Raw genomic sequence first — 144,179 nt, 5'->3', positions numbered from 1 at the left:
AACTCTGCGACCTAGGAGGAGCCTGCCAGGATCCTCTGTCTGTGGGATTCTCCAGGCAAGAAACTGGACTGGGTTGCCATTTGCTACTCCAACCATCATCATTAAGTACTCTAATATCCTATCAGAAGAATAGTAGGGATACATACACATATAGGTACATTGGGTTGGGTCCTAACACCTTAAATATAATATACATGTGGCCATGGTAACTTAATAATTTAATGCCAAGACCGATAAATCAATAAAGAAGTCCTAAATTGTAGCTAAACTATAAAAATTGAAGAAAAATGACAAATGCTGTATGCTTCCACTTATACGAGATACTTGCTGCTGCTGCTGCTAAGTCGCTTCAGTCATGTTCCACTCTGTGCGACCCCCATAGATGGCAGCCCACCAGGCTCCTCCATCCCTGGGATTCTCCAGGCAAGAACACTGGAATGGGCTGCCATTTCCTTCTCCAAGGCATGCATGCATGCTAAGTCGCTTCAGTCGTGTCCGACTCTGTGCGACCCTATGGGCAGCAGCCCACCAGGCTCCTCTATCGACAGGATTCTCTAGGCAAGAATACTGGAGTGGGTTGCCATTTCCTTCTCCAATATGAGATACCTAGGGTAGCCAAATTTACACAGACGGAAAGAATGGTGATTGCCAAGGGCTGAAGGAGGAGATGAGGGAGGGGAGTTAAGAGTTTCATGGGTAGAAGGTTTTGTTTGGGGAAGATGAAAAAATTCTGGAGATTGATGGTGGTGATGGTGGTTGAACAACAATGTAAATGTACTTCACGCTGCTGAATTGAACACTGAAAAATGGTTAAAATGGTACATTTTATGCTTTTTATTTTTTACCACAATGCAAAATTGGAGCCGTATGCATTTTAACACTTGCTATTTCAAGTCAGTTCACAATGTCAATGGCACAGCCTAATAGGGATCTGATGCTGTGGAAAGGGTTCTATTCAGCTTTTCTTATTTAATCCTCACTCAACCTCATCAGGGAAGAGTAGCTATCTCCATCATCAAAGAAGGAAAACTGAAAGAGAGTGTTTCTTTAGCTCTTCATTTTTTCTTTTCGGTTGGTTTATAATGTCGTGTTAGTTTCAGGTGTAGAGCAAAGGGATTCGGTTATATATGTGTGCTTAGTCACTCAGTCATGTCTGACTCTTTGCGACCCCCAGGACTATAGCCCTCCAGGCTTCTCTTTCCATGGAATTATGCTAGGAAGAACACTGGAGTAGGGAGCCATTCCCTTCTCTAGGGGATCTTGTGACCTAGGGATTGAACCCAAATCTGCATTGGAGGCGGATTCTTTATCGTCTGAGCCACCAGGGGAGCCTTTGGTTTTATTTATATTTATATATTCTTTTTCAGAAGAATATATACTCTTTTTCAGATTCTTTCCCATTATAGGTTATTACAAGATATCAAATATAGTTCTTCCCTGTGCTATGTTGTAGGTCCTTGTCGCTAGCCAGAGTAGTATCCTCATCCAGTCATGTAGCCAGTAAACAATGGACCTGGGGATTATATCTAAGCAAATGTGTCTCCAAAGCACTATGTGCTTTCTGCCTGTTAGCCCCATCACACTGCAACAGGGGAGATGTCAATTCTGCTTTTTAAATGCTCTGAAGTCCATATTTTAAGCACATGACACAATAGTGGACCCCTGGGAGGGGTCCTTAACTGTCTAGCGATAGACAGTTAAGGCAACTTCTTTTAGACAGAAGCCAGACTGTGCTTAAGTTGAGAAGCCAGTTCTCTGAACCAGGGCGAGTTCCAGAAGTGGCCGAGCCCTTGAATGAAAGAGCACTGCTCAGTGGGAATGCTGTGGACAGACTCACACTCATACATCCGATTTCTCAGCTCTCTCTGCACACAGAGGCAGTAATTGCTCTCACTGGGCACCCCCCCTGGATAATGCACAGCCAAAACACGATGTGCTCAGAGGTAAAATTAAAATTTTATATCAGTACTTTAGAAATATAAGTGTTTCATAAATACAAGGCATTAAAATGATTTGGATTCCACAAAGCAGTCTGGGAACAGGAACAGTTTTATCAGATAAGTGTCATAAAGCTCATGAACTGCCAAAACAACAGTGCCCGAAAGGAATTAGGTACAGACCACTCAGGGAAGCCTTTTATAATGCAAACTTGAACATTTTTTTTTTCTTTTCCCCACCAAAGCATGTTTTGGAAAAGCTATGTATGTATCCTATTGTATAGAGAACTTCAAAAGACTAAAGTGGACCACTGCAGAAACCTCAGAATACTGTCTTGAGAATACTTCAAATATTTCCAAAACACATCAGTATAAAACATCTGCATTGTAAATTAAAGATGCCAATTGGGTTGCCAGTAAAGGCAAAGTTTAATATTCCCAGATGGTATTATACAGTATCTATGATATGTTGGCTGAGTAGGGTATGCACATTTGCACATTGTGGTGTTTTTTCAAAATGTAAATCTAGTCCCCAGAGATATAACAAGAGCAAGACTGAATAAATTGTCTGAAAAGTAAAATTCATATTTCTTTTTTTATTGGTAGTTTAAAAGGTGGGGGAAGGGAAAAAGTAAGAAAACTAATTTCTCTATTAAATGATATTTTTTCTTATCAAAGTTATAAGCAAATTCTTAATATTATTGATATGAAAAGAATAGTTTTTTATTTTGGCATTAATTATTCCTATTACACTGCTTTGAAAGGAAGCAGTGGAAACCAAATATGTTCATTTGCTTAATAAGTTCTCTTGCTGAGGTACTGACCATATTATAGTATACTCTTATTTTTAAAGCTTCCTGTATTTTAAGACAAATTTTATCTAAGATGTTCAAAACAAAATGAAGCAAGGTGATTTTACAACATCAAAAAGTCATACCTATATTATAGAAGTGTTTTGGAGGGTTTAGTAATTTGTATGTTCCCTTGTCCTTGTTGGAGTTGGTAGCAAGGATAAAATAGTAGCAGCAGTTTCATTCTGGAAGCTTTCTCCTACTTAACTCCATTTGGAGTTGAAACTCAGTGATAATAACCATAAAGCACATTTTTTTAAATGCAAAATTATTTTGGTTAACCCAAAGGACAATTTTTACCCAGTCACTGTCTCGTTCAATTATTCAATAGATTTTGAACTCAAAATATCATTATAGAAAGCAGAAGGGGAACATTTGCAAGTATGTATATTCTTTATAAAAACAGCACAGCTAACGTACCATTCTCTAAGTACTTTGACATTATGCAAAAACTTCCAAGGTAGAGATCAGGAAATGAGGTTTCTAAGTTCTAACACTAGCTAGTTGTGCGACCTCGGAAAAATAATGTCAGCTCTTTGGAACTATGTTTCTCTATTTTAAAAATAAGAAAGTTAAGTTAGACTAGTTTTTCTGCCCCACCTCATCATCAGAGTATCTCATTTCAGCAGTGGTCAGAGGAGTCCTAGTTGGGAACCTCTAATTCACTTATGCAGTCAATCTGAGGACTAAGGCACAATATCTGTTAGATGGGAGGCTAGGATCATGGAGTTTTCAGTTTCCTTCCAACTCTAGCAGCCCATGGGCCTATGACTTATTTGGTGCCTATCCTTCAATCATCTTCAACAACAATGTGTTATGGGGTGCTTATTATTTTACCATACTGGGCAAGGCAAGGAGGATACTAAAAGTTTTAAAAGATTCCTCTTCAGTCTGGTTGGGAAGAGAGGTTACATGGATAGAATTAGGGTAATAGAATAATGTGTCCTGGTTGGGAATGATGCTCTAGGGCCAGAGTGTTGAGGAAGGCCTTCACAGATGGGACTGGAGAGAGCTTAACAAGGTAGAAGAGGGTGGACCTGTAGAAAGGAGTGATAAGGTCTTTCTAGGTGGGATAAACAGAGTAATTGGGAATATGGGAGCAGGGATATTTAATGCGTCTTGGAATAATGTGTAGGCCAGTTTGACTGGAAAGAATTGTGTTACTATTTAATGAGTCTTTAATCCAAAATTGTGTATAGCAGCTTAGCTGTTATTTTAGCAAATGTGGTAGCTATTATTGCTATATTTAGCCAGTCTGTGGTACATCAGACTATCCAACTGTTCACAATTACTTTTATTAACCCTAGGGAAATTATTGATGTGTCTCAAAATCTAACAAGGACACAGTGGAACAACTGACAAATATTTATTGAATCCATATAGTGTGCAAGTCTTTATGGGGTGTAAAGCTGGATTGGACAGTTTCTGGCCCTAATGGAGAAGACTAGTTGCTGTTATAAAATGCCGTCAAGGAAGAAGCAAAATAAAATCCAAGCCCATTTACCACTTTAAAAAAATAAACCTTCAAGCCAACTGTACTTAGAAAAATGATCTTATTCATGCCCATGTTGAGAATGATTATCTTCATACACTGATCAGACTAAACCTCTAGCTCTGGCCCAAGTCACTTTGTTTTTTTTTTGCCTCATTTTGTGGCTTATCTTAGTTGCATGACCAGGGATTGAACCCTGGGCTATTAGCAGTGAAAGTGCAAGAGCAGAGTCCTAACCACTGACTGCCAGGAAATTCCAAGTCACTTCTTATCCTCATAAGCTCTGAAACAGCATTTCCTCTATTTTTTTTCACTTTGCAGATCTTTACGTGATATCTTGCAAGCATGCCAAATTTTAAGCTCCTATAGAATACATAATCCTCTTTCCCAGCATATCATCTCTCTCCCAAACAATATATAACAAAAACAGAAACCACTTCCATGGCCCCTGCTATCATAAGAAGTTCAGTTCAGTTCAGTCGCTCAGTCATGTCTGACTCTTTGTGAACCCATGAACCACAGCACGCCAGGCATCCCTGTCCATCACCAACTCCCAGACTCCACCCAAACCCATGTCTATTGCGTCGGTGATGCCATCCACCATCTCATCCTCTGTCGTCCCCTTCTCCTCCTGCCCTCAATCTTTCCCAGCATCAGGGTCTTTTCAAATGAGTCAGCTCTTCGCATCAGGCGGCCAAAGTATTGGAGTTTCAGCTTCAGCATCCGTCCTTCCAATGAACACCCAGGACTGATCTCCTTTAGGATGGACTGGTTGGATCTCCTTGCAGTCCAAGGAACTCTCAAGAGTCTTCTCCAACACCAAAGTTCAAAAGCATCAATTCTTCGGCACTCAGCTTTTTTTATAATCCAACTCTCACATCCATACGTGACCCCTGGAAAAACCATAGCCTTGACTAGACGGACCTTTGCTGACAAAGTAATATCTCTGCTTTTTAATATGCTGTCTAGGTTGGTCATAACTTTCCTTCCAAGGAGCAAGCGTCTTTTAATTTCATGGCTGCAGGCACCATCTGCAGTGATTTTGGAGCCCCCCAAAATAAAGTCTGACACTGTTTCCACTGTTTCCCCATCCATTTGCCATGAAGTGATGGGACCGGATGCCATGATCTTAGTTTTCTGAATGCTGAGCTTTAAGCCAACTTTTTCACTATCCTCTTTCACTTTCATCAAGAGGCTCTTTAGTTCTTCTTCACTTTCTGCCACAAAGGTAGTGTCATCTGCGTATCTGAGGTTATTGATATTTCTCCCAGCAATCTTGATTCCAGCTGTGCTTCCTCCAGCCCAGCGTTTCTCATGATGTACTCTGCATTTAAGTTAAATAAGCAGGGTGACAATATACAGCCTTGAAGTACTCCTTTTCCTATTTGGAACCAGTTCCATGTCCAGTTCTAACTGTTGCTTCCTGACCTGCATACAGGTTTCTCAAGAGGCAAGTCAGGTGGTCTGGTATTCCCATCTCCTCCAGAATTTTCCACAGTTTATTGTGATCCACACAGTCAAACGCTTTGGCATAGTCAATAAAACAGGAAATAGATGTTTTTTTGGAACTCTCTTGCTTTTTCAATGATCCAGCGGATGTTGGCAATTTGATCTCTGGTTCCTCTGCCTTTTCTAAAACCAGCTTGAACATCTGGAAGTTCATGGTTCACATATTGCAGAAGCCTGGCTTGGAGAATTTCGAGTATTACTTTACCAGCATGTGAGATGAGTGCAATTGTGTGGTAGTTTGAGCGTTCTTTGGCATTGCCTTTCTTAGGGATTGGAATGAAAACTGACCTTTTCTAGTCCTGTGACCACTGCTGAGTTTTCTAAATTTGCTGATATATTGAGTGCAGCACCTTCACAGAATCATCTTTTAGGATTTGAAATAGCTCAACTGGAATTCCATCACCTCCACTAGCTTTGTTTGTAGTGATGCTTCCTAGGCCCACTTGACTTCACATTCCAGGATGTTTGGCTCTAGGTGAGTGATCACACCGTCGTGATTATCTTGGTGATGAAGATCTTTTTCTGTACAGTTTTGTGTATTCTTGCCACCTCTTCTTAATATCTTCTGCTTCAGTTAGGTCCATACCATTTCTGTCCTTTATTGAGCCCACCTTTGCATGAAATGTTCCCTTGGTATCTCTAATTTTCTTGAAGAGATCTCTAGTCTTTCCCATTCTGTTGTTTTCCTCTATTTATTTGCACTGATCGCTGAGGAAGGCTTTCTTATCTCTCCTTGTTATTCTTTCGAACTCTGCATTCAAATGGGTATATCTTTCCTTTCTTCCTTTGCTTTTCATGTCTCTTCTTTTCACAGCTATTTGTAAGGCCTCCTCAGGCAGCCATTTTGCTTTTTTGCATTTCTTTTTCGTGGGGATGGTCTTGATTCCTGTCTCCTGTACAATGTCACAAATCTCTTTCCATAGTTCATCAGGCACTCTATCTATCAGATCTAGTCCCTTAAATCTATTTCTCACTTCCACTGTATAGTCATAAGGGATTTGATTTAGGTCATACCTGAATGATCTAGTGGTTTTCCTCACTTTCTTCAATTTCAATTTGAATTTGGCAATAAGGAGTTGATTATCTGAGCCTCAGTCGGCTCCCAGTCTTGTTTTTGCTGACTGTATAGAGCTTCTCCATCTTTGGCTGCAAAGAATATAATCAATCTGATTTCAGTGTTGGCCATGGTGATGTCCATGTGTAGAGTCTTCTCTTGTGTTGTTGGAAGAGGGTGTTTGCTATGACCAGTGTGTTCTCTTGGCAGAACTCTATAGCCTTTGCCCTGCTTCATTCTGTACTCCAAGGCCAAATTTGCCTGTTACTCCAGGTGTTTCTTGACTTTCTACTTTTGCATTCCAGTCCCCTATAATGAAAAGGACATCTTTTTTGGGTGTTAGTTCTAGAAAGTCTTGTAGGTCTTCATGGAACTGTTCAACTTCAGCTCCTTCAGTGTTACTGGTCGGGGCAGAGCCTTGGATTACCGTAATATTGAATGGTTTGCCTTGGAAACGAACAGAGATCATTCTGTTGTTTTTGAGACTGCATCCACGTACTGCATTTCAGACTCTTTTGTTGATTATGATGGCTACTCCATTTCTTCTAAGCAAAACACAAAAGCAAAAACAATACACAGTTGTGGATGGGACTGGTGACAGTGCAAGGTTAGATGCTATCATAAAAAAACAACCACCAAAAAGTCAAAACCAAATATATCCACACTCATCTTTTCTCTGGCAAGGCCCCCCTGATGAATGACACTGCTTCCAATAACCCAGTCACTAGGTCTGAAATTTTGGCCTGTGGAAGAGTGGTTGATGAGATGAAGGAGCATGGCATACAGGAAGAGGGTAGGGAAAGTAACCATCATGAGGCCAAAGGATATGTTTGTCTTAATCACTGTGTTTCTACAGTACTTGTCACTTAGTAATTGTCTAATAAATGTTTGTTAAATTAAGTAGAAAGTTGCCCAAGAGCAGAAATTATTGCTTTGTCAAAGGGGAGGAGTTGTTAATATTTATACTTTTGCTTTTTCTGGACAGTGTAACATTTCGACCCACAGATTCTTAAACTGGTACTGAGCACTTGAGTACAGTTTCCTTAAAGGCCTTAGATTTCTGTGAGCTAGCTTCAAAAATCTAACCAGATACAAATGAACTTATTTACAAAACAGAAACAGATTCACAGACTTAGTGAACAAACTTATGGTTACTGGGGGAGGTGGGAGACAGGTTGGGATAGGGAGTTTGGGATGGATATGTATACACTGCTATATCTAAACTGCATAACCTGCAAGGTCCTTTGTAAAGCACAGGGAACTCTACTCAATATTATATAACAACCTAAATGGGAATAGAATTTGAAAAACAATAGATACATTTATATGTATAACTGAATCACTTTGCTATACACCTGAAACTAACAGAACACTGTTCATCAACTATACTCCACTATAAAATAGAGTGTAAAAAGCAATCTAACTATCATTTATAACCTGACTTCTGAGGGAGATTGTATTCAGAGCCACTTTATTATTTTTTAGTATTTAATTAAATCACAATAATGCAAAAATCAACTAAATATTACTGAGCACTTTTTGAACTGCATAATAACATGCAGTAATAGAGTATCTAATTTTTGCCTTCCCATAACCAAAAGTTACCTAAATGTTCAATTTTATTCAACAATGACCAACAAAGTAGACCCCCTCAAAAAATGCTGTTAAGCAACCACTTTATAAAGATAACTTTTCCAAACTTTTTTGTAAATTAGGGATTCTCTGTATTATATGTGACAAATGATGAGTGAGTATTTCAGCTGCTAAACACTAATGGAATGCTCAAAAGGGTGAGCTTATTTCCAGGGAGTAGATGAGAGAACTTTTCAAGATGAAAGATTTAAAGAGAAACTTTAAAAATGGGCAGCGGTTGAAAAGGAATAGAGAAGGAAGAAGGACATTCTAGATGAGAATAAAATTATGAACAAAAGCAAGGATTAACAAGGAGTACAGGGTGGTTAGTGAGTAAATATCTAAGTTGTGTAAGGAAGCATGAGAGATAAGAAGCATGTCACTACAAGAGCAGCTTTTTAGGAGGATTAATCTGGTAATTATCTGCGGCATGATTTGCAATTGAGGGAGACTGGAAATGGTAAAATCAGTTAAGAGTCTATTTCATAAGTCCTGGTATGAGGTTTCATCCTATTTATTTAACGCTGATATTTAAAATGTGAGACACTTTGGCTGAGGCTGAGTGGTAGGGATCTCCGTGAAGTAGTGCTCGTTTTAGTCGGATGATGAATAGAGGTTGTGGGATTTCTATCCGGCTGGGAGCCAGACCCCAGCCAGCAGGTAGAGCACGGGAGTAGTGGTGATGATGGTGGTGGTTAAGGGATCAGCGTGAGCAGTGGAGGATTGAGCGTGTCAACCTGCTGACACGAGGGTGACTGGCGAGACCCTAGTCAAGAGGGCTTGAGTTTAGGGTAGATGTATACCCTAGGAGAGGAATGAGTTACAAAACAAATTGGAAAAGAAGTCCTGTAATGCAGGTTAGATGTGCAGACACGACACATTCAGGATTTGGACTACTGATGCCCAGGCTACCAGACTTCGATCAACAAGACTAATTCTAGACCCCACACACTGATGGGAATGAGGTTTCCAATATGCTGCCAGGCTGGGTTAAGACTTGATGAGAACTTAAGCAAATTTAAGACCTAAAACTGAATGAAATTCCATGAGACAAGCACGACTACATCTGATTGTATTTATATACCCACTTATTTCTTGCCCTTATCCAATACCCACTTATCCAGTGTCCTTAGGACTTAAATGAAGACTCTTACATTAACATTGGGTAATAAAGCAATTGTCTTCCTCTTTAATTTACTAAAAAATATGCAAATATTCCTTTTGCACACAATATAGTCTCTATTTAAGTGAATTCTAGTTTTCTTGCCTGGGAAAGCCCATGGGCAGAGCCTGGCTACAGGCTACAGGACATCCCGTGGTTAGAGGGCTACAGTCCATGGAGTCGCAAGGGAGTTGGACACGGCTTAGTGACTGAGCAACAAGGAACATCTTGATGAGCAGATTTATCATAAATTCATCCAACTCTTTGTTATCCGGCTTCCACTGTCACTAGAACTTCTTTTTTGGTGTTTATTAGAGAAATGTTTTTTCCGTTGATGATAAAGTATCTTTTGAGGAGTGATTTTTTGTTTTAGAAAATTTAAAATAACATTTTAAATGAGTGAGTTTAGAATATTTTGTTTGCAAGGGGAAATTCCAGTCAGCCCTGTCTCCACCCTAACTGCCCACCATGTTGGTGCCCGTCTACAGGCTCCATCTGGACAGGCTGTGTCAGGAGCTGCTCCCTTCTGGAAAAAGCCTGGAGCTGCCAGACTCCCAGCATTGAGGATCTGCTTCTGAGAACCAGTCTTTTTGGCTCTCGGGCATCAAACCTCTTGGGAACTGTGCTACCAGTTTGCGTGTGAGTTTCCAAATACTCCTGGGCCTTTTGATCCCACTGGTTTAGTGTTCTCTCTGCCCTCACAGAGCACCTCCCTTCCTCAAAGCACCCTCCCGTTCCCCTCAGCTCTCAGGTGCCTGCTTCAGAGTTATTCTCAGCATGTTGTTCAGCTGGGGCAGTGGGGTGTCAATACTGGGAGTACTCTGTGGCAATCTACCAGGGTTGGAAAGTTCTGTTTCCTGTAAAATAAAAATAAAATTCCTAGATTCTGTTTTTGACTTTGAAGGCAGAGAGGAGGCTGAAGAAAACTGATTTGTGGCGTGTTCTAAATTTCCAAAGTGTATTCCAAGATACATCTTATCCTGAGAATCTTCTTTGGAAAAAAAAAATGTGTAAAGGCATGATTAGGTTAATTTGCTACAAAACATTATGCATAATATTTCTTTTTGCACATAGTATAAGTTCTGTTGAAATGAATGCTACTTCTCAATGAATAGATTTATGGTAACCCCCATCCAGCTCTTTATCTGGCTTCCACTGTTGCTGTAACTTCATTAACCTTTAGTTGGTTAGAAAAAAAAGTGTAGAAATCTGCATACTGCTGTCTCTTATGGGAATTCATAATCCATAGCAGCATACTAACAGCTCTGAGAAGTCCTACTTGATTTTGATTAATCCAATGTTTTTCAAAACTTATTGATCTCCATAATGTTTTTTTAATAATACCTATCCTGAAGGAACTAGAATGCTGGGGACCCAGCTTTGGAAAACATGAGAATTACCTGCATCTAATGGCATTTGCTTAGGTTTCATTGACTTTACAGCTTTTGCAGAGAGGCCCACTTTTACTCTGGACGGTTCTTTCTTGGCCTCCGTGACTTCCCTTAATCTGATGCTCCTCCTACCTCCACTCTGTGTCCTAAGCCTGGATATTCCTCATGGTTCAGGCTTCAGCTCTCAGTTCTTTTTCTTCTTCTTCCCCACCCTTTCCTTTTACATAACCCTCTTCCTCTTATATTTCCTCTGTAATTTCCTTATATTACATTTATATTACATTATAAACATTACACATTACATTTTATATTTATATTTATATTTACATTTTATATTTATTACATAATTATTTTATATTTGTTTTGTAATTATTATTACATTATATATTTATATTTACATCTTATATTTATATTGCATTTTATATTTATATGTAAATATATTACATTTATATTACATTATAAACATTTCCTTATAATCATCACCCATATATAGATAAAAAATTCAGTCCCTAATTATTTCTCTTAGCCTGAGTCCTGCACCTCAAAATGTTTCCAGGATATTTCCCTTGAATATTGTTCTACCACCTAAAATTCAACATGTTTCCTCACTTCTCTTCCTATAATACATGTCCCTTTTTGTGTATATATGCAAATAATAACCAGTTACAGACCATGAATTTAGAGAAAAACTCCATTTTTAATAGCAATAAAAAAGATTAAATACTCAGGAATAAACATAATAAGAAATGTGCAAAACCTAGATGTGAAAAATTTAAAACACACCTGAAAGCCAAAAATGTAGACTTGAACAAATGGAAAGACATTCTCTCTTCCTGGATAGGATGACTCAACATTATAAAGATGTCAGCTCTCCTTAAATCAATTTATAGATTTAATGCAATTCCAATAAAAATACCAACAAGCTTTTTTTTATGAAGCAATATAAATTGATACTAAAGTTCATGTGGAAAAATAAACATGAAAGAATGTACAGGGTAACATTCCAAATTTATGAGAAAAGAAAGACATTGATGAAGATGAACTACTTCATGTAAAAAGGAAGGAGATTTTAAGAAAATAAACATGTATCTGCTAACTTGTATAAAAGAAACATAGGAAGGATAAACCAGAAATAATGAGATACAAGGAGTGGATGAAAGTGAGTGGAGACAATGTGTACTCTGAATGAGAGGAACTGACATTTCTCTGTGACTTCTTTTTATATTTGACTCTTATAACCATGGTAATGTTTCACAAGCTCATCCCTTCCCAAAACAAATAATTGAAATAAGCCAAGACTTGGGGATAACCTCAAATAGAACATGAAGAGCAATAAATGAAACCAAGTGTATTAAATGAATAACACAGTCACACTGAAATGTGTGGTGAAGAAAAGAACTAACCTAACTAACCTTGGAAAAATAGTTTTTTGGCTATAAACTATAATGCTTAAGCCAAAAGTCCTGCACAGAAATGCTGTACTCAACTTAGTAAATTTATTTCCCATGGGGATATGGGTTTGCAATTCTGAAAGTACTTTATATGTACACTGTGTATGTGTGTATGTTAGTTGCTAGTTGTGTCCAACTGTTTGAGACCCCATGGACTGTAGCCAGCCAGGCTCCTCTGTCCATGGAATTCTCCAGGCAAGAATACTGGAGTGGGTTGCCATTCTCTTCTCCAGGGATATGTACACTATGATTGAACAAATAAAAAAATATATTGTAGATAATGAGAGCCAGACTTCTCGATGTCAGATAAGGATATTACAAATAAGGAAAGTGGGGGATGGGGTGGGGGTTGGGGGAAACTTCTTGGTGGTCCGGTGGTTAAGACTCTGCACTTCCAGTGCAGGGAGGGTGGATTTGATCCCTGGTTGGAGAACTAATAGCCCACATGCTGTGGGGCTTGGCCAAAAAAATTAATAAACAAATAAGGAAAGGGTGACAGGCTAAAATGAAATTTGGATAAACTTGAAGGTATCAGTATGAACTCATGGTTTTATATATATTTATTATATATATATATTTAATATATATGCATATGCATTGTGAAAATAAAGGAAATCTTATTTTAAATGGTGTGAGGGAGCTCTCACACACTACCATTTACCACTGCTTGCAAAATGCCAGCAAGAAGCAGCTTGCTTTACACCTCAGCAGAAGGTGGAAAGATTTTTCCTCTTTCCCTAGCAACAGGCTAGCCAATGAGAAACCACCACTCCCAGCCAAGAAGAAGCGACCACCACCTCCTAACTTCCTCCTTTTCACTGTAAAAGAAGATGGCCTCTATTGTGTCCTCTAGACTTGCCTATGGTTCTCCGTGGTTTGCATGTTCGGAATGCAATTCCTCTGCTATTCCTTAATAAACTTGATTTTGCTGGCTAAATCACTAACCCTTTTGTTTTAAGGGTAGAATATATATATTTGCTGTTTGTTATTCTGTCGCTCAGTCATGTCCTACTCTTTGCGACCCTATGGACTGTAGCATGCTGGGCTTCCCTGTCCTTTACCATCTCCCTGCTCAAACTCATGTCCATTGAGTTGGTGATGCCATCCAACCGTCTCATCCTTTGTTATCCCCTTCTCTTCCTGCCTTCAATCTTTCTCAGAATCAGAGTGTTTTCTAATGAGTCAGTTCTTCGCATCAGGTGGCAAAAGTATTGGAGCTTCAGCTTCAGCGTCAGTCCTTCCAATGTATATTCAGGACCGATTTCCTTTAGGATTGACTGGTTTGATCTCCTTGCAGTCCAAAGGACTCTCAAGAGTCTTCTCCAACACCACAGTTCAAAAGCATCAATTCTTTCTCACTCAGCCTTCTTTATGGTCCAACTCTCACATCCATACATGACCACTGGAAAAGCCAGAGCTGTGACTATACACACAGACTAATATGGGCATCCCTGGTGGCTCAGACAGCAGAGTCCCCTGCAGTGCAGGGGACCTGGGTTCTATCCCTGGGTTGGGAAGGTCCCCTGGAGGAGGGCAACCACTCCAGTATTCTTGCCTGGAGAATCCCATGGACAGAGGAGCCTGGCAGGCTACAGTCCATGGGGTAGCAAAGAGTCAGACATGACTGAGCAACTAAGAACACAGCACATAGACTATATATATATATAGAGAGAGAGAGTCTATATATATATATGAATGAATAGTTTTAGAAATAAATATAGGTGTGTGTATTACTATACATGTATTTATTTCCTACCTCTGTCCACCGAATGGGTCTGAAAGCAATAATGGCTCAGTAGCATTGGGCATACCTAGCAACCAGATGTTGGTTTCTAATTACCACTCCACTAAAAGGAATCAGGGTTCCTTGGGAAATTATTGATTCTATGAATAGAGCTGGAAAAATGCAAAATGAGCCTGGGACATCTTCTAGCTCTCAAAAATATGGAAATGTTCAAAAATTGACAGTAAGTGAAAGTGAAAGTCACTCAGTTGTGTCCGACTCTATGTGACCCCATGGACTATACAATCCAGAGAATTCTCCAGGCCGGAATACTGGAGTGGGTAGCCTTTCCCTTCTCCAGGGGAATCTTCCCAACCCAGGGATAGAACCTAGATCTCCCACATTGTAGGTGGATTCTTTACCAGCTAAGTCACAAGGGAAAAAATTGATACAGGCATTTTGAAAAAAGACACAGGAATCAACTTAAAAGATCTACCAATAGCCAAATCTGGGGAAATTTGAGCAAGAAAATAAACAATGATAACTTTAATTTTAGAATAAAATTAATATTCACAAATCTATACTGATATAGATGAAAAATTAAATAAGTAAAAGGAGAGAAAGCACAGCTTTCTTTTTTTTTCAGAACATTAAAATGTTTACTCCTTACTTTCTTTTAAAAATTTTTTTTTTATTGAAGGATAGTTGCTTTACAGAATTCTGTTGTTTTCTGTCAAACCTCAACCTGAATCAGTCATAGGTATACATGTATTCTGTCCCTTTTGAACCTCCCTCCCATCTTCCTCCCTATCCCACCCCTTTAGATTGATACAGAGCCCCTGTTTGAGTTTCTTAACCATACAGCAAATTCCCGTTGGCTATCTGTTTTACATGTGGTAATGTGAGTTTCCATGTTACTCTTTCCATACATCTCACCCTCTCCTCCCCTCTCCCCAGGTCCACAAGTCTATTCTCTATGTCTGCTTCTCCATGCTGGCCTGTAAGTAAATTCTTCAGTACCATTTTTCTAGATCCTGTATATATGCGTTAGAATACGATATTTATCTTTCTCTTTGTGACTCACCACAGCTCTTTCTTGAAGTAGGATTCTATTTATAAATGTGGGAGGAAAAATAAAAGTAGAAAATCATTACTAGGCAAAGATCAAAGTAATAATTGTTGCAGGCAAGAACAATCAATAGATATCAAAATTAGAGACAGAATTTTGTATAGTCTCAAAGTGTCTTCCAGAATGTACTTATTAATTACAAAAAATGTAACTGTATAGTGGAGAAAACTCATGGATAGTATCTTAACCAAGTGATCAAACTGAACATGACCAGTAATAAGATGTATTGATGTGTGCCCCTGATATGATGTACTGAAAAAGACACAGCATCAGTTCTTGGGCAAACTCTTGCCAAAAACACATAACCTCAGTTTATCATGGAAATATCAGAGAAACTCAGATTGAGAGGCATTCTACAAGATAACTGATGAGTATTTTTCAAAAGTCATGAAAGACAAAGAAACTAGAGAAGCTGTCACACACTGGAGGAGACTAGAGATACGACAACTAAATGTGTGTGAGATCCTGGACCAGAAAAAGAAGGTTAATAGGAAAACTGGAGAAATTAGTATAGATCTGTAGATTAGCTAATGGTAGTACATCACTGTGTTAATTTCCTGGTTTCAGTAATTTTATGATGTTTTATTTTACATTTACAACTGCACATACATTTTGCAAATATATTACATTTGCAAATATAATTTTGCATGTACATAAAACACAAAATTATCATTTACCATAAGATATTAACATTAGAACTAAATTAACAATAGAAATGAATAAAGTCCCAGATTGTGCTAGTGGTAACAAACCCACCTGAACCTGCCTGCGAATGCAGGAGACATCAGAGATGCAGGTTCAGTTCCTGGGTCAAGAAGATCCCCTGGAGGAAGGCATGGCAAGTCACTCCAGTATTCTTGCCACTCCAGTATTCTCTGGAGAATCCCATTGTCAGAGGAGCCTGGTGCAGCTACAGTCCATGACGTCTCAAAGAGTTGGACACGACTGAAGTGATTTAGCACAGCATATCACACCATCAAGCGTATATGGGAACTCTGTACAATTTTTATCACTTTTCTATAAGTCTAAAATTATTCAAAACAGATAAAAGGACTTCGGCTACTAGGAGGATATACTTCAATACTCAAGAACTGAAATTAAAAAGGTTATATTTTAATCCAACTTACACTTTCCTTAATATGTTTTCTAACCACAAAATGATTAAGCAGTGCTGGTAAGCTCAAAGTGTTTTCCAGTATGCCATTCTTTTCCTAAGAGCCTTATGTGCTGAGTTGTTCAGTCGTATCCGATTCTTTGTGACCCTATAGACTGTAGCCCGCCAGGCTCCTCTGTCCTTGGGGATTCTCCAGTCAAGAATACTGGAGTGGATTGCTAGGCTCTCCTCAAGGGGAATCTTCCTCACCCAAAAATCGAACCCAGGTTTCCTGCAATGCAGGTGGATTCTTTACCAGATAAGCTATCCGGGTAGCCAAAAACCTTATATCTTGCTGTTAACATATATTTAAACATTATGGGCATTAAAGAAAAGTTGAAAGATTTATTGTTAGTTTATCATAAGAAAAATATATTGATTATTATATGACCTTTAAATACCAAAGTAAATTTATTATTATTAAAAAATATTCCCTTAGATATAATTTTTTTCACTGTTATGTCTCATTTTAAGATACTGATATTTTTTTAAGATCTGGGATTGTTTTTCATGCTTGTGTTTATGTTTGTGTGAAAATGTGTGTGTTAGTTGCTCAGTCTAGTCCGAGTCTTTGCACCCCATGGACTGTAGCCCACCAGGCTCCTGTGTCCGTGGGATTCTCCAGGCAAGAACACGAGTGAATAACCACTCTCTGCTCCAGGGCATCTTCCTGATCTAGAGATTGAACCCAGGTCTCCTGCACTGCAGGCAGATTCTTTACATCTGAGCCATCAGAGGACCCTACTTTCAGAGATACATTAGGTATGCAAGTTCTCTTTTCTCAGATATGGGGGGGTTTAGTTATAAATCCCTGGAGAAAACTGAATGGAGGAGTTCTGTGTGAAGAACAGAATTCTCTTATCCCTCCATAGCTGGTGAAAGGCCTTCTTATTTTATTTTCTAATATTTCAGCCTTAGATTGCAATTTATTGTTCAGTTGCTCAGTTGTGTCCTACTCTTTGTGATCCCATGGACTGCAGCATGCCAGGCTTCCCTACCCTTCACCATCTCCCAGAGCCTGCTCAAACTCATGTTCTTTGAGCTGGTGATGCCATCCAACCATCTCATCTTCTGTTGTCCCCCTTTCCTCCTGCCTTCTATCTTTCTCAGCATCAGGGTCTTTTCTAATGAGTCAGTTCTTCGCATCAGGTGGCCAAAGTATTGGAATTTCAGCTTCAGCATTTATATATGACTAATGTACTTTGAATGCTCCTCATTCAGTATCTTTTCCCCCCTGATTTTGGAGTAGTAGCTTGACAACAGTATCGAGCAACTTTCACTTGCACTTTCTTTCTCATCTCTGAATTAAATGTTTTTTTTTTTAATATTCCTGCCAATGCAGGAAACGAGACAAGAGTTCGATTCCTGGGTTGGGAAGATCCCGTGCAAGACGAAATGGCAACCCACTCCAGTATTCTTTACTGTGGAGTCCCATGTACAGAGGAGCCTGGCAGGCTACAGTGTGTTGGGTCCAAAAGAGTCCAACGAGACTGAGCACATGAAAGTGAGGAAATGTACATATTCTTCAGAATATTTTGGAAATTAAACATTTTAATTTCTTTTGATAATCAGTTAATGTTTGTAGAATCCAGGCCCATTAGAGGTAATAATGTAGTTATTTCCTGAAGTATAGTTTGATAGACTTGCAGTTCATGTGAGGGTGTGCTAACTTAAAATGTAAAAGGGTGGGATCAGAAAGTGAGGAAAAGTTATGAATTTAACAGTACTGGATTGATCATGATTTCTTAGGAATTAAACAAAGTGGGGGAAAGAGGGGTTGAGAACAATAAGAACCAATGGCTGTCACAGTTCTGTACCCTTTAAAAAATGTCTTTGAAAATATATTTCAAAATATATTAGATTGCTTATAGTGGTCCTCAGTTTCATTGTTTTTAAGGAATGAATTTGTGAACAGATGAATAGAAAAGCTCTGGGGCATAACATGGTTACCTTAGTGTTTTTTTTTTAAACTGTATTAAAGTTAGTTGATTGATTACTCATAGTTAATTCTGTCGATGGGATTGGGGGGAACTAACTTGATAAAAAAGGCAATTTATGAAATCATTGTAAATAGTGTAATTTTGAAGAAATCTCAGCCCCAAATTTTCTTTTTCAGGCATTTTTGATAAAAGAAAATGTTTACATTTAAAATATTAACATTCCATTACATAAAAATGAGAATAAAATGCTTTAGTATCTTAATCTTAATAAAGCATATATTCACTATGATTACCGTTACTTTTTATTTAACATGGTAATATAAAATTCAGATTAGAGACATGAAAATGACATGACAGAACAGTTTTGCAAGAAAAGTGATTTTATTAGAGCTAACAATAAGGCTGTTAGTGTCATGCATTAATATTTTATTTTAAATAATTATGTGATTAAGCTTTTAGTAACATATGAATTCCTTAGCACTTTTTTTTAACCTCATTCTTAAAAATTCCAGTGGCTTGTTTTCTTGTATTTTTCTTAATCAGGGTGATCTTAAACAGACCTTCAGTTTTAAATCTGCCAGTTGTTCTAATACAGATGCATAAATATATTTTATCCAGTTGACTATTACAAAGACAACTTGTTTGTGGGCACCGTCAGGACATCTGCATTTTATTGGATTTAATTTTCAGTAATAAAGACCTCCCACATTATAGATTATTTCCAGCCCAAATTAGCCTGTGTGGGAAGCAAAGAACGGTCAGTCAGGGAGAAAAAGTGAACCCATATGGCACCAATGATTCAGTTTCTCTGGCTACAGTGAAGAAAGAGTTGAGTATAGACAGTTTCCCCCAGCAGATCTTTTTTTCTTTTTCTCAAAAGCTTGCTACAACAAGATTGGTGTCAGTCCCAACCCAATGCGTTTTAGCTAGCCCAGTTCATCCACGTTCCATGCATCTAGTCATAGATACCTAACTGAAATTTCAAGGGCGAATTCTCCTTCCTCTAATGTCTCTGTTTCCTTTATATGTATGCGCAGTCCCTGCTCTGACCATTCTCTTTCATTCTGGGGCTCACTTCTGCCTGGTGGACTCATTTTATTTTGTTTTTGCCCATCCAAATTCTTAGCCCTTTCTCAGGGCTTTGGTCCAGGTTCCTAAACAAGGTCTATAATATGGAGAAATCTTTTAAAAAAAAAAATCACTGTGTCAAAAAGCAGTCAAAACCTTCTATCTTCAGCTTTAAAGGTGACAAACTAAACCTGGTAATAGAACTTGAATAGATGATGGATATTCTTCACTTTTAAAAGTTATATATAATTCTCTGCTATACGGAGAACAGACAGGAACCGAAAGATTTTCTTTCAATTGACACTTAAGTACCTGGAACAGTTCATTTCTCTTGGTCAGTGTCACTCATGGGACGAGGAGGAGGAAACTGGGCATAGCATACACTTTATTATCAGCGTTAACTCCTTCAGCACAAGAGGAAGGAAGGGAGGGAGGGAGGAAGGAAGAAAGAAAGGAAGAAAGAGAAAGAAAGAAAGAAAAAGATAGCACTAAGCTGTGTCCGACTCTTTCGATCCCACAAACTGTAGCCCGCCAGGCTCCTCTGTCCATGGGATTCTCCAGGCAAGAATACTAGAGTGGGTTGCCATTTTCTTTTCCAAGGGATCTTCCCAACCCAGGAATTGAAGCCAGGTCTCCTGCATTGCAGGCAGATGCTTTAGCGACTGAGCTATGCAGGAAGCCCAAGAGATAAACCTATTATCTCTACTTCTTGGCAACTCTGAATCTCAGCCAGCAAGATGATGCTGCTTCTTAAACACTGCTATCTTTATGTCCACGTGAGTTTTTGGTTAAGTTGAAATTTAGTTTCGCAAGTTTCCTGGTTGCAGAGGGTGATACTGATGTGTGTGCTCAGTCGCTTCAGTCATGTCCAATTCTTTGTGATGCTATGGACTGTAAGCCGCCAGGCTCCTCTGTCCATGGGATTCTTCAGGCAAGGTACTAGAGTGGTTTCTCATGCCCTCCTCCAGGGGATCTTCCTGACCCAGGAACTGAACCCACATCTCCTAAGTCTCCTACATTGCAGGCGGATTCTTTACCACTGAGCCATGGGGAAAGCCCACAAATGTTGCTTTATCCTTAAAAGAAATTATCTACTGAAGTGGGTAGAATTGTGTCCCTTCTCTCCCACAATAAGAAAGGTACAAATTTCTAATCCCTGGTACCTGTGATCTTATTTGGAAATATAGTCTTTGCAGATGAAATCAACTTAAGATGAGGTCATCTTAAATGAGGTGGGCCCTAATCCAATGACTGGTGCCCTTATAAGAAGAGGGAAATATGCCCACATAGACACACAGCCTCTTGTCTACTGATGAAAGAGAAAGAGGAGAGTGAAAAAGTTGGCTTAAAACTCAACATTCAAAAAACTAAGATCATGGCATCCCGTCCCATCACTTTATGGCAAATAGATGGGGAAACAATGGAAACAGTGACAGACTTTATTTTCTTGGGCTCCAAAATCACTGCAGATGGTGACTGCAGCCATGAAATTAAAATACGCCTTCTCCTTGGAAGAAAAGCTATGACAAACCTAGACAGCATATTAAAAAGTAGAGATATTCCTTTGCCAATAAATTCCATCTAGTCAAAGCTATGGTTTTTCCAGTAGTCATGTATGGATGTGAGAGTTGGACTATAAAGAAAGCTTAGTGCAGAAAAATTGATGCTTTTGAACTGTGGTGTTGGAAAAGACTCTTGAGAGTCCTAGCAAGGAGATCCAACCAGTCCATCTTAAAGGAAATCAGTCCTAAATATTCATTGGAAGGACTGATGTTGAAGCTGAAACTCCAATACTTTGGCCACCTGATGTGAAGAACTGACTCATTTGAAAAGACCCTGATGCTGGGAAAGATTGAAGGCAGAAGGAGAAGGGGACGACAGAGGATGAGATGGTTGGATGGCATCACTGACTCGTTGGACATGAGTTTGAGCAAGCTTCGGGAGCTGGTGATAGACGGGGAAGCCTGGTGTGCTGCAGTCCATAGCGTCACAGAGTTGGACACGACTGTGTTACTGAACTGAACTGAGACACACAGCAAAAATGCATATTATGATGGGGGGCAAAGATTTGAGTGATGTGTCTACAAGCCAGAGAAGGCCAAGGATAGCTGACAACCCCCCAAAGCTGCAAAGAAGCAGGGAAGAATTCTTCCCGGCAGCTTGGAGAGAAAGCATGGTTCTGATGACACCCTGATTTCAGACTTTGAGCCTCCACATTTTTGAGAGAATACATTCCTATTGTTTTTAGCCACCCAATTTATAGTTGTATGTTATGAAACTAATATACTAAAGAAGCAGAACTATGAACCAAAAACTGTAATAGAGCTATGGAAGCATAAAGACATTGCTTTCTAAATGTCATGGACAGTAATTCTCAGAACATCATGTTTCTTTGCAGAAACTTAGTAAGCTATCTCACTTTTAAATTTACTGTGGTATGATTGACATAGTAGTAGTAGTGTTAGTTGATCAGTTGTGTCTGACTCGTTGCAACCCCGTGGACTGTAGCCCACCAGGCTCCTCTGTCCATGGGATTCTCCAGGCAAGAATACTGGAGTGGGTTGCCATTCCTTTCTCCACGGGATCTTCCCAACCCAAGGGGCAAACCCTGGTCTCCTGCATTGCAGGCAGATTCTTTACCATCCTAGCTAAGAGGGAAGCTCTATGATTGACATACAACATTATATTAGTTTCAGATGTACAGCATAAAGATTCAATATTTGTGTGTATTGTGAAATGACCACCACAATACATCTAGTTAACATTTGTCATTCTACATAGTTACAGAAGTGTTTCTTGTGATGTAAACTTGTAGGATTTATTCTCTTAGCAACTTTTAAATATGCAATACATTATTATCTATAGTTGCTGTGCTGAACATTATATACTCTTGACTTATTTCAAAACTAGAGAAGTTTGTACCTTTTGATTTCTTTCACACATTTCTTACACCCTGCCTCTCTCACCCACCAATCTGTTCTCTGTAACTGTAAGCTTTCATTTCTTCTGGATTTTTTTTTTTAATTTTTAGGTTTCCTGTATAAGTGAGATCATATGGTATTTTCTTTCTGTGACCTATTTAGTTAGCATAATGCCCTCAAGGTCCATCTATGTTGTTGCAATGGCAGTATTTTGTTATTTTCTATGGCTGAATAATATCCCTTTGTATGTATACACATACAGTGTACCTATATATTGTGACCTCGGGCAAACTACTTACCTTTTTAAGCCTCAGGCTTCCTTGGTGGCTCAGCTGGTAAAGAATCCACCTGCGATGCTGAAGGCCAGGGTTCCACCCCTGGGTTGGAAAGATCCCTTTGCGAAGAGAATGGCTATCTGCTCCTGCATTCTGGCCTGGAGAATTCCATGGACTGTATAGTCCACTGGGTCGCAAAGAGTCCAACAGGACTGAGTGACTTTCACTTTCTTATTTGCTCCAGCTACCTTCTTTCTGGCAAGCATGGTTGAGTAAATAATTAAACGTTAATGTCTGTCCAGGGACCAATCAACAGTAGCTGAATACAGGAAATTAATGTGGATTTGAAATCTGGGCTTGAGCGGACTCCCTGGGCAGGCAGTTTAAACTTCCTAAGCCTGTTTCTTTACCTGTAAAAGGGCAATAAGATCTCACCGGCTTGTTTAGAGGATGAAATGAAATAGAATACTGTATATATATTTTAAGTCTGGTATTCAGCGGACGCTTAGAAATGCTACTTGTCTTTATCATATCGCTAATATGTGGAATCTAAAAAATACAACAAAGTAGTGAATGTAACAAAAAAAAAAAAAGATACACAGAACAAATTAATGGTTACAAGTGAGGAGGAGGAAGGGGCAATACAGGAGTGGGAGTGTGGGAGATACAAACTACTGGATGTAAGATAAGCTACAGGGATGTATTTATTGTGCGACACAGGGGATATAGCCAATATTTTGTAATGTAAATGGAGTTTAACCTTTAAAAATTGTATAAACATAAGATTTAAAGGAAACGGCAACCCACTCCAGTATTCTCGTCTGGAAAATCCCATGGACAAAGGAGCCTGGCGGGCTACAGCTCAAGGGGTTGCAAAGAGTTGGTCACGACTAAGTGAGCACATAGAATCATGAGCAAACAACTGCCTCTTGTTTGAAATCACTTAAAAAAACTTATTTGCTTACAAAAATTTCGCTTGGAAAGGAAACTGAAAACTTCTGGGGTACACCCGCCCACCCTGTACGCCAGAGTCGGGAATCAAATACTCTTCCCTTCTCCCTCTCCCTTGCTGGGGTAGCCCCCAGCGGCCGGGAGCCCGGGGACAGGAAATGCCAGAGAAGGCGGAGGCGGGGCCCCCGGAAGCGCTCGCGCGCAGCTGTCAGCTGCGCCGGAAGTTCCTGGCCTGGCCTGGTGGTAACCTTGGAGTCTAAGCCGGTGGTCTGCCGCCGCCGCGGGGTGGGCTGTGGGAGTCCGAGCTTCAGCCGGGGCCAGGCCTGTTAGGTGCCAGGAGCCGCCGGGGTTGCGCGGGAGTTCTCTGAGGATCGCGGGGAGCAGGAACTGCGGGCGCAGGGCCGCCCAGCCGACATGTCTCTAGTTGCGGAAGCCTTAGTCTCCCAGATCGCAGGTAGCGTGTGTGGCCGCGGACCCGGACGGAGGCGGGGGCCGGCGTGGGGTAGTCGTAGCATGCAGCTTTCCTCCAGCCTTGCAGCGTTAGACGCTGAACCCAAGGTTCGGGATAGAGGCGGGCACTGACCGCCAACTCTTGGATGAGAAAACTGAGGGGGAGAAACTCGGCTACGGTCAGCCCGGAGGAGTGGGAATCCCATCCGTTTTTACTGGGCAGTGCTTTGTCCAGCTACCCATTGGGTCTGGAGGTGTTGGGATAAGTGGGGAACACTGTGGCCTGGAATTAAGGTGGGGGCGTGGCCATATCCTAGAGCTTCAGAGTTAAGTGTGGGGGCAGCCTCGGTGTGGGACCTGAGGTTTAAGGTGCTTGTTACTAATGAGTCGCCATTGTCATTTGAGAGGCCAATGAAGTTTCCTCTCCGAGCAGCACAATATTGCCATTTGCTAGGTCTCCAGCTTCACTGACACATTTTTAAGGCTGCATGAATTTTTTGAAACACCTTTGACTTGACGGACTGAACATGGCTGTTGTAAATAGATTTACAATATATTTTGAAAGTTTCTGTTATTGAATGTATTTGTTATCGAGGTTCTTATTTACTGTAGTGAAAGATATTAAATATTGATGAGAAAGTGAGAGACTATTGTAGGTATAGGTTGATGGGTTAATCTTTAAATGGAGTTAGTCTTAAACGTCCTAGAAGTATTTTCATTGTGAGTACGGTAAATATTCAGTTACCAGGATACTTAGGTACGTTTGCAATAAGGTAGAATTTTTGAAATGAAAAGTATTGAATGTCATGGAATTTGCCAAAATGTTTTTCATTACATTTGTGTTAACATTCATTTCTTTTTTCTTTTTCTCACTCAAAGACATTGTCTTCTAAAAGTGAGGGAAGCCCCCACTAGATTGCAAGCTTCTTGAAGGCAGGAATAATACTTATATTGTTTCTAGTATCTTGAGGACCTGTCAGTTGGTGCTCAATAAGTATTCGTGACCTGAATCAATGAATAATCTTGAGATTTCAAGCAATGATTATTTGCTTTTACTGTTCATGTTTTTTAAAATGTTAGATCATGAATGTAGATTGCTATATTAAAATATTTCACAGTTGTATACTGATATTGGTATACAGTGTGCATGTTCCCCTAATGTGTGATTTCTTTTAAGGAAAAAATGAATATCTTTTAATCAGTTTGGAACTTTGCTTCAATTACTGAAATTTAGGAGTTTCTAAGAATTTTATCAGTCTGCCATCTTAGCTATTTGTGGTGATCACTCTAGGAGGAGGCATTTATAGATGGATAATTCAATAAGTGGTGTTGGGACAACTCCTCAGTCATGACACTGCAAGAATAAATTCTAGATGAATTAAAAATTTAAGTGTAAACTAAGAACAAAAACCAAATTGTAATAAAATAATTAGGAAAAATATAGGTGATATAATGTAGGATGCCTAAGTAAGATACAGAGTGCAGAGTGCATGGAAGAAAAAATTAATAGAATTTTTGCAGATATATTTTAAAAGCTTCGTATGATGAGACACATAAGTTTCTACAAATTAATACGAAAAAGGCAGTCCAACAGAATCAAAGGTCAAGGATAAGAATAGGCAGTTTACTAAAGGGGAAATGCAAATCAGCAGAGAACATATGAAAAGATGCCCTCCATCACTAATTTCCACCCAGTCAGATGGGCAGAAATGAATATGATAACTTTTAGTACTGACACTGGCATGGGGAAAACAGTTGCCCTCAAAGTATTGGGGAGTCTGTAAGAAACAACTGCTTTTGGGGAACTTAACATAACAATATTTATTTAAATGCTGTTAATTGACTCAGGAATTCTTTGTGGGATTTATCTGATAGAAATATAAGGGCCAGTATTTAAAGAAATATACAACTGTAGTAATTGTAGTATTATTTGTAATAGCAAAAACCCAGAAACATCCTAAATATATGTTAAATTGCGGCATGCATGGTCAGTTGTGTCTGACTCTTTGTGACCCCATGGACTGTAGCCTGCCAGGCTCCTCTGTTCATGAGCTTTTCCATGCAGGAATACCCGAGTGGGTTGCCGTTTCCTACTCCAGGGGATCTTCCCCCATCCAGGGATCTAACCTGCATCTCTTGTGTCCCCTGAATTAGCAGGCAGAGTCTTTATCACTGCGCACCTGGGAAGGTAAAGTTATGGCATGCCCACATTATTACAGATACTAAAAATGATGAGGTATAGCTGTTAAGCTTTCCTGGTGGCTCATTGGTAAAGAATCCACCTACCAATGCTGGAGACATGGGTTCAGTCCCTGGGTTGGGAAAATCCCCTGGAGAAGGAAATGGCAACCCACTCCAGTATTCTTGCCTGGGAAATCCCATGGACAGAGGAACCTGATGGGCTGCAGTCCGTGAGGTTGCAAAAGAGTCAGACATGACTTAGTGACTAAACAACAATAGCAACATAGCTGTTAAGCATATTGGCTTGAAGACTCTGATTATCTTAGATATTAATAAAAACAAGTTATAGAATTATGTATATATATAGTATGAACCATTTAAATAAATGAATCTGGTGTAAACAGATGAAGTGAAGTCGCTTAGTCGTGTCCGACTCTTTGTGACCCTGTGAACTGTAGCCCACCAGGCTCCTCTGTCCGTGGGATTCTCCAGGCAAGAATACTGGAGTGGGTTGTCATTTCCTTCTCCAGGGAATCTTCCCAACCCAGGGATCGAACACGGGTCTCCCGCATTGCAGGCAGACGCCTTACCCTCTGAACTACCAGGGAAGTGTGTAAACAGCTGTATACCTGTGTAAACAGGTATATGTAAGCAATAAAAATGTAGGAGAATACTCAGTTTTAACTAGTAATTTCAGAAGAATAAGGATAGTTTGTTGGAGTGAGTGAGAATATTTTACTTTTGAATTTAAATGGTTGTAACTATAAAAATTTGGAAGATTATATTTTGGCAACAGCAAAAAAAAAATGATGGTTAACATGATTTATATGAAACCTTGTATTTGATTGGTAAGTGAGACTCAAATCCAGCAACTATTCACAGTATTCTGCTTCTTGTCACAGCTATTTGTAAGACCTCCTCAGACAGCCATATTGCTTTTTGGCATTTTTTTTCTTGGGAGTGATCTTGATCCCTGTCTCCTATACAGTGTCACAAACCTCTGTCCATAGTTCATCAGGCACGCTTGTCTATCAAATCTAGTCCCTTAAATCTATTTCTCACACTGTATAATCATAAGGGATTTGATTTAGGTCATACCTGAATGGTCTAGTGGTTTTCCCTACTTTCTTCAATTTAAGCCTGAATTTGGCAATAAGGAGTTCATGATCTGAGCCACGGTCAGCTCCCAGTCTTGTTTTTGCTGACTGTATAGAGCTTCTCCATCTTTGGCTGCAAAGAATATAATCAAACTGATTTCAATGTTGACCATCTGGTGATGTCCATGTATAGAGTTTTCTCTTGTGTTGTTGAAAGAGGATGTTTGCTATGACCAGTGTATTCTCTTGGCAGAACTCTATTAGCCTTTGCCCTGCTTCATTCTGTACTCCAAGGCCAAATTTTCACAAATAGCAGTGAAAAGGGAAGCGAAAAGCAAAGGAGAAAAGGAAAGATACATGTATTTGAATGCAGAGTTCCAAAGAATAGCAAGGAGAGATAAGAAAGCCTTTCTCAGTGATCAGTGCAAAGAAATAGAGGAAGACAAGAGAATGGGAAAGACTAGAAATCTCTTCAAGAAAATTAGAGATACCAAGGGAACATTTCATGCAAAAATGGGCTCAATAAAGGACAGAAATGGTATGGACCTAACCGAAGCAGAAGATATTAAGAAGAGGTGGCAAGAATACACAGAAGAACTCTACAAAAAAGATCTTCACAACCCAGATAATCATGATGGTTTGATCACTCACCTAGAGCCAGACATCCTGGAATGTGAAGTCAAGTGGACCTTAGGAAACATCACTACGAAAAAAGCTAGTGTGGATCACAATAAACTGTGGAAAATTCTGAGAGAGCTGGGACTACCAGACCACCTGGCCTGTCTCTTGAGAAACCTGTATGCAAGAAGGTCAAGAAGGTCAAGAAGCAACCATTAGAACTGGACATGGAACAACAGATTGGTTCCAAATAGGAAAAGGAGTATGTCAAAGCTGTATATTGTCACGCTGCTTATTTAACTTCTGTGCAGAGTACATCATGAGAAATGCTGGGCTGGATGAAGCACAAGCTAGAATCGAGATTGCCGGGAGAAATAATCAATAACCTCAGTAAGCAGATGACACCACCCTTAAGGCAGAAAGCGAAGAAGAACTAAAGAGCCTCTTAATGAAAGTGAAAGAGGATAGTGAAAAAGTTGGCTTAAAGCTCAACATTCAGAAAACTTAAGATCATGGTATCCAATCCCATCACTCCATGGCAAGTAGATGGGGATACAGTGGAAACAGTGGCACTTTAGTTTTTTGGGCTCCAAAATCACTGCAGATGGTGATTGCAGCCATGAAATTAAAAGACGCTTACTCCTTGAAAGGAAAGTTATGACCAACGTGGACAGCATATTAAAAAGCAGAGACATTTCTTTGCCAACAAAGGTCCGTCTAGTCAAGGCTATGGTTTTTCCAGTAGTCATGTATGGATGTGAGAGTTGGATTATAAAGAAAGCTGAGCACCGAAGAATTGATGCTTTTGAAGTGTGGTGTTGGAGAAGACTCTTGAGGGTCTCATGAACAGCAAGGAGATCCAGCCTGTCCATCCTAAAGGAAATAAGTCCTGAATATTTATTGGAAGGACTGATGCTGAAGCTGAAACTTCGATCCTTTGGCCATCTGATGTGAAGAGCTGACTCATTTGAAAAGACCCTGAACTGGGAAAGATTGAAGGTGGGAGGAGAAGGGGACGACAGAGGATGAGATGGTTGGATGGCATCACTGACTCAGTGGACATGAGTTTGAGTAAACTCTGGGAGTTGGTGATGGACAGGGATGCCTGATGTACTGCAGTGCGTGGGGTCACAAAGAGTCGGACACGACTGAGTGACTAAACTGAGTGAACTGATTCTGCTTCTGGCAGTAATACGGTTTTCTTGGAAGAGACGAACCTCGAGAGATTAGAGATATATATATATCTACACAGTTTTGTTATAACTTAAGTAAATGTGAATCTGTTTTTGTAATTGAGAGCTCTGTTTTTAAATGTATTTAGCACTTTGCTTATAATTCTTTCCTTCAGTGGGCCAACAAACTGGTGTTTCTTTTGGAAACATATAAAGATGTCTTCCATCTATCTGTGATACTCATGAGGTAGCCTCCTTGAGAGCCTCATTCATAAGGACATCTTTTAGAAGCCTTCTCTGAATTCCCCCATTTAAGTGAACCATTTCTATCACTTTACTTCTAATGTATTCCCCTCCAAGTTCTCTCAGTTCTTACTCCTTATTATGACTCAGTGGCTATTCCTTCCATCTCTACTTTAGTTTAGGGTTTGTTATTTCTGGCTTGAATTACTGTAGTATTGTCTGAATAGGTTTCCCTGATTTCAGTCTGATCTCTTTCTAGTACAGCCTGTATACCGGAAGCCTCAATGGGCTTTTGTTTGTTTGTGTTGAATTATTTTTATTTTCCTAAAACGCAGAGGTAACTCCTCTTGTTTGAACACCATCATTTGTTCCCTGTTGTCAGTAGATGGAGTGAGGCATGTAAGACCCTCTGTAAGTTAGAGTCTGTCTCTCTAGCTTCATCTCTTGTCACTCCTTCTCCTTGAAGTCTTGCTATTCTAAACTATTTGTAGTGTCCATCTTTGGCAAATGTTGACTTTTGCCTCAACTGTTCACTTTGCTTGGATAACTAAGCACATTTTAGTCTGTAAGTCTAGCAGACATTTTTTCTCTGTCAAATAAGAAAGGTTTATTTTTTTTTCTTTTTTCCCTCATAATAAAAATAGTACATTGTTATTGTAGAAAATGAAAAAAATTGAAAAGAATATAAAGTAAAAGTCACCTAAAATCGTAAATTTAAAATCCCATCTTCCTCATTATAACTTTGGTGAACAAAGCTACCCCATTCACTCTCTAAAATAAAAAAAGAAACATAAATAATATATAATATGCATACTTTTTTGTAATCTGTCATGTAGCATTGACATCTCTTTCCATGTCTGTGAATGAAATGACATATTTATCATTGTTAAAGTTTGTATGGTATTTCATTGTAATGAAGAAATCATAATTAGCTTATCTAGTCTTTTTATGATGTGTGTTCATGTATTAGTTCAGACTGAGAAGCAGAAGTGGTAGGAGCTCTAATTCTGTCTCTGTGTACACACACACTCACACACACACACATACATGAATGGGCTTATGCTGTTGACACACACACATACACATGAACTGGCTTATGCTGTACACACACGCACACACACACACTGGCTTATGTTCTTGTGGAGGTTGTACACACACACACAGACAGACACACGTGCAGACACACATAGACACGCACAGACACACATACAGACACAGACACACACACAGACACACACACTGGCTTATGTTCTTGTGGAGGTTGTACACACACACATATAGACAGACACACGTACAGACACAGACACACACAGACACACATAACAGACAGACACACACACAGACACACACACTGGTTTATGTTCTTGTGGAGGTTGTACACACACACGTATAGACAGACACACGTACAGACACAGACACACATACAGACACAGACACACACACAGACACACACACTGGTTTATGTTCTTGTGGAGGTTGTACACACACACGTATAGACAGACACACGTGCAGACACACATAGACACACACAGACACACATACAAACACAGACACACACACTGGCTTATGTTCTTGTGGAGGTTGTACACACACACGTATAGACAGACACACGTACAGACTCACATAGACACACACAGACACACATACAAACACAGACACACACACACAGACACACACACTGGCTTATGTTCTTGTGGAGGTTGTACACACACACACATATAGACAGACACACGTACAGACACAGACACACATACAGACACAGACACACACACTGGTTTATGTTCTTGTGGAGGTTGTACACACACACGTATAGACAGACACACGTACAGACTCACATAGACACGCACAGACACACATACAAACACAGACACACACACACAGACACACACACTGGCTTATGTTCTTGTGGAGGTTGTACACACACGTATAGACACACACAGACACACGCAGACACACATAGACACACACACACACACTCAGAGGCTTTTGTTCTTGTGGAGGTGGGCCAGCCAGATGCTGAGGCCGCAGGCAGCTAGCCGTGAAGGGGCTCCGTGAGGAGAGAGCATACGCAGCAGGTGCTGCTTGCAGAGGCCGAGTTTTGTTTGTTAGTAAGTTCGGCCCACCCAGGATAATCTCCCTTTTGATTAACATAAAGTTACCTTATCGGGGCTTGCTTTAGTTATGTCAGCAAAATTCCTTCCCAGCCCGCCTAGAGTAGTGGTTGAATAACTGGGAGGTGCTTGCTACAAAGTGGCTGTCTTCCCTCTGTGTTCCCAATACCTGCTGGAGGATGTCCCTTGTAGCTCACCCTAAGAAGACAACAGTAGAAAGGGTATTCTGGCAAAGGTAGTTTAGTCTAACCAGTTTAATGGACTTCAGAGCCATCACAGGTATATATGAATTTGCTGATATAAATGGTACTTGCAAATACATATTTGTGTATCTAACTGAATAGTTCATTTGGATACATTTTTTAAGGAGAGAATTTTGAATTTTTGTTTTAACTTAGTGATGTGGAAAGGAATGCTAACTTACGATTTTTGAACTAAAATTTGAATCTCTAGATAAGGACATGCTAGATTAAGAACTGTAAAAGGAGGATAAATAGTCTGGATATTGAATGGTTTTCAGACTCTTTTATAACAGCCTGTGTATTTTAAATTTTCACTCGCTTTTTGTTTTAAACTGGCAAGATTTTCAATACATTACTTGAGTTTCAGGTTAAAAATGTACTTTTTACAGATAGTTGGGTATGAACATATACTGGGGAATGATTCAGTATTCCCATTTGGGTTGTGTGACCACGTTTGGCGTGGTCACTGTAGTAGCCAAAGGCTGGCATACTGTGATAGGAAATGACTGACTCACTTGCCTGTCCCTGCACCAGGAGCGTCTCCAGCTTTTAGGGTTCCACACCATCATCAGATACATGCAAAAAACTAGAGAGATACTGAATTTAAACTGCAGGAATCTTCTGCAGTGCTGATCACTCCCTTCGCCTTGCTTGCTTTTTGTGGACTTGGAAGTGAGAGTCAGATCTGGGTTCTTATTCAGCTACTTGCCAAATGAGTGACCTTAGGCAAGTCACTTGCCGTTTTAAGCTTCAGGTTTCTTATTTGCAAATCAGTAAAGATAATTGTTGATTATTTAAGGATTAGATAAGAAAAGATAGAAAATGTTTGGCATTGTGTCTGGTACATAGTAAGTTCTCAATATTGTGTTCATTAATGTTATTTTTGGCACATTTACCTATCAGTTTTTCTCTCTTGCTGGACTTTGCCTCTGTCCTCTTGTGTAAAAATACAAGTTTGGTAAAACTTTTAAAATTGCTTTCAGATAGAATACATAATTCATTTCAATAATATAAAACATCTGTAAACAGTTACTACATTTATTAAAATTACCCCTATAACAAATTATTCTAAGATATTTGTTTCAAGATTATACCTTTGATAAGTTTCAGCCATATTTATCTTCATTACATAATTAAATCTTCAGTATAGGTCATAGGTGTAAATACTCTGAAGCTTTTTTAGTGGTTTATCATGAGGTTTTGCTGAAAGCTTTTAGCCTTAAAAAATTAGTTGCTATGTATCTGGTTGATGATAAGAGTAAGTGTCCATTTTTGACCCACTGTGCTAGATAATACATAGCTGCTGATATTAACAATTTGATCCTTTTAGGTGTTGTTTTTGTTTTATGGATAAGGCAATTGAAACTTGTATAAAAACAAGGCCATTGGAGTAAGATAGAACTGAGTTCTAAGCTCAGTTCTGCCTTTTGTTTTATAATCTTGGACAGACCTTGATAGGCCAGTTTCCTTATTTGTGAAAGGACAATATCTTTTATAAAGTATGGTCGGTACCTCGTTTAGGGTGGTACATGGTAAGTTTAGTACATGATAGTTTCTGTTATTACTTTGTTTTCCTGGTGCCTTTGAGGATATTACCATTGTAATATCCTGTTAATATTTTGGACACTAAAATGTCAGAAGTGTCTTTATTTTTGTTAACTATACCATCTTTTCTGAATTAGTGAATATTACTTCACTAATGTGTTGATATATTTTAAGCATATTAGTCAATTTCATTATAGCACAGTTAAAATAATCTTTTGAAATCAGGGCAATGTCTGTTCTGTTCTTTATTTAGAAGCTCTGTAAACTATGTAAAGTATGAAAAAGAAGACTTGGGATATTTCATTTATCTCATTGTGGGTATGCAGGTGCTTAATTATTTAAATTTATCAATAATTTCCTTCTGGAAGTAGCATTACTTTATGGTATCATCTAGGAAAGTAGTTTTACAGGGTTCCATGACATCCTTATGTAAACATGAAGTTAAGTGTAATAAGTACAGACATGTTTAAAAGTTTTGTTTTCTTATCATTAATAAGCTTTTTTATTCCATCTTTCTTTCACATGAATACTGGGAAATCTGGACTTAGAACATTTCAGGAGGATTCTAGAGGCTCAATGAAGTGGAAACTATGGGTTAAAAGTCCTTTGTATAATAGAAGTGATGCTGTTGGTCACAAGGTTTATTAAGAGTAAAAAAGTGATAGTCAGGGCTCTTATATCTATATATCAAATATCTAATAATCATTGCAACAGATATTTGAAAAAATATGTTAAATTTCTTTGTTATTGAAAATAAAGATTTGTTAATTATTTGTAATCTGCATTCTGAGGATTTACCAGTATTGAGGAAGGCACTGAGGTATTAATAATATTGAATTGACCATAACATTTCAGAGAATCTTTTTTCATTTGTGTTTATTGTAGGAATAGTCTCATACTGTAGTGCTTATCACCTTGGCATCTGTGAAGTAATTATTAAAGGGGCAGATGCAATAACAGTGACAAAATTGCTTATACTTCAGTTTAAGGACAAAACACAATTTATTGACATCAGTGTGACCTATTTTCTTTTATCATATTTGTATTCATGAATAGGTTGGAAACCAAATTCTTAGAGCCAATAATTTGTTTCATTTTAGAAAACTTTGGTATGCTGTGATGATCATGACAGACTTGTTTTTGACCTTGTAATAGTCCACATTAAGCATAACATGAATTTTGCTTCTGTTGTATGCTTTATTAACAATCTATACCCTGAAATTACTTGACTTTTCATTTTTAGCTTAAAAGATTTTGGTGATGTATGCCCCATAAAATTTGTCAGTCTCTCTTCTGTGAAGACTTCTGAGTTATTAATGTTAGCTCAAGTCTTTCATATTTGAGTGAAAATTGAAAGAAAACACCATCAAACTTCTTAACATTTTTCAAACGTTTTTGATATTTCTTGATAAGCAGTTATCAGATGGACTGAAGATGTCAACTGGAGATGAGATATTAAATTCAGGCTTCTCATTTTTTGTTCAAAGACAGACGCTATATTCAGCAAATCCAGCTACAGACATTTATGTGTAGAAGTATCTGCCTTGGCAGTAAGAGAAATGCATGTTTAATTTTTTATTGCTTTGTAAATGATTCTGTACTCTGTTCTTGAACACTTTTCTTATTTTTGCACGCTTTATAAATGAATCATGGTTTTGAACTTTTCTACATCAGTAATAAAAATGAAATTTGATTGGTTAGTAATAAAGAAGGTTCTTTTCATAAAAGCAATCATTTTGTCATGGCAATTCCCATTAACTGTAACTGCTTTAGTAAAATAGAAACCATAAAAAGCATTTCATTATGCGTATACACTTAGCTCTGTTTTTGTGCTGATTATATATTTTTTATCTCTAAGAACTTTTATAAGCCAAAGAAGTTACTTCATGACTTAACCTGAGACGTTAGTTTGTTTAGATGGTTTTATTTCTAGACTTACAGCAATTTTTTGCTGTCAGTTATCTTTTAGGCTTTAGATAGCAAAAGACCGGCTTGTATTTTCCATAGAATATATTTTTAGGCTGAGTATCTAATTTGTGCTGGGTGCTCTGCTAGGTGCTGGGGTAAAAAAATGGGTGACAATTGTTGCTTTTGATAAACTTAGCATCCTTGTGTAGACACATCCATCAAAACAGATAATTTGAATACAAAGTGGTGTATCCTATAATACAAATGCTAATTTAGGAAGTCTTTACTGAGTCTTTTACCTCTCTTCTCTCAAACCAGAGTTCGGGTGTTAGTTAGTGACCATCTGAACTCCTCTCTCTCCACCCTCACCCGCTGTCTGGCGCACTGGTGATTATTATTATTTGTGTTTTTACTCAGTTCAGATTTCATCTCCTCTTGTGAATTCTTTCCTGTCTTTCTCCAGCAGGTTGTTATTTCTTCAAGAAGATTCCTTTAGTGCTTTATACAAACCTCTGGTCTGATGCTTATATTAATTAACTGAATACATGCTGTGAGCTTAGAGCTTGTATATGGTATTTACATAGTTTATCTAGTTTTATTCTTCCAACAGCCTTACAAGGTGGGTCATTTTCCTCTTTTTACAGATGAGGTAAATGAGGCAAGAAAGATTACACAACTTGGCTGAGGTCACTTAGGCGATAAGTTGTAGAATTGGGAGGGGAACCCCGCCATGTCTCACTTCGAGACCTCTGTTTTCCCCAACCCCACCTGTGTGGGTTTATTGTATTGTGAATGGTGATGTGTATCTCAGTCACCTCTTCTCCCTCCCCCTGTTCTATGCCTCCCACCTATTCAACAAAATTAGATCCTAGAGAGCAGTGGCAGTTTTATATTAATTGTTGTCTATTTATCATAGTCCTTGGTACATTTTGCAAGTTTAATAACCTATGGTAGTTCAGTTCAAGGCTTTAATATATTTTTTTCTGCCTCTCATGAAGGGATTCTGTGATGGTTAGGCTGTATTATCTTATTTCCTGTTTATTTTGTCTTTTTGTTTTTGTTCTTGGGGAATCTTGCAATTCTGCCAAGACTTCTGGAGATGTAACAACAGATCAGATCCTCTGTAGGGAATCATTTGTCTCATGGCTGCCAGAGAGAAGTGACGCAGGAGGAATAGAGAGTTCTCTGGTTACCTAGCTTGACAGGAGAGAGTGAATCTATGTCCAGTATTAGAACATAGTAGATATTTAAAATAACAGATACTATTATTACAATGATTGTAATGAGTTTAGAGTGGTGGGGAGGATTACTTCTTAGTTGAAGGGACATTTATTTTACATTTACTAGGATTAGATTTAGAAAACCATTAAATCTTGAAGGTTAACATTGTTAGCAATGTTGAGTTCTGATATTTGTGTGGGACTGTTTGTCTTTTCTCAGTTTTCTGGCCAGATATTGCGCTTTTAATCTAAACCAGCTGTTTTTGTATAGCTCTGCTATTGATCACATATTCATCTTTGTTTCTGAGAAAAGCTCAGACATGGTCTCAGTGTTTCCTCTTTTATGAATTCCAGATTACCATTTTTAAAAACAAAATTCGCATTTTGAGCCCTAGCTACAAGGTTCATATCTATTCATAGTCACTTGGAGTTGGCCAGCTTTTTATTGGAAATTAATGAAAAATGATGGATCATTTTTATAATGAGACAAAGTCTAAACATAGCCATTTGAGAGGATGACATATGAATCCTTACTGAATAAGAATGGAACGTTTTCAGTTTTAGCTTGTATTCACTGTAGTCTGGGTTATTGGCTTGATGATGCTATGAATTTGTTTTTTTCACCCTTGTTAACCTCAAGAAATTTGTCTGTTTTGTGAAATTGATCCTTGAGTAACTTTTTGAAATTGATCTCTAGTTTCAAATAGATAGGTTCAAATGGCTCACGTTCAAATCTCATAACTACTAACTTAATTTTACTTTCCTTATTGATTACATCTAATGGGAAGACTATCATTTAACCACTTTCTGGTTCCAGAACAAGTGCGGCCTCAGTTCATTAATCTTAAAAGCTTATTCTGGAACACTGTAAAATTGCAACATGTTAACTAAAGCCATGTTTTAGGACATGGCTTTAAGCCATATCCACAAATAGTTACGTAGAATAAGATGGGCAAAAATTTTCTTGAATAAAATTAACATGCATAGATCCTTACTGCCACATTCTTTAATGAGGCAAATGAATGAAAGGGGTGAAAAGAACTTACTCTTATTTCAGGTGTGCTCCATGTCCTCTGGACAGTTTTTTATGTGGTCACAGACCATCTTCATCAGATTTACTGGGCATACCTGTGGCAAGTTTGGATTCTTGGCCTTCATTTCTACAGTGTCAGAATCTCTGAGTTTAGAGTTTGATGGAAATACACAGTTTCATGAAGTTTTTTAGGGGATTCTTGTTTATTAAGGGTTGGGAACCATTGTTGTAGAATGATTATAATTGCTTTAATAATTATTAAATAATTAATAATTAATAATTAAATAATAATTATTAAATAATTATTACCTGAGTATGTTTATCTGTCGGTTCTGTAAGAGGTTAGCTAGTACAGTTGTGTGTTCATTGACTCTGGAGCCGCTACCTGACAAACCCTAGCCCTTGTCACTGATTAGCACTATGACTTTGGCAAATTATTTATGGTTGTGCCTTAGTTTTCTTATTGTAAAATAGGGATAATAATAGTAGTGGCTACCTCATCATGGGCTTCCCAGGTGGCACTAGTGCTTAAGAACCTTCCTGCCAATGCAGGAAACACAAGAGACATGGGTTTAATCCTTGGGTCAGGAAGATCCCCTGGAGGAGAGCACAGCAACCCACTCCATTATTCTTGCCTGGAGAACCCCGTGGACAGAGGAATCTGGTGGGCTATAGCCCATAGGGTTGCGAAGAGTCAGACACTACTGAAGCGACTTAGCACACATACACCTCATAAAGTTGTGAAACAGTTACTATGTCAAGCACTTAAGTGTGCACAATAAATGCAAGAAGTGTTTTAAGATCTGTTTATGATCTATAATTTATAGACCTTTTAAAGTATAAAATTAAAAAAATTTTTAGTGTATTTATAGAGATGTGATTATTACCATAATCCAGTTATAGGACAAACATTTTCTTTTCACCCCCAAAAGAAATTTCTTGCCTATATACAATCATTTTTATTCCCAGCCCCACCTAAGTTGACCACTAAACTACTTTCTGTCTGTAGATTTGCCTATTCTGAATATCTTGTATAAATGGAATCATACAGTATGTATTCTTCAGTGATTGGCTTTTTTCACTGGGAATAATGCTTTTGAAATTCATATGTGTTGTATCAGGTTTTCTACTCGATTCTTTTTTATTGCCAAATAGTGTTCTATGGTATGGATATACCACATTTTGTTAATCCACTCATCAGCTGATGGTCTTTGTTTCCACCATTTGATTATTATGAATAATGCTGCTGTGAACTTTCTTGTACAAATTTGTGTGTGTATATGTTTTCCCATTTCACATGGGTGAAATCCTAGGAGTGGAATTGCTGAGTCGTAATGGTAATTTTGAGAAATCCCCACCAGCAATGTGTGAGATTTCAAAATGCTCCATATCCTTTAAATATTTGTTACTGTCTGTCTTGTTAATTATAGTCATTTTAGTGGCTCTGAAGTGGCACCTCCTTATGGTTTTGATGTGTGTCTCCCTAGTGACTCATGATATTGAGTATTGTTTTATGTGCTTGTTGGCCAGTCATGGAGAAATATCTATTCATATCCTAAGCTCACTGAAAAGACTGAGTTGTCAGGATTTTAAAATATATGCTGTATATTAGCTGTAGAATTCTTGAGGAATCTTAACTGCTGTCACCATCACCACCACCACCACTACCATCATCATCTGTGAAAGTAGAAGTCTAATTTTTTTTAAATTTATTTTTTTATTGAAGGATACTTGTTCTACAGAATTTTGTTGTTTTCTGTCAAACCTCAACATGAATCAGCCATAGGTATACATATATCCCTTCCCTTTTGAACCTCCCTCCCATCTTCCTCCTATCCCACCCCTCTAGGTTGAAACAGAGGCCTTGTTTGAGTTTCCTGAGCCATAGAGTAAGTTCTCGTTTTCTATCTATTTTACATATGGTAATGTAAGTTTCCATGTTACTCTTTCCATATATCTCACCCTCTCCTCCCCTCTCCCTATGTTCATAAGTCTATTCTCTGTGTCTGTTTCTCTATTGCTGCCCTGTAAATAAGTTCTTCAGTACCATTCTTCTAGATCACATATATATGTGTTAGAATACAATATTTATCTTTCTCTTTCTGACTCATTTCACTCTGTATATTAGGTTCTAGATTCATCCACCTCATTAGAACTGACTCAAATGCATTCCTTTTTAAGGCTGATTAATATTCCACTGTGTATATGTACCACAGCTTCTTTATCCATTCATCTGTCGATAGACATCTAGGTTGCTTCCATGTTCTAGCTATTGTAAATAGTGCTGCAGTGAACAATGGGATACATGTGTCTTTCAGTTTTGGTTTCCTTAGGGTATTTGCCTAGGAGTGAGTTTGCTGGGTCGTATGGTGATTTTATTCCTAGGTTTTTAAGGAATCTCCATATCATCTTCCATAGTAACTGTATCAATTTACATTCCCACCAACAGTGCAAGAGTGTTCCCTTTTCTCCACACCCTCTCCAGCATTTATTGTTTGTAAGACTTTTTGATGATGGCCATTCTGACCGGTGTGAGGTGGTATCTCATTGTAGTTTTGATTTGTATTTCTCTAACAATGAGCGATGTTGAGTATCTTTTCATGTGTTTGTTAGCCATCTGTATGTCTTCTTTGGAGAAATGTCCATTAGGTCTTTCCGCCGCTTTTTGATTGGGTTTTTTGATTTTCTGGCATTGAGTTGTATGACTGCTTGTTTATTTTGGAAATTAATCCTTTGTCAGTTGTTTCATTTACTCTAGGAGGTGGGTCGTAGAGGATCTTGCTTTAATTTATGTCGTTGAGTGTTCTGCCTATGTTTTCCTCTAAGAGTTTTAAAGTTTCTGGTCTTACATTTAGGTCTTTAATCCATTTTGAGTTTATCTTTGTGTATGGTGTTAGGAAGTATTGTAATTTCATTCTTTTATGTGTAGCTGTCCAGTTTTCCCAGCACCGCTTGTTAAAGAGATTGTCTTTGCCCCATTGTATATTCTTGCCTCCTTTGTAAAAAATAAAGTACCCATAGGAGCATGGGTTTATTTCTGGGCTTTCTATCTTGTTCCATTGGTCTATATTTCTGTTTCTGTGCTAGTACTGTACTGTAGTGATGACTGTAGCTTTGTAGTATAATCTGAAGTCAGGAAGGTTGATTCCTCCTCTGTTCTTTCTCAAGACTTCTTTGGCTATTCGGGGTCTTTTGTGTTTCCATATGAATTGTGAAATTTTTTGTTCTAGTTCTGTGAAAAATGCCATTGGTAATTTCATAGGGATCACATTGAATCTGTTGAATGCATTTGGCAATATAGTCATTTTCACAATATTGCTTCTTCCTACCCAGGTACATGGAATATCTCTCCATCTGTTTATGTTGTCTTTGATTTCTTTCATTAGTGTCATAATTTTCTGTGTACAGTTCTTTTGTCTCCTTACATAAGTTTATTCCTAGATATTTAATTCTTTTTGTTGCAATGGTGGATGGGATTGATTCCTTAATTTCTGTTTCTGATTTTTCATTGTTAGTGTATAGAGATGCAAGTGACTTCTGTGTGTTGATTTTGTATCCTGCAACCTTGCTAAATTCACTGATTAGCTCTAGTAATTTTCTGATACCATCTTTAGGGTTTTCTATGTACAGTATTGTGTCATCTGCAAATAGTGAGAGCTTCTTCTTTTCTGATCTGGATTTCTTTTATTTCTTTTTCTTCTCTGATTGCTGTAGCTAGGACTTCCAGAACTGTGTTGAATAATAGTGGTGAAAATGGACACCCTTGTCTTGTTCCTGATCTTAGGGGAGATGCTTTCAGTTTTTCACCATTGAGAATAATGTTTGCTGTAGACTTTTCATATATGGCCTTTACTGTGTTGAGATACATTCCTTCTATGCCCATTTTTAAAAGAGTTTTAATCATAAATGGGTGCTGAATTTTGTCAAAGGCTTTTTCTGCATCTATTGAGATTATCATATGGTTTTTGTCTTTCAGTTTGTTAATATGGTGTATCACATTGATTGATTTGTGTATATTGAAGAATCCTTGCATCCCTGGAATACACCCAACTTGATCATGGTGTATGAGCTTTTGATGTGTTGCTGAATTCTGTTTGCTAAAATTTTGTTGAGGATTTTTGCATCTATGTTCATCAGTGATACTGGCCTGTAGTTTTTTTGTGTGTGTTGTTTTTGTCTGGTTTTGGTATCAGGGTGATGGTGGCCTCGTAGAATGAGATTGGAAGTGTTCCTTCCTCTGTAATTTTTTAAAAGAATTTTAGAAGGATAGGCATTAGCTCTTCTCTAAATGTTTGATAGAATTCTCCTGTGAAGCCATCTGGTCTTGGGCTTTTGTTTCTTGGGAGATTTTTGATCACAGCTTCAATTTCAGTGCTTGTAATTGGGTTGTTCATAATTTCTGTTTCTTCTTGGTTCAGTCTTGGAAGATTGAACTTTTCTAATAAAGAATAGATAGTCTTTCTTAGGAAGAATTAATAGTTAATTCTATCAATTAGAATTAAATAGTTAAATAAGTTAAACAGAGGTAGTTAATAGTTAAATAGAGGTAGATGAAGGTTTATATACATTAAAGATTAACTCCAAGGAGAAAAGAACAGTAGGAAAGGCAAAGAAGGGAATAAATGTAGAAAAAATATAATAGGTTTAAAAAATTAAAAATTAAAATTATAAAAAAGAAAAGAAGAAAGAAAAAAATGGAAGAAGAAAGAAAAAAGAAAAAGAAAAAAAAAAAAGGAAAACTCCACAGAACTGTAAAAGCCCAACATAGAGGCAGAGGTTTATAACATCAGTAAAAATTGTGACTGAATATACACGTATACATATACACGCATAAGCAAAATGAAAAGTCCAAGAAAAATAAAGTCCAGTAGATTGACCCAGTGAACCAAGGAAACCAAAAATTATATCTACCAGACAAAACTTACTAAAGCAAAAACTAGAAAACAAAACTAAAGCAAGGTGCCAATTGGGGAAGAATGCAATGAAAATAAAACTAACAAATATGTTGAGAGGAAAGGAAAGAAAGAAAAGAAAGAAAGAATAGATATGCAAAGTTAAATAGAGGTAGATGAAGAAGGTTTATATGCATTAAAGATTAACTACAAGGGGAAAAGAACAGTAGGGAAGGTAAACAAAGGGATAAAAGAAGAAAAATTACAATAGGTTTAAAAAAAATAAAAATTATAAAAAAGAGAAAAGAAAAAATGGAAGAAGAAAGAAAATGGGGAAAAAAAGGAAAACTCCACAGAACTGCAAAAGCCCAGCTTAGAGGCAAAGGTTTATAACAACAATAGAAGGTGTGGCTGAATATACACACATACATATGCACCCATAAGCAAAATGAAAACAGTCCGACAAAAATAAAGTGCAGTAGATTGACCTGGCAAACAAAGGAGACCAAAAATTATATCTACCAGACAAAACTAACTAAAGCAAAACTGGAAAACAAAACTAAAGCAAGGTGCCAACTGGGGAATAAAGCAATGAAAATAAAACTGACAAGTATGTTGAGGAAAGAAAAGAAAGAATAGATATGCAAAGTTATATATAGATAGATAAAGAAGATTTATATACATTAAAGATTAACTGCAAGGGGAAAAGGACAGTAGGAAAAGCAAACAAAGAAATAAATTAGAAAAAATAATAGGTTTAAAAAATTAAAAATTAAATTTAAGAAAAGAAAAAAAGGAAAACTGCAGAACTGCAAAAGCTCAACAGAGAGGCAAAGGTTTATAACTATAAAAAAATGTGACAGAAAAAAACCAAAAAAGTGCAAAAGCTTAATTAGATTTCATAATGCCAGTAAAATCGACAGCTACAACAAAGCGGGGGAAAAAAGGAAAAAAATCCAAAAAAATCTAGAGAACAAATCCAAACGAGTAATAAATGTCGTGCTCGCTTCAGCAGCACATATACTAAAAAAAGAATAATAAATGTTTTTCTTGAGTCACTGCGGTCAGAGTCCTTTCCCTCGCTGGAAGTCACAGTCCGCCTCACTTCCCTAGGATGCTTCCAACACTGTGCTGATCTCTGGACCTGCTGTGGGGGCAGCTCAGGTTCTAATCTGGTCATACTCCTGTGTGTGCTTGCCTCGTGTGTCCACAGCTATCGGAACTAGTGCGTTCTCTTTTGTGGGCGCTCTTGACCTTTTATATATTCCATAGGCACAGAGTTGCCTAGTTGATTGTGTGGATTTAATCTGCAGCTTGTACAGCTGGTGGGAAGGTTTTGGGTCTTCTTCCTTAGCCACACTGCCCCTGGGTTTCAGTTGTGGTTTTATTTCCACCTCTGCATGTGGGTCATCCACTGGGGTTTAGCTCCTGAGGCTGCCCTGGAGGGCTTGGGTTTGCCCCTGAGGCTGCCCTGAAGGACTTGGGTTTGCCCCTGTGAGGGCCAGACATGGAGGTGCAGCTGCTTGGGTCACAGGGTTTCTGGCAGCACCAGGTACTCAGGGGAGTTGGTGGCTAGGGCAGCAGGAAATATAGTGCTCTAGAAGGGTATGGCAACCAGTATTGGCCCATACGTTCCAGCATTTTTGCCTGGAGAACTCCGCTCCCTGACAGAGAAGCCTGGCAGGCCACAGTCTACAGGGTTGCAAAGAGTCGGACACTACCGAAGCGACCCTGTGCCCATAGATGCAAGACATTTTTTGCTTGTGGCAGCTGTGCCCAGTGAGAGTTGAGTGTGAAGGTGGCGCAGCTGCTTGGCTTGCGGGGACCCTGGTGGTGCCAAGTGTGCAGGGACACGGACTGCCTTCGCTGCAGGAGTTATGGCCCTATGAGAGTCTTTTTTTGAGCCTCTTGTAGCTGGCAATCAGAAGGCCCCTTTGGCCAGTCTTTCTCTGTAGCTCTGCCTGTTCAGGCACTTAGAGGGCTCCCTTGCCTGGGTTCCTTCTCTGTTGTTTGGTGGATCGGGCACATAGAAGGGCCCCCCTGGGTTGGGTCCTACTCTGTAGTTCAGTGCTTCAGGCATTTGATGGGTAAGCCTCTCTATTGTTCAGGTGCTGATTGGTGGTGTGTGGGGTGAGAGAAGCTATGGTGATGGCCAACCCCTATGCGTGACTCAGCAGTATTGCCTTGCTTCCATGGCTGCCTGGGTTTCCTCCACAGGCATTTCCCACCACAGCCTCCTCCCTCATATCCCCTCGATCCCGTCTCTTAGCAGCCAACAGCAGCCCTCGCCCTGGGATTGCTCTACAGTTCCTAAACTCCAGCTCCCAGCTGCTGCGCTTTCTAGGGGCTTGTGTTCCTGTCTGGGGTATGTATGGCTGCAGCAAGGACTGTCTGTGTGATTCTCATTCCATTTAGGCTGCCACAGATCAGCTGCTTCACTCTCAGCCTCAAATGTTTCTCCTCTGACTTAAACAATTGCCCCGATGTGGGGATCGGACCCCTGCTTCAGTTCCCCCATTGGCTGAGGGCAGGTCCAGTCCTACTGACACTCCTGTTTTTCCCCCTAGTTCCTTTGTCCTACTGAGTTTTGCGTGGTTCTATATATTCTTTTCTACTGGTCAGGTACTCCTGTCCGCTCTCAGCTGGTATTCTGCATGCACTTCTGTGTCTGAAGGTGTATTCCTGATGTATCCGTGGAGAGAGATGTGCTCCACGTCCACCTACTCCTCTGCCATCTTGTTCTCTTTCTAGGTAGATTTTGACCAGAAGGAGATCTTCATTGTTCTCTAGTTTCATTTGGGCCCCCACTTTGGTTGTAAGGAGGAAGTTCTGCCCCTTACTAGTTTTCCTGAATTTTTAATCAGTTTTGCTTTTCTTCCTTTGCTTCCTGAATGGCAGGGTATTAGAACCCATTTATCTAATGTATCACTCAGTCATATGTCCTCACTTTGGGTGTTTTTAGTCTTTTGTTTACCACTTTGTTACAAATGAGTGGGTGGTTGGAGATACTGATGATGGGTTGGTGAGACTGATGATTTATCTCCCGTGGGCTCAATAGATTGGCATTCCTTTGGCATTCTGGAGATTGTGCACTGTTGTATGTAGTTCTTAGTTGTCTGTAAAATGTTGATAGAATTAAGACTTGTTGCGAGTGTATCGTGTGTGCATGCACGCTCGCATGCTCAGTTGCTCAGTTGTGTTCGACTCTGACCCCATGGACTATAGCCTGCCAGGCTCCTCTGTCCATGGGATTATCCTGGCAAGAATACTGGAGTGGGTTGCCATTTCCTCCTTCAGGTTGGAATCTTTCCAACCCAGGGATCGAACCCACATCTCCTGCAACTCCTGCTTTAGCAGCTGTATTCTTTACCACTGAGCTGTATCAGGTAATCCTTATTGTTATCTTCAGATGGGCTCCAGTATTATAAAGATAAAAAATATGGAGATGGGCCATATGGTACCACAAAAGTCTAAGTACCTTAAGGGCAGGTACTTGGTTTTCTTTGTAATTTTATCCTTAAGTGCTTAGACTGGTACCTGGTACATTATATTTAAGGGGGGGGGTGTATTTTATATATATAAAATATGTGTGTGTGTGTTCTGTGAATATATGTTGAATGACTGATAAAGCAGATTTGTAGAATGTGACTAAATTTACTTTCTAAAATGAAAGCTACATACAGTTAACTACATATATACAACAGGCAATAAAGAATGTTCAGTGAATTTTGATGTCAGTCAACAAGTTTTTTCTCCTTAAGGACTGATTGATCAAGCCCAGGAAATCGTTCTAGTGTGGGTCTTCTTTTTGAGTTTGGCAGTCCCTTTATCTTACACTTCTCCAGTCTGTCTTAGAATGTCTTCTGCTTGCTTCAGGGCCCTTATTTCAATCTAAGGTAGTCTTTAATCTTTTTATCTGCACTTCCTTGCAGTTTATTTTTTAAGTGGCTCCTATGAATGTATCCCCCTTCCCCCCTACTCATGTGTTGAAATCCTAATCCCCAAAGTGATGTTATTAGAATATGGGGGCCATTCGGAGGTGATTAGGAATTAGTGCCATTATAAAAGAGATCCCAGAGAGCTCCCTAGCCCCTTCCACCATGTGAGGACCTGGCAGGAAGTCAGGAGTCAGTGACCTGGAAGACGTCTCTTACCTGAACCCAACTGTGCTGGCACCCTGATTTTGGACTTTGAGCTTCCAGAACTGTGAGAAATAAATTTCTGTTGTTTGTAAGCCACTCTGTCTGTGGTATTTTGTTATAGTATCCCAAATGGACTAAGAGAGTAACCTTACTACTATATTACAGAATACTACCTGTCAGTATTTTAGGTTTATGGAAATGACAACACGACACTGCACCTGTCCATTTGCTAACAGGAGCCACTTTCTTATTTTAAATTTTCTTAAAAATTGAAGTATAGTTGATAATATTGTATCAGGTTACAGGTATACAACATAGTGATTCACAATTTTTAAAGGTTGTACTTCACTAATAATAATTATAAAATATTGGCTCTATTCCCTGAGTTATAAAACACATGTGCCACTTTCCCACATATTGAACATTGATCTCCGACTGTTGAGGTGATTGGAGAATGGTTTTAAACTTCTGTTAGGTGAAGAGTCACTTCCTGCTTACACATCCTCTGTAGTATCATTAAACATCCCCTAAGAGACAGTGCCTCAGGGACATTGTCATTTAATCATTTCATGATCAGTATTATCTGGGATATAGTGTTATCTTTAAATTGTACTATAATTTGAGAATAGAATTACAGGTTTAATAGTTCTTAAAATTCTAGTTTTGATAAGGTTACATGTCATTATATTTTAAGTCTAAATGTCTTGAAAATTTGTTTTAAATGAAGGCTTCATATTATAACTTCCTAAAACTTAGCAGGTTTTGAACTTAGTGGCTATGTTGATATCACTGAGATCATCAGTGTAGTATTTATGTCAGACTGGTAAATTTATTTCCTTTTCTCTGTGTGTCTTGCAGCAGCTTGTCCATGTTTTAAGAGCTGCCAGATGTTCTTTGAGCATTTTGTTACATTAGTAGTATTTGCATTTACACCTTTGGCAGAAAGACATCCAAATTTGGAGATAGGTTACATGTGTTTCTTACTCCTTTTGTATTACACTGTCTAAATAGTCTTTGGAAGCTGAACAGATGACATCTATGAGCTTTTGGAGTGTAGTTGCCTAAGGATAAACTGGGTTTGACTTCATTAGTGTACAAATGATAGGTTTGTGTAGCATTATTATAGCATTAATCAATTTGATGGATTGGAAATATGACAGTACTAAAGCAGCATGTATTATTAGTGCCTTTTATTCTACAAATTATGTCTTCACCTGTGTTCATATGCCAGAGGAGTAATGTTGTACATTAAGAATGCAGAACTTAAAAAAAAAAAACCAACAACAGAGGGCATCTCTTTTCACTGCCCTTCTCTTGTCCTTTTAGATTAGATCATCAAGAGGTGGACTTTGGAATTAGACTTGTTTATTAGGTCATAGCACTTTCATGCTGTGAAATGAGTGGAATGCCCTAAATTGAGTGGAATAGACAGATCATCTGGCACCAGAATGACTTATCACCTAACTTAATACTTGAGAGAATACTGCAGGTAAAATGGAGTATTTAAGAATCTTAGGTATATACATGTGTTAATTTGTTGGCAGGCGTCATTTCTCTAAAAGTTGTAATGGATTAATAGTAAAGAATGTTGGTGTTTTTGTTGTATTGGTTGATAAAACTTAAAAGTACTAGGTACCTTAAAGAGAATTAAATGAAAATTAAATATGTATTTTGGGGGTCTCTGAGAGTTATTTTACTATTTATGCATTTCTAGCATGAATTTATTTGTTTAGATGTTATTTATTTTATGTTAGGGTTTTCACAAGTCCAAGAGTGTGTATTCTTTCTCTTTCTAAACTTTCTTCTCCTCCAACCTAAATACTTACAGGAGATAGAAATTATCTTTGAAAAGCTTTGAAATTCATTTGCATAAAAAAACCCTCTATCTCACTGAAGGTTGCAACCTTTGCTCCTAGTAAAAGAGACATTAGTGTAAAATTCTCAAGACAGTTTTACCTAGACAAAATTGGAAAGACAGTAAAGGACAAAGGGGTTAAAAGACTTCTAACAGTGTTATTTGAATAGGAAGTGTTGAGGTGCTCCAATATTTGCTTTATTTCTAGATGTTTTAAATTTATACCTATCAAATAGGAGTATATTTCTTCTTTATAAAAGTGATAAACATTTTCATGGATATTTTGCTAGGGAATGGGAAGTCACTGTAATTTTTTAAAATGAATTAATATAGGTCACTAAGAATGTCTTAGTGTAAGTTATTTCTTTGGTATGAAAATGAGATAGTAGTTTCTGATTGTAAAAGAATTAATTTCTGAAAGGTGGGTAATTTTACCTTGGAACTCCTGTGATAAAGATTAGTTTTTAAATGATACTTAGACCAAAATAATTTAAATATTGCTTAATTTGAATTTCATAGCTTTCCATATAGTGTATATATTGTTATTAATATTATATTCAGTTTGGGGCAGTTGAGAAGCTGAGTCTTTAATAAATACTCTCAGGATCATGGGAATTTTCACATTCTAGGAACTTACTACCTAGAAAGGAAGATAAGACATTGACATAATAATAGAGTAGAAAGCAATATATGATATAAGATAAGTGCAAACTGCTATGAGCAGTAGAGATAGAGGAGAAATTAGATTAGTTACAGAAGCCGCCTTGATGGAGGCTTGGTCTTGAAAAAGGTGTAGGATTTGGTCATGCAGTGGGAAGAAATATTCTGGGTAGAGGGTAACAGTTTGAGCAAAGTCACTAAGGTGAGAAAGTATAAAGTATACGGGGGAAATTTTAAATATTCTGGTAAGATGCAAGGGTCCTATTATTAGCTGGTTGGGTAGTCAGGTATTCCCCCCACCCCACATTGATTTGTGTGTGTTCTTTCCAAGCTCTTTTTGTGGTCAAAAAGATGACTTCCCTAGGATAGAGGAGGACTTGTCTTTGATCAAGGGCGTGTGAATGGCCAAGTTCCCTGATGAAACTGCAAATAAGGAGTTATTTATTTCCAACTGTGTTTTCTAAAGTGGGGTTAGGTGTACATACAGGGGTTTTCCTGGAGAAATAGCAACCCACTCCAGTACTCTTGCCTGGAAAATCCCATGGACGGGCTACAGTCCTGGGGTTGCAAAAAGTCGGACACAACTGAGCAGCTTCACTTCACAGGGGTTTTAAGTTATATAATCCTTTCAAGTACAGAAAAGAAATATTGGAATTTAGGTTTCAACTTTTTAGCTGTTTTCTTTTTTAGTGTGTTTTGTAATGTGCATGATTCACTAGGTTAGGAATACTAGCCATATGATTTCCCAATCTGTTTGGGTCTGCCTACTCAAATATTTTATTGATGGGGACAAGAGATTTTAAAAAGTGGTAATCCCTAGGTTAGAGTTAAAGAATATGGACAGGAGAATAGTGAGATGACTTGTCAGATGGTTGAGGGCATTGGTGATGGCCTTAGGAGTATTGCAACAGTAATATCCAATGGAAATTATATATTTGATAGAAATCAGAAACAGATTTCCAGTTTCAGGGTAAGTTTACAGGATTAGATTCTGCCAGCCGTTTCAGGGAGCTGTTTAATATTTTTATAGTCATGTTATTGGCTATAGAGTTGGAGTTCTCTGGGGCTTCCTTGGGGGCTCAGTTGGTAAAGAATCTGCCTGCAGTGCAGGAAACCCAAGTTAGGAAGATCTCCTAGAGAAGAAAATGGCAACCCATTCCAGTATTCTTGCTGAAGAATTCTGTGGACAGAGAAGGCTGGTGAACTACAGTCCACGGGGGACTGTAGAACTACAGTCTACAGTCGTAGAGTCAGACATGACTGAGCAAGTTACACTTTCACTTTCACTTTATCCAGAGAACCCCAATGTGTGTGTTAGTCTCTCAGTTATATCCGACTCTTTGCGACCTCCTTCTCTAGAGGATCTTCCTGACCCAGGGATCAAACCTGGATCTCCTGCATTGCAGGCAGATTCTTTACCATCTGAGCCACCAGGGATAAAAATTTACCTTTTTTGGCCATTTTGTATAGTTTTCTTGTTCTTTTCTGCTGCATTTTTTTTTTTTTAGCCTGAACAGTACAGAATCATTAACAATAATGATAGCAGTAATAGTAAAAACAAACATTTATTCAACCAACATTTACTGATTGCCTATTTGGTTCTGGGTTCTAGGAATGAAGTGGTAAGCAAAAATCAGAACTGAACACTGAATTCATGGGGCTTACATTCTAGTGGGGGAGATAAACGAATAGTCCTCAAATCCCCGTGAAAATGTTGACTATGGTAAGTGGTACAAAGGAGTGTACATGCTATGTAAGCTTGGAAAAGAGAGGGTTTGAACTATTCTAGAGGTCACTGAAGTTTTCCCTGAGGACAGGACCAGCTACATAATTTGTAGGGCCCAGTGCAAGATGAAAATGTGGAGCCCTTTGTTTAAAAGAATTCTAGGACTGCCATAAGTAAGTAAGTGTAGTCGCTCAGTCGTGTCCGACTCTTTGCGACCCCATGGACTGTAGCCCACCAGGCTCCTCTATCCATGGGATTCTCCAGACAAGAACACTGGAGTGGGTTGCCATTTCCTTCTCTATAGTGGACTGTTAAACTGAGAGTAGAACCCTTCAAGTACCAGCCCTGTGCAGCTGCTCAGGTTGTGTGTCCATGAAGCTGGACCAACATAAGGAAGTGATGTTTTTGCTGAGATGTAAGGACATGGTGGGAGGGGAAGATTGCTCCAGGGTAAAGGAAACACTCTAATGGCAGAAAGCGAAGAGGTACTAGAGAGCCTTTTGATGAAGGTGAAGGAGGAGAGTGAAAGAGCTGGCTAAAGACTAAATATTAAAAAAAACTAAGGTCATGGCACCTGGCCCCATTATTGCATGGCAGATAGAAAGGGAAAAGTTGGAGGTAGTGACAGATTTCCTCTTCTTGGGCTTCAAAATCACTGTGGATGGTGACTGCAACCATGAAATGAGAAGATGATTGCTTCTTGGCAGGAAAGCCATTACAAACCCAGACAGTGTGTTGAAAAGCAGAGATATTACTCTGCCGACAAAGGTTCGCATAGTCGAGGCTATGGTCTTTCTAGTGGTCATGTGTGGTTGTGAGAGCTGGACCATAAAAAAAGCAGAAAGCCAAAGAATTGATGCTTTTGAACTGTGGTGCTGAAGAAGACTCCTGAAAGTCCTCTGGACAGCAAGGAGATCAAACCAGTCAATCTTAAGGGAGATCAACCTTGAATATTCACTGGAAGGACTGATGCTGAAGCTGAAGCTCCAGTATTTTGGTCATCTAATGTGAACAGATGACTCATTGGGAAAGTCCCTGATGCTGGGAAAGATTGAGGGCAGAAAGAGTAGAGGGCGTCAGAGGATGAGATGGCAGGACAGCATCACTGATGCAATGAACATGAACTTGAGCAAACTCCAGGAGATGATGAAGGACAGGGAGGCCTGACTTGCTGCAGTCCATGGGGTCACAAAGAGTTGGACGCAACTGAACAACAACAACAACAGCAACAACAAAGGAAACAGCTTAAATGAATTTCTGGCGCAGGAAGAAACATGATGCATTCAGAAACTGGGTGAAGGCCAGTGTGGCTGATGTACAGAGAGGTTGGAAAAGAATGATGAGGCCAGAGAGGTAGAGAGAGCGATGTGTAAGTTCAAGTTGATGTTTATTCCAAAAGCCACAGAAGGATTAAGGTATATTAAGCATAAAGTCTACTTTTGATATGCTGATTATACCAGTATCTTGTATCTTGACAGCCTTGGACAATGTTCTCTCTCAGTCCCCATTTTTTTAATCAGTCTCCTTTCCAGAAACTTTTAGTCTAACCTTCTATATTTATTCTAAGACTGGTCCTTCCTTAAGGCAAGTCTAAAAAGGCTCTTCACATCAGGGAGAGCTTTTGGTGGTAGAACTTGAAAGTAGGATGAGTCATGAAATTTTTATTCACGGTTGGATGGATTAGTGTGGTCTAAAACATTTTAGGTTGACTAGTAAGAGATGAGGTAAAACTAGTAAGAGATGAAAATGTTTTAATATTGTTTTAAAAAGATTTTTCTTTTTAAATGCTAAGATATTTAAGGCTTTTGTCAGTACTACGGTTTTGAATTCTTCCTCTCCCTCTCTTTTATACATGATCAAGGGCAAGGGTGTGTATTGACTTGCTTGACCTTTGGAAAGAGGAGTGAGGAGTGGGGAATAATTGTATTTTTGGACTTTGTCTTTCACATAATAGGCATTCTCAGTGAAAAGGCTTTATATAATATTACCCAAACCAAGAAATAGGCTTTGTATTTTGTTATGTGTGTATAATGTTTATGATTCCTAGACTTACTTATTATGAAGGCTTCTTTCCTAGAAAGATAGCTACATGGTTGATTTGTAGATCCAATGCCATGCTACACAATTTAGGATTTTTGCTGTTGTCTCTCTGTCGAATAACACACCAGCTATTTCTTCTCCCATGTCATGCTTAAAATGTGAGCTGATTCACATAGGTGATGCACTTAAATCAGTGATGTTTATGTTTTCTGAACTGCTCATGGGTGAGATCATTCCTTGCATACTCTGCCATTTCTTGCCTTCTGCTCTGTGGATGTACTGGTATTTTAAGCTGTTGAAATAGCATGGTTATATAGGTTTATATCAGCTTGCCTTCCCTTTTTAAATGAAATGTTCTGTTTGTGACCCACTCCAGTATTCTTGCCTGGAGAATCCCATGGATGGAGGAGCCTGGTAGGCTACAGTCCATGGGGTCACAGTCGGATATGACTGAGCAACTTCACTTTCTTTTCTTTCTTTTTTCTGTTTGTGAAGACAACATCAAATGTTTTGGCAGAGTTACTTTCTGAGAATTTATTTTTAGTAATAGTTTCTGAGAGCAGAAATTGGATAAAGAAAAATATACTCTGCCAACCCCATTTTCAGCTGTAGGTTCTTAATAACAACTTTTTAAAAATAATTTTCTTTTCTTCCTTCCTTCCTTTATTTTTGGTTTGGGGGGTCTTCATTGCTGCATGGGCTTTTCTCTACTTGCAGTGAGCGGGGCTACCCTTTGTTGTGGTGCACAGGTTTCTCATTGCGGCGGCTTCTCTTTTTGTGGAGCATGAACTCTATATCTCCAGCACACTGGCTTCAGTAGTTGTGGTGCATGGGCTTAGTAGTTCTGGTTTCTGGGCTGAGTAGTTGTGGCACATGAGCTTAGTTGCTCTGTGGCAAGTGGAATCTTCCCGAACCAGGGATCAAACCCATGTCTCCTGCATTGGCAGGTAGATTCTTTACCCCTGAGCTACCAGAGAAGCCCCAACTCTTTTATTCTTATTTTGGTTGAGTAATACGTTACAAAATTTCTTTTAAATATGCCGGTTGTATTAGATCAGGAGAATAGGAGTGGGGCCGGTGATGATGCATGAATTTTTAACTGAAATTGTAAACATATAAGTTCCTGTTCTTATGAGACCTCTGATATTGCAGAGTAGTGACTTTAGCTTCTGATTTATTAAAGAACACTTCAATTATATTCAGCATATATTTAATGCTAAATGTATGTTACTCTATTTTGAAAATTTGTAATTCATGGTCTCGTATGTACACAAATAGCTAATCAAAAATTAAATTTATCAGAATATTTAATTAGAGCACCCTAGTACTTTAATATATTGATCAGTAAAACTTTGATTAGCCAGAATGTTTAGGGAATTGAGTGATAAGCTTAATATCCCTTTTCTTTCCATGCATGATTAATGAACACCAACTGTATGCAAAACTTGGCATGGTGTGGCATACACAATGCATGTGACACATTTTTGCCCTCAAGGAACTTAATTTCAGTGTCTTTGGAACTTTTGTAAATTTTACTCCTTTGCTTTATTGCTTTAATAAGATTAATAAATGCATATAATTGAATCTTTGATGATGTAGGTTCTTATAACAAATGAACCTCACAGTATTGTTCTCATATGAATGTAAACGGTATAGGTGTGCTGACCATATAGTTTATCCTAAAAGGTTATTTTTGAGTAGTTTGCAGATGTCAGCTCATTTTTGTTTCCCTGTATTTTATTTTTAAAACTGTTAACACTGGTTAATTGGATTCTTATTGAAGTTTTACTTTGTTAAAAGGTTTACAGTAACGTAGTAAGTATTTAATTGTTCGGCCTTTTTGGTATGTGAGTTGAAGTTCAGTAGCTTTTGTATATATGTATACAGACAGTCTCCAACTTAACAATGGTTTGACTTAGAATTTTCTGACTTTACAATAGTGTAGACATGATATGCATTCAGTAGAAACTGTAGTTCAAATTGTGAATTTTGATCTTTGCCTGGGCTAGTGATGTGTAGTGAGATACTCTATCTTGATGCTGGGCAGCTGCAGGGAGCCGGAGTTCTTAGTCAGCCAGAAATCGCAAGGGTGAACAACTGGTACAGTTAAAATCATTTTATACCCATAAAATCTTTCTGTTTTCACTTTCAGTACAGTATTCCATAAATGACATTAAATATTATCAACACTTTATTACAAAACAGGCTTTGTGTTAGGTGATTTTGCCCATCTGTAAGCTAATGTAAGTGTTCTGAGCATGTTTAAGGTAGGCTAGGTTAGGCTATAACGTTTGGTAGGTGAGGTATATTAAATGCATTTTCAAGTTACAGTGTGTTTATCAGGATGTAACTCACTGTAAGTTGAGGAAGGTCTGTAATATTGTGGATAACTGTACAAAACTATGAATTATTTGTTTGGTGATTTCATGGTGTCCCTAAGTATAAGTTTAATTTTGTGTAGCCCAGACCAAACCAAATTTTACAGTTTATAATAATTACTACAACTTTTTCTTTTCATTCTAAAGTGGAAGTAAAAGCAAATTAAGGTGTCTACCTCCCACCTACTCCTAAGACTGTTTGAGTGAATACATCTTAAATGATCATTCTTAAAAGAAAAAATGCTTCATGTGTATAAATTTCTTTTTTAAAAAACCAACTAGAAGTATATATTAAAAAATAATTTGTTGCTATGTCACAGAGACTGCATTAGTTTAAACACCATAAGAAAAGTTAATCAAATTTCATATATTTGACTGACTTTCTTGCTGACAGCAAATATAGTTAGTGTGTTAGAATTGGTGATTTTGATGTTTTATGGATTTTACAAAGAATTCAGCAAATAATATCCTGAATATTCTGTCTGTGGAGGCATTGCTTCTTATGTGCAGTTGATTAGACAAATTCAAATCTAGGGCTTTTTCCAAGCACTGGTAGGTTGCTAATACTCTTTGTAGCTGGAGTCTTCTCTAGATGAGAAGTTGAGTCAAGGTCAAGCCTGACTTTAGGCCTAAAATGAGCTTCACCAGCTTTATTTCACATTGTTTTGATAGGGACTCACTGTTTCATTGTATTCTCTGTTTTTGTGAGATGATGTTGGTGGGCTCAAGGCAATTAAACGTAGACAACAGGATTCCCCTGTTTAAATACTATCGGCTTATAAGGAAAGACGCACAGCCTGATATGCATAGATTTGATTCTTTCATACAGTGTCTTCTGAAAATTTACTTTGTTAAAAGTTTACAGTAAAATACAAATATTGTTTCACTATTTTTCTTTTTGATAGTGAGCTGAAATTCAGTGTCTTTTTATGTGTATGAATATCATTTTGGATATGTCTGTGTTTGAAGGAGGGTAAAGGAATAGTAGCATATAGGCAGTTTTATTTTTAAAATTTTCACTTTTGATTGGGCAAAATGTCTTCCATTTCCTCCCCATAAAAAATTAAACTGCCACCAAACATTCATTTAAATGAACTTATCTAACCTGCTTATGTAGGTTCTCATAGAATCTACAGTAATGTGACTAGTTGCCATATTTAAGGTATCCTTGGTAATTTAATCCTTGGCAATTTATGCTTGACATTAAATGCTCTAGGCAAATGTATGTGTTTTTTAATTTGGTTGGTTATTGATATATTTTTGCCCTGTGTACCTGTTTCCACAGCTGCAGAACCTTGGCCTGAAAATGCTACATTGTATCAGCAACTGAAAGGTAGGTGCTTATTCTCCATTAAAAATGGCTTCATATCAAAATATGTGTGTTCAGTCATGTCTAGTCATGTCTGACTCTTTGTGACCCCACGGACTGTAGCCCGAGGCTCCTCTGTCCATGGGATTCTCCAGGCAAGAATACTGGAGTGGGTTGCTATTTCCTCCTTCAGTGTATTTTCTAGACTCAGGATTCAAACCTGCGTCTCCTGTGTCTTCTGCATTGACAGGTGGATTCTTTACCGCTGAACCACCTGGGAAGCCCAGATATATCAAATACATATCAAATATATCAAAATATATTTGTTATAAAAAACACCCATCGATAATGCAATTTAATGCAAAGAGAACATGACACATAAAGAAGGAATTCCCTTGTATAATTTGTCTAGGAGATTTTACCTAAACTTGTATGTGCCAGTGTAAACCAACTATTCATGGCCAGTAAGGTGCTTAGTTTATTATTGACTCATTATATTGGCTGCTGTAGGCAGTGTAATATGATGTGGTTGCAGGAGCAGTTGGCAGATTTACTGCGCCAATAGCTGACACAGCAGATTTTTGAAGTCCTGTGGTAAAGTGGGCTCTCAGTAAAAAGGAACTGTTAAAATGTATAGGCTAGGATGGTTCAGGCTCCCTTTAGCAGCTCTTCATATATCATCAGATCACATTATGGACCCCATTTGGGGCTCAGCAGCCTGCTCCAGTTGTCAGAAGACTGCAAAGTAATGAAGACTAATAGGCAGCAGCCCTAGTCTTCTAAGCATGGAATTTTTATTGCAGTGAACTTGTCATCTTTCTTTTGTGTGACAGATCTAGACACACTGTGCAATATTAACTGGAAGCTGGTTTTATATGAGTTTGAATGCTTTTACTTTTAACTAGAGAGGTTTGAGCAGAGATCCTATTTTACTTAATTTTAATGAAAGGGATTATTTCTTAAAAACTTGAGGAAAGCTTTCGTTTTTAAGTGAGCAGTTTTACTTACATATTGCTGATAAAATACAATAAGTGATCAAATAGATTTAGAGGAAATAGTCTTCATTGTTATTTATATAACATGATACTTTAATCCAAATTATAATCTTGTAACATTGATATAGAACTTCATGATTACGCTTTCTTTTTAGAAATAGGAATAGTTTTTTAAAATAAAAAAGCATTTATAAGTATATTTTACTTGTTTAGTAGTTATGCTTTTGACTCAGACCTTTCATTGTATTTCTGCAGGGGAGCAAATTTTGCTTTCTGACAATGCAGCTTCTCTTGCTGTGCAGGTAAATATGTAAATAATGCAGTATTTTTTTACTTTTTGCTTTTGGCTAAATATGCTAGTATTGATTATTTGGGGTGATTTCTTCATGTATAGGCACAAACCTATTTTCTAACTTACTTGTAAAGATTTATTCACTACGCGTATTTAAGTGTCACTTTCTCATTGTACTCATTCTAGCCTTAATCCATTTGGTGGTTATGAAGCAGACCTATTTTTCTTTAGCAACGACTTATATATTTATTGATTACATTAGTGCCTATTATCCCCAGACCACTTATTGAATATAATAGCTCTTCGAGTTTTATATCACAGTTGTGTAATCCAAAATATTTGTGGCCCTGTAAACTTTAAACTGCACTATAGGAAGAATAGGATACTTGGGGATTGTTTGCTTTTAAAGAAAAGAGAAATGTTTATGTAGATTATGGAATTATAAATATTGAAACATTTTACATATTTAGCTGCTCTTTGTTTGGTTAGCTTGTGTAGTTTGAATCACAAAGAGTATTTTAACGTGTAGCACCTAGAAGATAACTTAGAAATTTAAGACATGCCATTTGTTGGAAATGAGATTGTGAGCTTCTTGAGGACAGAAAGAAAAGAAAGAGGGACTGCTTTTGCCTCATTCTAGACATGATGCTAGGAACTTGGTCGTCTTGTGTTTTCTTTTTTTTAGACACAACTTGGTATTTTCTGGACTTAATAACTATGACTGTTACACATCCATAGTATGTCATTCAGTACATTTTACTTTTAAGTTGGAGAAAGAAGGAAAAGATAGAAGGAAATGTGTTTGAACAATATTTGTATGAGTGTGAGTATTGTAAAGTTTCTTTTATGGATTTTTACTTCTTTTAGAAGATTTGTATATTTTTACCAAGAATATAAATTTTATTTACTTACATTTATTTTATCTTTAGGCACTAGTACTATAACTAGTGTATTTTCTTTCTTATGTTAATCTTTGAGAAGCAGAAATTCTCGGTTGGTTTTATTTAATAAATAACTACTTTATACTGCCTTTTTGAGGGGGGCATAAGGAAGTTGGAATTTGTTTAGTTTTCAAATACTAATAATATAGTGCCTAGCATATAAAGTGTGCTCAGTAAATATTTGTTGAATGAAGGGTTTACAAGTGGGGTAGAAACAGTCTTGCTTGATAACTGATAACACAAGTAAATTATTTGTTATGTATGAAGTAGTGTCTTCAGTCTTTATATTTTTGAAAAGATGGCTTCAGGGCACAGTAACTATTTTAGCTGAAGCACTAATTCTTAACCCTGTCTTAGTTGCCATTTTGGGGATAATTCTTTCAGTCTTATGAAGCTATGGGATATTTTTCCAGAAAACATCCCAGCATACACACAGGCATAGACATACCTTGGCAGTTCTGCATATAATATCAGGAGGTTTATTGATCTCCCAGCTGAAGCTCCCTGGGTATCCTGTATGAAGAGCCTCTAAAACTAAAGAATATTAGTTTAGGAAGTACGGAAGTAATTTTCACCAGTAGGAATGTTGTTTTGGGTAAGAATAGACCAGTGGTTCTTAGCTGAGGGAGGATTTCAAACCCACAGAGAACATTTGACAGTGTTTAGACATTTTTGATGGTCACAGCTGTTGGGGAGGCTGTTTTTGGCATCTGTTGGGTGGATGCCAGGGATTCTGTGAAACAGTGCATGAGACAGTCCCGTCCCAGAAAGAGTTATCTCACCCTAAATGTAAATGGTGTCACTGTTGAGAAACCCTAGAATAGATGGCTTACCTAGTTTTTGGCATAAACCAAGATATCAGTATATTACCGTTAAAAGAAATTTAACATTTTAAATACTCTGGAGAAGGAAAGAAAAAAGAAATCTTAGTGTGTACCTTCTTTAGTAATTCTGTTTTTATGGTTCGTATTAATTGGTTTTCTCAACATTCATCTCAAATCATAGTTGCAATTAAAGCTAAGACCAGAAAATAAGACTCTTAAAATGCAGAATTTTGCATAACTGTTTTAATTTTTTGTTATCCTACACATGTCACTTAGATGATGAATTAACCAGCATATATTAAAAATTCTTGGTTTTCTTCAATATTCTTTGACTTGACAGCTGATAGTAGCCATGACTATAAATGTGACTTTTCCAGATATCTGATGTAAACTTTATGGAGTAATTTTCTTCTATATAGTGGATGAGTATCCGTTTGGAAGAATCAGTTAAATGTATAAAATTGATCTAACAGTGTGACAGGTATCCATAAACTGGATATTTCCTAGAAAATACCAGATATTAAGCATTAGATCCTTTAGTATTTAGCCACCTAAGTCATCAAGGAATTTAAATTTTACATACCACATAGGCTTTGCATTTATTATCTTCCTGGAACTAAATGATTAGAATTTTTTTTTAATTAAAGAAACCTCTTTATGATTTCAGTTTAAAAGAAAATTAAAAAAATTTTCTCCTATTTTTGTCTTAGATTTGCTTTCCTTCTTTCATCCATGAAGTACTGTTATTACCTGAAGTGTTTGCCTAGTCATAAAATAATCTTGTATGTTGAATATTATGAAGTATTAGAGTAGTGTGTCCCTCTGGTTCTCACAAGCAGTAGTACTGTGTGTGTGTGTGTGTATACATACATATATATGGCAGTGCGTACATACAGTGTTGTACATACACAAACATTAGGGAGATAAATCTTCCATTTCATAGTATTACTTCCACTTTGAAGCATGTATTGATTGGAAAAGAACTTTGATAACAATTCTCTGTTACTATCCTCTCATCCCCTAAACCAACTGCCTGATAGATACGTAATGTATATAGTGTTGCCTACATATATGTAAGGTGGTGGCTGTTGTTTAGTCACTAAGTCGTGTCTGACTCTTGTGACCCCATGGACTGTAGCCCGCTAGGCTTCTCTGTCCATGCAAGAATGGACAGGCAAGAATATTGGAGTGGGTTGCTATTTCCTTCTCCAGGGGATCTTCCTGACCCAGGGATTGAACCAGCTTCTCCTGCATTGCAGGTGGTCTCTTGCATTACAAGTGGATTCTTTACCACTAAGCCACCAGGGAAGCCCACTCACATATGTATAATAGTTTAAAATTTTCTAGTAACCACACTAAAAGAAGTAAAAAGAAATGTGAAATTAATTTTAATAAATATATTGTATTTAATATTGTCAACTATTATCATTTAATCAATACAAAATTTATTAACAGGATGGTTTTCCTTTTTTTTTAATGTTAAGTTCAAAATCTGATGTGTATTTTATACATCTCAATTTGTGCCAGCCACATTTCAAGTACTCAATAGCCATATGTAGCTGGCAGCTCTTGTATTGGACAGCACATGTCTAGAAATACTGTATAAGCAAATATATGTGAACTTCAAAGTTTTCTGCAGAAAATACTTTATTTGATTTATCTTCAAGAAAGTTATGTCTTTACGAATTTAGTGTCTCTTTTACAGTAGATTCCACAAGTGAAATGAGTGAATAATCTGTTCCAGATACCTCAAACATTACTGTTTGTTTTAAGTTTCCTCATCTTTAAAATGCAGATATAATAGAAGCTGTCCTACTGGATGTCATTAAGATTGAATGTGTTAAAAAAATATATGAAATGTGTATAAACATTAAAGCACTTAGAAAAGCACCTGGCATATTGTAAACATGTGGTGAATATTGGTTATTTCCTTCTTTCCTGGTTCTTTGACAGAAGTACACATTATCAGTGTCAGCAGCAGGAATGGAAGCTTGTAGGCTTTGTAATACCTAAAGTGATTAAAACAAATGTTAGGTGTAAGAATTACTTTTGGATGTATTTAAATCTATATGAACATTAATAATTTTTGTAATCATTCTTTCATTGTATGCCTAAAAGTTGTTAGTGTAGATTGCTTTAATTCAAACGAAGTATTATTTTAATAGTATTTACTAAATAAGGCTTGTTTCAGAATTAAGTATTGAATGCTTTTGTTGTTTAAGGCACTCTTTTTAAAGAGCTTTTCTGAGAGACATCTTATTCAATCATTACCATAACCCAAGTGTATGGTACTGTTATTAAGCTCATTTTTAAATATGTGGAAACTGAAGCTCAGGAAAACTCTGGCCTTGGTCATAAAGCCCATAAATTGTGGAGGTAAACAGACAGACACCAGCAGCACTGGCTGAGTGCCTACTACATGCGAATCACTGAGCTGAGCATTTAATTCTTAGGAACTCAGTCTTTATAATAACTGTATGAAGTCAGTGCTGCTCAAATCCCCCTTCTGCAGATAATACTGATAGAACAACAGTAATAACTAGCTAAAATTTATACCGTACTTACTCCATGTGCCAGGTCTTATTATATATACTTTAGATATCATAGATAATCCTCACATGCAGCCACCATATGAGGTAAGTAGTACTATTATTATCATTTTACAGATTAGGAAGTTGAGGCAGAAAAGTTAAGCAGTTGGTCCACACTTATATAATTAGTCCTTGACAGAGCTGGAGTGCAAACTCAGGGAGTCTGGGTCAAGTCCATGCTTGTAACACTTTGCTGCATACCAGTTCAGTGTGTGATACAGACCTTTGGAGTTTTATCTGAAAATAAGTAATAACTTAATTCAAAAATCATTTCTGACATTTCCTAGCAAATTATATATAACAATTTATGGATTACATTAAGACGTGAAAGCTATATTGCTGCTTTTGGATCTCTAAAATGTGATGAAGGTAGTCTCACCTATATTATGGGTTATTATGAAGTTCAAGTTAGGTAGTAAATGGGAAATTCTTTTGAAAGAGATGAAAGCAGTATAACTACAAGAAGATGTTGAATGCTGAATTAGTGCCTATTTTTCAAGGATTTGTGCATATTTTGTGAATGTCTGTATAATAAAATGTTATTTCTAGTAAGTTTATTAGAAAGAATAGGATTACAAAATCCTGTTCTAGAAAGGATTTTGTTTAGTATATATGAAGCCAATTTAAAAAGAAAACTGTTTCCCTTTTTTGTATGGCTTAATTTGAATACTGTAAAAGTTTAATTATTGAATTTAGTTTTTAGACAGTGTCTCAAACTGATTATTAGAATGCGGCATGAAAAAGTAGCCTTACTTTTTACTTCTACAGTTTTTACTTACTTCCAGTAAGAATAACATTTAAGCTCAGGTTAAGGGAAATGTCCCTATTTTACTTAATATTCTTATTTTTTCCTATCCTTTGTGAATAAATACTTAATCTCTAAAAAACGAAAGGGAACACAACAGAAATACACTGTATTCTTTCTGTTGAATGTGTTTTAATCATTTAAAAAGTCAACATTTTTATAGGCTGCATTAATACTGGGCCACAAACACTAATATGTTAGATATGCTGATAAATAGCTGACACTTGCTTTTTCCTTTTTTGCAAATGATGCCTTTTAGATGGACGTATTAATCTGAGGTTAAATGGTAATATCCTGATATAGTGATTGGGGAAGAGCGGAAGAGAGGAGTATCTCTTTTCTATGAGACTGCAGGTCAGTTGTGTGGGGAAACACCTGTGGTTAAGAAATTACAGCAGCTGTAAACTTGTATCATTCAGAATGTCACAGTGGACAACTTATCTGCAGAATTTTAGAGGAAATGATTTTAAATTTTCAGTTTAGTTTAAAGCATTTTTTGGTTTGCTGGTTCTATGCAGTTTCTAAGTGTCAGTTTAAACCTGATATAAATACAACAGGTAGGAATGCACCAGTGCATTGATTTTAATAGAGAAGTAATAGAATGCTATTTTATGTAAAACATTTTAAAATTGATATAACTTTCTTAAAATTTCATAAAGGATACAATACGTTTATCCTTTCCACTTTGATCATTTTCTGCAAAATGAGGCTCCTGTGTTCCCTTTCAGGATGAGGAGAAGGAAAACTAAGGGGTGGAGAGAATTCAGTGAATCCTTTTCAGGATTCTAAAATGAGCAAAATGCAGGCTGCAGATGTTTCCTTGATTTAAATTCTTCAGGTTGAATGTTACATTAGGTTACCTTTTTTATCTCAGAAATATTACAAAGTGTTTTGGTGATATATGCTTATAGCACCTGTAATGATTTAAATGTATAAAATGTGATCTTTAGAAAAGATAACTGTGAGCTTAAATTGCAAATAGAATTTAAAAAATTCTCAGTATTAATCCCTCAACACATAAATGGTGTGGTATATATAAAACATTTAAATTAGTCTTACAAAATTTGTGAAAATGAAGTATATTCAAAACAGAATTAGATGGGTATTAGAGTTGTCATTATTAGTAATTAGTGAAATAATGTAAAATGGTTACACAGGGTAATAGTTTGCTAATATCAGTATCTACCTAACTTAGCAAAAAATTTACACTCCTGTAGTTCTGAGAGATCACAAATTAGAATATCAACCATAGGCTTTCTCTGTTTAAGAAGTAAACAGCAAGCAAAATTTTACAATTTGTTGCTATTAAATGGAACAATAAAGACATAGCAGTAAGATGAAAAAAATGACAGTCTGTTTTCTTAAACAGAAAAAGGCTAGAATTCATTATTAGATATACAGTATCAACATAATCAATCTAGCAGCATTATATTTGAGCTGAAAATACACTTAAATTTGAGGTCATACACTACCCCATGTGAGTGAAACATCTTTCATATAGTTCTAAGATGAAATTACCCTTGAATGAATAGCATCTTCATTTATCTTCAAACCTCTTCTGTGCTTTTAGTGAATCTACTCTTTCAACATTCTACAACAAGAATTACATTATACCATTATACCAGAGTATTTCTGCAGTGTGAAATAGATTGGTTTGGAAAATGAACCTGGCTTTGCTATAAATTACATTCCCAGGTACAAAGGAATTTGTTATTTTGTTTAAAATAGTCACAAATATAATTAAGGTCTTAATTTATGTTAAACTACAAATGCGGCTATTGCTTTAACTGGATTAGGAACTTAATCTGTCACTTTAAGAATGATACCTAACACTTTTCATTTGTAACCTTTAGATACATTATTTCAATTATAGGGTCTACAGCTGTTTGATATAAAAAATGAATTATTTTAAAATTTGTTCTTGGTTTTTAATTTTAAAACATGTCTCTTAGTAAGGTGGAAAGTAATTCTTCAGTTGTTGTCACAGATTTTCCTTTGTGTCCTGGCGAAACAAGATATGAATTAAAATTTGGAATCATTTTTATTTTGTGCCCTGAAAATGGCATTGCATAATTTAGAAGAGTCCTTAGTGAGTTCTTACCTGAAATATTTCAAATTTAATTATGAAATGAATAGAAGAGGAAAACCTGAGGTCTGCTGTCTGTGGATAACTGGTAACAGCTAAACTGAAAATGGATTTTCTCTATTTAGAATTTGGATAGTTTTGTTAATTTTAAATTTATGTACATTTAGAAACTATGTTTATAATCCCTTAAATTCCACAGTGTTAATAAGTGTAAAGCACCCAGTGTTTTAAAAACTTAACTAAAGACAATCCTTCAAAATTTTGAGTTATTTTAATATTGGCAAGCAATGTTGATTTTTTTGCTTAAGTGCAATTAAAGAGTATTGTTTTGTATTTAATTTATAAGACAAATGTTTCTTCTGTTTTTGGGCTAAAGAAGAGGAAGGAAATTAATTGTGTTGTTCATTGGTAAATTACTTAGTATTGAGTTTATCATTAGGTTAAAAAATGAAATGAATACATTTTATATTGCTGCCATCTACCACTTAGTTTATCCTAAGAATTTTAAATTTAGTGGGTTTGTTGTTGTTGTTGTTATTGTTATTTTTCTCAGTTGGAATATTTATCTGTGAATCACGAAACTTCACAACATTCATAGGAGCTTAGAAAAAAGCAGTTTCTTGTCTTTAGACCCAGACTGTTCATTGAATGTCGGTTATGTGACTGGTATTGTATTAGGTTCTTGGGTTACAAGAGTTGCTTCTGGGTCTTTAACTACTTTTAACTCTTTTACTTAAATTTTGACTCTACAATTTACATTTATTTATATTTAATTCTAATGGGGAAAGTTTATACCTTTTCCTGTTATGGTCATCTTTTTTTGTTGCTTTCTTTCTGAACTTGATTTTTTTCTACAGCTATCAGATATTGATATGTCTAAACTTGAGTCATATATTCCAAGAGTGGTATTCAGGTGAGAGTTGTGTTAATTAGGAAGGTCCTCTTTTATGTGATCTGTTTCATATGTGCTCCTAGTAGCATTTCATGTTTTTGGTAACAAAGCTTCTCTATTTAGTATAAAACTTTTTGTGCTTATTGAATTGTAGTTTCTGATGATTTCTGCATAGCTAATTTTTTAAAAAGTTGAATTCCTGTTACTGTTTTTCTAAAACATTACTTGTTTAAATACCTCTGAATTTAATAGGAATCACATTGATCTTTTTAATGCAGTGAGCTTTGGTACCATAAAATCATGAAATGCTAATCTGTGTTGTAGCTTACTAGTTTTCTGTGAACTTGGGTATGTTTTTTACTTTTATGGATATCTGTGTCTTATTCATTAAGAAATGTTTATTGAGAATCTGTGGTGTGCCAAGGATAAAGTAGTGAACAGGATAGGCATGGTCATTCTGAACTAATGGAGCTAATGTTCTGGAGGGGGAGGTCTTTTATCAGTTTCATCAGCGTGTGTGACTTTGAAAAGTTATTTGTAAAGTAAAAGTTTATGTCAGTATTAAAATATCTTCATTCTTATTTTTGCTTTGTTGAATCGAGTGTGTATTATATAGGTTTTTGGTTATATTTTATTCTTTTAATATCTACTTGGAGGTTTTTATCTTGGTATACAGTTTTTCTATTTTGATTATAAATAGTTACAGTACATAATTATTATTTATTTACCCTTTTCTCTTAAGGAGATGTTAATAGGTAAAGTTTTCTTTTGAAATCACCAATGTTGAAAAGTCTTTTTTTTCCACAGATAGATCTATCAGTTCAGTTCAGTCGCTCACTCGTGTCTGACTCTTTGCGACCCCATGAACCGCAGCACGCCAGGCCTCCCTGTCCATCACCAACTCCTAGAGTTTACTCAAACTCATGTCCATCGAGTCAGTGATGCCATCCAACCATCTCATCCTCTGTTGTCCCCTTCTCCTCCTGCCCCCAGTCTGCCCCAGTTTCAGGGTCTTTTCCAGTGAGTCAACTCACCATGAAGTGGCCAAAGTATTGGAGTTTCAGCTTCAGCATCAGTCCTTCCAATGAACACCCAGGACTGATCTCCTTTAGGATGGACTGGTTGGATCTCCTTGCAGCCCAAGGGACTCTCAAGAGTCTTCTCCAACACCACAGTTCAAAAGCATCAATTCTTCAGTGCTCAGCTTTCTTCACCGTCCAACTCTCACATGCATACATGACCACTGGAAAAACCATAGATAGATCTATAAGTATTTATTATTACTAATATTATTACTACTAATTTTAATAGTAATATATTTATTAAAATATTGTGTGCCAGCTGGTGTGTAAAGTGTTTCACATACAACACCTCAGTTAATCTGCCTAATAAATTGTCTTCCTTTTAGAAATGGGGAAGCTTATGAGGTAAAGAAACTTTCTCAGACTAACACAGGCATCAAGATTCTACTCTTGAGATGGCTCACTGGGAGGCTTCTGCTCTGTTAAATCTTATTGTTCTGTGAGTGAAGTTGCTCAGTCGTGTCCGACTCTTTGCGACCCCATGGACTGTAGCCTACCAGGATCCTCAGTCCATGGGATTATCCAGGCAAGAATACTGGAGTGGGTTGCCATTTGTTCTGTATTGACTCTTAAAAGACTAATGCAGAGGTTTCCATTTTTTTAAGATACTCTAGTCTTCCACTTAAACAGCGTGCTTCCTAAATCTCTACTCTGTTAGGATCCACTAGGTTGTGCTGGGGCACTTAACCAGTGACAAAGGAGTGGGAGTGTGCTAATAGTAGCCCCATTATAAGAGTGGTAGGGCTTCCCTGGTGGCTCAGATGGTAAAGTGTCTGCCTGCAAAGTGGGAGACCTAGGTTCAGTCCCTGGGTCGGGAAAATCCCCTGGAGAAGGAAACGGCAACCCGCTCTAGTACTGTTGCCTGAAAAATTCTGTGGACAGAGGAGCCTTGTACGCTATAGTCCATGGGTTCTCAAAGAGTCAGACACGACTGAGCGACTTCACTTCACTTGTAAGAGTGGTGTGGCTTATGAGTCAGCAACAGCAAGTCATAGTACTTTAAATGATGATAAGGACAGCATCTCAATGAGGGAGCATCTTCCCTGTGCAGATGCAGCAACAAGGGTGGGCTTGTTGTTGGCTGGCTGTGTTTCCATTCAACCAGGATTGAGCCCTTTTCACCATTTCATAAACTGAGTATTTTTAATTATCTTACCAGAAGCCTTGCCACCATGTTACTGAAGAATTGCTGTTATAGAATCTGTCTATAATTCCTGATGCTCTTTTAAAAAAAATTTTATTTTATTGAAGTGTAGTTGATTTAGGGGCTTCTCCAATGGCTCAGTGGGTAAAGAATCTTCCTGCGGTACAGGAGACACAGGTTCGATCCCTGGGTCGGGAAGACCCCCTGGAGAAGGAATTGGCAACCTGTTCCAGTATTCTTGCCTGGAAAACCCTTCGGACAGAGGAGCCTGGCGGGCCACAGTCCGAAGGGTTGCAAAGAATCAGATGCAACTAAGCACGGAGGCATGGCATAGTTGATTTACAGTGTGTTCATTTCTGTTGTACAGCAGAGTGATTCGGTTATGTGTATATTATGTATTCTTTTCCTTTCTGGTTTATCACAGGATATTGAATATAGTTCCCTATGCTATATAGTAGGACCTTAGTGTTTATCCATTCTGTATATAATAGTTTACATCTGTTAATCCCAAACTCCTAATCAATACCCTCCTCCTTGCCCCCAGCCCGTTGTCAAATCTGCAAATCAAGCAAATCTGTCTCCTGCTGCTAAGTTGCTTCAGTCGTGTCCGACTCTGTGCAACCCCATAAATGGCAGCTTCTCCATCCCTGGGATTCTCCAGGCAAGAACACTGAAGTGGGTTGCCATTTCCTTCTCCAATGCATGAAAGTGCAATCGTTCAGTGGTGTCCGACTCTTAGCAACCCCATGGACTGCAGCCTATCAGGCTCCTCCGTCCATGGGATTTTCCAGGCAAAAGAGTGGGGTGCCATTGCCTTCTCCAATCTGTCCTCAATTGCCATTCTTTTATCTTCAGCTTGTGTTAGGTTTTTCCACAACATTTAAGCTGTTAGTTTTATAATCTAATCAAAGCAGTTGCATTGTTATCTACAATAGCAACTTTTGAATATAGGATTTAGGATATTTGTAAGGGTTAAATTGATTGGTAACAGGTTGTTCTTAGTTCTTTAGACTCTTGGCCTTAACTTTAATTGTATGCAAATGAAATATATTTTACTCCTCAGAGTTATTTTTTTTATAAAATATTTTTATTATAAAATATCTTAGCTGTAGTTCCCAGAAGGTATGATTCAGAAGTAATTACTGAAGAAATAGACTTTAAAATCTTCATTGAATATCATAGGTGTCATCTTCTGGAATTGTTTCTAGAATTTCTCTTATTTAAGTTCCAAATGAATGCTATTTCTAAAAAATTTAGAGTTAAGAAAAATGTATAACCTTTTTATCTTTACTTTTCCCTTTAATGTAATAGCAGTTGGTAACATATATCCTTTTTAGCTTGGAATTAGAAATTTTGGAGTTGCTTCTCATGTTAGTGAGCTTTTGAGTTCCTGTTATTTGATTACATGGATGAAATTGCTAGGGGCATTCTTATATGTTAGTGGCTCTGTGCCTCCTTTCTTGTTGATATATTTCTGGGAAGGGGGATTGTTGGCTGATAGAGTAGGCATCTGCTTAGTAGTCAATTTTACTAAACAGATCAGAGTGACTCATTTATACTCCCACCAGCAATGTATGGGAGGCCTATCACACAAAAAATGTATACTGTCCCACCCTACCCCAAATCCTGATACTCAGAGACAACCTCTTTCAGTTCTTTTAGCTGTATTTTTTCCCTTGGGTATTCATTGCTATAATTTCAAAGTAAGATGTTTGTGTTTCTATTTCATTTTTTAATTTAAATTTCTCTATTGAATCTCACTGTGAAATTTAATTTTCCTTTTACAACTCTCTCCCATCTTTCCATTAGTTCTCTAACTGTTGGGGTTAAGTTAATATTCAGTGTTTATATTATAATTAGAATGTAAATATTGATACTAGCTGAGTGGCTTGGTGTACAACGGACATATTCTTTCTATATGATTTTTTTTCCCTTGAGTAAATAATTGCTTTATCTAATTCATTTGGGTAATTTTCTCTTCTATACTCTTTGAACTTTCCCTCACAGTAGTCAAACACATCAGGTCTTTTATTTATTTATTTCTTGGAAATACTACCTTTCTACTTTAAAGGGAATGGTTCCTTGATTGGCTTCAGAAATGTTTTCTTATGACTGCTATTCATTATCATTCAGGAAATTCTTTTTTCCTTTTTTAAATGTTGGATCCTGTAATTTTCTGCGTTCTGTGCTCTTTTTTTCTTGGTTTATTATTTTTATTTTGGCTTTTTAAAGACCTTGCTTGTATTGTGTTTTTTTTATTCTATCCACACTTGATTGATACCTTAGTCACATGGAGAATTTTAGGTTGGCAAGATTTTCCCTTAGAATTTGGAAGGCCTTTTGTCATCTTCTAGCATTTGGAATTGCTGTTGAGATATTCAGTGTCATCTCAGTCCCTTGTATGCTTTGCTTTTTTTTCCTTTTTTCCCCTTTTCTTTGTTTCCTTTTTTCATTTCTTTCCTTTTTTTTCTTCTTTCTTCCCTCCCTCCCTCCTTTTCTTTCTACCTATATGCCTTAAGTAGATTCCTTAATCTCTCTGTACTTCTGTTTTCTTATCTTAAAATAGGGGTTGTTTTGTTTTTTTTTGTATCTACCCCATAAAGTTTTTATGTAAGTACCTGGGACATAGTAAGCGCTCAATAAATATTAGCCATTATAAATTTTCTTTGAAGTTGCTCTCTGCCTTTTCTGTTTTCTCTCGCCTCCGTTTTTTGTGGTTTGTTTTGGCTCTGTATGTTTGAGGCTATCCTCAAATATCTCTTGATCTCTGCTAACAATTTATATTTAAGAGTGAGGCACTAAAAAGCTGATGGGGACTTTTTGACATCTGGGCTTCACTATAGACTGATTGCACAGCTAGCTACTGTTTTTTTGGCAATTACCTAAATGGCCACCTACCCCTCACTAAAACCATCAGTATTTGCAGGTGTTTTCTTTGGAGAGAGAGTCTGTAAGGACTAAATTTGGCTGCCAGTGTTTGGGAGCTTAGAGAGAGAGGGACGCTGTGGGTCTCTACCATCAGTGTACATACTTTCCCTTCACTTTCTTTTCATTGTTACTCTCTACTCCGGGCCGTCTGCTTTGCTTGGATCCTGAGTCAAGAGTCTCTCCGGTTTAGTTCTTCCAGAGGATGAACCTGTGAATTTTGCCAGATTGGGGATGGGTTGGTTGTCTGATGACTTTCATCCAGTTCTCCTATTTTGACTCCTTTATCTCATCTCTGCCTTCTGTGGTACTTGACCTCCAGTTTTGGACTCTTCCTAGTTTCTGTGATGTAAATGTATTGATTTTCTCCTCTTTATGCTCTTAGGTTTCAGCTTCCTCTGCTCTGCTAAGTCTGCTTTTCGTCTTACAAAAACGGGTTGACATCTCTGGTCTGCTTTGGTCTCCCCTTCCATTCTGTGTGTTTTTCTGAGTTTATACGTTTTCTGTTTCTTCACTGTTATTTCATTGGATTTTTTTGAAGGGTTGCAGAGATAAATATAGAAGTTCAATCCTTCATATTTAACTGGTTATCAATGATCTAGTGTTACTTTTTCCTTTGAATTTTTTTCAGAAATAAAAAAATGTACCAACACTACCCCTTCAATGAATTTTTTTGTGTGCTACGAATTTAATTAATTCATTCAATATGTTGAAACTACATCAAGCTTATTAAATTTCAGGGTCTCAGCCGTTAGGTGCTGGGTATTATGTTCTGTGTGTGTGTTTAAAAAATTCCTACCATGTTATGTGTTTAGACACTTGGTAAATTTATATTCATAGAATTAATACATTTAATAGCTGTGGTTTTATTTAATTTATTCATTCTAAAGTCTTAGTTTTCACTTTTTAATAAACTTACCTGACCATTTTGTCAATTGGGGTTGCTCAGCAAATGAGTAAACCCTATACTAGGTATTTCTGAAATTGAAAATATTATGGTATTTAATGTGTCACTGTCATCAAAAGGTGATTGATCACTTGCAGGATTTGTGGACACTGTAATACTATGCAGGCTGTTTTTATAATATTTAGCCTAATCTCTTTCAGATGATGTCAGCCTCTTTTGCTTAGATGTCTTTTATGCACTGATTGCCATTGCAATGGACCCATGCTGTCCAATAGGACTTTCTGTGATGATAGAAATGTTCTGTTATTTATACTGTTCAATAAATGTGGTAGCCACTAGCCACATGTGGCTGTTGAGCACATGAAATGACTAGTGCAGTTGGGGAGCTGAAATGAACTTTTCAACTGTAGTCAATTTAAATTTATGTTAAATAGCCACAGGTGACTAGTGGCTTCCATATTAGACAGCACAGTTACAAGTCATTGTTCTTATAGGATGTGCTAACTTTTTGATTTAAGTTATTTTATGTTGTCAGTCACTTGAATTAGTTTGGAATAATGTATCCAACAGAGGAATAGGAGTTGACTGAGTTATCCTGACTTTCCTTATTATTATTGGAACTACATTTTTCTTTGGATTTACATAAGAATAAAAATACGCAGATTGCTATTTCAGAATTGAGAATAAAATGTGTTTTAGGTTGGTGTATCATGCTTGTTTTATTTGGAGTATTTGAGGTGCAGATAAGAGATTGAAAATGCAAGTGAAAGGTGAAAGTACTGTTTTGAAACTTCAGAGATTTTTCTCCTAGCCTATAAGAGAAAGGAGAAATACTGCTGAATCAAAGTCTGGTTTGGATTTAGAGTTTTTATATTCTTGAAGACAGTCATGGTAATGTTTTGTTTTGCATTTTTAATGTTTGGATGAAAATACTGTGTTTGTGACCTCAAATGTCTTTGTGATTAATTCAGATTAATTCAGAAAATTTCTTTTGAACCAGGGATGAAGAATAATTGCAGTGAATGCTATAGCATTAATCTTTGGCTAAGTAGAATTGTGGCATCAGTTGAGGTCTGTGGTAAGTTGAATATTGTTAAATTGGTCAAAATTAAGTCAGTTATTTTTTAGTAAAGAAGTAAAAATTTCATAAGACTGAAAACATGGCTTTGATTGTAGAACATTACAATTTTGCTTAACCTTTTTTAGTGAGACAGCTTTTTGCAATAATGTTTAGTATAGTTACCAATATAATACATGTAGGTTAGCAAAATATACTGTATTTGCTATTTTATATAGTATTATGACTGTGGCTTCCCTTGTGGCTCAGCTGGTAAAGAATCCGCCTGCAATGCGGGAGACCTAAGTTCGATACCTGGGTTGGGGAGATCCCTTGGAGAAGGGAAAGGCTATCCACTCCAGTATTCTGGCCTGGAGAACTCCATGGGCTGTATAGTCCATGGGGTCGCAAAGAATCAGACAAAACTAAGCAGACTATCGCTTTCATGACTTAACAACTGAATGTTATTATGACCTTCAAGAAGATACTTCAAGCAGTTCTTTCCAATTCTTTTTGTTCTTCTGAAGCCTAATACCCCCCCAGGCCCTTCATTCTCAGACAGTGTCTCCTCCCATTTCACAGAATGTGGCACTCCCTCATTTTCCCATCCTCACTTATCAGCTTATAGTCATCATCGCTGATTCTGACCACCCCTTGCAAGTACAGTGAAAAAGTGTCCTGTTTTCACTGCAGAGGCGGGGGGAATGCTTCTACCTATGCTCTTATTTCATTACTTTTTATCTTCTGTTACTTGTATATCAGTTATTACCTGGTTCTTGTCACTTCAGCCTATTTCCACTGTTTTTTCCTGCTATATATGGTTTAATGAGCTCAACATTTTTTTTATCATTGGGTACAGATACATATGTAATGAAGAGAGTTGATTCTTCTTAATTCCTTTCTCCCTTTTCTTCTGTCTTCTTGAAAGATCTCTTTATACTTATTTTAATTCTTTCCTTATCAGTCTGTGTTTTAACAAGCGTTCCGCATGATCCTGATGCACACTGACGCTTGAGAACCGCTGCCTGCAGTCCACACTTGTGGATTAACCAAGAAACTCACTATTATTGTTACAAATTGGGAGTGTAGGTTATAGTTTTTAGAGGACTGTTAGTGTATACTTACATAGACAGAGTCTATGGTTGGATGAGTTGTTCTTTAAACCTGGAAACAGTTAATTGTTGGTCAATTAGGTAGGATGAGGTTTGGCTGTTGGGTTTGGAAAACCCGAAATAGCAGTGGCTTTTAAGAGGATTCTTTCTTTCTTTCTCACTCTCTCTCTTTCTCTTTCTTTTTTAATACAAGTAATCCAGGTTTGATGACTGCATGATTATCAGAGACTTAAGCTTCTTTACTCTATTGTTGCTCTACCACCTTCAACACTCAGCTTCTACTGTGATTCAGTTTGGCTACTGTGGCTATATGATCAGCCTTTTCACATTCTATTCAGCATGAAGGAAAAAGAGGAGAGGTCATATCGCTTCTTTTTAAAGACACTTCACAAGCAGTTGCCCAAACTTTTAAGTCCCATAGGCCAGAGTTTAGACACTGGTCACACCCAGTTGTAAGGAAGCTTTGGAAATAAAGTTATTTCAGATAGCCTTGTGTGAAAATATAATTAATGATTTAAAAAGTTGTATAGCATTATGTGGTTTGCATTTACCATAAATGATTTTCCAGTTCCCTATTGTTAGACAGTTAAGTTGTTTATAAAATTTTTGTTGCTATTTTTGTTGTTCAGTTGCTCCTACTCCTTGCGACCCCATGTACTGCAGCATGCCAGGCTTCCCTGTCCTTCACTATCCCCTGGAGTCTGCTCAGACTCATGTCCATTGAATCGATGATGCCATCCAACCATCTCATCCTCTGCCACTCCCTTTTCCTCCTGCCCTCAATCCTTCCCAACAGCAGGATCTTTTCCAGTGAGTTGGCTCTTCACATTAGGTGACCAAAGTATTGGAGCTTCAGTTTCAGCATCAGTCCTTCCAATGAGTATTCAGGGTTGATTGCCTTTAAGATCGACTGGTTTGATCTCCTTGCAGTCTAAGGGACTCTCAAGAGTCTTCTCCAGAACCACATTCAAAGGCATCAATTCTTTGGTGCTTAGCCTTCTTTATGATCCAGCTCTCATATCCGTATGTGACTACTGGAAAAACCATAGCTTTGACTTTATGGACCTTTGTCTGCAAAGTGATGTCTCTGCTTTTTAATACACTGTCTAGGTTTGTCATAACTTTTCTTCCAAGGAGCAAGCATCTTTAATTCATGGCTGCAGTCACTATCCACAGTGATTTTGGAGCCCAAGAAAATAAAATCCCTTATAAAATTTTTGTTGCTATAAACAAAGTAAAAATAAACAATTCTCTGTCTTTAAAAAGTGAATTAGTGAGCATAAAAGCTGCATGTTAGGATATTGAGTATTGTTGGAGAGAACTTTGAAGTAGTAAAAAAACCAGTTTGAGAGTTTCCGCCTAAGACAAAGATAAGAATCTTGAGAGTAGTGGAATTAAGTAATAACTTATAAAGTTTGGACTTTTTAGTCATCTGTTATAGAAAATTAAAGAAATACACAGTATTGCTGACTTACCTAAACTAATGCAGTAAAATAGTGTGGATAACTTACATTTGAGCATATAAATGCTTTAAGCTTCATACATTTACTTGAGTCTGAGTCATATGTATTGATCTTTTAGTATTGAAATGACATTTTATTTTTGTTTTAGAGTACAAATCTTTCACGTTAAATTGATTTATTCTTTTCCTTTTCCTGAGCTTCACTTAAGAAATAAAACATTGTGTTCTAATATGCATATACCTTCATTAGACTTACTGTAGATTTCTTTTGATTGACAGGCCTTTTTGCAAATGTGTAATCTGCCTATCAAAGTGGTCTGTAGGGCAAATGCTGAATATATGTCTCCATCTGGTAAGTGTCCGTCCTGTCCCGTCCCGTCCTGTCCCGTGTCCCCCCCCCCCCCGTTAATACTCTGCATTGATAGAATTGCAGTGATAGTCCAGTTTGTACCTAGATTTTTTTAGAATGCCTACACTATACTGTAGTCTGTTAAGTGTGTAATAGCATTGTGGCTAAGAAAAACAATATACATATTTCAATTAGAAATACTTTATTGCTAAAAAAAATTGCTAACCATTGTCTGAACCTTCCGTGAATCAAACCCTTTTTGCTTGTGGAGGATCTTTCCTCCATGCTGATGGCTGCTAACTGATCAGGGTGGTGGTTGCTAAAGCTTGGGGTGGCTGTGTCTGTTTCTTAAAGTAAGACAACACTGAAGTTTGCCTCATTGATTGACTCTTCCTTTCACAAATGGTTTCTCTGTAGCATGCAGTGCTGTTTGCTAGCATTTTACCCCGCAGTAGAGCTTCTTTCAGAACTGGAGTCAGTCTTCTCAAATACTGTGCTCTTTTATAAACTAAGTTTATGTAATATTCTCATTCCTTTCTTGTCATTTCAACAGTCTTCACAGCATCTTCAGTAAGAGTATATTCCAAGAAACCACTTTCTTTGCTCATATATAAGCAGCAACTCTTCATCCTTTAAAGTTTTATAACAGAATAATAATGAAAATGTTTGAATTATTGTGAAAATTACCAAAATGTGATACAGAGACATAAAGTAAGCAAATGCTGTTGGAAAAATGGCACCAATATACTTAGTCAATGCAGGGTTGCCACAAACCTTCAGTTTATAAAAATGCTCAATATTTGCAAAGCACAATAAAGCAAAATGCAGTAAGATGATGTATATATAAACTCTTTGTTCCAAGAACTCCAAACTGGATATTGGAAATGAGAAATACACCTTGCTCTCAAAATGTACCACCCCAAAATACTCTTCAGTCTGGATATTCATTCACCAACAGTTTTCATTCTGTAATCATATCATCTCAGAGGACCTGCACTATTTCTAGCAGTATAGTAGTTGTAAAGATTTTATCCCAAGTTAAAAAAACAAGTGTGATTGAATGCTTACACAGATAAGATTTTTTTTCTCTTTTGTAAGATTTATAAAGCTGTAGAAAAAAAGAATGCAGAATTCAGTGTTTTTATATTGGTAAGTGGAAATGTCTTCTAAATTCATTTGCTGAGTTGTATTCCAAAAGGCCTGTGTTTCCTTTGTAATGTTATCCTATGGATGCAGATGAAGCTTTTGTTGGTGCAGTGCACCTCATCCATTACCCTCAGGCTGTCTGAGCCAGAAGGAAGTGAATCTATTGAAAAGGACCAAGAAGAAGCCCGCTGTTAGTGTGAACTCTATTTGAACTAGGTCTGACAGAGTTTCATCCTATAGCATTTGAGGTAGACTTTATTACTATTTGGAGATTGTCATCTCTGATAATTTCACCAATTATTAGTATTTATAAAATTAAAATATTACTTTTTAATGTGATATTTACTTAGAGAAGCCAGTTTTTCTTTAAATTAAACTGATTTATTTTAATTGGAGGCTAATTACTTTACAATATTATAGTGGTTTTTGCCGAACATTGACATGAATCAGCCATGGGTGTACATGTGTTCCCCATCCTGAACCCCCCTCCTACCTCCCTCCCCATCCCATCCCTCAGGGTCATCCCAGTGCTCCAGCCCTGAGCACCCTGTCTCAAGCATTGAATCTGGACTGGCGATCTGTTTCACATATACATATACTTGTTTCAATGCTATTCTCTCAAATCATTTCACCCTCGCCTTCTCCTACAGAGTCCAAAAGACTGTTCTTTACATCTGTGTCTCTTTTGCTGTCTTGTATACAGGGTCATCAGTACCATCTTTCTAAATTCCGTATATATGCGTTAATATACTGTATTGGTGTTTTTCTTTCTGACTTACTTCACTCTGTATAATAGGCTCCAGTTTCATCCCCCTCATTAGAACTGATTCAATGTATTCTTTTTAATAGCTGAGTAATATTCCATTGTGTGTATGTACCACAGCTTTCTTATCCATTCGTCTGCTAATGGACATCTAGGTTGCTTCCATGTCTTGGCTATTGTAAACAGTGGAGAAGCCAGTTTTTATAAGCATGCTATTTATTCTTTTTTTCCCACATGTGTTGGGAGCAAACTTTGTATTATAATTCATAAGCTAGCATACCTTCAAAGATTGTTATTCACTTAATTCCTGATATTTTTGAATCAGATACATTTATTAATGCACCATTATGTGCTTAAACAATTGAACTCAATGGTTGTCTGAGATATGAAAGTAGTAGATGTAAAAAAAAAAGTTTATAAATATTGTTTAAATATAGGTTGATTTATTGTAGTCTGAAGGGAAGACCTAGTTAAAGTTTTAAAAATCTATCAGTCATGAAACAATGTCCAAGCTTAGCTCATATAATTTAGATAATTAGTATTTACTGCTGCATAGTGATTTGTTAGTGTTAGCTCTGAAAAGGGAGTATTATGTTATTATATGCAAGTGAGAGCTCTAGAAATGAATCTTGTTTCTTTTATTTTAAAGTTAATGTTAGAAAATTTTTACAATTTAATATACATGCTAAACTATAATTTTAAAAAGTCATAATGTTACAAAACTCTGTATTAATAAGACATAACCAAGTTTTGTGTTGATTTCCTTTTTAGCACAAACTTTAATTTACTGGTCATGTTCTCACATTGTTTTTCCCCCTCCACAGGTAAAGTACCTTTTATTCATGTAGGAAATCAAGTAGTATCAGAACTTGGTCCAATAGTCCAATTCGTTAAAGCCAAGGTAATAAAAAAGATATTAAATGCATTTGATCACAGTTACTCTTAAATAGGTCATTCATCATCTTTAGTGTGTTGTAGCATTTACATTGATTTTAACCTAGTTTTATAAAATGCTGATATAAACTCCTGGAGAAAGATTTCTGAAGAGTAAGTTTTTTTTTTACTTTCATAATGTAAATCAATGGTAAAAGAGGCCATTTGATCTTTACAAAATGAGAGATAATTTTCTCACTCATGTTTATGAGAATTTTGGTCACAAATGAAAATGTTGTAAAATATCAGGTTAACTTTTGAGAAGGGAGTTATAGAATGTTTACAAGTTCAATGTACTCCTTTACCCATTATTCAGTTTAGATTTTAACAGTTATCAAAGAACAACCTCCGTTAACATTTTGGGGGACATCCATCCAGAATTTTTTTTGCATATGTAGAAAAGTATAGGTAATAATAGTATTATTTTGAAACCTGCCTTTTAAAATCATCAATATGTTTAGAAATTCTTCCATGTTAATGACTATAAATGTGTATTATCCTTTTAAATTGTTGTATAGTATTCTTTTGTATTCAGTTCAGTTCAGTCCCTCAGTTGTGTCTGACTCTTTGCGACCCCATGGACTGTAGCACACCAGGCCTCCGTGTCCATCACCAGCTTCCGGAGTCTACTCAAACCCATGTCCATTGAGTTGGTGATGCCATCCAACCATATTACCGTCTGTTATCCCCTTTTTCTCCCACCTTCAATCTTTCCCAGCATCAGGGTCTTTTCCAATGAGTTAGTTCATTGCATCAGGTGGCCAAAGTATTGGAGTTTCAGCTTCAGCATCAGTCCTCCCAATGAACACCCAGGACTGATCTACTTTAGGATGGACTGGTTGGATCTCCTTCCAGTCCAAGGAACTCTCAAGAGTCTTCTCTAGCACCACAGTTCCAAAGCATCTTTTGTATTAGAATTTTTTTTACTTAATTCTTTATTGATGGACACTTAAGTTGTTGGCAACTTTTTGCTGTTATTGAGTGCTAAGATAAATATTCTTTTATATACACCTTTGTACACTTGTTAAATTATCTCCTTAGCATAAATTCCTAAGAGTGATATTGCAGTGTTAGAGGGTATACATTTTAAAAATTTTACAACAGATCATCAGATTGAACTAAAGTTTATACTATTTTATATGTCTCGTCATTACTGTAGTGTATTAGAATTTAAAAATTAGTGTCTATTTCCCTATCCTTTACTAATAACACTTTAAAAAATCTTTGACCACTTTATAAGTAACACATGTCAATCTTTGGAATTTATTTTATCACTAAGATTTAGTGTCTTAAAAAAACATAGTTTACTGACCATCCTTGTTTTCTTATTTGGTGAAATAATAAATTTTATCTCTTGAATGATACAGTTTTATAATGACAAGTAAATATTTCTTATTATTTTGTAGTCATAACAGAGTATTATTTTTTCACATAAAATAATTATGTTTTGGGGACATTTTGGAAACTAATCCTTTGGACATTTGCAGTAAAACATTGATGTTGTATTACTTGGTAGTAAGATAACTGAAAGTTTTTGTGTTTAATATGATACTGTTTAAAATTTTTTTAAATTCCCTCTAGGGCCATTCTCTTAGTGATGGGCTGGATGAAGTCCAAAAAGCAGAAATGAAAGCCTACATGGAATTAGTCAACAATATGCTGTTGACTGCAGAGGTATAATAGAAGATAATAGGCCTTGAAAATAAGCTTTTTCTCTTATAAAAGATTATCTTTCTTATGGGTTATTTTTAAGTTACTGAAATAAAGGAAAATAGTCAAGTAAACTCTAGAGCTAGTATAGTTACCCAGATTATTTGATCATTATGTTTGAATAAGTTGCCTGTTTTTTCATTTCTAGTTTTTTCTTTTTGTAAACAGGAGTGATCATTTTATTTTAGTCTTATGAAGTTTTCTTAAGTAATATCCGTAAAATACTCTAATAGCATTTAGAGATATATTTTATGAATAAAAAATATTTTTTAGGTGCCATAATTAAGCTTAATAATTCTGTGTAGAACATTAGCCAAGGGAAGAAAAAAACCCTCACATATGTGACTGCTATGATACTGGTTTATAAAAAATTACTCTGGCAAGAAATAACTTACTTTATCCATTTTCTCTTTGATATTCTAAAGTTTTGGTGACTGGTTTTTTTTTCTTTTCCTAGCTGTATCTTCAGTGGTGTGATGATGCTACTGTAGGAGAGGTGAGTGGTTCTGCAGCATTTATCTTAATTAAAATTTAATGAAAAAACACTTTTGCTCAGAATTGTAAGTCCCTGCTCATAAATGAAACATTGTGGTTTGTACCATTAGTGATATAGTTTTTCACTTAACTTTAATTTTGCTTACACATACATTTTGGGGAAGCTATGTGTTTGATATAGCTGGTTTCAACAAAGTACATAAAAGTTTATATATTTTTAAAGGGAATGGTTTAAAATTTTAATTTTAAGATTGCAAGCTATGTTTTTGTTTCTCTGCAAGTATATTTCCTTTAGAAATCTATTTGTGAAAGCACTTTATTTTTAGGATTGCAATTTTAACATAATCTTTTTGCTTTAGATCACTCTTGCTAGGTATGGATCTCCCTACCCTTGGCCTCTGAATCATATTTTGGCCTATCAGAAACAGTGGGAAGTCAAACGTAAGATGAAAGCTATTGGATGGGGTAACAAGACTCTGGACCAGGTCAGTTCAGGTTGAAGTTGATAAAACCCTCAACTTTAATGCATAAAGAAAAAGAATTTTTAAAATTCATAGTCTTTTAAAAAAAAAATCCCAACATAATAAAAAAAATTTAACAAAACATTTGTTCTTATTTTTTCTGACATGAGGTAGTTTATTGTTTTGTGAAAATCACACATGCTTATCATAAGACATTATGTAATACAGAAAACTTCAGAAAGGGAATAGAAATTGCTTTGGATCCTACCACCTAGAAATTGCCATTGTAACTATGTGAAAAACATTCTTCTAGATGTCTCTTAATAACATTTTTAAAAAGTGGGATCATATTATACTCGCCACTTTCTAACCTAATTTTTTTTTCCATTCAACAATACATTGTGGGCATTTTTTATGCTAGTATATATAGATCTGCAGCATCAGGGCTTAAAAAAAAAAAAAACTCTGTTAAATGCAGTGCTTAATATTCCCACTTTTCTTTGGTCTTAAATTTACTGAAGTAGCAAAATTATAAAAATATGAGTTTGAGTATCATTAAGCTTATTAATATCTCTCTTTCAAGGATATCCCTAGTCCTAGCAAGCCAACCATTGATTTGTGCCACTGGCCATGAGGAGGATTGGGTAATTGAAAGGAACAGAGTAAATAATATCTGTTTTCCACTAGTGGAAAACAATTCAAATGCTTTCTATTCATGGTAGATCAGTAGAGTCATCTTTATGAAGCAAATACTTTGATACATGTGAAATCATTTGATTATATGGATTCAGGAAAACTTTTATAGGGAGTAGAATTTTTTTTTTTTGGGGAGTAGAGTTTTGAGATAAAAACCTTCTTGATCATAATCCTTATGAGTAACTTAAATGTACTTGCATTTAAAGGAAATTTGTTCTCAAATTTTCCTATTTCTTATATAGAAAGTATTACTTATGCTCTCTATGTGGTCTCTTGTCTGACTTAAATATACTATAAAAGGTTACCTAAATTTATTATAAACTATGTTACAAATGAAGTTTTAGACACATTTTTTTGTTTGCTAATTTAAATATTTTTCTTTGGGGTCTGTTGTTTGTGTTAGGTCTTAGAAGATGTAGACCAGTGCTGTCAAGCTCTTTCTCAAAGACTGGGAACACAACCATATTTCTTCAATAAGCAGTAAGGATTTTATTCTTTTTAGTTAGTTTCTTTTCTATATTGTTATTTTGTCATATATATAATATCATTTTGTCATAGAGGAATTGTTTTATCAAGAAATATTTATGAAAACAGTTACATTAAAATTTATTTTTGCATTCATTAAACATTTAACTTCTTGAGTATCAGGCACAGCACTAGCTTCTGGGAGACTAAGATTTTTAAACTGTGGTGCTAGCCATTAAGAATTTTCTTCTTCATGTAAATCCATGGCTAATTCATTTCAATGTATGACAAAAACCACTGCAATGTTGTAAAGTAATTAGCCTCCAACTAATAAAAATAAATGGAAAAAAAAAAAAAAGAATTTTCTTCTGAAGGCAGATGTGTAAACCCGTCATTATAGTATGATATAGAGGTTCTACTAGAAATATGTCAAGGTGCTTTGTATGGAACTATGACATCTTAAAATTCTGAGCTTGCAAAGTACTATTAAAACATGAAGTGTAGCCATTGTATGTATAGGATAATTCCCTGAGGACTAGAAAAGTGAATAAAACTAAACAGTAAAAAATACTGTTGGATAGACAAGCACTATTAGAAATTTTTTCTTTTATAAATTTAATGAAAATATTGTAAAGCATAGAAATGATTGTGAAGGATATAGATTCAAAATATGTATGTATATATGTGAATTGAGTATTTCATGTTTCATTAAGATAGAATTTTTTGTAATTTGGAAAATAATATCTAATGTAGGCAAAGAATGATTTTTTCCTTTTTTTTTTTAAGTTACTATTTTACTATATCAGAATCAATTATCCTGTGATCTAGTTTAAGATTGGTTTAAATAAACATTTTAACCTCAGTGGTTTGCTTAGAATCAAATCTTTTTTTAGCTTTAATAAAAATCCCTTGACTTTTAGATTGATAATTTTTAAAAAGATTTATTTGCTATTATTTATTATATCTTCATAGGCATTCATCTGTAGCTATATCAAACATCTTTTGGTAGAGATATTAATATTTGTAGCAAAAATGACAATGATGATAGCCAGGAAATATTTAAGTTATATTAATGTATATGCTATACAATTGATATTCAAATAAAACTGGAGTCTGTTGATCTTTGAAGCAGAAAATGTCATAGAGTTCAAACCATGAAATCCTGGTAGGTGAAGCTTCTATAGCTATATGTTCTTATTTCTAGTGATGTTTGCTAGACTGATTCTAGTTGTTTAGTCTCTAATACAAAAGAAATGTATCAAAATGTTACTATTATGTAGTTCCTTTTCTTTCTGATACAGGAATTCATAGGAGCTGAAAAGCTTAAAAAAGGTATATTTTATTAATCCAGCTTGAACATCTGGAAGTTCACGGTTCATGTACTGTCGAAGTCTGGCTTGGAGAATTTTGAGCATTACTTTACTATCATGTAATTATTTTTAAACTTGTAATTAAAAATTCAAAGTTTAGAATAGGTGCAAAAATAAGGTTTATAACTGAGAAACTGCTTAACTGGTATTAAGATGTAGGTTTTTGAAATAATTTTACCTTATATGAGAATTAAACATTTTTATTTTTGAAGTATAGAATACATTTAATTTTACTCAGTTGTTTAATACTACTAAAATTTATTTCCCTGTGAATCTTCTGCTTACCCTCTAAAATTAGAATCAGCTTTTCTTCTAGCTTACTTACTGGACATGTTGAGAGGCCTCATGAAAGAAACTCAGTCACTCTTGAGAAGAAAGGGAAAGAGAGTTGAGGGAGGTCTTGCGAGAATTTGTTGTTGCCGTTTAGTGCTAAGTCGTATCTGACTCATTGCGACCCCATGGACTGTAGCCCATCAGGCTCCTCTGGTTCATGGGATTCTCCAGGCAACAATACTGGAGCGGGTTGCCATTTCCTTCTCCAGGGGATCTTCCTGACCCAGGGATTGAACCTGCGTCTCATGCATTGCAGGCAGATTCTTTATCAAGGAGCAACCAGGGAAGCTCTGTCGCAAGAATAGTAATTGGGAAAAGGAGACAAAGAAGCTCAGTGGTGGAAAGGAAAAAGGAAGGTGAATTTGAAAACAAATTAGAAATAATACAAAGTGGATACTAATGATTGTTGGCCTTTTTATCCTTCATGATACACAATGTTGGTGTGTGCTTAGTCTCTCAGTCGTGTCTGACTCTGCTCCTTTGTCCATGGCTAGTCTCCAGGCAAGAAAACTGGAATGAGTTGCCATGCTCTCCTCCAGGGGATCTTCCCAACCCAGAGATTGAACCCAGGTCTCCTGCATTGCAGGCAGATTCTTTACCATCTGAGCCACCAGGGAAACTCATATTTCTAAAATGAAAGTCAAATAAAATCTGTGCTATCTGTTGTATACACGTGACCTTGCTGATGTGATGCCTGTTAAGACACCTATACGAAAACTGGATCATTTGTTCCCTTTGACCTGGTGGGTGGATTTGAAATAAAAACCTGAAAGTTTTCTTAAAGTGATATTTTCCTGTTACTTTTTAATAAAGAGGAAGAAGTAGAAAAAAATATATTTTTTATAAATGTAATCAGGATAGTAAGAGTTATACTACTCTAAAGCATTTATGAGCTCCTTGCAGGTCTAAGTGTTTTCCAAACAAAATCTGTTAGAGGAAACTCAATAGATGTTGGTTAAAACTAGATTAAATTGAATGAGAAATTGAAAAAGAGTTAGATTTGAAAAAGAAAAAAATACTGCTGTTAACCATTAAGTAAGTAGTAAAAATTGAAAATTATACCTTCATAAACAGATTGGAAATGCAAAAATTATACTTGTGAACCTTAAGAAAAATTTCAGGGGGGAGTAGGATTTCATTGAGGTTTTTTAAATTAAGAAATCACCAGTTAAGAAAATTAAAGAGAAATTGCTCAAAAATACCCACAGGCAAAATACCCAAAGCAAAATATAGCAAAGTTAATGGCAAGAAGCTTGATTTACAAATTTGAGTGATAGTCCTAAAGATCAGTGATCGATATAAAGAAAGGATATGTAAATTATTTCTGTTAGTATGAAGAAATGACAAGTTAATAGTATAACAGGAAAGAAAAATAAGGGAACACTCAGACAAAATTAATGTTTTTGGAAAGAAAAATTAGAGAACACTCAAGACAAAATTAATGTTTTGGAAACTAGACTATGAAAGGTATCAAAAAGAAAGAAATATGGAACCATAACAATTGAAGAAAATGAAAAGGATGAGTGCAAGAATTTTTAATGGAAAGGTTAGGAAAACATTCATATTTTATGGTATTGTTTTTATTTTGATATGCAAATGAAAGACTAGTAGGTGACTGATGGATGTTAACTGAACCTATTGATAGCAATTTTATAATATATGTAAATCATGCTATCATGCTGAACTTATACAGTGATGTATGTTAATTATTTTTCAATAAAACTGGGAAAAAAAAGAATAGTGGATAACCAACAGAGAAGTAGAAAGAATGATAATGCAAGATGAGAAGGCAACATTATGAAAGATGTTAAATGTCTTAGGAGGGGAGTTGCTGTTTATATCCAAATTACAATCCACAAACTACTTAGTGGGCAGAAGGGTAGAAATGTTATGTTTTCTCTCTATATTGTATAGAAAGGATAATTAAAGCTGGAGGTACATGAAATCTTGGCTTGATTACATGATTCAATAGAAATACTGAATGTCTCATAGGAGTTGCAAACATTTTTCTGAGTTTATTGTTTTTTTTAAAAAAGTCAAGTTTGTGGTATAATTTACAAAAAGTAAAATCGGCACTTTTATGTGTGTATAGTTTTGTGAGTTATAGCAGTGGTATATAGTTGTGTCCCACTACCACAGTGTACTCTTTATTTATTTTTAACAATATCAATATTTCAGTATACAGTCATTAAAAGGAAAGAGAAAAAGAAACAATAGAGAAGAGTAACAGCACATACACAGTGTACTTTTTGAAAAGAGAGTTGTGGGAATTGATGACTTATATGCCAGAGTCAGCTCATGTAAGTAGTTGCTGAAGGATTGCAAAAAACACGCATTAGAAGTTACGCGTGTGTTTTGATTTAGTGTAGTTTATCCTGCTTCCTGTTAGGTGTTCTAAAAGTAGTTGGTCATGAAGTTGCGGTCTTTAGGTAACATCAGATCAATTTTTATATGCTTGTTACCTGTATATAATTCAGCACCTTTTGAGTTATATAGATTACATTTGCAGCAGATAACATTTTAACCACTTCAGGGGTACTACTAGACCACTCTGGTTTAAACATACCTTCATACTCAAGCTCATTCAGAGCCTTCATTTATTGAGAAAAGATGCCCTACTACTAGAAGTTGCATTGCAGAATATATTCACCTCCTTTAGGCTCTAGTACAAGAAACAGAGGGTAGTTAATCCTAAGTAAAGATTAGAAAAATAAATCCTAAATTGATAAGATACACATTTTAAGAAATATGCTTAGGGATTTGGAAGGATTGGTGTTCGTATTACTTCTCATAGAGTGCCTCAGCTCTACATTATCTACCTTCTGCATCTTTGGTTTTTTTCAGGTGTTCATTTGTTATTAATTCTTAATCTGTGATGCTAGGATCATAGTGCTATTAAGTCCCAGGACACTTGTGATTTTTTTTTTAAACTATCCTGTTGACTACCTTCTTAAACATGGCCATAAATTGCACATTTGACTTTGATTAATAGTTCATGAATGTGTCAAAAGAGGGAAGGCTTTGGAAGACTGTGAATAACTACTATTGGAAAATTAAATATTCTATACAGCTTAGGATGCTTTCTTTTTTGTTTCATTATTCATTTAGCATATAACCATTCAGTTCCTTAGATTCCTTGCTAAGAACTGGGATTATAAAGATATATGCTTTGTTACCTTTAGAGAACTTAGGGAATAAGAGAGAAACATTAAGTAAGTAGTTATAATATGGTATGAAAAGTACTTCACCTTTTTATTGGTTCATTTAAACACATACTTATTGAGAACTTACTTTGGGCCAGGCGTTGTTCTAGGTAATGGGGACATAATAGGAAACAAGTAGACAATGTCCTGGTGGAAGGAGACAGACAATTAAAAACAAATATGAGAAAGTTTTAAGTGCCATATGGAGAATTAAAATAGGATCACATCACAGTAAGTGACTATATGCCCAATTTAGTTTGCATGGTCAGGGGAGACTTTCAGATGTGACATTTAAGCTGTATTCTGAAAAACAAGGAGGAACCAGCAATGTGAAGTCAAGGGAAGGGTGTTCCAGCAGCAGGAATAGTTGGGTCAAGTCCCTAAGATTGGCTAGTTTATGTTCAGATGAAAGAAGCAAAGCCATTTATGGTTGTGTGTTGAAAATGGTGTGGCTCAGACGGTAAAGAGTCTGCCTGCAGTACAGGAGACCTGGGTTTGATCCCCGGGTTTGGAAGATCCACTGGAGAAGGAAATGGCAACCCACTACAGTACTCTTGCCTGGAAAATCCCAAGGACGGAGGAGCCTGGCCGGACAGAGGAGCCTGGCAGGAACAGTCCATGGGTTCACAGAGTCAGACACGACTGAGAGACTTCACTTTCACTTTCACGGCTGCAGAGGTGATCCAGAGCCAGATCATCTGAGACTTGTATGCTTTGGGTAAGGAGTTTGGCATGATAGTGTGAGTAGAGTGGAAATTCTCTGGAATGTTTTATGCTTGGCGTGGTGTGAGCTGGTGATGTTTTTTGAAAAGTAGCAGAGCAGCTAAGTAGAAGCAAGGAGATAGGGTAGGAGGGTAGTATGGTTGTCTTGGTGAGATGATGGTGGCTCAGATGAGGGGATGATAATAGAAAAGTGGTGGTCTTCAGGACGTGTTTTGGTGGTTATGTCTCACCTGGCTTGCTAATAGATGTGAGAGGATAAGAGCAGACTCAGGGGAACTCAGATTTTTGGCTTGAACAGGTGGTGCATATAGGGGCATATAGACTTTAATTTTAAGAAGATGAGGAGATAAGCTGATTTGAGATCATTATTGAACATTCATGTGGAGATGTTTGAATGTATTATTCTGGACTTCAGGGGAGAGACTCAGACTGGAGATAAATATTTAGGAATTAGTGACATGAAGACATATAAAGCCATGCAGCTACAAGAGGTCATTCATGAGTGGCGATCAAGGTTACATAGCTAGTAAGTTAGTGGCAGAATTAGGATTTGACAAAACCCCATTGCAGGGGAAATATCAATAACCTCAAACATGCAGATGACATAACCCTTATGGCAGAAAGCAAAGAAGAACTAAAGAGCCTCTTGAAAGTGAAAGAGGAGAGTGAAGAAGTTGGCTTAAAACTCAGCATTCAGAAAACTAAGATCATGGCATCTGGTCCCATCACTTCATGGTCAATAGATGGGAAGACAGTGGAAACAGTGACAGACTTTATTTTTTTGGGCCCCCAAATCACTGCAGATGGTGACTGCAACCGTGAAATTAAAAGATGCTTGCTCCTTGGAAGAAAAGTCATGACCAACCTGGACAGCATATTAAAAAGCAGAGATGTTACTTTGCCAACAAAGGTCCGTCAAAACAAAGCTACGGTTTTTCCAGTAGTCATGTATGGATGTGAGAGTTGGTCTATAAAGAAAGCTGAGCACCAAAGAATTGATGCTTTCAAACTGTGGTGTTGGAGAAGACTCTTGAGAGTCCCTTGGACAGCAAGGAGATCCAACCAATCCATCCTAAAGGAGATCAGTTCTGAATATTCACTGGGAAGACATGCTGAAGTTGAAACTCCAATACTTTGGCCACCTGATGAGAAGAACTGACTCATTTGAAAAGACCCTGATGCTGGGAAAGATCGAAAAGATCAAAGGCAGGGAGGAGAAGGGGACGACAGAGGATGAGATGGTTGGTTGGGATCACCGACTCAATGGACATGAGTTTGAGTAAACTCTTGGAGATGGTGATGGACAGGGAGGCCTGGCGTGCTGCAGTCCATGGGGTCGCAAAGAGTTGGACATGACTGAGTGACTGAACTGAACTGAAAAGGTCTATTTTGCCAGACCAGGTTACTGCAACATATTTTTACATTTCAGGTGGATTAACATATTTTCTCTATAACTTAGGACTACCACTGTAGGATTGACAGCAATAATTACTGATGGCATATAATGATGTGTTTTCTCCTTTTAGAAATACTGTGCTGTGCTTAGTCACTCACTTGTGTTCAACTCTCTGCAACCCCATGGACTGTAGCCCTCCAGGCTCCTCTGTTCATGGGGATTCTCCAGGCAAGAATACTGGAGTGGGTTGACATGCCCTCCTTCAGGGGATCTTCGTGACCCAGGGATTGAACCCATGTCTCCCCCATTGCAGGCAGATTCTTTACCATCTGAGCCACCAGGGAAGCCCAATATTGTGCTAATGCAGTATAATGAGAGGGTTCAGGGTGCTGACCCTCTGCTACAGTTGAAAATCCATGTATAACTTTATTTATTTATTTTTTCTTCCATTTATTTTTATTAGTTGGAGGCTAATTACTTTACATCATTACAGTAGTTTTTGTCATACATTGAAATGAATTAGCCATGGATTTACATGTATTCCCCATCCCAGTCCCCCCTCCCACCTCCCTCTCCACCCGATCCCTCTGGGTCTTCCCAGTGCACCAGGCCCGAGCACTTGTCTCATGCACCCAACCTGGGCTGGTGATCTGTTTCACCCTAGATAATATACATGTTTCAATGCTGTTCTCTTGAAACATCCCACCCTCGCCTTCTCCCAGAGTCCACAAGTCTGTTCTATACATCTGAGTCTCTTTTTCTGTTTTGCATATAGGGTTATCGTTACCATCTTTCTAAATTCCATATATATGTGTTAGTATACTGTAATGGTCTTTATCTTTCTGGCTTACTTCACTCTGTATAATGGGACATTTCTCCAAGGAAGACATACAGATGGCTAACAAACACATGAAAAGATGCTCAACATCACTCATTATCAGAGAAATGCAAATCAAAACCACAATGAGGTACCATTATACGCCAGTCAGGATGGCTGCTATCCAAAAGTCTACAAGCAATAAATGCTGGAGAGGGTGTGGAGAAAAGGGAACCCTCTTACACTGTTGGTGGGAATGCAAATTAGTACAGCCACTGTGGAAAACAGTGTGGAGATTTCTTAAAAAGCTGGAAATAGAACTGCCATATGACCCAGCAATCCCACTTCTGGGCATACACACCAAGGAAACCAGATCTGAAAGAGACACGTGCACCCAATGTTCATCGCAGCACTGTTTATAATAGCCAGGACATGGAAGCAACCCAGATGCCCATCAGTAGACAAATGGATGAGGAAGCTGTGGTACATATACACCATGGAATATTACTCAGCCATTAAAAAGAATTCATTTGAATCAGTTCCATGTATAACTTTAGAGTCAAACCTCTGTGTCTGTGGCTCCGCATCTACAAACAGATTCAGTCAACCATGGATTGTGTAGTAATGCAGTATCTATTTATTGAAAAAAAAAACTTGGCATGTAAGTGGACCTTAACAACAATTCCAGCCAGCCTTGTTCACAGGTCTATTGTAATTATTTTAATATAATGTAAATTCGTGATATCCCATATATAGACCATTGGTAGCAAGGTAGATAAATTTCATCTTTTTGTTAGGGATATTTAATTAAAGGGGAAAAATTTTTGTTGAAGCCATTTTTGTATATCCTTCAGAAAGCTAAGTTTACTTTAAAAAGAGTAAGTAAACTTGCTTTCTTACTTTTATATCTTTAGCGTCTGGCAGTTACTGGCTCATTGGAGACCTGTTGTATATTTAGTGAATAACTTAATAAAATTAATGTGATTATTTACACTAATATTATTTTAACACATTTAAATGATACTACTATTTAAGAAGGGCTTCCCTGATAGCTTAGTTGGTAAAGAATCTGCCTGCAATGTGGGAGACCCCAGTTTGATTCCTGGGTCAGGAAGATCCACTGGAGAAGGGATAGGCTACCCACTCCATTATTCTTGGGTTTCCCTTGTGGCTCAGGTGGTAACGAACCACCTGCAGTGTGGGAGACCTGGGTTTGACCCCTGGGTTGGGAAGATCCCCTGGAGAAGGAAAAGGCTACCCACTCCAGTATCCTGGCCTAGAGAGTTCCATGGACTGTATAGTCTATGGGGTTGTAAAGAGTCGAACAGACTGAGTGACTTTGGGCTTGCCTGGTGGCTCAGACGGTAAAGAATCTTCCCGTAATATGGGAGATCCGGGTTCAGTCGCTGGGTTGGGAAGATCTCCTGGAGAAGGGAATGGCAACCCACTCCAGTGTTCTTGCCTGGAGAATGTCATGGACAGAGGAGTCTGGTGGGCTACAGTCCACGGGTTCACAAAGATTTGGACATGACTGAGCGACTAACACACACACTATTTGAGAAAGCAAGTCACATAACCAGCACATCATAGTTCAGAAGTTTTCATATATTTTAATAGAAACTCCAGTAAAATAGAATAAATTCTATCAGGTTGGGGTAGGATTTATTTCTTAAGTTAGTTTTTTCTTTTAAATATAATAATAAAGTGTTTATTTTCTACCTTGTAAGTTAAACCCTGTTCATGTTGCTCTCATTTCTGCTTTTGTCTTAGGCCCACTGAACTAGATGCACTGGTATTTGGCCATCTGTATACCATTCTTACTACACAAATGACCAATGATGAACTTTCTGAGAAGGTGAAAAACTACAGCAACCTCCTTGCTTTCTGTAGAAGAATTGAACAACACTATTTTGGCAAAGGCAGCTCATCTATCAGATTGTCTTAGAGTTATGTGTTAATTTAGTTATTATTAAAAAATTTAAACTTCTGAAATATGTGTTACTTGAATGATGTAATAGATAATAGTATAAGAATTCAAAGCCCAAAATACTGCTTTTCAAAACCTCAGAACAAATTATGTAATATATCATATACATGTACTTTATACTTGTGTACACATTAAATAATTTTAAATGATTTCATTTGATATGTTGTACCCCGTATCTTTGAAAGTTTTGTTTTTTTGACACTTGTATGCATATAAAAATAAAGCTCAAACAACTATATGGCTGGTGTGTTTATTAATACTTTCCATCTTTCTGAAAGCTGTTCTTTGAGCTTTATATGTGTAATAAACAGTGTCTTTTCTAAGGCAGTAATTTGTGTTCCATACTCCCAAGATTACTAGATACATGATGAACCTGGTCATGGGAAATACGTTCTTAACAGTGTACTTAAAAAATGCAAATGATTACAAAGCATTTAAATCCTGGAACAGATTTAAGAGCATTTTTCTTACGTTAACTTTATTGAACTTAAAAACATTTTTTCAGAGGAGCTATACTTTACATTTGATAAAAAGATAGTTTTAAGAACTTAATTTTTTTTAAACTTCTTTTGGAATAGAATATTTTAATATTGCTGTTTTATTCCTTTTGCGGGGAAGTGAGGCTTTCCTGTAGGCTTAGACGGTAAAGAGTCTACCTGCAATGCAGGAGACCCAGATTTGATCCCTGGGTCAGGAAGATCCCCTGCAGTAGGAATGGCAACCCACTTCAGTTTTCTTGTCTGGAAAATTCCATGAACAGAGGGGCCTGGTGGCTGCAGTCCATGTGGTTGGAAAGAGTCGGACACAACTGAGAGACTAACACTTTCTTTACACTTTTTATTTTCTGAGGATAGTTTCCACACAAGTATTTATTTATACCTAGACACTAGGGTTATATGCTGTATTTCTTTCAGTTTTTTGAATATTTTATGTAAAACCAGGGATGCTGTAAGAGTCAGATGTAAAAATCATTTCTTAAAATTGTCTAGAATAGTAGTATTTTTATGTTTATTTATGTACCAGACATTTTAACTCATCTAATCCTTACAAAAACCATGAAGGTTATTACCCCCAGTTTACACAAGAGGAAATGGAGACACAAAAAGTAAGTGGTAGAATTGGATTTCAAACCCAGGCTGTCTTGGCGTTTGTTTGGCTTTTTTGAAGAACACTATAATTTTTTTCTAAGATGATAGATTTATACCTTTTAAGGAATGTATTAGGTTCTCCTTAACCCAAGTCCCATGTAAACATTGGGTTCTCACTTTTGACTGTAGTGCTATTTATTATAGCTTTCCTAAACTAATTTTGTAATTTGTATTATTATTTTAAAAAATTCCAATTTACGTGTGCTTTTGTACAATTTTTATGACAGGTTTTTTGGCTCTGTATCTTTATATGATTTTTTTTTTTATACTGGATAAGATTCTCTTCTCTTAATAATACCATTATTAAAGGAAATTAATACATTCTTGTAAATGCTGCTGTTCTCTCCAAGGAACCATAAGGGACAGTTTCTAAGGTTCCTGCCATGCCCCCCATTTTTTGTTTTCTTTTTCCTTTTCTTTGGTGAACTTCCTGTGAGGTCCTTGGAGAAAATCCTGTGAGTAAATGTGAATTCCTCTTGGTTTGTGGCCTCCAAGGTTTTGATGGTCTTCTGTTAGCTCACACTCTGCCCGCCTTAAGTCATTAGAGTATTAGCTGAGTTCTTACTGTTGTCCGGTAGTGTCTTTTTCAGGTAAACAGGTGCTCATGTCCCTTCTCTCCTTAGATTTGGGTTAGTTGGCCCTGTAACCTCAGCTTTCGGCTGGGTTCAAGAACCAGAATGAATTTTTGTATGGTGTTTATTGTTATTACAAGATAGGGAGCAATGCTTTTCTTTACATTCTGAAATGGGAAATCTGGGAATCTGGGTTGCTTTTTATTCTTGAGATAAGAAATGCTCATTAAGAATTAAAAGTGCTGAATTTTTAAAGTGGTTTATTACGAAGAATTTCAAACATGAAGAGAAAATAAAAAGAATTCCCAGGTACCTATGAACTTACCTCACTTCAACAGTTAGCAACTCAGGGAGGTCTATTCCCCCCCCACCCCCTTTTTTTTATATGCTTTATATGTTGCACAGAAGTTCATGTAAGCCTGCTTTTGAAGATGTAGTATAGAAACATTTTTTTTTTATTACTTGGAGGCTAATTACTTTACAATATTGTAGTGGTTTTTGTCATACATTGACATGAATCAGCCATGGATTTACATGTATTCCCCATCCCGATCCCCCCTCCCACCTCCCTCTCTGCCCGATCCCTCTGGGTCATCCCAGTGCACCAGGTCCGAGCACTTGTCTCATGCATCCAACCTGGGCTGGTGATCCGTTTCACCCTGGATAATATACATGTTTCGATGCTGTTCTCTTGAAACATCCCACCCTCGCCTTCTCCCACAGAGTCCACAAGTCTGTTCTATACATTTGTGTCTCTTTTTCTGTTTTGCATATAGGGTTATCGTTACCATCTTTCTAAATTCCATATATATGTGTTAGTATACTGTAATGGTCTTTATCTTTCTGGCTTACTTCGCTCTGTATAATGGGCTCCAGTTTCATCCATCTCATTAGAACGGATTCAAATGAATTCTTTTTAACGGCTGAGTAATATTCCATGGTGTATATGTACCACAGCTTCCTCATCCATTCATCTGCTGATGGGCATCTAGGTTGCTTCCATGTCCTGGTTATTATAAACAGTGCTGCGATAAACATTGGGGTGCACGTGTCTCTTTCAGATCTGGTTTCCTCGGTGTGTATGCCCAGAAGCGGGATTGCTGGGTCATATGGCAGTTCTATTTCCAGTTTTTTAAGAAATCTCCACACTGTTTTCCATAGTGGCTGTACTAGTTTGCATTCCCACCAACAGTGTAAGAGGTTCCCTTTTCTCCACACCCTCTCCAGCATTTATTGCTTGTAGACTTTTGGCTAGCAGCCATCCTGACTGGCGTGTAATGGTACCTCATTGTGGTTTTGATTTGCATTTCTCTGATAATGAGTGATGTTGAGCATCTTTTCATGTGTTTTTTAGCCATTTGTATGTCTTCCTTGGAGAAATGTCTGTTTAGTTCTTTGGCCCAATTTTTGATTGGGTCATTTATTTTTCTGGAGTTGAGCTGGAGGAGTTGCTTGTGTATTTTTGAGATTAATCCTTTGTCTGTTGAAACATATTCTTAAAAATATTTTCTTGTTATTTGACACTATTTTCATCTAATCCCAGTCCCTTACTCTACCACTGGAAGTTGCCATTATAGTGAATTTTGTGTTAACCATTCCCATGATTTAATTTTTTGCTTTTGATGTTTATATAAATGGAATCACACTCTATGCATCTTCTGTTTTGCTTCTTTCACACAGTATTACATTTAAAAATTTCATTCATTTTGTTGTACCTAGCCGTGGTTCAGTTCAGTTCAGTCCAGTCGCTCAGTTGTGTCCGACTCTTTGGGATCCCATGGAACGCAACACGCCAGGCCTTCCTGTCCATCACCAACTGCCGGAGTCTACCCAAACCCATGTCCATTGAGTCGGTGATGCCATCCAACCATGTCATCCTCTGTCATCCCCTTCTCCTCCTGCCCTCGATCTTTCTCAGCATCAGGGTCTTTTCAAATGGGTCAGCTCTTTGCATTAGGTAGCCAAAGTATTGGAGTTTCATCTTCAATATCAGTCCTTCCAATGAACACCCAGGACTGATCTCCTTTAGGATGGACTGGTTGGATGTCCTTGCAGTCCAAGCGACTCTCAAGAGTCTTCTCCAACACCACAGTTCAAAAGCATCAATTCTTCTGTGCTCAGCTTTCCTTATAGTCCAACTCTCATATCCATACTGGAAAAAGCATTGCCTTGACTAGACGGACCTTTGTTGGCAAAGTAATGTCTCTGCTTTTTAATATGCTATCTAGGTTGGTCATAACTTTCCTTCCAAGGAGTAAGCATCTTTTAATTTCATGGCTGCAATCACTATCTGCAGTGATTTTGGAGCCCCAAAAAATAAAGTCAGCCACTGTTTCCACTGTTTGCCCACCTATCTGCCATGAAGTAATGGGCCCAGATGCCATGATCTTAGTTTTCTGAATGTTAAGCTTTAAGCCAGCTTTTTTGCATAGTTTTCTTTTATATGCAAACATAGCACTTCTTTTCTCTGTTCTCTTGTCAGTGGACATTTTGGTTGTTACAGAAGTTTGCTATTATAAAAAATGCTGTTTATGAACAATTCTGTACATATGTCCTGATATAAATGTATGAATTTTTCCAGGGTATATACTTAGGCGTATAATCACTGGGTTGTCAGGTATGTGTGTTTAACTTCTCTAGGTAATTCCAAATCATCTTCCTAAATATTTGTGCCAGTTTACACTCTTACACTTAGCTACTTTGCAAACATTTGGAATTATTAGTTTTTTTTGCTAATTGGTTTTTAATTAGTATTTTCCAGGTGACATCAATGAGTTGAGGATACATTTATGTTTATTTATTTATTCTTAGCTATTCTGGGTCTTTGTGGCTGTGAAGGCTACTCTCTAGTTGCAGTGTATGGGCTTCTTATTTCTGTGGCTTCTCTTTTGTGGAGCACGGGCTCTAGGGTTCATGGACCTCAGTAGTTTTGGCACATGGGCTCAGCAGTTGCGGCTCCCAGGCTTTGGAGCACAGTAGTTGTGTTGCACAGGCTTAGTTGGTCTGAAGCATGTGGAGTCTTCCTGGATCAGGGATCGAACCTGTGTCTCCTGCATTGACAGGTGGATTCTTTGCCCCTGAGCCAGCAGCAGAACCCCTACATTTATGTTTATTGGCCATTTTCTTTCTTTTTTTTTTTTGAAGTGACTACTTGCTGTTCAGTCATTCAGTCATGTCTGACTCTTGGTGACCCCATGGACTGTAGCATGCCAGGCTTCCCTGTCCTTCACCATCTCTCTGAGGTTGCTCAAATTCATGTCCATCGAGTGGGTGATGCCATCCAACCGTCTCATCCTCTGTCGTCTCCTTCTTCTGCTCTCCATCCTTCTCAGCATCAGGGTCTTTTCCAGTGAGTGGGCTCTTCGCATCAGGGGGCCAGAGTATTGGCGACATTTTTCTATTGGGTTGTTTGCTACTCTTACGACCTATCAGAATCCTATTTGTATCATTGATATTAATGTCTACTTGATTATAAATGTTACAAATATCTCCTAGTTTGTCTTTTCACTCCCTTTATGATGTATTCTAATGTACAGAAGTTCTTAATTTTTATATAATCAGTGATGATCAATCTTTACCTTCATGATTTGAGCTTTTTGTCCTGTGTTTATACAGAACATCCTTCTCAGTCATTATATATGAGTCAGGCTTCAGTGTTACAGTCCTGTCATTCATGGGACTCCAAAATATGGCCTTATTTCCTTTCCATGGTAAGTGACTCTTAAGTCCCTGTGCTTGGCTTATTTTCTGTATTTTAATCAATCCAGTGGACACAGTCTTGGGAACCAGTATGATTATGGTATATCTCAGTGTCACGGAGCAGGTAACTGAAAACTATACCCACCCATTGTATGATGTTAAGCAAAATATTTCTGTGAACTTATTTTAGTGTTCACCTTGTAAGTTCTTGCCTACTTTTATCAACAGAGGGGGAGACCTTAAAAGACTATGTCAAAGTAATACCAAAAGAACATTTTGTGAAATTCCTAAGCACATTCAGTTTACTTTTTGTAAAAATTTGTAGAGAAAGACAGTGTGAAACTGACAGCAGACATGTTGAAAAAAGTATAATCTCAACTGCATAGCATTCCTATATAAAACTTGAAAAAAAGAAAAACTTGAGTTACTCAAGGATTGGTTAGCTTGAAGAACTGTTCTACAAAAGTCCAACTAGACTCTGCCTACCTGGCTTCTGTGTTCTGTAGAGTTTTTTGGCATAATTTATGATGACTCCATTAATAACTCTTAAACATTAAAAAACAAAAATCCCAACAGAATTCACTTTAGAGTGTTCAAACAGGAGAGCATTTATTGTAAGGTATGAAATGGCTTACAGGACCACTGAAAGTACTGAAGATGCAGTAGGTTGTACTTTCAGTAATGACTCCACAGAACTGGGTCACCAGTGAAGCTCTTGCCTCTTCTGTGATCAGGGAGCCACGGGCTCCACAGCCATTTCTCACTGTTGTGATCAAGAAGCTACCGTGATTGGAATGCTCTGGTCACTGCAGCATTCTAAGCAAGAGTCAGATAATGCTTGCTGTGGTAAGCATTAGCAGAAACAGATGCCTCTTAACACACTTCCTCTTAACTTCACAAAGCTGGTGGCTAAATACCAGGATCTCTACTGATGCTCAGTCGTGTCTGACTCTTTGCGACCCCATGGACTATACAGTCCGTGGAATTCTCCAGGCCAGACTACTCGAGTGCATAGTCATTCCCATCTCCAGGGGATCTTCCCAACCCAGGGATCAAACCCAGGTCTCCTGAATTGCAGGTGGATTCTTTACCAGCTGAACCACAAAGGAAGCCCCTACTGATGCTACTACAAAAGAATCAGAGCCTATATGATAATGCTACCAGAGAAAAAGTAGAATTGTACCTTCTACCTCACTTTTGCTTTTCAAATCTTTCACACATGCATCTGATTGGCTTACTCTAAATAATATCCAAAACCCTATTGTAAAGCACTGGAAGAGGTAGGTTTTAACTTTCTAGCTTCTGTAGGAAAGGGTGACACAATGAATGTTGAACACCAATCCACACTGTATTTATCACCCTTGAGTTTATAAAACTACTCCCCAACATATTCCTATACAAGTTTTGCCTCTCATACTAAATTTCTTAATGTATCTGGAATATTCTTTTTTAATTGTTTGAGGTGGCTGTTTAATTTCTTTCTTGTCTGAAATGGATAACTAATTTTTCCAGCATCATTACTGATTTTATTATCTGGTCTGACTTTTTCCTATTGGTCCACAATCCCAGTTGTATTACCAGTTTGCACATAGGATTATTTCTTGATTGTTCTGTTACATTGGTCTAGTCCATGTATGGCTATCCTATTTGGCAACAAAATAAAATTCTCTTAGTTACTATATTTTATGTCAAATTTTGATATGTGATAAGGCAAATCCCCCATTTTCTTCTTCACCTTCATAAATTGAAGTTGAACCTTTGCACTTCAGTGTAAGTTTTAGAATCAATTTTTAAAATTCCATCAAAAAGTGGAATTTTGATTGCATTTACATTGAATCTCTGAATTATTTTGGGAAGAATCACAAAATTCAATTTTTATATTCATGAATGTGTCATGCTGCCACATATCTCTTTAATGTCCTTCAATAAGGTTTTTCTTCATAGAGGTTTTGAAAATCTTTTGTTGATTTTGCATTTATGTTCTCTCTCTTTCTATTTTTAGCCATTATAAATAATTACAAATGCAAATTGTTGACATAAAAAATCTTCATGAATTTTGTATGTAATCTCTCCAGTCATCTTGTTAAATGTTTTTATTCTAATGGTCTTTCTAAGGATCCTTTTTGGTTTTCTGTAGATAAAATAATATAATTCCTAGATAATGGGAGTTGTGTTTCTTTCAAACTTTTGTTTTTTACTTGTCATATTGTGGTAACCTGCACCTTACATTAATGTTACATAAAAATGGAATATCCTTTTTTGTAGATTAATTAGATGGGAGTTGACAAGCTTAAATATATTGTTTCTGCTCTTAAAACATGGTAAATATCTCCGTTCATTTATAATTTTCTTTAAGTACTTCTTGAAAGTTTTATATCTTGCTGCATATAAACTGATTTTCCCCCTTATTACAGGTTGTATTTTCCTGCTTCTTTGCCTATCTGGTAACTTTTTGATGTTGGATAATGTTAATTTTGTCTTTTGAGGGTCCGGATTGTTTATTTCTGTGAATATTTGTGAGCTTTGCTCTGGGATGCAGTGTTCTGTTGCATTTTGGAGTCTTTCTCCCATGAAATTGGTTCTCTGTACATTTGCCAGTTCTTGGTTGTCTGCTTATCTGTCTTTGAGGATCGCTGTACATCTCTTTGTGGATGCTAGTTACATTCCTTTATCTGGCTCTTTTCACTTCCATGATGTGCTTCTAAATAGAGTTTGGTGGCAGTCTGTGAGTGCTGTGTCTCCTCCTTGGATTAGCTGTCCGTGTGCCCCACTGTTTGTCTAACCTCAGATCTGTGCTCGCTGCATCGTTCTGAGAGCAGACACCCTACTGCTGTCACGCACTTGCTTCTTAGCCGGAGTTGAAGGAGAGCCGCACTGGCCCAGCTGCTCTGAATTCATCTTCCTAATGAACCACTTGAATACCTAAAATCCTTCCCACACTTTGTAGAAGGTGCCATCTACCAGTGACGTTTCCTTAGACTCCTGCCGTTCTGAGATAACTTTCTGCTTCTACCTGGAGCTTTGGTTTCCTCCAAACTTATTTCTGTATAAATTTTATGCCATCTGCATAATTTTTAAAATCAGAAGTTCTTCAGAATTTGTGCCCTTTGGTAGCCCTTTTGTGTGTGTTTGTTTTCCACTGTTGCTATAGATATATTCTTTTAAAATACATATTTATTCTGACAGTTTATGGGCCTTTGGGTAGAATATTGTGGACACATGGTTAGCAGTTACACGTTCATTATATGAAGGTGTATAGTGTTTATCACCCTGATTAATAAGGGATTTAGGTGGTTTACAGTGTATATGTTATAGTGTAATAAACATTCTTGAACATATATCTTTAAATACATAAATATTTCTGAAGTGTTAATTTTTAATGGTGGAAATTTGTTGTTTTTGCTTTTGGTAAGTTTTAAGAGTTTACATTGTCAAATTATCCTTCTAAAGAATGTATACTTGTCCAAACCCATAGAATGTATAATATCAAGAATGAACTGCAAACAGTGGACTTTGAATGACTATGATGTGTCATTGTGGGTTCATTAGTTGTAACAATTGTACCTCACTCTGTTGAGGGATGTTGATAATGGGGGAGAAGCTACGCATATGTGGGGGCAGGGAGTATATGGGAAATCTTTGTACCTTCTCTTCAGTTTTGCTGTGAACCTAAAACTGCTCTAAAAAATTATCTTAATTTTTTAATAGTGTATTTATTGAGTAAAGACTTATAGTACTTGCAGTTTTGAAGCATTATTCCAAGCTCTTTACAGATATTAAAACTATATTCTTCACAATAACTCTGCGATGTAATAATATTATCCCCATATTAGAGATGAGAAAACTAAGGGCTCACAGAGAAATTAAGAAATTTGTTCAAGGTTATATAGCTAAATTAAATCAGTTTACATCCCACAAAACTGTGTTTCACCGTTAAACATTTAAATATTTGCCAATCTAAGTGAAAAGTAACATTTCATTACTCTTTGACTTTGTATCTTTATATGAGTGAGATTAAACATTTTCATATCTTTATTAGTTATTTGTAATCTTGGATTTTATTTGTAGCCAATTGGATTGTTTCTTTTCCTTATTGATTTACATGTGATCGTTGTATCATGCATAAATTAACCCACCGTTTTCACAGGGACTGTGGATCTTTGTCCTCAGCTTGCCATTCGCTTTTGACTTCATTTTTCCTGCAATGTGAGAGACCTAGGTTCGATCCCTGAGTTGGGAAGACCCCCCTGGAGGAGGGATAAACTACCCACTCCAGTATTTTTGCCTGGAAAAATCCTATGGACAGAGGAGCCTGACAGGCTACAGTCCATGGGGTCACAAAGAGTCAGACATGGCTGAGTGACTTTCATTTTTTCCAGAAGTAAGTTAAAATTGTTCTAATATGTTGTCAGTGTTCAAATAATTAAAATGCAGTAGATTGTAATTAATAGTGAAATAACATCAGGCATAACTTTAATTACTCAGAATTAATTAGAAAGGATTTTAGGATATTGTAATGCTTCTGGTGGTTTTTGTTAAAATTAGTTAGGATGAAGAATTTTCGTGCCGGTTGATACATTTATTGCTTGAATGATAGATGTATCTGTTTATATCATAATTACTAATCTTTATGAAGTTCTGAAACACAGCTTATTTGATTTGCTCACATTCTATTTAAACTCAAAAGGTATATAGTATTCATTTTATCCTCACCTGCCTACTTGATGAGATTACGTTAGAGGATAAAATATTGATTCTAATTTGAAAAACAGTATTTCTCCTTCCTGATTCTAATTTCCTCCATTAATGAGTGATAGAAAAGGCTTTATGTTAAAAAACAAACCCTTTTATTTACTAGGTATTTTGAAAATTTTAGCAAGTATGTCAAATTAACATATTACCTAATATCATAGGTGCTGTTGATTTATGCTGATTATCAGATCAATGTCTTAACTTTGATGTGTTAGATATTCAGTATGTGGGTTTCACATGCAAATATGTAATGTATGCACTTTCAATATCTGCTGGATTGAAATTGTACTCCGGAGGGGAGAGCATACTTAAATCTCTTTGCCCCCACATAACATGTGCATTTTGTTCATTTTGAACATGTAATTATTTCATTTTGGTTTAATCATACATTTAAAAGAGATACCATTCATAGGTACAAAGTTGTTTCTGGGGTTTAGCTCCTTGTTTTCCATTGCCTAGGTTTTAAAACTAAAGTTATTTTAAAAATAATATATGAAAGACTATAGTATAGCTTAGATCAGAAAAATGATTAATTTTATGGTGATTTTTTTTCCTTTAAATCAGAAACATTGGCTCACTGAGTTTAATACAATATACTTCATCAATGTAATGTTTCATTCCTATAAAATCAGAGAGAAATGAAAAAACAATAAAGATGTTGCTATTTTTAGCTTTTTGTTGTACATATTTAGTTTGAATTCCCAGTTATATTTACTTTTTTCTGTTGGACAAAGTAAGATATGTACTTAACGATATTAATGAGAATTTTTATCACAAACAGGGAAACTGAAAGAGAAGTAGAATGTGCCATGAGGAAAAACATATGACAGTCTCATTACTGACCATATATGGAGTTTCAAAAGACACTCTTTTGTCTTTTTGAAAAGACAAAGCTAATGAATGAAATTAAGTAAATTAATGAATTTTTAAAATGTCTATTTAAAAAGTAGGAAAGATCATTCTCTAGCTAGTTGTTTATTATGATAGTTGATCTTTTAAATAGACTGGAAAATTAGTTAACAATCTATGATATGTTCTTGCATATAAACCTAAAATTGTGTAAACAGTAATTTAACCCACTAGCGATATTGGGTAGATCCACTGTATCATTTATTGACAGTCATTTGACTGTGTGATGTTACAAGTTTTTTCTAACTAAAAGCAATAACAGATTCAGTTCAGTTCAGCTCCTGTCATGTCCGACTCTTTGCAACCCCATGAATCGCAGCACGCCAGGCCTCCCTGTCCATCACAAACTCCCAGAGTTTACCCAAACTCATATCCATTGAGTCGGTGATGCCATCCAACCATCTCATCCTCTGTCATCCCCTTCTTCTCTTGCCCTCAATCTTTCCCAGCATCAGGGTCTTTTCACATGAGTCAACTCTTCGCATGAGTCAACTCTTCGCATGAGTCAACTCTTCGCATGAGGTGGCCAAAGTACTGGAGTTTCAGCTTCAACTTCAGTCCTTCCAATGAACACCCAGGACTAATCTCCTTTAGGATGGACTGGTTGGATGTCCTTGCAGTCCAAGGGACTCTCAAGAGTCTTCTCCAACACCACAGTTCAAAAGCATCAATTCTTCTGCACTCAGTTTTCTTTATAGTCCAACTCTCACATCCATACATGACTACTGGAAACACTATAGCCTTGACTAGATGGACCTTTGTTGACAAAGTAATGACTCTGCTTTTTAATATGCTATCTACGTTGGTCATAACTTTCCTTCCAAGGAGTAAGCATCTTTTAATTTCATGGCTGCAGTCACCATCTGCAGTGATTTTGGAGACCCCAAAAATAACGTCAGCCACTGTTTCCACTGTTTCCCCACCTATTTGCCATGAAGTGATGGGGCCAGATGCCATGACCTTAGTTTTCTGAATGTTGAGCTTTAAGCCAACTATTTTACTCTCCTTTTTCACTTTCATCAAGAGGCTCTTTTGTTCTTCTTCACTTTCTGCCATAAGGGTGGTGTCATCTGCATATCTGAGGTTATGGATATTTCTTCCAGCAATCTTGATTCCAGCTTGTGCTTTCCCCAGCCCAGTGTTTCTCATGATGTACTCTGCATGTAAGTTAAATAAGCAGGGTGACAATAACAGATTAGGCGTCCTTTATCTGCTCTTTTGGAGAATTTAGAAGTGTTGAATTTCTCATTAGCACAAGAAGCATTATTTTGGCAAGTTCTTAAATACCCAAGTAGTCTTTATCCCTTGGTATCAATCATATTCTTTATCACTAGACTAATACCCTTGAGAGTTAAGTTCTAATTAAGTTTCATTTTCATATCCCCCAAAGTGTTATATTCATTCATTCAGTAAACACCTTTAATTTGCCAGGTACTGTGCAAGGTTAAGTAGTCTGGATGAAGATCTGCTGTTTTCCTGTCCTGTTATCTCCAGATACTTACTAACTTGTTGAGCATACATGGCAGGTGCTCAGCAAATAGTAACTGTGTAAATTTAGGTCATGGATAATCTCCTGAAACTTGGAAATTAAACAGAGCACTTAGAAACAATCCATGGCCAAAGAAGAAATCCAAAGAATGAGAAAATATTTTGAATTTAGGAATAATGAAAAAATAATATCCAAGCTTGTGGTATTTAATTTAAGCAGTGCCTAGAGGGAAAGCTATAGCTTTACATGCTCATAAGAGAAAAGGAAAAAAAATTTTCAGTCGGTTAAGTGTCCACCTTTAGAATCCAGAAAAAAGCAGAGCAATTAACCCCCACCCAATAAATACAATGAAGGAAATAACAATGAAAATCATTAAAGTAGGAAGTGGGCAAACAATAGAGAAAAGAAACCCAAAATGACATAGAAAGCAGAGATGAAGTAGAGAAAATCATAAAACTCTAGACAGTTTAAGTACTGGAATGGGTTGTCATGCCCTCCTCTAGGAGATCTTCCCAACACAGGGATCAAACCCAGGTCTCCCACATTTAAGGCAGTCTCATTATCATCTAAGCCACCAGGGAAGCCCAAGAACACTGGAGTGGGTAGCCTATCCCTTCTCCAGGGGCTCTTCCTGACCCAGAAATCAAACCAGGATCTCCTATATTGCAGGTAGATTCTTTACCAGCTGAGCTACCAGGTAAGTCCAAAAAACAGACAAAATGGAGAAAATCAGTAAAACTCTAGACATTTCCAAAGGGGAGAATGGATAATGTTTTAGACAGATGATTCTGGAATAACTCAATATCATATGGAAAAAAAAACCAGTATTATTTCGATCATTCACAAAAATTAACCCAACATGTATTATAGATCTAAATGTAATAAATATAAAAGTTTAAAACTAGAAGAAAACACTTCTAGAAGGAAGGGATCTTTGTGTCCTTGGGTAGGCAACAGTTTTACAGATAGAACAGAGAAAGCACTTATGAAAAAATATTGAAAAATTGAACTTCATTTAAAATTCTGCTCTTCCAAAGATACTTTGTAAAATGAAAAGGCTTGCAACAGATGGAGAAAACATTTTGTAATAATGTATCTGTTAAAAGTCTTGTATCCAAACAGATAAAGGACTCTTAGAACTTAATAAAAAGACAACCCAGATTAAAAAGTGAACAAAATACATACACAGACATTATACAAAAGAGAGGATATAAATGGCTAATAAATACATGAAACAAGCTTAATGTCATTAGTTATCAGGTAAAAGTAAATTAATCCATGAGATACCACTATACACCTATTAAAATGGCTAAAATTGGAAAGTTTTACATTATCAAGTGTTGACAAAGATGTGGAATAGGGCACTTTGCTGGTGGTCCAGTGGTTGGGACTCTGCCCTCCCAGTGTGGAGGGCATGGGTTTGATTCCTGGCCAGGGAACTAGGGTGCCACTTGCTGCATGGTGTGGCTAAATAAATAAATAGATGTGAAACAATGGGGATTCTCATACACTGATGTGCTGTGCTTGGTCGCTCAGTCGTGTCCAACTCTTTGCAACCCATGGGCTGTAGTCCTCCAGGCTCCTATATCCATGGGGATTCTCCAGGCAAGAATACTGGAGTGTGTTGCTATGGGAATGGAAACTGGTGCAAGCATTTTGGAAAACTAAGTTTCTTAAATATACATTTACTATATGACTAAGCAAATCTACTTCTAAGTGTATGCCCTAGAGGAATGAAACCATGTCCATTTAAAGATTTGTACCTGAATGTTCACAGCAGTTTAATTCATAATAGCATGGAATTTGGAAAAAAAAAACCCTCAAAATTCCATCCACAGATGAATAGATAAAAATTATGGTTTATTCAAACAATGGAATACAACTCAGAATAAAAGAGACAAACTACTATGACTTGTAGCACTCTTGACTCTCTCAGGATCATTACCTATGTTGAAGGTGAGAGGCCAGAAGTGAAAATATATACTCTACGTATGGATATATGAAATTATAGAACATGAAAAGTTAACCTATAGTGACAACAGATCAGTGGTTATCTGGGGTGAGGTAATTTGGTTTTGAGGGGTGTTTGTTTTTCTTTTTGATTGAATACAGAGGGGCACAAGGGAAATTCTGGGAGGGATGAAAAAATTCTGTATTGTGGTGTTGTTTGTAAATTGTATGCATTTGTCAAACCTCACCGAACTGTATTTTTTTCCTATGCAAATTATACCTGGATAAAGTTGATATAAAGTAATGAATTAGATGGGGGCTTCCCTGGTGGCTCAGTGGTAAAGAATCAGCCTGCCAATGTAAGAGATACAGATTCGATCCCTGGGTCAGGAGGCTCCTCTGGAGAAAAAAAATAACAACCTACTCCAATATTCTTGCTGGGAAAGTCCCATGGACAGAGGAGTCTGGTGGGCTACAGTCCATGGGGTCATAACAGTTGGATATGACTTAGCAACTAAACAACAACAACAGTGAATTAGATAACACTCTGTTCTCTGAAACTTACATGATACAGTGATTGTCATTCTTAAAGTTTATTAGACTTGGGAGTGGAGTAGATTTTTGACTACCAATTTATGTTTTTTTCATTAATTTATTTAGATTTTTCTCTCAAAGAGAAAATCAGTGGTAAATCAATAGTCTAGAATTTCAATTTCAGATACTTTTCTTCACTTTTTATTAAAAATTGTGAGATATTTGGTTACTGAGTGAAGAGGGTTCTTGTTTCATTCTGTTTTTTCTTCCATTTATTTCAAATCTTGGCTAAAACTGTTCTTAAGCGTTATCCCGAGATCTCCGGTGGGTTACATTCCCCTCTTCTGTGTTTCCATATCACTTACAATACTGTGCAGTTTTCAAGAGATCTTGATACCATGCTAGGCATTGCTTATTTAGATACAGCAGAGGTAAAATATCTCTTAACTGAAGAAATTGATTCTTAGATAATTTGTGATTCTTGAAAACTCTCTGGATACATTTAGCCACATATTTTCATCCAAGTCACTTTCTTAGTTTTTTTTTTTTTTCTTGGTTATTATTTATATCTGTCTATTTAGCTAGGGATCACAAACTCAATTCAGAACTTAGAATGAAAAGAGACAGGATATTAAGGCAATAGGGGTTAGTGGGGGCTGTGCCATACTGGAGAATGCATCCTTCTCCTTAAGGCCTTTAAATAACATAAAAAAATTAAAACAAAATGCCCGCCAAACAAATATCTTTTTAGGTCATGTTCAACAGGTCGACACCATTGTGAATCCATTGACTTGTGACTTAAGATGTATCAGTGAACCAGTGAAGTTGCTCAGTCGTGTCCGACTCTTTGCGATCCCATGGACTGTAGCCTACCAGGCTCCTTCATCCATGGAATTTTCCAGGCAAGAATACTGGAGTGGATTGCCATTTCCTTCTCCACGGGATCTTCCCAACCCAGGGATCGAAGCCAGGTTTCCCGCATATCAGGCAGGTGCTTTACTGTCTGAGCTACCAGGGAAGCCCAAATATATGGTTTCATTTACAGAAGTTTCTCAATTTGGAGACAAGGAATATCCTGGAAACCTTTTAAAACAATACATATTCCCCTTACTATCTGCTTAATTGAGGATGACTAATAGACTATCTTGGTATTCAGTGCTAAATGATAACAATCAAGTTGATGGCACCGTGTGGCTTTAGTTACTGGCCATTACTAACAGTTTTCCTTTTGCCAGCAGAGAATGTTAATTTTGCTATGGGTTTTAGCAAGACTACATTGGGCACAACTGCATTATTAGAGAAATGACAAGAGATAACCATACGCAGCTCTCAAATGACCCGTATTACTATGTTGAGTACTTGGGCAAGAATTCTATTTCCTCATTTATTATTCATTTATCCATTTATTCAATAAATATTTAAATGTATGCAAAAATGAGTTAGTGGCTTCTTTGCTCTGAAGATACTTAAAACTTAGTGTCGGGTGGGAGAAAATCTAGCACTGGTATTCAAATAGTGAATGTTGCTGAGATGGGCTTAATGAAGCCTCTTAGGATCAGCTGGACTGCTAGCAAACGCATCATTTCCTATGGATTTCTTTCCTCACAAGCTGAGCAGAGCTTCAACAGTTCTCACAACAATTATCACCCACTTGTTCTGTAGGTCTCAAGTTTTTTGCATTAGTCAGGTTGAAGGATTCATGGTATTAATCACGACTGAAGTTGTTATTTATCACCTGCTGGGTGAGAAATAATAATTTTGGCACTAGTGGGGCAGCAGGCCAGAGGTACCAAATTAAGTAAAACATCTAAACACTAGCAAGGATCATTTCTCTGATTAATGAATTGTTACAAAGAAAAAGCACTACTCATTATCTGGTCTTACCAATACAAAGTGGGGCATGTAAGAAAAAAATATACCAGCTTGCTCAGGCCAGTTTTTCTGTTTATTTCATTCCTTTCTTGTTCTTTCCACATTCTCTCTCTCTCTTTTTTTCTATGAACAGACTTGTGTAGCCAATCACATTATTTTTTGTTTATTTTTGCTAGCAAATAACACAAATGGACAAATACTTTATATTTGAATCAAAATATTTCTGGCTGTTGCAGCAGTGTTTTTTGTGACCTTTAAGAAATTAAAGTGACTTTGAAAGAAGTTAGGTAAATTACATTTTAAATGTTGAATTATCTCTTCATACATGTATAAATAAAAGGTTTTTAATTTATACATAGAAGATGACATATTTTACTTTTTCTACCTTGAACTAAATACCATTTCTGAAGTGCTTATTTTAGAAAGGGTAAATTTTCATCTCTATTGGTTAGATTTCTTTTTTTTTTTAATATATTCCAAAGAAGAAAGACTCACTTGGACTCTGACTTCTGGAGCAATCTTTAACTTTCATTAATGCCACCAACAAGCTGCTGCTTCCAGTCATAATGGGAGTAAGAGAGATCGGGTTTATTTTCCTACCTGAAACAACTAAAGAAAGCAGGCAAAACAGATGAAACAATAGCTTTCAGACATGAAACAATGGTTTAGGACAGTGATCCTTGCATGCAGGGAAACACAGGTGAGACGCTCAGTTGCCTCAGTTTCTGCCTAGAAAACATCTCCATGCTGCAGTAAAGGCCAGAGGACTCCAAACAGAGCCAAGCGGAGCTGAGAAGATAAGAGCTGAGAGTTCAGGAAGGCCAAGGTAGCTAGAATTCAAAAGTGGAGTGCTGGAGATAAGCCAGCTGCACACACAGAGAGAACTCTGGAGAGCTGTAGATGGTTCCACTTCTTGTGTTCTATTGAGTGTTGATCACCACATGTATATGAAGAAACTACCAAGACTCAGGGGGAAAAAAAAACAGAGCATGTTAAAGAACAAGCAGAGCAATCTTCAGAGCACCTGGAGGATTAGGAGGAGTTTGTGTTCCCACCAGATCAGAGTGGAAAGGTCAGACCAAGCTGGGTGGACCTGCCTAATATAACTTCAAAACAAGCCTCAGAAGAACTGAGTTTCAAATAACTGCATCCCAGAACAAAACCTTAAAATATTAAAGGAACATAAATATCTCCACCACCCAATAATGTAAAATTCACAATGTCTGGCATGCAAGAAAAAAAAAAAAATTACCAGGCATGCAAAGAAACATGAGAAATAGTAGTCAGTAGAAATAGACCCAGAAACAACACAGATGACAGTATTAGTGCACAAGGATGCTATAGTTATTATAAACATAATCCCTATACTCCCTATATACAAGAAGGTAGATGAGAGAATGTTATGTAAAATAAGTGTTATTTCAGGTTGACAATTGATGGCAGAGCTTTGAAAAGGTGCTAAGGACTGAATTGGTGCAAATAAGCAGGATAAATAGGATTAACTTTTCAGAAGATGCATTTTAGTAAGTAGAGAAAGCCTTGAAAAATTTGTTATTTGTATTTTTAAACAATAGGAGAAGAAAACTATCCTGAATAGTAAATTGAAATGCTGAACTTTGTGCTTGTGTTAAAAAGTATCCTAAAATGAATAAAAATATACAAAGAAATAAAAATGTAGGCTTATGTCCTCTTCATTTGGTATACCATCAAAACTTTATATTTAATAATTACTATTGATTAGTGACACATTTCCCCTATAGAAGTTGTTTCAAGTGGTTTTCTACTAGGAGTCAGTGAACACCATCTCTGTGTAAAACCTAATCCGAACATAATGTCACAAGAAAATTTGGTTTCTAAAAGAGACTAAGAAGAGCTCCAGTGGCGTAATCGGTTAGCGCGCGGTACTTATAAAAGAGACCAAGGAATAAGTTACTTTATTTTAAACTCCTCATTAAATGATGATTAATAATATATATAGTATTTAAAATAAAATGTAAAAGAATATGTCAAATTGAAAGGATTTAAGAGAGGGTTGTTAGGATATCTGAATATGGAGAACTATTTTAATGCCAGAATGGAAATTCCAAATTTAAAATTCGTCTACTAAAAAAACTCAATCAAAATGAATTCAGTTAAACATATTTGTTAAACATTTAATATTGCATTTATTAAGTTCTTAAGGAGATACAAAGGTAGACATAGCTTCTGCTGTCAAGAAGATTGTAATCTATATGGGTAGATCACACAAAGATGTGTGAAAAGTTAAATGAGAGTACAAGAAAGCAACAATTTAAGAAGGGACATGGTCATATATAGTTAAGTATTTAAAAAATGACACAGTTTAAACATGTGAAAAGTTATAGACATTTAACGGATTGGTTGTAGAAAGACTCATAGATAAAGTCAACTAAATAATGGTAGACTTTGAATGAGTGGAAACTTTCATTAGAAGGTCACAGTATTAGTCAAAAGTACCCAGCAAGTTCGTGGACAATCGGTAAATAAATGTGGTTGGATCAGAAGGTTTCTATGGGATAGTCATGAAAGAAGAAGTAATAAATGTAAATTTAGACTAGATTATAAAAGTTCTTGAGTGCACTTCAGAAATTTCAACATTGAGGCAACTTGCACTGATCCTACACAGAATGTAATGGAAATTGCTCCAGGCTTGGAATCAAAAGACTTGATTTAGATTCTTGGCCCCAGGTAGTAGCTATGCACATGGTTTCAGGCAAGTCACTCCCTCTCCAAGTTTTAGTTTCCTGGTTTACAAAATGGAAATGTGAATACCTGTTTTGCCAACCTCCAGCCTTGGTATGAAGATCAAACAAATTAATTAATGTGAAAATGCTTTGTGGATTATGAAGCACTTCACAAATCTAAAGTGTTATTTTTTTTGGAGAGAAAGAATAAAATATGATTAAATTGGCTGTTGAGCAAGTTTGATCAGGAAGTGAGGTGTCAGATGCTTCCTGCAGCTAGGAGACAAAAATGAAAGGCTGTTTCATTAATTTAAAGTGAGGTAATGAGACCTGGATTAGAAAGGTCGCCAAGTAAAAGGAAATAGAGGGCAGATCTGAGAAAAATGTAGAAGGAAAAGCTAACAGGGCTGATAGCTAATCAGATGTGGAGAATAAAAAAAGCATCAAAGGTTTTTCGTCTCAATAGCAGAAAAGTTATAGTTTCTAGAAAAGCAGTCTCACGAGTTGTTGACAGTTTGGAGGTCAGTTTAGGTCTGCTACCCTGAACATCCAGATGAAAGTGTCCAGTAGGCAGTTTATAAAGACATTAGTTTTTACAATTCAAATTTAAAGAATCTCTCGCAGAATCTTCTGTATGTAGAGAAAAATTTAATAACTATTTCCTTGGTATTTTTAGGGTATAGGAGAGCAAACAGCCTGGGGCCGGGGAAGGGGTAAATTGGGTATAATTTAGCTCTGGCAACCTTGACAATGCTCATTTTAAAACATGCAAATTAAACTTGTCAGAATAAACTTCTGAGGAGCTGCTGGCCACATCTTAAAAACTCCCCAAATGTAAATTCACCAACTCCATCATACTTGTTTTCTATAATTTTATTATTAACATATGTATGTTTCCATTTTCTTCTATTTTGTCATTAATTGAAAGAATTATAGGTAATCAGAAGTGGCAAATATCGATGGAAATTCTGTTAACTGCCTGTTATTTTCAATAGACAGTATTCAGTTTCTGGAAATCATATCATTTGAGTTACTATGAAGATGACCTTGATGGTTTCTCTTTCATAGTACTCCCATAAGCATAGCTTGTCCTAAGGGAGATGTTTCATTTTGGTAAGCACATAGTTTTTTTTGTTTTATAAATTAATTTTGAGAGATCGGCTTTTAAAATTAAAAGGTATTTTGGTTGAATTTTCAATGTCCACGTTCACAAACTTTTTTTGGTTTGTTTATGTCCAAACCTGATAAATGGTAAAGGAGGAGAACTAAATGTCATGTCTTCTTTTAATGCCCCTCCCACTCCCGGCTGCCCACCCTTCACTGAAAGAGGGAGGCTGGGGAGATATTGTGTGTCCATGTGAATTTTATAGGAAAATAAACCCATGTGTTTCTGATGAACTTACAGTTGACTCATCAAAATGTGTGGTTTTGTAAAAGCTATTTGATGTCTAAATAGATCCCTTTGGGACAATCTTTAAACTATTTAGTTCTCTATGGCTCCCTGATAAATGCAGAGGAAAACGCTGCATTGAATCGAGTGTCTGGATTCTAGAGAGCTCTTAAAAAAAAAAGATATCTTAATAGTTCAGAAATTATGTTTTATGATCTCATTCTTATCGCGCGCGCGCGCATGTGTGTGTGTGTGTGTTTTTGCAGGGATGATACTTCCCTCTCCTTCCTGTCTATAGTAATGACAAATACAACGCCTTCTGGTTGTAGTTGGAGCTGGTTCGGTACCACCAGTGATGTCAAGTATGCCTTACACCGTGTTCTCCTCCAAAGGAACAAAACGCAGGCCGTTTCCCAGGCATTTGGCACAGCAGTTAACCAGGGGATGGCAAAGTACCCTTTACTTTTCCCTTTATCAAAATACATTCATTCCAGTTTTCAAATTGCCGTTTTTGAGTCCTAAATCCCTAGCCACACTAATTTCTGCGGGTCAGACTTTGACCCTGATTAGAACAAAACCCGGACTCGGATATTCACACCAGAGCGCCTCCGCCGCGCGCGTGTCAGAAGCCATATTGCGGCAAATGCCTCACCCACCTTGGAGCGCAGCTTGTGGAACTGATGAGGTGAGAGCGCGGCACGGAGGCGCGGGCCCGGTAATCACAGGACTGAGGAAACACATACATCATCTGCCACCCAGGTTGGCATTTCAAGTAAAAAACCTTCACACTGTGTAAGATGTTGGACAAATGATGGCCATATGCATGTTTGTCTGGGTGCAGATGGCTCTGCGTTTTCAGAGAGGAGAGAGCTGAGCTCGGCTCTTTCTGCAGACAGTTTAATATTGGTGACACAGTTTATGTCCTCTGCAAAAACAATAATGGAGGGGAAGGTGACATAAATTATTTGCAAATCGTTTGACATATGCAGGGCATTGTCCTTGCAATAATCACCATCAGTCTGTCAGTTTAAGATATGAACCGTGCCACTGCCATTTTACATCACTGTGTTAAGCTTTCACATGTTGTAATTTCACAGATTTGTTCTTTGGAGAATCACGGCAACACAAATCAAATTGGATTATGTTTAGTCATGGACTGTATCGTGCACACTGCTTAGATAAAAATAAAAATGTGCTTTCTATGGGATGGGGATCTTGAGGCAGTCTTCCATTCCGAGTCTCAGTGAGGCTGTAGTTAAATAAACCTTTCCATCCACACCATTAGTCAACTTTACTTCATTTTTCAAGTTGGTGAGGCTATTTTTTAGAGTATTGACTTTGTTTCTTACTATAAAGACATATAGGATGTGGGTAAGATGAAAATGACCCATAGTAAGTATTTTTCTTATGCTTTCTAATAAATTTAAGAAGTTAATATGCAAATAGTCGATGATATCTCATAGCCACCTTTATGTATAGTATTTCTGGATTTCTTACTCAACCCATGAAATTGACTGTAAATGGTCATTAAAATGAGATTGTGTTGTCCCAGTTTCTACCCTACAAACTTAAGGCCATATGGCACTTTTTGCTTATTAAGTTCCTGATGCCAAATGATGTTGAAAACGATGTTTTTTGGTGTAAACATACACGGCAAATGTTATAAACACTCCTGTGTCATTGGTCTATTGCACATGTTTGGATAAATGAACTGAATAAATGAACTTTAGAGACAGTTTCTCAATTTCCCCCAGGTTCCAAGAAGACTATAAATTCTAAATTTATAGAAAACTATAAATTCTAAAACAGGGCATTCAGAAATTGAATATGAAAAATTCTAAAGAGAAATATGACTCTTTTTATTTGGAAAAGTTACTTCCATTCGGTTATCTTAGGAGAGCTGCATCTGCCTTTTTTCATTATATAATCTTTAAAACAAAGATTTATTACATTTCCATCTTTGAAATAACATTTTTTTTCCTCAGGAAGTTACCTATTATCACTATGCTATTTTGTATCTGTACTGATAAGTGTAGTGAAGCAAGCATTTGTAAATAAATTATTTTAATCTGTCTTAAATGATGTATTTAAGTGGTGCATCAGGGAATTTGACATTAGATTTACATGATTTCAGGAAGTTTTTATAGTAACATTAAATCAGAATATTCTTTACTTAGCACTCAGAAAAGATTTAAATAAATAAATAAATAAACTTGATGAAGATTCTGATAATAGCAAATACTGTACTCATAGGACCAAAATGTTAAAGATGACAATGTTTTCCAACAAACTTAACTCGTCTATTTATTTTGGAACTCATTACCTATATGCTGATATATGAACTAGTCTAATTTCCCATCAAACCTGTTCAACAGAATGTTCCATAAGCACCTCACAAAATAGAGTCCTTTCTAAACCACTGTTCTGTCAGTATTTTCCCCACTTTCATTAGTATTTCCATTTGTTCAGTTGCTCCTTCATCTCTGTTCTTTTACTTTCATGCTAATTTCTGTTACAAAATATTTGTGTATGTTATAGTTTATTAACTCTTCAAGAAAACTGTCAGGTCTTTGAGACATGAAAGGCACCCGATGCTTGGTAAATACTTGTTGAATCAAATTGAATCAGCTTTGGCGCCTCTCTTTTCCTTGTTTCAATATTAAGTACTGTCGGTTGTTCTTGTGAATAGTCTCTAGAATTTATCCCATTATCTTCATCCCACTGTTTTGTCCCTGGTTTCAGATCCTGACTGTTCTTACTTTTGGCTGACTATTCCCTCCAGACTGAGGTCTTCCCTTTCTGCCTCTTCTCAGTTGGGTACATGTTTCCCCATGGTCCATGTGTTGCTTATCTCTTCCTGTACCAGGGACCTCATGGCCTTAATTAATTGATCAAATAGGACTTACCAATTTTTTTTGCTGTTGTTGTTCAGTTGCTAAGTTGTGTCCAAGTCTTTTTGACCTCATGAACTGCAGCATGCCAGGCTCCTCTGTCCTCCACTATCTCCCAGAGTTTTCTCAAATTCATGTCCATTGAACTGGTGATGCTGTCTAACCATCTCTTCCTCCTTTGCCTCTTCTCCTTTTGCCTTCAGTCTTTGCCATCATCAGGGTCTTTTCCAGTGAGTCAGCTCTTCACATCAGGTGGCCAAAGAACTGGAGTTTCAGTTTGAGCAACAGTCTTTCCAATGAATATTCAGGGTTGATTTCTTTTAGGATCAGCTGGTTGGATCTTCTTACAGTCCAAGGGATTCTCAAGAGTCTTCTCCAGCACCACAATTCAAAAGCATCAGTTCTTCGGTGCTTAGCCATCTTTATGGTCCACCTCTCACATCCATGCATGACTACCGGAAAAACCATAACTTTGACTATGCGGACCTTTGTTGGCAAAGTGATGTCTCAGCTTTTTAATACCCTCTCTAAGATTGTCATAGCTTTCCTTCCAGGAGCAAGCAATTTCATGGCTGTAGTCACTGTCCACAGTGATTTTGGGGCCCAAGAAAATAAAATCTGTCACTTCTTCCACTTTTCCCCCTTCTATTTGCCATGAAGTGATAGGACCATTTGCCATGGTCTTAGTTTTTTGAATGTTGAGTCTCAAGCCAGCTTTTTCACTCTCCTCTTTCACTCTTATCAAGAGACTGTTTATCAACTATTACCTTATTGTTAATTTTTTGCATTTATTGAATTTGGGAATCAGTTCTTTACATTTTATTATAACTTTCACCAACTCTGATCCCTCTTGTACGTGACATCTATTTTTAGCTCACAAGTCCAGTTCCTGATTTCCCTTTTGCTTTCAACTGTTAACATACGGTACTTAAAAAACTTACAAAAAATTTTAAACATACAACAATCTAGAGAGACTAAATGTAATAACACCCCTGTACCCATTGCCCAGCTTCTACAGTAATGAACTCATAGACCATTGTTTCTGTGAGTCATTTTACTGATTCTGATCCTAGATTCTATATATCACCTTTAAGCATAGTATATATTTCTAAATAATAAAGACTCTCTTAAAACCTTAATAAGTACCATAATAACACAGCAAATTGCTGGTGACATCTCACTATCATCTAATATGCAGTCAGTGTTCATATTCCTTGGTTGTCTTATAAAGGTATTTTGAAAATTATGTTTGTTTGAATAAAGATCTAAATAAAGTCCACACACTGCTGTCAGATTGATGCATCACCTACTCTTGATTAAGCTATAGAGAACTCCTTCTTCTCTATTTTTTCTTGGCATGGAAAAAACTAAGTGTTTATTCTATATTTTCCTGCAGTCTGGATTTGCAGATGGCATCTCCTTCCCTCCCTTCCTTATTTTTTTTACCAGTTTCCAAATAAATGAATTTGTTCTCTAATATCTTTCAATGACCAATGAGTGGATTTGTTGTTGTTGTTTTAGAATCATTATGAACAAACTGATCTTTAAAAGTTTGTTTGTTGAATCCGCCCACTTAGCATCTCACTGATGTTCAAATGGTCCCATCTTTGGCCAGTGGTGGGTTCTTTAATTTGACATCTGAGTCCTTTTGACTGGGGTAGTCTTTGGTAGCTTCCTTTGGTTTTTATTGTGATCCATTTATACATTTTCCTTCTCAGACATGGGATCAACTGTCTATCTTAAAAATTCTGGCTCTTTTTGGTGGTTAATGGTATTTGGACAACACAGATTAGATGTTGTTGCTATTGGGGCTGATCATTATTTTAGGCATTTTCAGTGAACAGAACTAGGAAATATAAATATAATTATATTTATATATGTAAATGATACCCAAGGCATATTTTGAGAATATGAATTTCTATCTCTCTCCTGAATATACCATATTCCATAACCCTAACCCTTCAGTTCAAGATACCATAGTATTTTTCTTGAGATTTCTTCTTCAATTCATATATGTGTTATTTACAAATATGAGGATTTTCCAACTATCTGTTTATTATTGATTTCTAATGTAATTCCATTATGGTCAGAAAATGTGCTCCATGTGATTTTAGTCCTTTTACATTTACTGAGACATGTCTTATGGTCCAGTGTAAGGTCTATCTTGGTGAATGTTCCATATACACTTGAAAAAATTTTGTTTTGTTGTTTTTGCCTATAGTGTTCTATAATTGTCAGTTTGACCAAACTGGTTATAGTTTTGTCTTCTGTGTTCTTACTGAATTTATGTATACTTGTTCTATCAATTACTGGAAGAGGAATATTGAAGTCTTCAATTTATGCTCATGGATTGTATATTCTCCATTCAAATCTGTAGTTCTTGCTTTTCTCTACTTTGAAGCTTTTTTATTAAGTAAATTCACATTTAATATTGTTACATCTTCTTGATGCATTTACTGTCTTATCATCATAAAATATTGCTCTTGTTCCTTGTTTTGATACCTATTATCTCTGTTGTTAATGTAGCTATTTTGTTTTCTCATGATTAGCATTTGCATGGTGTATTTCCCCCATACTTCACTTTTTAGCTTATAGAGCGCACTTTTTAAACAGCCTACAGTTGGATATAACTTTGAAAAAACTCCAGTGTGACAATCTCTGACTTTTAGAGTATTTATTTCAGTAATGTTTAATGTAATCATCAATGTATTTGTCTTTAAGTTTACGGTAGTCCTCTTTGTTTTATATTTATGCTGTTTTTCATTCCTTCTTTTTTCCTCTTCTCCTTCCTTATTTGAGATTGAATATTTTTTTGTCTTCCATTTGAATTTTACTATTGGCTTCTTATTGCTCCCTCTTTCTCATTAATTTTTTTTTAGAGGTTGCTGTAGGCTTTGGAATAAGCATCTTTAACTTGTTATAGTCTAGATTCAAATAATAAGGTACCACTTCCTGTATAATGTAAGGACTTTACAGTTGATATACCTCTATTTCCCCCTCTTATCCTGTGATTATTATTGTCATTTATTTTATCAATACATATGTTATAAACTCCACAATATCTTGTCATTATTTTTTGCTCTTAGTCAGTTGTCACTTAATGAAATTAATGAATGAGTAAAAGAGTCTTTCACATGAATCCTCATATTTGCCACTGCCAGTTGTTTTCCATTCTCTTTTGTGCTTTTGGTCTGAGAACCTTCCTTGCAGTGCATGTCTCCTGGTAATAGATTCTCTCTGCTTTTGTTTCTAAGAGTGTCTATTTGCCTTCATTTTGAAGGATATTTTTTAGGCATAGAATTTTAAGTTGGCAACAATTTCTTTAAATATTTTAAAGATACTGTCTTCTTGTTATATTCTTTTGGATGTGAAATCTGTGATCATTCTTTTTTTGTTCCTCTTTGTGTATGTGCATGCTCAGTTGCTCAGTCATGTCCAACTGAGGTTCCTCTATCCATGGGATTTTCCAGGCAAGAATACTAGAGTGGGTTGCCATTCCTTTCTCCAGGGGAAATTCCCAACACAGGGATCAAACCCATGTCTCCTGCACTAGCAGGAGGATTTTTTACCACTGAACCACCTGGGAAGCCCATCTCTGTATGTACCATATCCTTTCCTCTGTCTGTATTTAAGATTTTCTAATTTTTCCTAGTTTTCTGAACTTTGATATCTTGGTGTGGTTTGTGGGGTGTGTGTGTGTGTGTGTGTGTGTGTGTGTGTACACTTATTCTTTTTGGGGTTTATTAAACTTCTGGAATCTGGGTTTATATCATTCTCAGGTTTGGAAAATTTATATATAGCTCTCAAGTTTACCCATTGCTACTTATTAAAAAGTCCATTTCCCCCATGAATTTGAGATACTGCCTTTATCATATACTGAATTTCCATGTGCAGCTGGATCTACTTCTGGATTTTCATTGTCTCATTGTTCTGCCTATCAGTGCACCAAAATGATACAGTTTTAATATTTAAGCCTTTATAGTAGGACTGGCTTCCTCACCATTGCTCTTTGTTTTCCAGACTATTATTTGTTGGTTCTCTCAAATGAACTTTATAAACAACTTGTTTAATTCCAAAAGTGAGTGGAAGATGAGGGGGAGGTGCTTATTTTTTAGCGGATACAGATCTATAGAGAAAGTTCCATTTCAGGAGTATTTTGAAGGTTAATTTTTTTGAAGCAGGTGTTGCATCAAAGGGTAATTGGGATAAAGGTCATCTGGGAAGTTGGAGCCTGGCTGAGACATTAACCTTGAAGTTTCAGGAAGTTAGTATGAAAAACACAGAGAACACAAATCCAAAAATAACAGTAAAGAGATAATGATGCATCTTGTTCTTTTCGTACTAATCTGATTTTATGTGTCCCTTTGAAGTTTTTAGTGAGGGTTGATTTGTCCTAACTTTGGCATTTCTCATCTCATATAAGACATTCCTTCCAGATAGAAAAGGACACCACTGATCTAGTGTTAATCAGATGTGTATGCTGAATTAACTAGCCACTAGCAAAGATGGCCTACTGTAAGCCATCTGCCCTTGGTGTTAACCGAGGGCCTTCTGTTGCCTCAGCAAAAGCACTGCTTTTGGAATCAATCAGATCTGAGTTCAAATCTTAGCACCTCTGCTTCCTAGTTATAACCTTGGGAAGTCAATTTCTTCACTTGTCAAATATATAATGCTTACCTTAGGTGAGCTAGTTCAATGTAAAGTGTATAGTAGTCTTTTCTCTTGTCTTTTATTAAGGCATCATTAATCAGCTGTGACTCAAGAAAGCTATTTTCATGCCCTGATCTTTCTCTAGTGGACACATCTAGGAATTAAAGCAATGATCTTGGCTTTATTATCACTGTGTTGCTGAAGAAACTCACATTTAACTTTTATTTCATTTTGTTTGGAGTTAGAATGTTATAGAAGGAAAGAATGTGTCTTTTTGCTAGAATGGTATTTGAAACAAGAGCTGGCAAAGAAGAAAGTGGTAGGTAAACCTCCTCCTTTCACGGGGAATCTCCTTGAAGATGTGAATAGATCCAGGAATTTCTGCTGCTCTCCTCCACAGATGGAAATAGAATCCTTCTCAGATGCAGAGAATGCCAATACACCATTTTGGCTTAGAGCTCAAGCATGCCTTCAGTGTTTTTAGACTCTGTATCGATTAAAAAAAACTCTCATTTCAAATCTTAACTGATGAAATCTATGCTAAATGCAGATTCAGTTTGACACTTTTCAATATCATATATAATATCTGAATGATTTTCCAAACAAATCTTGCTAGCATCGTTGATTCAGTCATTTGACACAAATTACTGAGCTCCTATGGTGAGTAAAACACTGCCAGGTTGCAGGGACATAAAAAACAGTTAAGGTGAAATTCTTTTGCTTAAGTGATTTCTGAATAAAAAGAGGGAAACTAATATGTGTAATAAAGAAGTTCAATTTCAGTATTTTGAAATCAGTTTTCTGATTTCTAGGTGCATAGTGGGAAATAACAGGATTCTATGTATACTGAAAAAAATCCAAATACCCAAGAAGTATAGTAGATAGTTGAATGATACTTCAGTCTTAAAGATATCCCATGTAATTGGAAATGAATGATATATGGTAATTTTTGATCTTGAGTCACTTTGGTATTTTTACTACAGATTAATTTCTTAAATCAAATAAATGTTTAATTAGACGTATTTTGTGCCCTTTCAGTTCAGTTCAGTCACTCAGTCGTGTCCGACTTTTTGTGACTCCATGGACTGCAGCATGCCAGGCCTCCTGTCCATCACCAACTCATGGAGTCTACTCAAACCCATGTCCATTGAGTTGGTGATGCCATCCAACCATCTCATCCTCTGTTGTCCCCTTCTCTTCTGCCTTCAATCTTTCCCAGCATCAGGGTCTTTTCAAATGAGTCAGTTCTTCTCATCAGGTGGCCAAATATTGGAGTTTCAGCTTCAGCATCAGTCCTTCCAATGAATATTCAGGACTAATTTCCTTTAGGATTGACTGGTTAGATCTCCTTGCAGTCCAAGGGACTCTCAAGAGTCTTCTCCAACACCACAGTTCCAAAGCATCAATTCTTCATCACTCAGCTTTCTTTATAGTCCAGTTCTCACATCCATACATGACTACTGGAAAAGCCAGAGCCTTGACTAGGCAGACCATCACTGGCAAAGTAATGTCTTTGCTTTTTAATATGCTGTCTAGGTTGGTCATAGCTTTTCTTCCAAAGAGCACGTGTCTTTTAACTTCATGACTGTAGTCACCATCTACAGTGATTTTGGAGCCCCCCAAAATAAAGTCTGTCACGGTTTCCACTGTTTCCCCATCTATTTGCCATGAAGTGATGGGACCGGATGCCATGATCTTAGTTTTTTGAATGTTGAGTTTTAAGCCAATGTTTTCACTCTCTTCTTTCACTTTCATCAAGAGGCTCTTTAGTTCTTCTTCTCTTTCTGCCATAAGGGTTATGTCATCTGCATATCTGAGGTTATTGATATTTCTCCCGGCAATCTTGATTCCAGCTTGTGCTTCTTCCAGTCCAGTGTTTCTCATGATGTACTCTGCATATAAGTTAAATAAGCAGGGTGACAATATACAGCCTTGATGTACTGTTTTCCCGATTTGGAACCAGTCTGTTGTTCCATGTCCAGTTCTAACTGTTGCTTCCTGACCTGCATACAGATTTCTCAAGAGGCAGGTCAGGTGGTCTGGTATTCCCATCTCTTTGTGCCCTTTACAGTTATCTATTTATAAGAAAAGAAAAACATACTCTGCGATGCCCAAAATGTTTATAATTTTGTATTTTTATTGCAGACTTACATATTTTTTTCATATCAGTGCAATAGTCAGAGCTTTTCTGAGATTTATCCTATTCTAGGAGGGAACCCTGAGATGCACATATATACACCTTCAACCTCAAACAAGTCAACCCACTCCAGATTTGCCCATTTGTAAGTATAAGGGCCATATCAACAGCCACTTCCTTCCCTATGTTAAATATAATTGAGGTATATATTTGCATGTCCCTTGTCATTATAGTCTTGTTAGAAATGCACATAGACTGTGTAGAGACAACCTTTATCCGCTTTCACACAGGCTACCATAAAATGCAATGCTTTACATTTTTGTATTATGCTAACTCAAGGGAGCTGAAGCTCCAACACTTTGGCCACCTGATGTGAAGAGCTGACTCAATGGAAAAGACCCTGATGCTAAGGAAGATTGAAGGCAGGAGAAGGGAGTGGCAGAGGATGAGATGGTTAAACGGTATCATCAACTCAATGGACATGAGTTTGAGCAAACTCCTGGAAATATTGAAGGACAGGGAAACCTGGCATGCTGCAGTCCATGGGGCCGCAAAGACATGGACATGACAACAACAACAATTCAAGGGAATTTAACAAAAATAAAAGCATTATCATAGTATGCAGTGTCTCTCTACTTTAGGAAAGGAATATCACAGAGGTTTTCCTTTGTACCAAATCTACTGCCCTTGGCCTAAGCACTCATGGTCTTCAGTTAATCATGAACCAGGCAAATTAGTTCAAATTTAGTTTCTTACAGTAGACTCGTGTGATCTTTAGTGGCAGTAAGCTAATAGAGTTAACAGATAAAATATATGATGCCTAATTAAATTTGAATTTCAGGTTAAGAATGTACATATTTTGGTATGTTGCAAGTATTGTATAGGACATATTTAAACACTAAATATTTATTGTTTATTTGAAATTCAATTTCAACTCTTGTTCAGTATTTTTCTTTGCTAAATTTGGCAACCCTGGTTGTTGGACTTCTTGGTAAGAGACCCTTCTTACTGTATTCATGTTAATATATCTATGAAATTTAACATGGAAGTATGGCTAAAATAAGCCCAAACCTATGTGGGTTTCGGTTTATTTTTTATTTTGTTTTATTTTTATTTTTTAAATCTAGACATCTGTCTGTAAACCCTGTCCAGAAGTCCTGGTACAACTTACCTATTCAGCTTTTAGAACCTTTAGAATGATTAAATAGTAAAGTACAATGTCTGAGAATGAAAACACCCTTAGTCCATAGGGAGTTGAGAATCTCTCAGAGCTGGATCACACAGCCACTTTCTGCTGTCTGGCTCCATGTGAGACTGGGTGTTTCCATTTCACCTCCAACAGGTCACAATAGGTACAAAGTCTTCTTCCCTTAGTCCAAGTGCACTACTTGACTTTCGTTAAATGTTTCACAGCTGTGGAGTTTGCATGTCTGAAGCTCTTTTTATTGGATTTTGATGATGTCTGATTCTGTCTCCATAGGCATTGAAACCACTCACACAAAGATTCAGTTTGAAGCTTGTTTTAAGGAGCCCCCGCCTCCTTACATCTGGATGTGCAGGACCACCAGCAATGGTCCTGTTCTCCTGTGTTACCCCAGTGTAATGAGTTTATAATCCTGAATCTTTAGCTCTACTAGAAGCCTAACTGAAAGAAGCATTTCAGCCCTAAGAGCTATCATCCAGTGAATTGAAGGGGAAATAAGAAAATAACATTGATGTGTGTCTAGGGTCCACAAATACACCAGATGAACTAATGTATTGGCTCAAACTTTTATTTTGAAAAAGGGATTATAATACAAAGTGTTGAATAATGAAAGGTGGTTGATAGATACCTATGGCTAGGGCTACCATTTTTAGAGAACTATCCCCTTTTCTAAATAAGGGTCCATATCACCAGTGGCCAGTCTTTAATTATAGGGGGAAACAGAAGAGATGGAGTTCTGGGAAAGCATCTGAAGGTGAATTACTGTTATCAAATGGCCTACAACACTGTCACATGAGGGCAATTAAAAAATAACAGGTTGTGTATGGGAGTACCTCCTTTTGGCAGTGTTGTCTTTTCCCTATTATATAAGAAATTCACGTAATTCTCTTAAGAAGTTACTTGGCTGTAGTAGGGTGATCCTGATTGGCTGGTAACCTTTATTAAGTTGTAAGTGTAGTTTATACAGTTGTTGCACTTACCTAGCCTATGAGAAATTTTGCCCAGAAGAAACTTCTCTTGATCTTCTGTATTATCCAAGAAAAAGTCTTTCCAGAGTTTTCAGACTTAGGTGTCCCTGTGTAGTGAATCAGCATCTGTTTTTTTTCTTTTTTTAGATTTAAAAAATTAATTTATTTATTTTTTAATTGAAGGATAATTGCTCTACAGAATTTTGTTGTTTTCTCTCAAACCTCAACATGAATCAGCCATAGGTATACATATGTCCCCTCCCTTTTGAACCTCCCTCCCATCTCCCTCCCCATCCCACCCCTCTAGGTTGATACAGAGCCCCTGTCTGAGTTTCCTGAGCCATACAGCAAATTCCTGTTGGCTAGATAGCATCTGTTTTTGATTGATTTGTGATGTTTCCTCTGCCATTTGTTGAAGGTGTTAGCAAGCAGTAAAATGACAAAAAAACAAGGGACCACATTTGACTCAGACTAATGAAGATCTTTTCCTTGTTCCAGACCTTCAGAGTTTGGGATTTGGGCTGTGAAACAGTTGTATTTATGATTCTAGTTAGTTGAGCTCTTACTTAGAACATATTCATTTATTACAAACTATTGAAATCTAAGTATGTTTTTGAAGCACCTACATACCATAATCATTAAGCTGTATGTGGATTGCCTAAGCCTAAGAAGCATCTGAGACATTTGTTAAAATATAAATTCCAAGGCCTTTTTTTGGAGATTCTGCAAGTTTAGAAGACATTGACTTAGAGAGGGTTAATGTATCAAGTGCCCTGGTTGCCTGGAGATTGTCTAGAATTTGATCTGTGGGATTTGATGAGCAAGTACATCATGTTACCCTACTCATTATTTATTTCAGTTTCATAGACTTTGGTACATTTTGCCCCTTTAGGTTTTATTAGGTAGGGAATCTACATTTTTTTTAAGTCTTCCTTTTTATGAAAACTGCTTCATGCACATGATCATTTTAGTTGCCTTTCATCTAAGCTTCTGGCCATGTGTAAATGTTAGGTACAAGGACCAGAATCACATGCATTTTTCCAGATATGAATGTGCTATTGTTTCTGGGAGGGTTAGAACAAGTATTTACCTCTCAGCCTTCATCACTCCCAGACCCCATCTCTTCACCTCTCTTCTGGTCACTCAGAACAGCTTTATCAACACCTCCTAGGCTCCCTGTGGGCCTTTTGTAGTTTTTTTCTTTCTGGGACACTGAATCCTTTCAGCCCTCTGTATCCAGCTAATTCCCACCACTTCTTTTATCTTCCTTGCCCCCAACCATCTAGGCTGCTTCTTTTTCCATATACCATCATGAGCTGACATCTAGGAGAGAATTCATCATATTACATCAATTTGTCATGCTGCAAGACTGTGTATTTCCAGCAGCAAGCATAGTACCTGGCATGTAGTCTGTTTTTAGTACATATTTATTTGAAAGAATGTTCACTGCATTTTCTGATGCCATCCCACATTTATTCACTTCTTTGCCCCCATGGCAGGGGACATTGTCTATAGAGAAAGCCCTTGAACTCTTTGGCAAAACCAAAAGCTCAAATCCTGCAGTTCCAGAGGTACATTTTGTGTGACTTCTAAATGCTGACATCTGTCTCTCAATTCTAGATGAAATCACAGAGTTTTGAGAGGTTCTTTTGGTGTTTTGTTTCTATGGACATTTTACATGTTGGCTATCTGACATCACCTATAGTCCAGGAGCTTTTTCTGGTGCTCTCTTGCAGGACGTCTGTGTGGTGCCAATTCTGATATCTGTGGAAAGTCATTTTTGTGTCCAGGAGAATATTGACTTCTACTTGCTTTTTTGTTTTTAGCTTTTATACTTCTGTATCCTTGACAAAATGACAAAGCGTTTAAAGACAGAGCTCTTAAACTCATGGATAGCCATTTGGATAAAAATGACTCTAATCGGACTTATAATTAAGTGATTAGAATGGGAAGAAGATGTATAAAAATGCATCAATGAGAATCCATACCAAATGATGGTATGGAGCATAGGGACCTTAGAGAGAAGTGGGTACTTTCAGAATGTGAATGAAAGCATCTGTTAAGAACTCATTTCTACCAACTCAACTCAAAGTCCTTACAAAGGAGTAATGGGCCAGACAAGATCTGGTCCCTGCTACTTTTCTGAACACACCTTTTGTCATGTCCTCCTTCATCCATCAGGTTCCAGCCAAATAGACCTTAAAGGTGTTTCTTGTTCACTCAGTCTGGACCACTTTCTCACCACTCTTCCTTCAGTCTCTTGGCAAATATCACCTTCTTACTGAATTCAGTTCAGTTCAGTTGCTCAGTCATGTCCGACTCTTTGCAACCCCATGAATTGCAGCACGCCAGGCCTCCCTGTCCATCACCAACTCCCGGAGTTTACCCAAACTCAATTCCATTGCGTCGGTGATGCCATCCAACCATCTCATCCTCTGTCGTCCTCTTCTCCTCCTGCCCTCAATCTTCCCCAATGTCAGGGTCTTTTCAAATGAGTCAGCTCTTCGCATCAGGTGGCCAAACTATTGGAATTTCAGCTTCAACATCAGTCCTTCCAATGAACACCCAGGACTGATTTCCTTTAGGAAGGACTGGTTGGATCTCCTTGTAGTCCAAGGGACTCTCAAGAGTCTTCTCCAACACCACAGTTCGAAAGCATCAATTCTTCTGCACTCAGCTTTCTTTATAGTCCAATTCTCACATCCATACATGATTACTGGAAAAACCATAGCCTTGACTAGATGGACCTTTGTTGACAAAGTAATGTCTCTGCTTTTTAATATGCTGTCTAGGTTGGTCATAACTTTCCTTCCAAGGAGTAAGCATCTTTTAATTTCATGGCTGCAATCACCATCTGCAGTGATTTTGGAGCCCTCCAAAAATAAAGTCTGTCACTGTTTCCACTGTTGTGCCCATCTATTTGCCATGAAGTGGTGGGACCAGATGCCATGATCTTAGTTTTCTGAATGTTGAGCTTTAAGCCAACTTTTTCACTCTCCTCTTTCACTTTCATCAAGAAGCTCTTTAGTTCTTCTTCACTTTCTGCCATAAGGGTGGTGTCATCTGCATATCTGAGGTTCTTGATATTTCTCCTGGCAATCTTGATTCCAGCTTGTGCTTCTTCCAGCCCAGCGTTTCTCATGATGTACTCTGCATATAAGTTAAATAAGCAGGGTGACAATATACAGCCTTGACGTACTCCTTTTCCTATTTGGAACCAGTTTGGTGTTCCATGTCCAATTCTAACTGTTGCTCTTGACCTGCATACAGGTTTCTAAGGAGGCAGATCAGGTGGTCTGGGTATTCCCATCTCTTTCAGAATTTTCCACAGTTTATTGTGATCCACACAGTCAAAGGCTTTGGCATAGTCAGTAAAGCAGAAATAGTTGTTTTTCTGGAACTCTCTTGCTTTTTTGATGATCCAGCGGATGTTGGCAATTTGATCTCTGGTTCCTCTGCCTTTTCTAAAACCAGCTTGAACATCTGGAAGTTCATGGTTCACGTATTGCTGAAGCCTGGCTTGGAGAATTTTGAGCATTACTTTACTGGCATGTGAGATGAGTGCAATTGTGTGGTAGTTTGTGCATTCTTTGGCATTGCCTTTCTTTGGGATTGGATTGAAAACTGACCTTTTCCAGTCCTGTGGCCACTGCTGAGTTTTCCAAATTTGTTGACATATTGAGTGCAGCACTTTCACAGCATCATCTTTTAGGATTTGAAATAGCTCAACTGGAATTCCATCACCTCCACTAGCTTTGTTCGTAGTGATACTTCCTAAGGCCCCCTTGACTTCACATTCCAGGATGTCTGGCTCTAGCTGAGTGATCACACCATCATGATTATCTGGGTCGTGAAGATCTTTTTTGAATAGTTCTTCTGTGTATTCTTGCCACCTCTTCTTAATATCTTCTGCTTCTGTTAGGTCCATACCATTTCTGTCCTTTATTGAGCCCATCTTTGCATGAAATGTTCCCTTGGTATCTCTAATTTTCTTCAAGAGATCTCTGGTCTTTCCTATTCTATTGTTTTCCTCTATTTCTTTGCACTGATTGCTGAGGAATGCTTTCTTATCTCTCCTTGCTGTTCTTTGGAACTCTGCATTCAAATGGGTATATCTTTCCTTTTCTCCTTTGCTTTTCACATCTCTTCTTTTCACAGCTATTTGGAAGGCCTCCTCAGACAGCCATTTTGCTTTTTTGCATTTCTTTTTCTTACTGAATTATTCCTTGGCTACTCAGAAAAATGCACTTCCCCCATCTTGTCAGGTACTACTTGGGTCCCTCTCAGGCTTTTTCTTGGGTACCATCACCTTCTGATGTAAATACTTTGTTTATTTCTGTGTTGTGTTTTTCTGTCTCGTATGCTGGCATGTAAACTCCATGAAGGCTGAAGTGGGTATGTTTTGTTCACTGCTGTATCTTCAGCACTTAAATTAATCCCTGGAAATAGCCTAGGAAGTCAATCAGTTGTTCAATATCAAAGTTATTTTCTATTGTACAGTATTTGTAAAGTCTGCATTATTTTAAAAAAATAGAGTAGAGCATGATCAAGGAAGAATGAAAAAATTATGGGATAATTACTTCCTGAACTATTGAGTTTTAATAATTTTTATTGAGGTTTTAAAATCTTTCATGGAATATTTAGCTAAAAAATAGATCCACTAAAAATAGGTGCAATTGCTCAGTTGTAAGAATATGAGTTCACACCTTGGGCAACTCTTAGGTTATGACATCAGTTTATTTGAGGGCAGGCTCAGACAAAACATCTTCCGAAGTATCACTGTTGGTAGAGTCTATTTGGATATTTAATCAAAACAGAGTGTCAGTAAATACAGCCCTAGTCTAGAGTTTATGGTCTTCGGTGAGTAGCTTACAAGATGGTCACCATTTGTTTTTCTGTTTCCTTAAGCAGCTATCTTGATATCCAAAATGTCCTGTTTATAAACTGTCATCCAAGGGGCCAGGGAGCAAAGTGAGCCCTGTGATGGATCACCCTCAGCAGGCTGACTCCGCCTGTCGTTCTTGCTGCTCTAATTAAAAGACGGTGAAGTCAGGGGTCTAAGGCAGGGATGACAATAGGGCGGCAGTCCCCAAAATAGCAGCCAAGGAAAATGGATGCCTTTGAGTGATTGCATGATGTCTGAATTAATGGCCAGGAAATGAGCGATTATTGCATACTTAAAGCTGGGCTGTTTTATAAAGCTTGTGGTGTGCTCAAAGCCTTGTACTTGAACTTGGGGAAATGTAAGAGAGGAATTTGTTTGGCTATTACTTGGCTGGAGATAATGCATATCCAAGCAGTGCTTAAACTAAGGAGAAAAACCGTTACTGTTGTTTTAGTATTGATGTTTCTAAAATAAGCGTGATCTTATGAAACTCATTTTGTAGATGCATGTAGTAGCTAGCCAGCTGTTGACTTAGAGAGACGACACTGATTGCCACTGCCTTTGTTCCTGACTTAAGATAGTATTTAAATAGATGTTTTACTGTGGAAGCAAAGCTTCTAAGATCACTTTTCTTTTTTTAAAAAATAGTTTCTCATAGCACTTCTGTTTGGCAAGCCAGCGATAAGCATCCTTATTTCTCTGTGGCTGATCAGTTCAGTAGGTTAAGGCATCACACAAAAGAGGCCAAGGTCCGGTGTTTGATTCCGCGGTGGGGGTGCGCTTCCCTAGGCTGCACTCCTAACCCCAGACGCCATCTTGTAATGGTGTCCATTCATCATGGGCGGAAACAGGAGAGGGTGAGGGTGGATCACAGCAAATCCATCACCAGGGCTGGAAACCCAACTGATCATGCTGGCCTCACAGATTGGGGGCTGGGAGGGGTCAGGGCAGTTGTTTTATGCAAACAACAGTGAAGCATGCCAATGAGGAAATTGAGGTACGGCTACGTTATGTGGCTACATTTAAAAAAATTAATCATTTTAATAAACTTCAAATCCACATTATTTTTTCCTACTCTTCAGTCAGTTTGAATTTTTTAGACGTAATCCTAAAAACATTTGCCGCTATCTGGCCTGTATCACATATGGGCACCTAATTATTTCTTAAACTAGCTTTTGTTCTAAAAATAACCACTGCAAATTTAATAGCTCAAAACGGATGTCAAATGAAACCCTGCTCACATATATCTTCTCACAGAGAATGGCCTACCTTAGAAGGGCCCATAGGGAATAAGGGAGAAAAAAAATACAGCAACATAACAGACTTCAAAAGGCAGATGATTTGGGCTGAGGTAGGGGACGTTATATTTGGCCTGGTTTTGTTTTTGCAGGACAGTTATTCTTAGAGTGGCTGACCTTCCTATTGTGGATTTCTTTTATCTTGACTAACGTCAGCTCTTCTGTTTTTTTCCTCATTTATTTATTTATTTTCCCTCCAACTGGTGGTGCTTCCGAGAAGCCCATCTGCTCTCAGTCCTGCAGACTGTGCTGTCAGATGTTCTCAAGTGCCCTGGGCAGCCAAGATCCCCCCACATGCATACTAAGACCAGAATCAAGACTCCACTGAGATGAGAAAAATCTGGGCCATGTTCTGTATTCCATTCTGTCCCATGACATGTTTTCCTCTCAGTTGGACTTTTCCGAGTGCTCACAGAGTTGAATGGGCACAGAAGCCAGGTTCTCTGAATGCTATTTATATGCTTCTCTGATGAGAATGGCTTGGCTTTATTTTCCAGTGTGCTTCATCCACAGAGAGTTGGAGTGTCCTCTTCTTAGTTCAGACAGACTTTAACCTCCACCTTTGATTTATTTTCTGTTTACAAGTGGCCTCCAGCCCTGGCATCACCTCTCCTTTCCTTGGCCACCAGGGTTATCCATTCCATGTATGTCTGGTCAGGAAAATATGATTTTCAGTGTCTAAAGCTCCAGTCTCTGGTCCTCCTTCCCTGACTCCACACTGTAGCTTCTGACCCTCTGGGTGGCTGGGAAGGCAGCTTCTGGATTTATCCTGAGCAGTTCCCACACACACTCTATTCCTTCTGATAGAAAAAAGATAGCTTATTAGTGATCCCAGGAATTAGGTAGAGAGGAGGTTTCCTAGCTCAGGAGGAAGGAGGCTGCACGTGTGTGCTTGCATACTCAGCTGTGTCCAACTCTTTATGACCCCATGGACTGGGGTCATAGTCTGCCAGGCTCTTCTGTCCATGGAATTTTCCAGGTGAGAATACTGGAGTACAGGTTGCCATTTCCTACTAGAGGGTATCTTCCTGACCCAGGGATCAAACCCACATCTCCTGTGTCTTCTGCATTGGCAGGCAAACTCTTTATCACCATGCTACCTGGGAAGCTTGAAGGAGGTGGCATAGGATCATAATTAACAGCACAGATTATGGAGCCAGACTGCTTGGATCAAATCCGTCTCTTTGTAGCTGTGTGACCTTAGACAAATTATTTAATTTCTCTGGCCCCCATATTTTAATGCATATAACAGTATCTATCTCACAGATTAATAGTATTCATAAAGCATTTAGACCTCAGTTCAGTGCAGTTCAGTTGCTCAGCTGAGTCTGACTCTTTGCAACCCCATGGACTGCAGCACAGCAGACTTCCCTGTCTTTTACACACTCTCGGAGCTTGCTCAAACTCATGCCCATCAAGTTGGTGCTGCCATCCAATCATCTCATCCTCTGTCATCCCCTTCTCCTCGTGCCTTCAATCTTTCCCAGCATCAGGGTCTTTTCCAATGAGTCAGTTCTTCACATCAGGTGACCAAAGTATTGGAGTTTCAGCTTCAGCATTAGTCCTTCCAATGAATATTCAGGGTTGATTTCCTTTAGGATTGACTGGTTTGATCTCCTTGCAGTAAGGGACTCTAGAGTCTTCTCCAACACCACAGTTCCAAAACATCAATTCTTCTGTGCTCAGCTTTCTTTACAGTCCAAATCTCACATCCGTACATGACTAGTGGAAAAACCACAGCTTTGACTAGATGGACCCTTGTCGGCAGAACAGACCTGGCAAAGAGTAAATGCTGCAGAAGTGTTACTCAAATCATGAGGATTTTTTTCCTCCTCAGCCTTTCTGCTAACTACCTTGCCTATAACTTTGTTCTTCTGGGTGGCAGGCAGAAAAGGCTGTGTGTTTGGGGACCAGGAATCGGATACTACCTGCCTGCAGGCCCGTTTCCTGGCAAAGGTGTGGCATAGGGTTAGCGCATCTTCTCTGAAGGAGTCCATGTGAAGCCTTTACCCTTATGTATGGGATGAACTTTAGGGTCCTGCTGGCTGTGAAGTGGTCAGGTATATGTGGGGTGAGTGTGTGTGGTGTGCAAAACTAAAGGTGTGTGTGTGGTCTGTGAGGTGTGTAGGATATAGTGTCAAACCAGAATCTCTATGGGTTAAAGGCTATTTTGTGCTCAAGACTCTCACAGAGATTTTTTAGAATGAGAAATGGCAACTCAAGAGAACTAGAGTGAAACCCTGGAAAAGAATGTGTGTAAAGGAGAGGAGGAATCAAAAAATAATGGGAAAATTTGCTTTTTTGGTGAGAATTCAGAGACCTTAGTTACTTTGATGGTATTAACATGTACTTACTACACCTAAATGTGGCTCTAATCTTGACTGATAAGTGTAAATCTGCTCTTAAGGACACACGTGTCATGGGAGCGGGCAGGGCCAGCATTGTCAGCAGCTACAGTCCTCAGAAGGGCCTTGGTGTCTTTTCAGAGCCTGCTTGGACCTCCTTGTAGCTCTCCATATTCCTCATCAAATCTGCTTTCATAGTCCCAACAATCAAGATAAAATCAATATACTCTTCCTAATGTATTTCGCTATTGTGTTTCTTTTTTTTGATTATTAGTCATTAAACGCATAAGGGAACTGCTATGTGTATGTTTTAAAGACATTTGAAATGGTCCATATATTTATATTTAATTTCTGAATTATAAAGATAAAAGTGATTCTTAAACACCCCAAGCCTGGGGCTGTGTCTCTCTGATTACCATAACCACAGGACTTACACAGTGTGTTACCTCCTGAGGATATGTTTAATAAATATCTATTACATGTAATTGCTGATTATATGGGTAAATGTGCTGTCTGTGGAAAATTCTGAAGGATATGGGAATACCAGACCACCTAACCTGCCTCTTGAGAAACTTGTATGCAGGTCAGGAAGCAACAGTTAGAACTGGACATGGAAAAACAGACTGGTTCCAAATAGGAAAAGGAGTACGTCAAGGCTGTATATTGTCACCCTGCTTATTTAACTTATATGCAGAGTACATCATGAGAAACACTGGGCTGGAAGAAGCACAAGCTGGAATCAAGATTGCCGGGAGAGATATCAATAACCTCAGATATGCAGATGACACCACCCTTATGGCAGAAAGTGAAGGGGAACTAAAAAGCCTCTTGATGAAAGTAAAAGAGGAGAGTGAAAACGTTAGCTTAAAGCTCAACATTCAGAAAACTAAGATCATGCCATCTGGTCCCATCGCCTCATGGGAAATAGATGGGGAGACAGTGGAACAGTGTCAGACTTTATATTTTGGGCTCCAAAATCACTGCAGATGGTGATTGCAGCCATGAAATTAAAAGACGCTTACTCTTTGACCAACCTAGATAGCATATTAAAAAGCAGAGACATTACTTTGCCAACAAAGGTCCGTCTGGTCAAGGCTATGGTTTTTCCAGTAGTCATGTATGGATGTGAAAGTTGGACTGTGAAGAAAGCTGAGCACCGAAAAATTGATGCTTTTGAACTATGGTGTTGGAGAAGACTCTTGAGAGTCGCTTGGACTGCAAGGAGATCCAACCAGTCCGTCCTGAAGGAGATAAGTCCTGGGTGTTCATTGGAAGGTCTGATGCTAAAGCTGAAACTCCAATACTTTGGCCACCTCATGCGAAGAGTTGACTCATTGGAAAAACCCTGATGCTTGGAGGGATTGGGGGCAGGAGGAGAAGGGGAGGACAGAGGATGAGATGGCTGGATGGCATCACTGACTCGATGGACATGAGTTTGAGTAAACTCTGGGAGTTTGTGATGGACAGGGAGGCCTGGCGTGCTGCGATTCATGGGGTCGCAAAGAGTTGGACATAGCTGAGTGACTGAACTGAACTGGTTATATAATCAGTTAAACAGGTTCTGGGCTAATATGTTTTTATTTCCACTGGGCTTCAGGTATGTAGAAATGAGTTGATAATTTTTGGGTTTTGACACATTCTTATCATTGATCATGCTTTTATTGTTTATTTATTAATATAATTTTATAAAGTAGTAAATATCCATGAACCTACCATCCAACACAAAAGCTTAATGTTAACAATAACCACCTTCCCAGGTAGCGCTAGTGGTAAAGAACCCATCTGCCAGTGCAGGATATGTAAGAGACCTGGGTTCAATCCCTAGGTCAGAAAGATCCCCTGGAGGAGAGCATGGCAACCCACTCCACTATTCTTGCCTGGAGAATCCCATGGACAGAGGAGCATGGCAGGCTACAGTCCATAGCATCACAAAGAGTTGGACACAACTAAAGCGACTTAGCATGCACACGCACACATTACTTATAGTCATTCCCTTGACCTCCATCCATCTTCCCGCTCTAGATCCAAGGAGGCCACCATCCAGAATCTGTTGGTAAATAATTGTCTAAAATATGTCTCTTGAGATAGGGATGAGGAAAAAAATATTCCCATGTTCCAAGCAAGTGGCCCAGGGATTTCTGATTTTAATCCATTTGCAAGTTGGAGACAGTCTGTATTTTATTCAGGCCACTAGAATACTATCTAGTCCACTTCAGTTTGCTTTGACCTGGAGGGCTTTGCAGGCCTGTGATGAAAGGAGTAGGATGGGAGGAATTTCTTTGCCTTTTGTTTATAGGGACATAATAATGTACATTTTAAAGGATAGAACTAAGGCACTTAGTAGTTGACTATCAGAACTGATGTTCATCATTAGGTAAAAGCTATAAAAGTCTTCCATGAAGAGTAATTGTCTTATTTACTATGTAATAAAGCTCTGCCCCCCATCCTTCAACTACTTTCAGCTCTTCTAGTTGTTTCTTCTGGAATGACTTCCATATTTCTCAGTAAGTGTATGATGCACCCTTGAGGCATCAGTTTTATTCACTTCTGTGGAGTATCTCCTCTTCCAGAGAAGACTGCTCTTTTACAACACCCTCCAGTCTTTCCACTTGATTTTTGGTTCAGTGCTTCTGAGTTTATAAAACTGACTATAGGTACTGTTGTCTGAGCCAAATAGTGTGCCATGATTATGTTTCTTTTCTCATTATGTCTTCACTTTCTCTGGAGTTACTAACTCCCTTGGTTTTCACTGGACTTGTTTTCTTCCCATCCATTAGTATGTCTTTTTATACTTTCTTCTGGGCTTCCCAGGTGGCGCAGTGGTAAAGAATCTGCAGGCCTAGGCAGGAGACACAAGAGAGGAGGGTTCGATCTCTGGGTCCGGAAAATCCCCTGGAGGAAGAAATGGCAACTTACTCCAGTATTCTTGCTGGGACAGTCCCATAAACAGAGGAGCCTGGCAGGCAATAGTCCATAGGGTCTCAAAAAGTCTGACATGACTGAACACGCGGGTACATATATATACTCTCTTCTGATCTCCCAATACAGGTTTCCTTGGTATTAATCTGTCTGATTTTCTCTCATGTTCTTCCTCTACCTGCCCTCCTGACATTTTCCTCCCAGGAAACATCTCTTCTGGATCCTGTGTCTCCTTGCTCCGATCTGAACCAGTAGCCCTGGAGCTCTGTGGTCCTGGGATTTTCCTTTGCCTTTTTCCTACATTGGATTTTCCTACATTGGATTTTCTATTTTCTTCAAGCACAGACAAGCACCTCCAATCTTAAATATGTACTTCACTACTTTCTTAGCAGGTTCCCTTTAGGAATTTTTCCTAAGGGAAAAATGGACAATGATGTGTATACGACAATGCCTAGTAAATATAATATTGTAAATCGACTATTGTTGTTCAGTTGCTAAGTCATGTCTGACTCTTTGGAATCCCATGAACTTTTGCCCGCTAGGCTCCTCTGTCCATGCGATTTCCCAGGCAAGAATACTGCAGTGGGTTGCTATTTCCTTCTCCAGGGGATCTTCCTGATCCAGAAGTCTCCTGGATCCAGGAGTCCACGAGTCTCCTGCTTGGCAGGCAGATACTTTACAACTAAGCCAGTTAATTAACTAGTTAGTTAAAAGAAATGTGAAACAATGCCCAGTGTAGCTTTACTTATAATATTAAAATTTTTTTTCTTTTTCTTCTTTTGTTTACTTATTTTGTGAGAAAAAAAGAGTTCCTGAGGAAGAAAAATCGTTTTATTGTCCAGTGTGTTCCAATGCCACTTTTGAGAAGTCTGATGCCATTCTTATTCCTGACCCTTTGTGTATTCCGAGTTTACTCTTCTCCTGTTAGGAAGCTATTAGGATCTTCTCTTTATCCCTAGTGCTCTAAACTTTTCTGATGTGCCTGTTTTTCATTAGCTATACCAGACTCTCAGCAGGCTTTTCGTTTTTCAGATTTGTAAACTTCAGTTCTGGTAATGTTTCATATATTATTTATTTGATAATTTCCCCCCAACTGTTCTCTCTTTTCTTTCTGTCTGTTCTGTTTGTCAGCTGTCCAGCATTCTTCACTGATACTCTAATTCTTTCATGTTTTTCTTTCATTGTCTATTTCCTTGGCAGATTAAACAAAATTTATCTTTCAGTTCTTCTGCTGGACTTCTTCATTTAGCTGTCATGTTTTTCTTGTCTATAAGCTCTTCCTTCTTGTTTGTCCCCTTTTCTGGCTTCTTCTTTCATGGATGCAATATTCTCTCTTTTTCCCTTACAGATACTAAAGGTAGTTTTTTGGATATTTTTCAACAGTGCACCAAATGTTGTTTCTCTTACCTCTAAGGTTCTTTCCTTTCTACCAAGTTTACTGATTTAGATTTCTGTTTTTTTAAAACATAATTTCCTCCAGCCATTTAATTAATTTATTTTTGGCTCCCCCTTGGTCTTCATTGCTGTGCACAGTCTTTCTCTAGTTGCAGCAAGTGGGCGCTTCTCTCTAGTGGCAGCACTTGGGCTCAGTAGTTGTGGAGTGTGGGCTCAGTTGCCCCAGGGCATTTGGAATCTTCCTGGACCAGGGATCGAACTCATATCCCCTGCATTTGGGGTTGGTGGATTCTGAACCCCTGGACTGCCAAGGACTTCCCTGATGTAAGTTTGATAAAATATTCATTTACAGAGAAATGAAAAATTTCTTATAGTCCTGCCTCCTAGAGATAGCTACTATTAAAAAAAAATCCTTCATGTTTATATGCATATATAGAGATATTTATATAAATGGAATTGTAACATACATGTTTGAAACAAACCTACCTTTTTTTTTTTTTTTTACTGTCCTTAGGCCATTGGTATCTTTCATGTCAATACATATACTGTACCCTTTTTAATGGCCACAGCATTTCTTTAACCAGTCATTTATTGTTGAAAACATCTAGATTTCTAATTTGTTACTACCACAAGTAATGGTGCATTAGGCATTTTTCACATTTCTTTTAATTGATTAATTAGTTAATTTTTATTCAGGTATAGTTGATTTATAATATTGTACTCACTAGGCACTGTTGTATACACGTCTTTGTCCACTTGATTTTTCTTTCAGGAAATATTCCTAAAGGGAAGTTGCATAGAAGGTAGTGAGATTGGAGGTGCTTGTATGTGAGGAACTTGTCAGTTGGTGAGAGTCACTATAGAATTATCAGATTATGAACTGCCTTTTTCATTGACAAGCCCCCAAATATAAGTATCTGCTGGTCTGTTTCTGGGGCTGCCCGAGCACAGCTGCAGTCTCCTGTTAAGAGTGTGTAAATCTGATTATCACATGGGAAAGTAGGAAGGGGCAAGGTCTGGCACCTCATGTGTAACATGAGGATGAGCAGTCGGTGCCATCTCCCCAGTGCTCTCTGCTCTGCCTCACGTCCCTTAGCTCATGTCATTTCCCATCTCCTGGCCTTGCAGGGTGGAGGTGAGGATCCAGGATAGCAAGGAGTGAACAACTGCTCCAGGTGTGGATTTCAGCTGAACACCTTGGTTTCATGGGGCATTTAATCCCCGTCTCTCCAGCACCTGCTGCTTCCCGTTCCTGAGGCTTTCCTGGTTTGGGCATTCTGTTAGCTGGCTTCTCTTCAGTACGTCTCTGCAGGCAGTTAGCTTTAACCTTTCCACCAGCTTTGCATGTGTACATGATCGTGACGGGATTTCAGATGACTCCCAGGCTCAACAGAGATGGAACTTGTGTTTTTTGTTTCTTGTTTCACATACTGTCGTGTGGGTAGTTTTCAGAGGTGACGTAGGGGAACAGAAAGGTCAATCTACAACATCTCAAACCCAGAAATGTATAATTAATTATTTAATACAGTTATGATAAGGGTCTCCAAGAGATGTGAGAGTTTATAACAGAGGGACTTTTGAGGGAGTGAGGGTTTGGCCACCTGAGCTAGGAGGAAAGGTCCTGATACAGTTGTTACCTACAAGCAAACTGACCATATTAATTGTTTTTAGTGTTTTTTGAGACTTAAACAGCTTTGGTAGGCATTTTATCTTTAAAGTAAAACACATTAAGATATACATTTCTGGGCATAAAAAATAAATCATGAGGATATAATGTACAGCATGGTGACTATAGTTAACAATGCTGTATTGTGTATCTGAAAGTTGCTGAGAGAGTAGATTTTTAAAGTTCTTATAAGAAAAAATATTGTAACCATGTGTGGTGATGGATGTTAGCTAGATGTTGTGATCACTTTGTAATATACATATATTGAATTATTATGTTGTAAACCTGAAACTAATATAATATTATATGTCAATTATATCTCAATAAAATTGATATATTAAACCTCAAGAAAATGTAAATTTTTAAAAAACAAAAACTGTTTAAATACAGTGTCTATTGGCAATGATCATTGGAATCCTTTCGTGTGATAGTACATTTTTTGGAAGGTGGAGATTCTTCCTTATTTGAAATGTTAAGTCATCTAGATCTTTAAAAATACATTTTTCAAATCCTCAAATAGCAGTTTTTGTTATTCTGTCTTCTCGGAACATCCTGAAGTTTAGAAAAGAATCCATATTTCTCAGAGTTGACCTTCTTCTTTTTGCTAAATAACCATTCAGGCAACTTACTGACACTCAATTAACAAAAGAGGAAACACTGACACTCTATCAACAAAAGAAAGTTGTTCTTGATATCCTGTTTGTATGGCTGACAAAAATAGCTCTTCAAAAATAGCAGCCTGAAGTTAATATTAAAAACATCCACTTTGATAGTGAGCATTTCTCCATCTCTGTTCCTGAGATAATCTATGCTACCATAATAAATAGGCCATCTCATACAACATGATCATGTCAAAATCTGTTTTGCAAAATGCAAAATGTACATATTTTGCAGTGAAATTGATAATAAAGATTTGCACAGGACTCATCTGTTTGTACCTTTCTTTTTGCCCTGTTATTGGTGATATACAAGAATACATTTCTTTATGAGAGGAAAAAGAACAGAACTCAATAATAGAAAGCCAATGGGTAGAGCTATTGTTGATAAGTAAGGTTCCTGTAGTTGGGGTGGCCATGCCCTCAGCATTCAAAGGATTCCTTTACAGACTAAGATTTGGAACAATTTCACTGTGCCTCAGGTATGGTGTCTAGAGTTGTCTCTGGATTGACTTCTGTACCGCAACACAGGTACATTAGTTTATTTAAGGGGATGCTGTTAAATGTAACATCAATAACAAAAAAAAGTTAAAGATGATCTGGGTCCAACAGACACATTTTTTAAAATTTAAATTTCTACCTGTACCCAGTATCTCATTCCTGTTGGGAGCCTACTGGTCTAGAAACAAGTTCCCCATCTTATCTGTACAATGAAAGCTCCTAGAATTTTCCTCTACAGTAAGTGAATCACTTAGTGAGAACAGAGTCTAGAGAAGCATATGTAGCTTATTTTTCTCTTCTTGATGCTCATCTAAACCTCTCTATATTAAAGGTCATTCTTCACTAATGGAAAATTCTCTTAACCAGGCATCGGTATAGAAACCCAGCTCCCAGAAGTCATATTCTCCCCTGTGTGATTTGAAAGTGTTCTTGCTGGCTATTTTTATGTCCTCAAAGTCCAGGATCAGAAATGGAATTTTCAGATTAGTTGCAGATGCCCACCCCTCCCCCCTTTGTAACTGAATGTGCTGTTATTCAAAAGGAAACTTTTCAGGCCATTAAGCTTCAATACAGTTTAATGCCTTTGGGCTGTGGGGCTTGAAATCATAGAGAAGCCTGAATAAATGTTTTAAAATAAAATCTGGAAAGCAAAGTACATTACCCACCCCCCCCAACAGCAGATTTGTTTTTAGTTTTGTGATTTTCTGCCTTGTTCACATCAAAGATCTTGATCACGTGGAGGCTGCACCAGCCCGGGTGGATGGTCCAACCCAGCTGAGGAGTGCACAGGCCAAGTCTGAGAAGGTCTGGCTTGTCACAGAGGGAGGAAGGCAATGACTGCTGTGTCCTTCTGCTTGTAGCTTTAAAATAGTCCCAAGTGACCAGTTTGCGTTCTGGGCTGTAGTAAGCTTTGCAGAATGAATAATATTTTCTTAAGCACTTTTAAGTTCTCATTCACAGCCTATTTTAAAAATGATTTAATGAATAAAAATATGCTGTTTATAAGTCCCTCAGTGCATATTTTACAGGAAGACCTAAAAGAGTAGCTTTGTTTACACATTTAATACAGTGGCCATATGGAATGTTATTGTGGTTAGAACTCCCTCAAAATGATTTACAGAGAAAATGGCTATCTGCCTGGTCATCTGTCTTAGGGTTGGATTTGATTTTAGCACTTGATTCACTTGAACCTGTACAGACTCTTGGCCCCATTTTTCAAATGGAAAAACTAAGGCTTGCAAATAGATGAATAACTTGCTCCTTTTGAAGCCAAAGAAAACAGGGTAATCAGGAGCAAAGTCAGGTTGTTGGAGAATGTAGTCAATGTAGGGAAACCTCCTTAGTCAGAGGAGCTCTGATAAAGGAGACAAGAATCGAGCTCTTACCTCTCGGCTGGAGAAAGGATTTTTTAAGCAAATAAATAATCTACAAAGGACAGTTTAGTGCAGGTGCTATTTTAAGTCTAAGAGAACAGCCCGCGTTGTGCAGTTATCATGCTAATTATAAATTATTTCTCTATTTGTCAGTCAGGTCCGTAAATAATCTCTTATTGCATACATGTGTGCTAAGTTGCTTAAGTCGTGTCCAACTCTTTGAGACCTTGTGGACTGTAGCTCACCAGGCTTCTCTGACCGTGGGATCCCCCAGGCAAGAATACTGGAGCGGATTGCCCTGCCCTCCTCTAAGGGATCTTCCCGATCCAGGGATTGAACCTGAGTCTCATTATGTCCCCTGCATTAGCAGGTGGGTTCTTTATCACTAGCGCCACCTGGGAAGCCCTAATCTCTTATTAGTAATTCCTAATTAGAGTTCTTATGCATAGGTTAGGAAATGAAATGATATTGATTGAAAATAATCCCTTATTCAGATTAGACTGAGTGAGGAAGTGTTGCAGTACAATATGCCATCTTTTATGCAGCAAAGTGCTAGCTTTAAGTGTCTTAATTTTTAAAATTAAAATTCAGTATGAAAGATTGATTCATAATTTTGCTGTTATCAGATCTATGTGGGGTTCAGAATACTTTCATTATTTGGAATTAACATTCTAATTTTAAATAAGAAATTGATTTTAGAAACCATTTCCCACCAAGAAGAAAATTTAACTTTATTTTTTTGAAACAGAATCTCTATGAGGCACTCCATAAGAAACAGCACAGGCTGAGATGGAATTTAACTGAAAAATAAATTATCATGTAAGGGTATGTCCTGTCAGATTTTCAAGTATTAACATTCTATTTTCCTTTTAAGTTGGACCTCCTAGGAATAATCCATAACCTTTGAATAAACTTAAGTAAATGTATCTTTTGTTGTTTTTGTCAGTGTGGTGCTTTAGGAATTTCAGGAAGCCTGTAATTCTGGCAAAATAAAAGAGACTACTTCAGCATTTCTCAGTAAAAATGAGAATTCAGTGATATAATAATTTATTTTGATACCCCAAATACAAAAGGAAAAAGAACTTGGGTTATAGATATATATGTACATACATATATAATATGGGCTATATATTATTCAATCCTGCAAATACATAGTCACTATTTGACTTCAGTTGTTTTAACAAATCTTCTAGCCCAAATCAATTCAAGTTAATCAGATACAGGCCACTGAAAACTATCCAGAGTGATTTAGGAGGTGCGCTGCCCAGGCTAGTCATGAGAGCATCAGAATTCTTTTGAAGAGCTAAAGCTTTAAATTGTTAAGTGTTTAAAGTGAGAAAATTCATCTTTTTTTAGCTGAAAAACCCAGGTCAAGCTGGAGTGATACAGTACATCTTAGTGGAGAATATTGAATTGATTTGAGGTAGCAATTCTTGATGATTAGCTTTCGGGTACGGATGCCATTCTCTGGAATTTTGCATTATGCCTAGTTTCACCTTCTTCTTGAGAAGCAGTTATTTTCATCCAGCATAAAGCATTTCCTGTGTGGTGGTAATAACACTGAAATTTTATCAGGTGCCTCAGTAATGTATAGTCATCAATGAATCTAACAAGGACGCATTTTATAAGAAAATCAATAAGAGAAAATGATTATATTGTTGACTGGAGCCAGCATTCAGAAATGAAAAATAGAAAGAAAAATATCACTTTGCATTGGACAGGGTTTCAGTATATATAATATGCTGGGATCTTCTCTTCAAAGTTATTAGGTATCTAGAGAAACAACAGGCAGCAATGGGATAAAAATACTTCAGGCTTTTTTAAATGTCAAGAACAACCTTAAAACCACTA

The 144,179-nt window shown here is 37.3% G+C and overlaps 1 protein-coding gene across 5 annotated transcripts; it reads left to right on the top strand.

Moving 5' to 3' along the window:
- Window positions 1-23,834: 23,834 nt before the first annotated feature.
- On the top strand, window positions 23,835-92,661 carry MTX2 (metaxin 2). Of its 5 annotated transcripts, XM_070475989.1 has the most exons (13): window positions 23,836-24,093; window positions 47,820-47,982; window positions 56,438-56,485; window positions 57,712-57,758; window positions 72,946-73,023; window positions 75,856-75,928; window positions 78,659-78,735; window positions 80,349-80,441; window positions 80,935-80,973; window positions 81,332-81,457; window positions 82,533-82,609; window positions 83,946-84,023; window positions 92,207-92,661. In XM_070475989.1, exons 6-13 carry the CDS (start codon window positions 75,868-75,870, stop codon window positions 92,379-92,381), a joined length of 726 nt encoding a protein of 241 aa, XP_070332090.1. In that variant the 5' UTR covers window positions 23,836-24,093; window positions 47,820-47,982; window positions 56,438-56,485; window positions 57,712-57,758; window positions 72,946-73,023; window positions 75,856-75,867; the 3' UTR covers window positions 92,382-92,661. The 5 variants fall into 5 exon arrangements, with proteins under 5 accessions (XP_070332088.1, XP_070332090.1, XP_070332091.1 ...); XM_070475987.1 differs by lacking the exons at window positions 47,820-47,982; window positions 72,946-73,023 and having other exon boundaries at window positions 23,835-24,093; XM_070475990.1 differs by lacking the exons at window positions 47,820-47,982; window positions 72,946-73,023; window positions 92,207-92,661 and having other exon boundaries at window positions 83,896-83,964.
- Window positions 92,662-144,179: the final 51,518 nt, after the last annotated feature.

The sequence above is a fragment of the Odocoileus virginianus genome, chromosome 13, assembly GCF_023699985.2.
Source record: "Odocoileus virginianus isolate 20LAN1187 ecotype Illinois chromosome 13, Ovbor_1.2, whole genome shotgun sequence".
Taxonomy (NCBI): Eukaryota; Metazoa; Chordata; class Mammalia; order Artiodactyla; family Cervidae; genus Odocoileus; species Odocoileus virginianus.
Note: the sequence above shows the minus strand (reverse complement) of the source record. Positions and strands in the feature narration are given on the sequence as shown.

Bases quoted from the DNA above. Each gene is read 5' to 3' on its own strand.
- MTX2 (XM_070475987.1), top strand. From the start codon at position 24,054: ATGTCTCTAGTTGCGGAAGCCTTAGTCTCCCAGATCGCAG. The intron at 81,458-82,532 runs GTCAGTTCAGGT...TGTTTGTGTTAG, and splicing joins GTAACAAGACTCTGGACCAG to GTCTTAGAAGATGTAGACCA. The intron at 82,610-83,945 runs GTAAGGATTTTA...TTATTAATCCAG, and splicing joins CCATATTTCTTCAATAAGCA to CTTGAACATCTGGAAGTTCA.